At 33.8% G+C, this 144,179-nt stretch overlaps 5 protein-coding genes across 7 annotated transcripts; 3 read left to right on the forward strand and 2 right to left on the reverse strand.

Moving 5' to 3' along the window:
- Positions 1 to 11,370: 11,370 nt before the first annotated feature.
- LOC128206060 (uncharacterized) lies at positions 11,371 to 119,995 on the forward strand. Of its 3 annotated transcripts, none has more exons than XR_008256378.1 (7): positions 11,371 to 11,434; positions 11,693 to 11,755; positions 93,707 to 93,781; positions 93,981 to 94,055; positions 95,349 to 95,423; positions 96,472 to 96,546; positions 119,846 to 119,978. XR_008256378.1 is itself a non-coding variant. In XM_052908192.1 (7 exons), the coding sequence occupies exons 1-7, from the start codon at positions 11,499 to 11,501 to the stop codon at positions 119,910 to 119,912; spliced, it is 480 nt and encodes a 159-aa protein (XP_052764152.1). In that variant the 5' UTR covers positions 11,445 to 11,498; the 3' UTR covers positions 119,913 to 119,984. The 3 variants fall into 3 exon arrangements, 2 of the variants coding, with proteins under 2 accessions (XP_052764153.1, XP_052764152.1); XM_052908192.1 differs by lacking the exon at positions 11,371 to 11,434 and adding an exon at positions 11,445 to 11,548 and having other exon boundaries at positions 119,846 to 119,984; XM_052908193.1 differs by lacking the exon at positions 93,981 to 94,055 and having other exon boundaries at positions 11,430 to 11,548; positions 119,846 to 119,995.
- On the reverse strand, positions 64,116 to 68,858 carry LOC128206058 (uncharacterized). Its single transcript, XM_052908190.1, has 3 exons — positions 65,360 to 68,858; positions 65,020 to 65,206; positions 64,116 to 64,888 (listed from the first exon to the last, which is right to left on the reverse strand). Exons 1-3 carry the CDS (start codon positions 68,777 to 68,779, stop codon positions 64,182 to 64,184), a joined length of 4,314 nt encoding a protein of 1,437 aa, XP_052764150.1. The 5' UTR covers positions 68,780 to 68,858; the 3' UTR covers positions 64,116 to 64,181.
- On the reverse strand, positions 73,027 to 74,318 carry LOC128206061 (uncharacterized). The gene is made up of 2 exons (XM_052908194.1): positions 74,040 to 74,318; positions 73,027 to 73,879 (listed from the first exon to the last, which is right to left on the reverse strand). The coding sequence occupies exons 1-2, from the start codon at positions 74,274 to 74,276 to the stop codon at positions 73,784 to 73,786; spliced, it is 333 nt and encodes a 110-aa protein (XP_052764154.1). The 5' UTR covers positions 74,277 to 74,318; the 3' UTR covers positions 73,027 to 73,783.
- LOC128206059 (mucin-22-like) lies at positions 76,373 to 80,975 on the forward strand. The gene is made up of 6 exons (XM_052908191.1): positions 76,373 to 76,696; positions 76,882 to 76,944; positions 77,138 to 77,299; positions 77,581 to 77,688; positions 77,970 to 78,083; positions 78,781 to 80,975. Exons 1-6 carry the CDS (start codon positions 76,381 to 76,383, stop codon positions 79,161 to 79,163), a joined length of 1,146 nt encoding a protein of 381 aa, XP_052764151.1. The 5' UTR covers positions 76,373 to 76,380; the 3' UTR covers positions 79,164 to 80,975.
- Positions 119,996 to 127,879: 7,884 nt separating the features above from the next.
- LOC128204765 (rho-associated protein kinase 1-like) lies at positions 127,880 to 142,524 on the forward strand. The gene is made up of 7 exons (XM_052906171.1): positions 127,880 to 127,983; positions 134,765 to 134,912; positions 135,783 to 135,864; positions 137,025 to 137,081; positions 138,110 to 138,242; positions 139,352 to 139,438; positions 140,383 to 142,524. Exons 1-7 carry the CDS (start codon positions 127,929 to 127,931, stop codon positions 140,505 to 140,507), a joined length of 687 nt encoding a protein of 228 aa, XP_052762131.1. The 5' UTR covers positions 127,880 to 127,928; the 3' UTR covers positions 140,508 to 142,524.
- Positions 142,525 to 144,179: the final 1,655 nt, after the last annotated feature.

Below are 144,179 nucleotides of genomic sequence, written 5' to 3' on the forward strand. Positions count from 1 at the left end.
AAGTTTTGAACATTTAATCCAACATTTAATTGATCGAAAATTCCACGATATATGAGGCAGCAACGGCTAGCCGAAAACGGTTTTAAAGATAACTCTCAATTCCCTAGAAAAAACAATTTGCAGACTCCTACGCTCAACCTTATCGAAAATAAAATGGTGGTAAAAATATTCTTATATCGGAAAAAAATAATTAAGGCTAAAGTTAAACATTCATTTTGTAGGAGAATAAGATGACTAAATGACGTATATCATGTAGAAAAAATACTTTTATAACCTTGGTTCAAAGAAGTACTTTAAACCAGTATTTCTAATTTGAGGAAGCATTGTATTTTTACGTAGCTTTTTCAGATTATCGCCGTATAAATCGGGAGTTACACCATAATCGATCAGAAAGTATCAGAAAGTTTGGTGAAAAATGCTTCAGAAGAGAAAAACAATAAGCAACAGCCGCATGCATAAATAACCAATACCGATATATTGACTATGACTACCACAACAAGGAATGTAATGCTGCGTATTTTTATTTTGATTTATATATGGTTTTATTTTTTATATTATGATACTGTTGATCAGCTTGGAAGTGCCCGTATGCGACTGAATAGTTTTGGGTATTAATAGAAAGGACTGAACTCAGCAAATTAATATTACACTAAACCAAAACTTGACAGCAGAACGCCTACTTACTTTTCAATACGCTGTCAGTCACGGGCAAAAAGTCAAACTAAAAAAACAAAACAAAAGAAAATGTTTGTGAAATGGCCAGGTCATTGACGCATTATGCCTTCAATAAGGGTGTGGTCTCTGTGAAGGTGGTTTTCAGTATTACTGACTTTGTTTTCGTTTCAGCTATAGTACTCTTCTACTTCCAGAATATTTCTAACTCGTTTAAGATGAATAAGCTCATAGACATTTTACTCCAGTAATGTTGAATGATATTTTCACGATAAATGGTGAACATACTTGCTGCTAGTCTAACTTTCAGCCAGAATATTTGAACCGTCTGATTAAACAGTTGTTCTATTATTTCTTTGAGATAAACATTGCCTTTTTCCAATAGGCTATTTTTTATTTCAAAACGTTTCATTGCTATCTTTGTTCAAGAAACCCATGTTTTTTTTTCTTCAGGAAAAAAACATACAAAATATTGATAGACTGACAATGGCTTTTCAGAAAAACATATTTATTATGAAAACTTCTAATTTGTAACCTATCCCACGGCGGTCAAATAATTAATTGTGTTTTTTTCCATTTGGGAGATTGGCTACATATAGATTGTGGAAGAAAAAGAACACAACTTTGAAGACAAGGACTTTCTTTCGCAAACATTTTACATAAACTACAAACAAAAGAGTAAATTTATTAAAAATGAAGAAATGATTAAACGCCATCTGACAATGATTTACATTATTTGACGTCAAAATGTCATCTGACAAAAATCTACATTATTCGACATCAAAACGTCACCTGACAATAATCTACTTTTATCGACGTCAAAACGTCATCTGACAATGATCTACATTATTCGACGACCAAATATCATCTGACAATGATCTACATTATTCGACGTCATCTGACAATGATCTACATTATTCGACGTCCAAAATGTCATGCGACAATGAACTACATTATTCGTCGTCAAAACATCATTTGACAATAATCTACAGACTTAAACGCCAAAATGTCACCAGATAATGAACAACATTATTCGACGTCGAAACGTCATCTGACAATGATCTACATCATTTGACGCCCAAAATGTCATATGACAATGAACTACATTATTCGTCGTCAAAACGTCATCTGACAATGATCTACATCATTTGACACCGAAAATGTCATGTGACAATGAACTACAATTATTCTTCGTCAACACGTCATCTGACAATGATCTACAGAATTAAACGCCAAAATGTCACCTGACAATGATCTACATTATCCGACGCCCAAACGCAATCTGACAAAGATCTTCAATATTCGACGTCAATATGTCATGTGACAATAAATTACATTATTCGACTCCCAAACGCCATCTGACAATGATCTACACTGTTGAAACCTACAGACGATATTAATATCTTCAATATGATGCACAAATATTGTACAAGTTGAACTATTTGTTTGCAAAATGTTGTAAGTATTAATATTATTCTACTTTAAATTATTCTTTTTTGGTAGGGTTGTCCCAAATAGAAATAGACACACCAATCTACAAACTAAACATAGAAAGTTTTCGAAAACTTATATAAACGTAAATTTGTACGTGTGTACTGCGTAATTCAGGCATGTGTACTTTGTACCAGTAGTACGATAGTGCGAGGAAAGTTATTTATTGAATATCAACGACCCTACAAAAACGTTTTAGAAGAGATTGTTTCAAGGAATTGTAAACTCAACTGCACTTTTTTGGTTCATGTAGCTACATATACAAGAACAAATACAAGTCGACCCTTTTTATCTGTTCATTTTTAGAAGACAACTGAAGATAAAGGCTTAATATTGTAAAACACAGCCTTTTAAAGGGACTCACTCACCACTGTTAAATGTCGAAACTTCTTTATTGCTTTTACGAACAAACACCAAACAGCAACTGGAAGACGTTTGTAATTCAAATGATTACATAATTCAGTTTTAAAAAGGGTAACGTACGCTTTTCGGTCAATTAAAACTTCTTTTTCTGCATCTTTAAATAATTATTTACCACAGACAACGTTAATTAACGTGTGATGATGTGTAACAAGAAGTGTGTTTCCATTTAGCAAAATCATTTGTTTTGATGTATAAAAGACAATTAAGTGAACGAGTCCATTTAAAGCAACAAAAGAGAAGGAATGTAAATACTTAACCCGGTGACTAGGCTGATATTGTATTACCAAAAGCATTGTGCATTTTATCATACACAATCTTATGTCTTCTTTTGATTCGCGAGGGCTCTATTTCATCTACAGACTAGGTAGCTCGGATAGATTGAGGATATTGAAAGATCTGAACGAGGGTTCTTTTAGTCATCGGACAGGATTGTTATGAAGTAATTGTTCAAACGTATGAGGTAAAATCATATTGATTAGGAACGCGCGATCTTAGTCATTCAGATGTTACCTAACATTTCTAAATGTCTTCGACAATGATTTGTTTCAGCATGCGCGCAACCACATAATGACGTCTCATAGAAATACTCATCTGAAATTGACGGCTGTAAGCGATTTCTTTGGCTGAACATGTTATAATCTAAGAACATTTATATCTGCCGTCTAGCAAATGTTTGCATTTTGAATGATTGCATTTAGGAAAATGTTCATGTCCATAGTACTGCTTTTGTTTGTAAAGGCTAAAGATACGTAGATACTTCAACGTATTAATTGAATAAAGGATAATTAATTGAAGTGACGATAAGAGTATTGAATCAATTAATAATTTAAACTTATTATTTCCGATCCATTATTTGCATGTATATTATTCAATTTTTGATGATAACAATGTTTATACCGTCGCAAACTTTAGTTCATTTGGATGTATTTATTTCACTTCTGTTCCCTTTTTCACATACTCCTTCAAGCATAGATATTTCAGGCAAGTCATTTTTTCATCATCGCCATTGAGTGTTGAGATCAGAAATGTTTTTAAGGCATCGTCTTTTATACATACATTTTTCATATATCAGGTCAAATTGTGACGTTTATGATAAAACATTCTACGTTTATTGCACTTCAGTGAGGTTGATATGGTGATTTATCGACCTTGATGAATCACCATATCGACCGAAACTGTAGTGCAGCAATTGGTTTATTATTAAATTTATTATCAAAGATTATTAACCCAGGGTATTTTTTTTTTTAATTTATCATAGAGTTTAAATTTGCAGTATAAACGTAGAACTTGAACAGATATATCAAAACCAATCTTGCCTGATCAAAACAGTATACAATTATCACAAATGTGCAAATTAGTAAAAAAACTCAACCTTCGACAATTGAACATACAATGTACATGTTACTACGTACAACTATTAGGCAAGCATATTGCTCGCCAGTAGCCATGTTTGTTTACATCGGAAGTTTAGTTTATGGCGTAACAGTTTCGCACCCATGCGATTCGCACGCGAAATGCTTCGCTCAGGTCAATACATGTTTTAGGCTCCGCCTACGAGTCAACACAGCAATTTATCGTCGGTCATGTGACCACGTTTAATCCAATAAATATCGCCAAAGTAATACAATTTAATAATAATTATAAATGTCGTGTTCATTGTATATTAAGCAGAACAAGAAATGCTGTTTGAACATATCGTATTGTTCAAATATCAAGGGTTGTCAGTTGAATAAACCTATGTAACCAGATACCTTTCGAATAAACTTTGTAGATTATATCGTTCAGGTTCTTGAAGTTCTAAAAAGACGGTGTTATGACCTAGTTCGCTGTGAAATCTTTCCGAACAAAAAAACAACAACAAAAAAACGGAGTTGTCAGAGAAGTAATTGCGAGTGTTCTATTTGTTTTAATTTCTAATTTACAGTCTATTTTTTTAATTTCTAATTTACATATTTTTTTGCTATGTTCCCGACCATTTAGTTGATTTCTACGGCAATTAAACTAATCGACCGTTAAAAATCTATCAAAAGCTATTTTAAAGAAAATTGAATGGCATAAATGTATGAAATAAACTAAGTGCGTTATTTTAGGAATTTTAACCGCATTGGAATGTTTGGGTTTTAATACTTATACATAAAAGCTAAAGCTTACGCAAACCATTGCAAACCATAACACCGTTGCAAATGTCGAAACTGTAACGCAGCTATTCCTATAATATACGAGTTCAAACCACGAATTATCAAACACGAAAATCGGAAGCCAAGAGATTGAGATTAAGCTCAAGTTGAAAACGGAAGCACTCCGTTGAAGTTTGCGGCCATATATACCGTTTTTTGACTGAGTTCCCTATTGAAAAGTTTAAAGGCTTGAATTAAAACTATATAGACATTGTTGATAAATTTGCAACTAAACGTAGATAATGTAGACAATTTGTTTTTCTTTTCTAACGGTACGTTATCGTGCAAACAGAGCATTTTCGACGTACATGTAACGGTATATAGACGTCGTGTTAATGTGTGAATTTTCAACGCATGTTAATATATGCAAATCTATTTTGACTGTTAACCAAATTTATCACATTGAATACTATTTTAGACACGTTTTGATAACAATTTGAAGCAAATGTTTGGTGATGTGAACATAAATTGAGTATCAGAGAAAACTGTAACATTTAGAACCACTATATGTAATTGAGCGTTTTCGTATTTACAAGGTATCCAAACGTTGTCTGTACAACTAATAATATTGATTATTTCTTTATTTTATTTGTTACGAATAATGGACGGTTCAATTGATATATTCCAGTCCATTAGGGTTAATGGAATAATGTACCCTACGACATTCAATCATAGAAGATTTTGGTACTTTCTGGCACTAATACAACGGAAATACTTGTATCAATATGTTTGGCATTGCGTTTAAAGATACAAGCAAGGTGTCGTTTAAATTACCAATGATGTTTTTGGTGACACTGTAGACGTCAACTCAATTCAAATTTAATCTTGTGCAGTTAGCGATCTGCTTCTCACAAAGGCGACAAGGGTTCGATTCCCGTCCAGGGCGCATATGAATTTAGCTCGTGGTCACCAAGACAAGAGAATTTTCACCACGTTCTCTGGTTTCATAACAAAACAAGACCACATCCTCGCGCAACACCCTGCAAACGAGAGTGACTTAGCATTAGTTAATGTAACGTTGTTTAAAATCGTTGTTAAAACGATAAAGTATCAACTGAGTCAATTTATATTGCATTGATGCATTAAGATGCTGTCCTTTTTAACGAACATCTGATACATACTTTTATTTACAGCAAACTTCGCGAAACACATCGCCTGGCTATTCGATATATTTTTATGACTACAACAAATAGATTACAGAAAGTAACGTTTGTCAATCATTGTTTTTTTTATAAACACTCAATTTTCTTAAAGCTACTTCTTGACGGACCCTCATGCATGTTAGTCTTCTTGAAAATCACGCCAGTCGGCAATGATCGAAGTATTGAAAAGGTGCAACTATGTTCTGATATTTTTCTATGCACAACGAACGTCCAGAGTGATCGAATACATTTGTTTATGTAACACATAATCATGTTGGTGCTTGAAAATCATTAAAATATGTTAAGACTGGAATTCGGTATTAACATTTGAAAGCATAAAACTTTGTTAGACATACAACGTTGAGGTGAGACTTCACCCTTAATTAAGATAGTTCAAATCAGGAATTAACATTTCAGGTATAACAGAAAATCATTTAAAACTGAAAGTACATTTGAAAAAGTGCTTGAAAAACTGGGTTACTAAGGCATTTTTAATTTCCGGCCAAAAGACTATGTTCATTTTTAATACTGAATATCAATTTGTAAATGTTTTGGAATTCGAGCCCGTTCTGCTATCAAAACAAACATCATCACACACAAAGACGGAACTTTTAAAGTGACATAACGTGCGCAAACATGCTACATATTAAGTACAAAGGAATGTTTTTAATCAACCTTGTATTGGCTAAGCTTAATGTTTCTACTAACTACTATAAAGAAATGCCGCGAGGAACTATATCTAACTTTAACAGTAAGAAGGGGAGATATGACAAAAACATTAGGATCTCTTTCACGCAGTTCACGAAAATGACACAGACTCTCTTTTTTAACCAAAACGTTAGAAGTATCTTGTATTTCATACTCTTAAACAAATTTGCACCAAGTTTTAATTATGTATTTTTCCACTTAAGAATGATAGATAAAAGAAAATACATTATCATTCCCTTGCCCAGATGTCCTTGTAGTAATCACTGGAACCTAAATGGGTATGACAAGTAGCCTGAAATGTTTAAAGGCATCAGGATCAGTGCCAAACAAAAATCTGTCAAAATGTCCTTATTTAGAAATGTTTGGACATTCCTTTTAGTAGGAACTTATCGTGTTAACGAGCGCTCAGGCTCAGACTAGCCCCAATATTTATTGTAAATATGCCACTAATGTGTATTTGAAATAGTAGTGTAGCAAAATGGCAACATATCAAAAACTATGAAAACAGGACAAAACTCTCAGGACATTTCAGTTGTTCCAGCGTCATATACAAGTAGACCATATTCATTACAAAGAGTTAGCACAAACGCTGATTTTCACGAGTAACTTCACAACTTAAATTAAGTTAAATGTTCACCTTTGGTTTTCACAATGTGATTTTTTTATTCTCACATTGAAACAAATATTTTGTCGTTTTTCTTATAAAATCACGAAGACATTTTAAAAACTAAAAAATATCTCAAATTAGAAAAGAATGTGACCTAAAGAGGCAAGCCAAGTGTTTGCTTAATGACGTCAATGATTCCTGTCCAAAACGGTTTGCGTTTACGTTTGATCCTCACAGTGAAACGAGCAGCGAAGCTACACATTGAACTCACTATTTCAAGTAATAGTTATTATTTAATATTTTTCAGGCTCTTGTGTGTGGTCTGTTATACATATGGAATAGATCAGTATCTCCATCGACAATATGGCAAGTGCACCAATAGGTCGAAAAAGAGTAACGGTAAGTAATAACCGGGGTATTTTTTGCACCATTTGTATTTCCCTTTATCTACCTATTTGGAATGTAATATCGCTTTTCTGTATTTATCTTTTATGAGAAATAGTTTCCTTCATTAACATGAACGTGGCGGGTTGGCATGGGAAATCAATGGAGCCTCGTCAGATGTCGCACACACTATTGTTTTCTAGAATCAAATGTTGATTTAACGCTGCATGTTTGATACCAGGGCTCCAAATTACCGGATACAAAGTCAAAACCTGCTCTACCTATGAAGCCTCCATGGATGTCTAAAAAACAAGACGATAAAAAACAAAATCAAGAAGCTTCTTCATCCAAAGGTTCAGATACAGTAAGTAGTATTTCTGACTGAATATCAAATACTCCCCAAAATATACTTATAAACTAACGTCGTTACGAACATATGTAAATTGTTCATCCCGGGCTTTCGTTAATAAACTTTTTTATTATATTAAGAACTTAAAATGCATCATTTTATTTAATTTTATCTAAGGTTGCAGAAAGCCTACAATTTACAGTCAAATGTCTTGAGGAAGCCATGCGTGAACCGATCATGTTTGTGTTAGGATTGCAACAAATGCTATCAACTGGTATGTAGTTTAACTTCATTGCGTGCTTTGATTTGAGTTTCAATTGCCAAAACAAGTGTACCATTCCTTGTTGCGTTATATTATATTGTATGTTATTGTATTGTGTTGAGAAGTTTTGTTTTGTGTTTGATTGATAGGCTGTTGTGAGAAAACAAACGCAGGAATCCGTGGTTGTCGGTTTCGTTGTCTTTATTGTTATATTTCGTTTTTTTTCAATGTAGTCATTTAAGAGCATAACTATTGTGTAGTGTCACAGCAGATATCTATGACTTACAACTTTGCAAGTTAAACTTGTTAACAACGGATTAAATTAAAAACAAACTGTACATGTAAAAGTCAGCGCTAAGTGTTTCTATTTTCTTATTTAAGTTGATACTCAAAAAAGTCTTAAACAGCAGTTAAGTGATGCACTTGCTCAAAACGGTACATTAAAGAAAACTATTGAAGAACATGCAGCAATGCAGGATGCAATGGAAAACCTCCAAAGACAAAATGAAACTTTAACAAGAAGAGTAGGAGAAATTAAGAAACAGATGACTGACTATAAAGGTAAAATATGCGCACTTGAAAGTGAATTAAACGCTACAGGATTTTCTTCCGATGAAAGAATTGCTAAAAACAAATGGAAAGAAGAGTAAAACTAGAAGCAATTAAAACACATGATGGACAGGTGTTGTCAAAAATGACAGCATGTGATGAAGCTTACGCTGGTTCTGAATCTCAAAATAAAAGCAAAGAAATGGAATTGATAAACAAAAGGTTAGATCTATATCCCTTTATGAATGTATTGTGTTATGTTTACCATAAGTATGTTATTGTAGTAAAAATTAACAAACAAACATTACTCAAAATTGTAAAGATACAACAACATTAAATCGGTACCCATGCATTACAAACACATTTAATTTTCGGAAGGGACACAGTTCAATTGAAACACTGCTAAATTGTCAACGACCTCTAGCAAAGGCTTGTGTCGTATTCTATTTTCAAGAAAAAATAAGTACTTAATATTAAATACTGGATGGCAATGTATAAGAGGTAGTGATACTAGTGTGTTGTTGATGCTGCAATGCTTTCAATTGAATTTATTTGTATTTCAGAGAAAGGCTATTAACAAAACTGACGGACAGAATGAGGCAATCAAGGTATTAAGCAGCTTTATTCATATACCAATTATTTCAATATTTAATCTTTTCATGTTCTTTTTTCTTATTCATTTAAACCATAATATATATTATTCGCCTCTTGCACCAATATTTATCGGTTGATAGTATAAGATATATTTCTTAAGACAACGCCTTCGTATAATTCTCGCTAAATGGATTTTCCCTGTAGTCTACATTGCATTATGTAATATAGCTTGGAGTCATATCATTTGCTACTGTTCTGTTCCTAATGTCTTACACTATAAAATCAACTTGTTCACCCTTATATGAGCGATGATGCAAAGTACGTATCGGGTCTTCCGACAAGTTACTTAATAAAAAGATTAGAGTTTACAAAAACAATGAACACATTATAAAATAGTTTTGAGTGTATTTGAACACATTTAGTGTAGTACCATTCTTCACATTTCATATATAAACGACTTAATCAAAAACACTATCACGATAAATAATTCTGATCTACATAATGGTGTTTTGTTAAATTCTCAAATAAGCTAATAACTATTGTAGCCAATTTGGCGTTGTCGTTTTTACAAACTCTAATGGCTCTAATAAAGCCGTTATTTTTTAAAAAGATCATTCTATCTCAATCGGTTAACATTGTTGTTGAAAATGAAGCGCATACATATGGATCGAAACTTTTTTGTTCAGTTTTAATTTGAATTATAATTTGAAAACGAAATATTTTGGTGACGCTTCTACAATAAATGAAACGTTCAAATGGCCAAGTCCAACCATTTCGACTGGCATAATCTGAGCTCTAGAGATTCAAACTCCTTAACAGTGAAATCTATGGGAATCGTTTTAAAGTGCATTGCCTTCTGGTACAAAGTAAAACGCAGAAAAAAACATAACAATACGCCAATATATATTTGCTTAATTGCTTTCTCATTCGCAATATATGTCAATTCATTATGACATCATTCATATATGTTAAGAATATATAAAATAAGTACTAAAAATTTCATTATATAGACTCAAAATCAATTCAATGAGATTATGTATTAGTATCGTCTTTGAAAAAAAATGTTTAAATTTAAACTGAAGAACTTTCTATTTCAGAACTAAGAATTTTACATCATTCTTGTCGATTTCAGTGCATTAACCTTGGACGATGAAGAGAGATCGATGCTGCAGCATGTACAATTTCATTTAGAGGCCGAAATACAGACCTTAATGTAAGTGTTTTTCCTATTAAAACGTATCGAGGGGATTCATTTTATGCAACCACCCCTTAATACTAACAAGCAATTTGTGTTATAACCCTACCATCCAAATTGTAACATTCTGATGTCTGTAGATTATCATATAGGTCCTTTAAAACATACCTCCATCTTTTGCCTAATTTAAAGCCTTAATGATGTGGTTAGAAAATGTTATTTACATATTGTATACAATATATCTGTATACAAAGTATTGTGGTGTATATGTAAAGTATTATGGTCTATTTAATGTAATGACGTGTATATAAATTATTTAGGCTATATAAAGTTGTTTAAGTACTGTTATTTGTATATAAAGTTTTATGGTTTATAAAAGGTAGTCTGGTGAATATAAAATGTATTGCACTGTTTATAATGTATTGGTGTTTTGTCGTGTATATATATAAGTTGTTGTGTATAGATAAAGTATTGTGGTGTATGCCTTTTTGTCTGATTCACCTTCAAACTAGAATACATTTGTATTTCAAATTCCAAAATGACTACATGATGTCAGTACATTTATTAGGCAAACATTTAAAAGAAATGTTGTTCTAATCACCTACACTGGTGTTAAATGATACTACAGTTATATAGAATAGTCAGATGAATGGAATTTCTTCCTTTAATTGTAAATATGTTTATTAAAATGTTGATAATTGGTTACCAAACAATGGGTCTCGTACACGATTGGACCTTAACGTTTATAATCATGGCTATGTTGCATGTACAGTTGAAAGAATAAATATCCTTATCCTAACTTACAGATCTGTAATTAAGGAACGAAAATATTCCCGTTCGACGGCCGAAGAATATGGGAACAGAGAAATAGATTACCTTAAGTATATTTCAATTTTGCAATTACATATATCTTCAAAAGGCTTAATAACGTTTGTGTTTTCTTTCATGTTAGTGTATAGTCGGAGTATTCGTGCATGTTTCGTGAAGTTAAACAAGTAGGTCATGTATTCATTGTTTAAAGGTTCATGAACATTGACTTTTTAACTGATTTAACTACTTAGAAGCCGCTTGTAAAGCATAGTTTGTGCATATTGTTAATATTGTCATTACTATTATGTTATATATTGTTTGTTTATAAGACAGCAAAAGGACGATCAACTAACGGCAGAATCATCCGAACACAAAGAAATTACAAAGTTGGAGTAAGTACGATGACACGATATCTACAATATTTGATTGTTTGTGTTTGTAGTACAGAAACTCTTTGTTTTTTATTAAATTTCATGATGCCAAAATATCATCGGTCTAACATCTTTAAAACTGCACTCTCACAGATTGAACGTTTTGACAACTTTTTTATTTTTTGTCTTGGAACCAGCCATTCTTTGCGAAAATCCATCGAAACCAGTTATATGAGACTGCTGACAAAAACTTAGATCACAGATTTTTATATTTCAGTTCAAAAATTGATGTTTTATGCATTTTTCTTAAACCGTTAGTAACATCTACGATCTGATTTTTTTCAGCAATCTAATATCATTGGTTTGCAGATATTTACGCAAGAATTTGCTCTTTCTAAAACAAAAAATAAAAAAAAGTTGTAAAAATGGAATATCTGTGAGAGTGCAGCTTTAAATGATATGTTACAACCGCGTTTCGGTCGTCTGTCGTTGTTGTTGTTGTTGTTGATGATGTTGTTGTTGATGTTGTTGTTGTTGTCTGTCGTATATCATCGATATCGTAATCTTTCTTTCAAATATATTGTCCGCTTGGCCAAATGGTTCCGGTTTTGTGAGCAACATGTCTAAAGAGCAGACCTATGGTGGACAGTACGAAATTAAAAATCGATTCACTAACGCCTTGAGTCTCAGGTTAAGATTCAAGACTTTAAGCTGTAAATCCTCATTTAATTGTAAAATGCTTTTTAAACAGAAATTATAGCATTTATGACTGCATTTGTTGAAAATAACAAACATATTTTATATATCTTTAAAAAGTATATATAAAAGATACTTCGTGACATTTCAAATTTTGTTCTTCTGAAATCATAATGAATATCGTCCTTCATCCCGGAGCACAAAGATAAGATTGTTGGTATGTAACATTTATCTGGAGGTCCCCTAATTTGGATTATGGTTTATTAAAATATAATGGAGAACATACATACAGAAATGGGTCGAACACTAAGATAAGTTTCGCTTAATTGGTGTATACATCGCATTTCTTGAGAAGTATTCAAATAAACATAACTGTAGTATCGAAACAAAACGACCATCGAAGCTAAATTTACTTGTTACAGAGATGAAATAGAAAATTTAAAACGATCCCGGACAACAGCCGAAGAGTTCGCAGAAAAGAAATCAGAAAAACTCAAGTAAATATATTTGGAGCTGTCAATTATAACATTTAACAGAAAGTTGGTTACATTGTTATGTAATAATATATTATGGCTAATAGACGGAAACTAAAACCGTTAATATAGCATTACATAATAACATGCATGTCAACCAACTGCACAATTAAAGTTTCGACTTGTATAATTTAATCACAAATGCTTTTCAAGGTTTCAGCTGCAAGAACAAAAAACAAACGAAGATTAGTCGAGAATTATGCAAGTGTTGAAATCTTGAAACTGGAGTAAGCATTTTTAATTTTTATGTTTACTTATTTAGTTCAATGTATTGCGATATTTAATTTTGAAATAAATCCCTCGTTTGTATATGAGTCAAACTTTCGCCATACACACCGTAACCTCATCAATGTGCTATTTAAAGCGATATTGAAAGTTAAACTGTATCAAGAATAAACTGACTTGTATTTCCTCAAATACTAGGTCGGTTGGTTAGCATACAAAATTACCTTACATATTTCAAATCTTCATTATAAAAAATAAAGATTATATGGTTTCAGTTTATGATTTTTGGCGTTATATTTAAGTGTTTAAGCTAGTGGTTTTTGGGGTTTTTTTAATTTGTTTTAGCATGCCTGTTAATCCTTTTATTTTTGTAACTGTTTTAATTTCCTTTTGGGCGGTTTGTTAAGATGATATATAAAGTATGAAGTTAAAACATTCATTTTGATCCTATATTAAAATGCATAAAGCCTTCCACAGTGCAACAGTGGGTGGGGAGGGCCAAATATTGAAATGTTTAAAAAGTCCATGTATATTTAGTTTTGAGGAGTGATATTTTTCAGGAGTAAAACATATTTTATCAACATGTTTTGCGGTAGTAGAGAGTTAACCAAATATACGAAAACAAATTATGATCATAAAGTATTTACATTTTCTTTTCGGAAAAGTGTGTTGAGAATATAAATATGTGTTTGTGTAAAAATGCTCTAAACTTCTCAATTTTCAAATAAGAAAAGAAATATTCATATAAATAATGAAAAATAGTGGATCAAATATTTTATATTAAAAATCTGATCAAATCTTTTTTTCTTTTAACTGTCTGAACTTCTAATTACACCTAAACATGTGGCAACTGGTGTATGTATTGAACAACAAAACAAAACAAAACATGAATATTTAAAACGTTTAATGTGTTGGCCCATTAAACGACTTTTGCATTGTGGAAGGCCCCTTACCAGACTGTTAACATGATTTGTTAAAAGGTTGTCTAATTACTTAGTAGAGCAAAGTCAATCAGTTTGATAACACCAACTTCATTCAAAAGCGTCCGTAAGGTTGTAAATCACTAGTCTGTAAATCAAAACAACTGTATGCGTTCATGCCCGAAATTGGTCTTCAGATAGTTTCATGCATTGCGCTTTCTTTTTGTTTGACCCAATGTTTTGTTTATTATTATTATTTTATTATTATTATTATTATTATTATTATTATTATTATTATTATTATTATTATTATAATACTGTACTATATGTCAATGAATAAGTAATTTGATATTTGCTCTGTTATTTGTCTGAGGGCACTTGTATTGGCCAAAGGCCGAGAGCCAATACGACTGTCCCGAGGACAAATAGCAGGGTATTTATCAAATCAATTATTTTTGACAATTTTATAAAATAACTTCATGCACTTAAAGGATTCCGAATTTAAACACTAAATTTATTGAAAAAAATGGTAACCTAGAACAACTCTTAGACACAAACCATATTTAACCATTGTTTATGGTAATGTTAAGTAAAGTAGTCAAAATTTATATCACAATGCATTTTTAAAAGTAAACCAATTTGTTCTTTATTTTGTTCATGTTTCAAAAAATAAATAAAAACAAAATGTCTTTTGTGATTCCTGTGAGCTCTCAATAACTTCCTTTTTTCCTGAAACAATGTTAATATTAGAATTACCCCTAGACACATTGGCACCACTTACCTCTGCAAAAGGATTTGAGTTTTGTTTGGAGATCTTGGATGATATACTTCGGCTTGAATCAAGCATATTACACGTATGGATACTTCATTAATGGAGTTACAGCTGCCAGTTTAGATGTCTGCTCATGTTCAATGAATTGAATCTTGCATCTTGAATGTGGAACAATAGCATTACTTGAAGATGGCCTCATCTGATCATCGCCTTTGCTTGGTTGAAGAAGGGGTTGAATAAGCGTTTATTGTTTGTAGACTTTTCCAACATCCTAGATGGGCAATTTCAGTTGGTGGTCGAACAGCCTGAACAAGAGTGTGGGCAAATGTTTTTTTCTTGTGTAGTGATTAAATTATCGGCCTTCAAGGTTTCCTTTTTCTACCAATTCTTTCATTATTTGTCCAACTAGCTGATGAGAATTCAAAACTCGTGTTTTGGGTGTATTAGTTGGTTGTAGGTAAATTCTGCTATTATCATCAAGCATATCGGCTGGTGTTCGACGTGTATATTCTTTGCAGATGGCTACATGACATAGTTCGGCTCCAGGTGTTTCAAACCGCTTTTCTATTAGAGTTTTGGCATTATCCATTTGTAGTTTTTGTACTTCTTTATGAAGATATTCAACAATTACGTTAATATAGAGCTTTAATTGTTAAGGAAAATGCTTTTTCCATTCATAAGTTTTTTGTTTGTTTTTCTCATTTAGGTAACGATCGATGAAATAATATATGTCTGTAAGACACATTTGATTTGATTTAATAGACACTATGTTTGGAAAAGTCTTGCCGTCTTGTAACTATATGCCTACCCTGTGCTCTAGCCGTCCTGTAACACGACTAGTCTATACACTAGGGATATTCTTAAACGCAGGCTAGGCGTCCGGTTATCGGACGGCTCGACACTTCCATTATTATAAGAGGCAGTACTAGAGCTTTTTTTTAATCACGAGCATTAACTATTCAATGACATCGCTTAATGATTAATTATATCAAATTAAAATGTGTTTCTGCTATATCGTTGAATTATTTAGACATTTTCAAAATATGTTCAAAAAATGAAACACCATCACATATGATAATTGGAAGCAAACAATTAATTAATTAATTGGCTTACCAAGAACAAACTTGACCGAAAAGAGTCCAAACTCAGGAGTTGGGATATATTTCTGCTCACTGATGTGGTTCATCCAATCAAAAAACAGTTTAAAATCACTGTTTTATAATGTGCGTTCTTGTTACCATGTCCTTTAATAAAACTGTCACACTTTTCTTCAGAGACTATCTGAACACTGAGTCACTGCGTGTGGCACAACCACAAATTATCTTTAAGACATGAAAGTAAATCTAATTTTCGGTTTCATTCATATACCCCATAGTTAATAAATCAGTAGCTAGAAGCATTAACATTTCCTCGCCAGACGACATTCTTTCGAATGGATCTGCGGTTACAAACCACTAAATCGTGTTGCTTTTTCTGTAAATGCTCAAACTACGAATAGGTTTCTTGCTAAAGCTGTCGACGAACGTTTACTGACTTTAAAACAAAATGGCTTCCGTCCATTTTTTTGCTACTGAGCTTGTTTCTGTATTTTTTCACATAAGTATTGTGAATCTATATCATTTTTGACCCAGTTTAATTAGCCAATCAAATTCTTTATGATGTGGGCTTTATATGCATAACACCTTTTGGCCCGGTGCCGCTATATGATAAAGGTATTGGCACTGTTATCGAGGAAGCACATGCATTATTGGACATGGCTAATACTGTGTACCAAGGCTAATAATTAATAGATATTTACTGATATTTATTTTTACGATATTAGGGTATACCTATTATATAATTTTTAAAAAAATATCGTTTATCATTACATGAAAAAAGCACAATGAATGTTTGTCGGATGGCGACGTTTGTAGTAATTTTTCCATTTTAAAACGTTTGGCATGTTTTTTTCTTAATTCCAGATAGAAGCTTTTAAAGCGCCAAGTTCAACTCTTCGCCAAGTTCAACTCTTTTTTTAATCATCAGTAAAAACAAACAAACTGGTCATACCTTATAACGCTTTAAGTATCCCTTTATGTACAAATATTCCGCATGAGTGACTGGTCATACCTTATAAGGCTTAAAGTATCCCTTTATGTACACATACTCCGCATGCGTGACTGGTCATACCTTATATGGCTTAAAGTATCCCTTTATGTACACATATTCCGCATGCGTGACTGGTCATACCTTATATGGCTTAAAGTATCCCTTTATGTACACATATTCCGCATGCGTGACTGGTCATACCTTATAAGGCTTAAGGTATCCCTTTATGTACACATATTCCGCATGCGTGACTGGTCATACCTTATAAGGCTTAAAGTATCCCTTTATGTACACATATTCCGCATGCGTTACTGGTCATACCTTATAAGGCTTAAGGTATCCCTTTATGTACACATATTCCGCATGCGTGACTGGTCATACCTTATAAGGCTTAAAGTATCCCTTTATGTACACATATTCCGCATGCGTGAGACCGAGGTGATGCTTTCTCTTTTGTATTTCAATTTTATTTTGTTATGCTACGAAAGCTTGAGTATTATATTTATCGGAAATAACGTTAACAACACAAACTGTACATCCTATTGCAAAATATGTATTGCTACTTTTCCTAAATTTTAGACAAGAGTTGACGGATATGCAACAAAAAAAGGTCACAGAAAATGACAACAGACATAGACATCTGACTACGTAAGAGATTTATCCATTTTAAAAATTTGGCTGTTATTTGTTTGCTTTTTGTTTCATATGATTTATAAAAACTTAATGGAGTTGGTAACCCATTGACAATTAACAAGTTTATTATTTTCTAAAGGGACTCTCTTACACATTTTAGTTTTGAAAAAAACAAAAAAACATGACATGACACTCGGTACCCTATTAATTGAAGTAAGTCAGTTCAAACCTGAACTCAATATATTTCCAATGTAGTTTCAAACGCGATTAATATTAATGGATAATGTTAAGTCATGTTATCAAAAAAATATACTTCCGTCTTATGACGACTTACCATTTAACAAGCCATTTGTTTACATTACACTTTAAGTATAATAACCATATAAGTCATGACAGTTCCTTTACGTGTCATTTAAAAAGTTTTGTAAAGGTAATTGGACGAAGCGTACGTGCATTTATTTCAAAATAGTGTCACTAAAACTTTCTTCTTACACGCTATTGTTAATTCAATTTCTTGTTTTTGAAAACATCCTACCACTGATTCTCTCCCATGCACTTCTAGAACATATTTGATACTTAATTATTTATAGTTTACTGACGGATTGGCTGTACAATACTGTGCCAAGTCCTCAAAGGCGGCTTACAGAGCTGGATTCAAACACTTCAAGGTACGATAAATACAGAAATTGGTTTTAAGTTTTTTTTAATTGAACACCCATGTGATCGTACTTTGCCTAAGTCATAACATATTTTGTCAAATCAAAAATATGCTTGTTTGAAATTAATGATAATAGCATATCGTTCAAATTTTGATTTCTTTTGACAGACATGATGAGCACGAATCACCTCAGTTGCCAAACAATATTGGAACACAGGTATTCAGGCATTATACAGTGTTTTATTTTCGAATTGTTTAACGAAAATAATTGTGGTAAGATCCCTGCAAAAACAATCTTGAGATATCTATATAGGAGTCAAACGGAAACAAAATGGCTAACTTTAAAAATAATGATTTACAGCATTCATATATCAGAGCGAGTTTAGAAACGGCGGGAAGATATCAAATAATTTGGGCGGGATTTTTCAATTATTTTTTGCAAATTTTTTCAAAACAAATTTGCGGGAATTTAAAAAGAAACGTTTATGGCGAAAATATTTTAATGAATTGGCGGTCATTTTGGATAAAGTCTGTTTCTGTTGCGGGATTTTTTTCGGAATGGAGAAGACGGACACAAGAGAGTAACGAGACAGTTATGGGTGGAGTCTAGTTCCCACTAAGCAACGTATTCAGTAAACTATGAACAAAGTATTCAGTTATTATTTTAAACATCTTGTTTAAGTCAGGGACCTTTGATATGTAATCTAAGTTGAAGAACCAAACGTGTACAGAGCTGACTTGCATACACAATCTTGGGCTTGTTCGCGAACATTGAAGGCCAGGTCCTTGGCTCCAGAAGGGGACGGCGTTAGTCAGTGTACAGAATAAAATATGATAACGTTGTGATGAAATGTGTTCAATATTTAAAGAGACGATAACGACGTTTTCAAATTTAAATTTGGCCATGATATTTTACCTAGATATTTTAAGCGTAAAAGTCTAAATTTCAAAATAAAATAATCAAATTATATCATGATAATGCTCACCACGTTCACACTTAAGCCTTAGGACACAAATAGTTGATGTTTCAACTTTTTCGTTTTAACACCAAATGTTAACTGTCTAGTATGACTCTATAAAACGCATCTACTATTAGAAGCAGTAATTCACAACAGCCAACCCGAACAATGGCCTATTGAAGTTTAACTCCTTTCAAGTTTCCTCAATGTTTAGTGTATGTTTATTTTAGACCGGATACGTGGACAATGGCTTATGCAAGTTTCAAAAGTAATCGTCTTTCAAATCTCCATAATGTCTAGTGTATGGCGCCATATTTTCTGACTAACAAAGACGTTGAGGAACTACTTTTAACAATCGATTTTCTTAATTCACCTTTTCAACTTTAATCGATACACCGAACAATGGGTATTGAACGAGCACCTGGGGCCATGTTTACGAACAGTCTCAAGTCCAAGTCTAGGTTCTGACTCAGAAAAGCACATTTATTTAATTGCAAAGAATCATAAATCTAATTTATTCCATACGTTTGACAATGAAACAGGTGATTTATTTAACAATTTCGAATTGATATAATTTTATGCAAATTTCATCATAAAAACTCAACAAGTAAGAAAGTTACAATGTATTAAAGATTTGTGACTTTAGTCTGAACTAAGATTTGCGACTGTTCGTAATCATGGTCCCTGGTCTGTGCGATCATGGATAAATGAAGATGGGTGGCTAACGTCTACTTCATTTTGACACTATTCACGACTACTAAACCCAGCGGAATTAAACAGTGTTACACTCATGTAAAGTATTAAGCCAAGCAGCATCTCTTGAAATTGATTGTGTAAAATTATTAATTTAATGTGATTGGACTTACAGTGCAAGTAAGTAACTTTTTTTGTTTATTTATGTCAAATCACTCATCCGAACAGAAAAGTTTTCTCCTTTGTGTGTGATATAAAGTTGATGAGTTATAAACTGATGTATTTTACTCGTCGTCCGGTGCTCCAGTTAAATTTTAGTAAAGGAAAATAAACATCATTTCTATAAATTTATTTTTAAATGGAGCATTGAAGTATGTAGTTCAAGCAGTATTCACAAAATGAATCATTTCAGAATAAAAATCATTGTCATCTCGTCTCGTACTCCAGCCGCTTCGTCTACAAAACTGTCCACTGATCACTGTTTCGCACTGATAACGGTGTTAAGTAAGTCACGCTATTCCCGTGGTCCAAACAGACACCATTCTCGGGGGTTCCTTCCCGTTTCGTTTTCTCCATGATACCTCTGTTTTGCCATTTCTTGAGCCACGGATGTCACGAGTTCAACAACGGGTTCTTTAGACGTGCCACCAGATTTTCTTTTTCCACGGCGTAATTTATTTTATGATTTCAGCCATCAGACGGATATGATCTGTCTACCGTTCTATGTCAATTATCGTTATTTATGAACCTAGCGTGTGATCGCGATACTTTGTCGTGTTATAAATGTTACGATCTTCCCGTTATAACTATTCTTTGTCTTCGCTGTCGTCGCTGTCGTCGTTTTCTGACTTCAGGATACCTTCAATTAAATCACGATGTTTTTGTATAAACGATTTTATGGCCTGCTCATCTATAATCGTTGTTGGTCGATCGGATTCTTGAATAAAACTAAATAATGACAATTTCTGGTGGGATCCTTACTAAAGTACAGAATTTGATTGAGTTCCTTGACGGATATATTACTATGATGAGGCCTCTCCGTAAAAAGGTCCGTAATCCGCTGAACTTTGCTGGCCGTTAACATGCAAAACAATAATATTGGTAACGGAAGGATTTAAGAAGGCGTCATTCTCCAGGTAGAGAGGATTCCACTCTATAAATTCTACCCTTGGAGGTGTGGTTTTTTGTAAGACATCGTATAATGGCTGCAATATTTTGTAAATCACGAGAAGGAAGCACACCCTTGATTTTAGGATACGCCTGATTGATTCCAACTTGCAGTTGTCTCTAATGCCTGAAGATAATATCCCTTTACGGAAATCCGCGTTCATAAGTTACATATTTTGTGGACTTCATATTTGCATGACGGTTAAATTTTATTTATTACGTGCTTTTAACGGTGTCATCTATTATATATTCCAAACATAGGCCAAGCTTTTCGTTTGGAGAAGGAAAAGGAGGAGAAGGAGAAGGAAGAGGAGGAGAACGATGAGGAGTGAGGAGATGGAGTAAGGAAGAGGAGTAAGGAGGAGTCAGGAGGAGAAGTGGGGGGAGGAGGGTTAAGAAGGAGGAGGAGTGAAGAGGAGTGTGGACGACGAAGAGAGGAGGAATTAGGAGAAAGAGGCATAATTCTAAGAGGAACATAATGTAAAAAAGTATCTGCTAGTAATGTGTTTTGTTTGTATTGTAAGAATAAAATAATGAAAATAGTTATCATGTGTTTGCTTTCTTTTACTCAACATGACAAGGGTACAGTTGATATTTTGATTGAAACCGCTCCAAAAAGTACGTTAGGGAGTAGGCCGGTCCCCTAAACGGAAATAACAATAATGGAAGTTCAACAAGAACAGTTATACATACATCGTGCAATTGTATCGCAACTCCGGTCATCAAGGCGGATCCGGCCGGTATGCTAACACAAACAATGTTAATAGTCTTTTACAAACATGGCGGCTGTATATCGTTATGGTTCGTAGCTCCTCAGTAATACATAACAATCTGTGTGAAATCGAACGACCCTTACACTTTAAACGTGGCTGTTATGGTCGTGACGTTGATACGTTTTAAGTGTACACCACATCCTATTTTCTGTAATAGATGAGCGTATCGCCGCAGACGTTGTTTGGCTTCTTGAACTGACGATACTTTTCTATTGACGATCAATTTTTCGTTGGAAAATAGCAAACAATGTCCAACGATATTCTTCTGTTTCTATTGAGTTCCCGAGAATTGTACAGTCATATCACTACCCCGTTTATGAGTGTGTTATTTTAATTAATGTTACAATCTAAGTCAGAACTAAGTTATCGTATTTTGTTCTGTACATTGACAATCTCCTTTTGGGGTCGAGGACCTGACAATCAATGTTCGCGAACAATCCATAGATCGTGTCGGCAATTTAGCTCTGTATTCGTTTGGGACTATATCATATAATGTCTAGCAAAGGTCCCTGACTTATACAAGATGCTTAAAATAACTTTTTAATACTTGTTCATATTCCACTAAACACGTTGCATAGTTTGAAACACATGTTACTGTTACTGTTTCCGCTGTAACGTCATCATTCGCGCATGCGAAGCTTAAGAGACGTCTTCTCTACTGATGTTTATAGTTTTCATTGGAACCATATATATTCTTAAATCAGCGTAGGAAATACTGTATTCCAGCTTTGATCATTTAGGGCACACTTCTCCTGTGTATATGAGGTAAACGTATTATATAACATGGAACTACATATCACTCATTTGATTCAGCAGTTTTTAGACAAAAGTTCAATGTTTGTTTTGACAAATAATATTGATTTGTTTTAGAATAGTATATGGAGCAATATGCTACTCCAAGCCGACCGAATGCACGCAGCAGCGTTTTACGCACGATTGAGACGAAATAAAGCGTTGATTTTTGGTGAGCCTATTGAACACATAGATAAATACCTTAGAGAATATTTTAAAACGTTTGTGTATCAAATTGTTCATATTGATGAATAACATGCAAAGTTTGTCTGGTAGAATTAACAAAAATAATATATGTTATATGAGCTGATTTCCTTTGACCATCAATCGAAGGAAGAGTTTTGATAAAGTAGTTGACATGTATCTTTAGATTAACAAATTCCTTACCAACATAGAAAGGTTGTTTTCTGGGTAGTAGGCACCCAGCAAACATAACGTTGCGATAAAGCGTTTCCGTTTATATATATATATATATATATATATATATATATATATATATATATATATATATATATATATATATATATATATATAGAGAGAGAGAGAGAGAGAGAGAGAGAGAGAGAGAGATTTAAGAAATGAGTTAATCAGGTATTAATGTGTTTAAGTATTGATATAAATTATGTTGTGGTCAAATAGATAATAGATTCTCACTTGGACATTCATGGTGTCCTGTTCCGAAAGTAAATCTTCTGTATGACAGAGCAAAACATATGAAAAGTTTCCATATCATTTCTCATTTGAGGCACAGACGAAATAAAAGCGACTGATACAGGTTTAGACTTTCCAACTGATAGCGACGGACATCAAACGTTAACGTATATATTGACATCATAAGGCAATAAACAGAACGAGGCATTTGGTTCACCCAAAACCTTAACCGTGGAACACATTCGATAACAGTTTTTGGTTTCATTTACAACCAAGATTCAATGTTTGCATATGCATGTGTTTGTTTTATTCACGATTTCGTTTTTGATTAAGTATGATACTTATAATTTGTTTTTTAGTTTAATACTTTGTACTATTTGTGCCCTCAAGTATAAGCATAATTTGATAAGATTTACCATTAACCTTTTTACTTTATTCGGGATTGTCAAGGTAAGATTGAGGTTTTGCACGTTTTGTTTCTCTCCTTCAGAAATTCAAGTCCTGTATTATAATAAAGATTTGAAATGGAAACAAGTTGTGTTACTCTGGAGATAAATTGCGCTGCCTCATGCTTAACTTTCTCTAGGTCCTCTTCGTCAGCTTGCGTAAAATTGTCCCAAACCAGATCTGAATATTCAAACAGTGGCCGAATAGTTGTTTTAAATAGAACTTTTAGCAATTATCAATCCAGGACGTATTTAAATGGTCACCTGAGGTTAAACCGTTGCTAAGCATTGGTTTTGACGGACTAAATGTGTTCATTCAGATACTGGAGAGTGTGACGCCAAAATGTTTATGATAAGTAATTTCTGCTATTCGAACATTATTTATACAGTTAGGTAGAGTTGCCTGTCGTTTTGTTTTTGAGAGATAAGATTTGATTCGGTTTTTGCTTGGTTGAATGTTTCAAGCAACCTTTTGACCCACAAATGGATATTTTCATGTCACAATTTAGTTTCTGAGCAGCAAATAAGGTGTCATCGACAACGATATACATTGTAGTATCATCTGCAAAAATACGTACGCATTTTTTATTACAAACGATATCATTAATAAAAGCTAGAAAAAGTATGGGTTCAAGAATTGAACCTATGACACTTCGGTAGATATTGAAACTGTATCTGACTAAGTACCAGAAGAGCCAACATTCTGTTTTTTTTTCACTAAGATAATCAGTAAGCCATTATAATGGGGAAACGGAAATACCACGTTCTGGAAGTTAACCTTTGTGCCTTACGCGATCAAAGGCCTTTAGTGCTTACTGTTTTACTCTCATCTAGAGTAAGGCAGAAAGAGTGAAATGGGGTTGGGAAGTTATTATGACGGAAGGAGTTGAACAGAAGTTGTATTTATGCAAATTGCTAGTACCTTACTTAGAAGACTCAACAAGGATATTGGAAGGCAATGACCGACAACTTGGGGATCTGACGTTATAAAAATCGCGCAGACATGAGTCCTTTTCTATTGGTTTGGTATATATCTACAACAAGGAGAGTAATTAAAATTGCCTTGCAGTCCTGGTGCCTTGCCAATCTTTAGAACTGTTATTGAGTCAAGAACATCTTACTGGAAATATCAAAATCCTGCAGGGAAAGAACATCAGAGACAATGGGATGAGGTATGTTAGGTAAAGTGAGAATGATTTCCGATTAGAAAAGTAATTCAGAAGATGTGCCTTGTCAACGTTTATTTGATTTTAGACGGTGTCATAATAACTAAGTCAAGGCGCAAAAAATGAATCAATCTTCCTTGCATTTCGGAAAATAAAGGTGCAGTAAATCGAAACTGATCAATTTTGTGTGGCTTAGGGTATATCATCCGTAATGCACAAGTATGTCAAATACTGCCATTTGAACATTTGAAACAAAATGAAGATTATCGTACTATTTGACAAAAATGTGGTGTAAAGAGCTATACGCATTGTTTGTACATTGTACCTACAAACTTGATGCCGTTTATTTGAGCTCAATAGCTATGAACTGATCAGTTTTACGTCCTGTTTTGAGTAGAAAACCATTTCGAGAGATGAATACAACGTTTCCCTGATAGGGTTCGAACCTACTCTCCGGCACTTTTAACAGTCTACAAGTTTCACCACTTACTAGTTATATTTTCACAGGAGCTAAGCTGATTCTGGCAGGTTGGTTGAAAGTCAAAGAATTCGGCTGGAATAAAATGTTTGTGCTGGCAGATTGGCATCAAGTGAAATTCTACAAAGGCTTGGAGGAGATGGAGAGATCTTAACCGGTGTTTGTGATCGACATAGTGTGAGTAACCTGAGAGACATTTAGTATATTATACAACTGAAGCAATAGTATTGTACTGTAAAAACATGACCTGTATTGCGCACTCTGATGAAGTTTTGAAGTATTACTGACGATTGATAAAATCAGTTTGCACTTCAGTAACAAACGCAATTGTTGAAAAATGTTTTCTTTATATACGAACGCATTGTATGTTTCAAAAACAGTGTTTATATATTTATTTTTTATTTTTCATCAAATCAAACGTTTTCAACATATACCGATTAGATTTGCACAATACGTTTGACATTCATTAGAAGCTAAGATAACAGTATATAAAAAATGTCAGAAAACCTTCCCATTTCTATACTGGATTGCCTAATCGATTGCATTGATAGCTTTTCTGTCCGTACAAAATATGTTACAAACTGCTGCAGTTTTCTTATGGTTAAAACAATCGGGACCATTAAACATAATCGAAGCACTAACAAGGCCATTTACGACGAGCTAATTAGTATTATTGTTTAATAGAATAAAATTACAGTTTATTTTGAAAGTTAAGATTGGAATTTATATGAGCTAAGATTAGAGCAGATAAGAAAATATTAATAAGTCAACATGATATTTACGACAGCACCAGGGCTGAAATATTTCAGTACATAATGTATCGATATTACTGTTTTTGGGAGAGAACAGCTACCTTATCAGTCAAAATCTGCCTGAGGCCTTCCCCAACAGATAAACATTTAACACTGGAACCGATTGGCTTACTTGATTTATTTTGTTCAAATAAAACAACCTTATGATTGCCTGTGCCGTCAAACATGTTTTGATATGTTTCCTTATGCCATAACCTACGGTTGATCATATACAGTTTTTTTGTATTTCAGCTCAATTCAGAAGGCTAGAAATCCCTCAAGGGACGACGATCGGGAACTGATGGCCAGGGATGCGAACTACTGTAGAATATTTGTGGTAAAACGCTTTTAACTTTTACAATGTTAATGTCCACATAATTATTTAGACTTCATTTATCTGATTCTTATTGAAAGTTTTACCTATTTATAACGTGTATATCCTTTGATGATAAGTGCATGGTATGTAGTGCTTTCTGCTCTATATGCTTGATTGGTTACTCCCAATCGTTACAGTCATTTCCATTGCTAGTATAGATAAGGTTTGTTTGTTCAAGCACAATCGGAACACTATATACTTAGAATCTCTTACAATTCACGAACTCATTGAAACCTTTACCTTTATTACTAATTGAATTGATTGTATTGCTTTAAACGACGACTCTAATACAGATTTACCTTAAAATATCTTATTTAAGCCATTTCAAAATGGGAATGCAAGGTTTTTTTCGGATGCCCTTCTTTAAAACGCATAATTCTACAGCAGTGAAATATCTTTCAAAACAGTTTTTGGTTATCGACTTGGTTATGTGAAAAAATCTCGCAATAGCTCCATTATTAATCAACATTTCAAAAGATATATGCCTTATTGGAGCAGAACATCAACTTCAGACAATTAAGAATTAAGAAACTAAATCATAAAGGCTGATAAACCATCTTCAAGTACACTGACAACTCCTCAAAGGAACAATTCAATCATACAAGGACAGCAATTCATCGAAGCTCGCCTAAATTAATTCAAGTTTTAAAGTTTGTTCATATAATCTTTTAATGATTGAATAATTTTGCCAATTAATTGGAAAAAAACAACAAAAAAACATGTCCATATATTGTAGAATAATCTTTGGGCTGTCCTGATCAATTGTTGAACCAAATAATTTTATTTCAAAAACACTTTTAGGCAACCCTCATATATAAAGTATGGTTGGTGCAATAAATGAAGGGTTTGACTCGGACGCTAACGCTCATCTCAGTAAAAAGTGAGGGGAAAACAACTGACAACATATACACATGTTTATACCCAACATATTGAAACCAATTTAATGAAGTCGAAATACGGATAATACTAGTGAACATAGTTACATACACTTAATGTGATTTTAAATGAAATATAATTTCAGTTAGTGTATGACGAAATGGGTGAAAGGGTAAATAGACCGTTCTTAGAAACGGAAAAGGTAAATAATTATCCTTTATGCATGCATAGTTATTGGTAATGAAATTGTCGATATTGCGATTTCTGCCGGACGCACATTAGCAACATTACGTCATGAACAATAATGCCGTTGCGCCTTTTTCCGACTTCGATAATTCTTGAAATGATTTGCTCGTCCAGTCTCTTTAGACGCTTAAGGATAGACACAGGGGAAATCGTGAAAAAAACGTTTTTGCAATATAAATTAAATGCCAAAATTCATTATATCTTCTTACATATAATACCAAACTATTCATCAGAATCTTTATTATTGGATGTCAAATTTGTCATTCTCTATAATATATAGAGTTTGCCTAAATAACCTGAAACAACCTTTCATTGGCCTCTCAATCTTCGAATAGTTGAGGTACAATGACAGCAAACAGAGCTTAATTGGAAGACAACTCCATTATCATTAAGTTTGAAAAATATGTTCATTAAATTTATTTTGGAAAACGTCTGTTTGTCTAAACAAAAATAATAAGATATAATCCTTGTATTAAGCCCCAGCCAGCGCCAGTCAATGGTTCCCTTAACATAAAACATATGGCTCTAAACTCAACTTGTGCGGTTTTTATTGGTTAATATATACTGATAGTGGAACTACCTTTACAGTTTCAAAGTATGTATCCATATGTATACTCAACATTCAAACAACTTTCAGAAAAACTGGGATCTCCACAAATATAAAGGCCACTTGTTTCAAGACGTACAAAATAGATCACCAACAACGTGCACAACGTAAACAATCATTATGGAGCATCAGGCATCCTTCACCAGCAGTAAATTGCATAAGTTAGTATCACCAAAGTTCACTATTATTATCAACATGTAAATAACAATCAAATTCTGGCCATCAACTAGGAGTGGAGGATGAAAGTAGTCTAGTACAATGTTTAGTAGTATGCCACTTATCCTCGAGGTCAGGCTTTTGTGCCACGATCTCTTAACTATTCATAAAAAAATATAAGTTCTGCCATCCATGAATAGTTACACATTAACGTCCATTCCTGCAATAAACGACCTTTCGGTAATTGCAATTATGACCCGATGAACGCAACATCTTTGTATATGCTCGGATCGCGTTTACAAATACATGTACATTGAAAATCGTTTACCTGTTTTAATTGTGTCAGCAGGCCACGAAAATTTTAAATCAACATGTTTATAAGCGTTAATTTATGATTTGTTAAAATATTATTGTCACTAGGGTTTCTATATATGTTCAAAATAAACTATGAAGTTTTTTAGATTTTCCCGCGTTGTTATGACGTCACACGACAAACAGTTTCCGGTTACTGTCGTTCTATTTACGGAATGGGTGAGAAAGAATAACTTAAGCTGTGTGAAGTTAGCTAAACATACGACATTGGACATTGGACATTCAAAATCGAATGTTGTGCTGGCACGACATTGGACATTGGACATTCAAAAGTGAAAGTCGTGTTAGCACGACATTGGACATTGGACATTCAAAATCGAATGTTGTGCTGGCACGACATTGGACATTCAAAAGTGAAAGTCGTGCTAGCACGATATTGGACATTGGACATTCAAAATCGAATGTTGTGCTGGCACGACATTGGACATTGGACATTCAAAAGTGAAAGTCGTGCTAGCACGACATTGGACATTGGACATTCAAAATCGAATGTTGTGCTGGCACGACATTGGACATAGGACATTCAAAAGTGAAAGTCGTGCTAGCACGACATTGGACATTGGACATTCAAAATCGAATGTTGTGCTGGCACGACATTGGACATTGGACATTCAAAAGTGAAAGTCGTGCTAGCACGACATTGGACATTCAAAATCGAATGCTGTGCTGGCACGACATTGGACATTGGACATTCAAAAGTGAAAGTCGTGCTAGCACGACATTGGACATTGGACATTCAAAATCGAATGTTGTGCTTGCACGACATTGGACATTGGACATTCAAAAGTGAAAGTCGTGCTAGCACGACATTGGACATTGGACATTCAAAATCGAATGTTGTGCTGGCACGACATTGGACATTGGACATTCAAAAGTGAAAGTCGTGCTAGCACGACATTGGACATTGGACATTCAAAATCGAATGTTGTGCTGGCACGACATTGGACATTGGACATTCAAAAGTGAAAGTCGTGCTAGCACGACATTGGACATTCAAAATCGAATGTTGTGCTGGCACGACATTGGACATTGGACATTCAAAAGTGAAAGTCGTTCTAGCACGACATTGGACATTGGACATTCAAAATCGAATGTTGTGCTGACACGACATTGGACATTGGACATTCAAAAACGATTGTCGTGCCGGCACGACATTGGACATTGGACATTCATAACCGAATGTTGTTCTGGCACGACTTGGACATTGGACATTCAAAAGTGAAAGTCGTGCTAGCACGACATTGGACATTGGACATTCAAAATCGAATGTTGTGCTGGCACGACATTGGACATAGGACATTCAAAAGTGAAAGTCGTGCTAGCACGACATTGGACATTGGACATTCAAAATCGAATGTTGTGCTGGCACGACATTGGACATTGGACATTCAAAAGTGAAAGTCGTGCTAGCACGACATTGGACATTCAAAATCGAATGCTGTGCTGGCACGACATTGGACATTGGACATTCAAAAGTGAAAGTCGTGCTAGCACGACATTGGACATTGGACATTCAAAATCGAATGTTGTGCTTGCACGACATTGGACATTGGACATTCAAAAGTGAAAGTCGTGCTAGCACGACATTGGACATTGGACATTTAAAATCGAATGTTGTGCTGGCACGACATTGGACATTGGACATTCAAAAGTGAAAGTCGTGCTAGCACGACATTGGACATTGGACATTCAAAATCGAATGTTGTGCTGGCACGACATTGGACATTGGACATTCAAAAGTGAAAGTCGTGCTAGCACGACATTGGACATTCAAAATCGAATGTTGTGTTGGCACGACATTGGACATTGGACATTCAAAAGTGAAAGTCGTTCTAGCACGACATTGGACATTGGACATTCAAAATCGAATGTTGTGCTGACACGACATTGGACATTGGACATTCAAAAACGATTGTCGTGCCGGCACGACATTGGACATTGGACATTCATAACCGAATGTTGTTCTGGCACGACTTGGACATTGGACATTCAAAAGTGAAAGTCGTGCTAGCACGACATTGGACATTGGACATTCAAAATCGAATGTTGTGCTGGCACGACATTGGACATTGGACATTCAAAAGTGAAAGTCGTGCTAGCACGACATTGGACATTGGACATTCAAAATCGAATGTTGTGCTGGCACGACATTGGACATTGGACATTCAAAAGTGAAAGTCGTGCTAGCACGACATTGGACATTGGACATTCAAAATCGAATGTTGTGCTGGCACGACATTCGACATTGGACATTCAAAAGTGAAAGTCGTGCTAGCACGACATTGGACATTCTATTTTCTATTTAACAAAGAAACTTGTATTTGAAAGTCCGCAACATTGTTATTGAGAGTTGTATTAAAACAATCCTTTCGATTGATATACATACATATTCCCATGTAAATGCAGACACATTCATTAATGTAATATAATTATTCTAAAGCTATGTAGATAAACACATACTGAAGTGCACATTTGTTGGGTTTATATAATTATTTGCGCTTTGTATCCTTTCAACCCTTTCAACCATTGTCAGTTCTGCCCAAGATGCCATTTCCAATGGCTCTGGTGTCACATTTTACATGTGTAAATTGTGTATTCTGTAAAACCTATAAGAACTTATGTCGTATGTGATGAAGACGTCATTTTGAATTCTTTAATGTCGATGCGATTGATTATAAAACGCTTTGTGTAATTCTGTCGACTTATAAATATCAAAAAGGTTTATCGAACACAATTATTTCATATAAACTTTACCAAATGAAGACGACGTAGCATGTTCGACTAACTGAGTCGATACAAAAACAAGTCGACAGGCAGGAATAGGTTACTTTATCGACTCATTGACAATATTTTTTGTGTTTACGTAAAACCAGATAAAAAAGATGTACGGACGATTACATTTATACTTTAGGAATCATCAATGCATGTCTATATTTTCCATATGTCATTATATACTGTGGATATAATTATCTTCACTCCCTTTATAAATGGTACTAGATGTGTAGCAGTGGTGTGTAAACAATTAAGCTTATTAAAAATATGCCATTTTGAAAGCATTATCACTGTTTGTCTACATATAATCCACGACCATTCATAAGTATATTCATTTGAATCTTTCTCTGCATATGTGACATCATATATATCTGAATCATGCTTAAGTTTCAAATATTGCGATGGAATCGTCATGACAATGCTCTCTTGGTGTTAATAAATTTTATAATGGTTCATTGCTTTGTGATTTCTGACCCTTTTCAAATAATTTCAAGACAATATCTCAAACAAACAAAAATTCCGAATATTGCATGCCATCAAAAGCAATTTAAAGTCGGTAAAAAAACAACAACATTCATTCATAAAACATGTCATACATTGATTTGAATGTGCTAACTGCTAGCACGACTTTCACTTTTGAATGTCCAATTACCAATGTCGTGCTGGCACAACATTCGATTTTGAATGTCCAATGTCCAATGTCGTGCTGGCACAACATTCGAGTTTGAATGTCCAATGTCCAATGTCGTGCCGGCACGACAATCGTTTTTGAATGTCCAATGTCCAATGTCGTGCTAGCACTACTTTCACTTTTGAATGTCCAATGTCCAATGTCGTGCCGGCACGACAATCGTTTTTGAATGTCCAATGTCCAATGTCGTGCTAGCACGACTTTCACTTTTGAATGTCCAATGTCCAATGTCGTGCCGGCACGACAATCGTTTTTAATGTACAATGTCCAATGTCGTGCCAGCACAACATTCGCTTTTGAATGTCCAATGTCCAATGTCGTGCTAGAAAGACTTTCACTTTTGAATGTCCAATGTCGTGCCAGCACAACATTCGATTTTGAATGTCCAATGTCGTGCTAGCACGACTTTCACTTTTGAATGTCCAATGTCCAATGTCGTGCCAGCACAACATTCGATTTTGAATGTCCAATGTCCAATGTCGTGCTAGCACGACTTTCACTTTTGAATGTGCAATGTCCAATGTCGTGCCAGCTCAACATCTGATTTTGAATGTCCAATGTCCAATGTCGTGCTAGCACGACTTTCACTTTTGAATGTCCAATGTCCAATGTCGTGCCAGCACAACATTCGATTTTGAATGTCCAATGTCCAATGTCGTGCTAGCACGACTTTCACTTTTGAATGTCCAATGTCCAATGTCGTGCCAGCACAACATTCACTTTTGAATGTCCAATGTCTAATGTCGTGCCAGCACAACATTCGATTTTGACTGTCCAATTTCCAATGTCGTGCTAGCACAACATTCGGTTATGAATGTCCAATGTCCAATGTCGTGCTAGCACAACATTCGATTTTAAATGTCCAATGTCCAATGTCGTGCTAGCACGACTTTCACTTTTGAATGTCCAATGTCCAATGTCGTGCCAGCACAACATCGATTTTGAATGTCCAATGTCCAATGTCGTGCTAGCACGACTTTCACTTTTGAATGTCCAATGTCGTGCCAGCACAACATTCGATTTTGAATGTCCAATGTCCAATGTCGTGCTAGCACGACTTTCACTTTTGAATGTCCAATGTCGTGCCAGCACAACATTCGATTTTGAATGTCCAATGTCCAATGTCGTGCTAGCACGACTTTCACTTTTGAATGTCCAATGTCCAATGTCGTGCCAGCACAACATTCGATTTTGAATGTGCAATGTCCAATGTCGTGCCAGCACAACATTCGATTTTGAATGTCCAATGTCCAATGTCGTGCTAGCACGACTTTCACTTTTGAATGTGCAATGTCCAATGTCGTGCCAGCACAACATTCGATTTTGAATGTCCAATGTCCAAGGTCGTATGTTTAGCTAACTTCACACAGCTAATAACTTAAGGGTTTTCTTTCACGAAATTAGGTTTTAAACAGTTCTCGAAATAAACATTGAGCTATTGGTGTAAATATAAGTTTATATTGCGTGATTGATGTTATTAATTGGGATATGACTCCACCAAATTTAACCAGCCGGATGTCGTTATACCCCGGTAATGACATAATAAAGCATTTCATTCCTTAAGTCAACGCGTTTGTAGCGAACGTCTGCTATTTGGCTTTTAACTTGCAGTGTATTCACTGTATTGCAACAGGGATACAACACAAATCTGTTTTCTTACGTGTTTTAAACGCTCGCCCTACTGAACGCATTATTTCTTTTCAAAAAATCTACGCGAGATACATGTTCAATATGGCACTAAAACCAAATAATCTAGAACTACATTTTTGCTCGTTTCTTCACATATTTTTTAATTCAAAATATTTTTTATATGACAGTGGATGATTGTTTGCTGAATATAATGCCTTGACATAACATTTGAGAAATTTAATTCAAATATTCAAATTGATTCAAATTCCAAATTTAGTTGTAATTTAATGTCAACCAATTGTATGTGGTAAAACCTCTAACCCTATTGGAATGATAACAATATACTATACCTTTCATTTATTGTGCAATAAATTATTCTGCATTATATTTTTTTTATGTTTCAAATTATGTATATATCTTATATTGTGTGTACTATTTTTCAGGATGTAACACCAAAGTACATACGTATCACTATGATGAGGACGACGGTAGCGTTAAGCCATGTCGTATGATTCCTATTGGCACACCAGGTACACAGATTGGTGTATTTCTATTGTGTTTTTTTTAAGATTTGCATTGACAAGAAAAAAACAATTTATTTCTCCGCAATATTAATGTTCACTTACTGGAATGTAATGCGCAGATGTTATGCTATTGTGAACGTCAGACATCTACTGCCAAGTCTCATTGAAGCTATTTCTACTTCTCTACTTTCAGAAAGACAAAAGTGTAAATATAAATTGTCACAAGCAATAGTGGCGTTATGCCAAAAACATTTTTTAGGTTTTAAAATTAACTTGGTGTATGTATAGACTTATGACGACAACCCATACAATTGTATGTAATCCTATGATTCTGGCTTAATCACTTATCATGCCCCTGTTGGCACCTACTAGATAAGTTGTTTTTTATGATATATTTAGGCTTATTAAGCTTGGCTATACCCTTTTTACGAACAAATAATTACATGAAACACACAATGCATCAACTCCAATACATTTAAACATGCACTCTTACTCCCAGATAAGATTTACCACAATTAATAATATTGTTTTAATATTCCAAAAAGGATAAATAAATGTTTGTCGAAAACAATGGTTCTTATGTAGGATACCTAGTTTAATTTGAAAGAAATGAGCGGTATTTCTACCTTAAGAGACGATAGTAGATCACAGTAAATATTTAAGCATTCACCAATCATTTAATATGTTTGCGCTTTCTGCTATTAAATACACGGTCACAATCTTGTTATCAGTAATTAATATTTTCCATAAATGCATTATTTAGTAAGTCGTTATCAGTTAAAATTGATGTTTGTTATACATTTGTATGCATTAATTTTGAATAAGAGTGTCGTCACTTTAATCATTACAACCCGATTACAATCAGATTTACTTGTTTGGTTCGCGTTTTGTTGACGATGAATTGGAATGTTGAAACCTTCTTCTGTTTAGTATCGCTACTAGGTGCAGCTAAACATGGTGATGGACTAAACCTGACGACACTTCGACTAAATGCGGATACTATTGAAATGAAATCCACATGGATAAGCTACATCAACAATAGTGTGCAGCACCGCTCAGAAATAAAATCTTAACATGATATTGAGCATTCTGGACGAGATACTTTGGAAGCACGATACACTTGATATTTTAGATAAAAGATTCTGATTAATGCAAACGTGATTGACAATTAAGGTTCTAATTACTATTCGGTCCATCAACTATCCTTGTGTACTGGTATGTGCTTGCTATGTTTGAGTGCATGATTGACCCGTACGAAACTCCTCTCGTACAAATGGCATACTTTCTCCTGGTGAGCGTTCATGAACGTTATTGGTCCATTAATTTGAATAGTAAATTGGAAGCCACAAGGACAAGCGCAGAAGCCAAAACTAATATAAAGCCATTAAATGGGAACAAGGGTAAAGCTCAATACATTCTCAACGAGCGACACAGCTTATAAACAACACAGACAGACCTCATATTGATCAGCATATTTGTTTTAATACACATACTTTTTTATGCATCCGTGGTTATCGGGTTTGGTAATGGTACAAATTACCTTTGTGTACATATTCTGGCACATGTCCTGACATGCATTAATGTTAATCTGAAGTTGTTCTATGATCGGAAAATCTACACCTGATGCTTGCGAGTTGAAACCAGGTCCGACGGATCCCTATTCTTTTATTGTTCTTTTGTTATTCATAACGCTAGCTTAGCCTGTATTCGGTTAACGAAGTTTCCAAGCCATGCTTGCAATTATTTTACAAAGTATTGTTAACGAGTGTTAGTTGAAGACGATATATTAATATGATTATTTTTTCTTGAATGTCTCACCGGTAGTAATGAGTGTGATTTATATCGTTTGTTTGTTGCATTGCGGCCATATTGTAAACAGGTTATGTTACATAGCTTAATGTGTACAATTCTTTAAATACAGTAAGTATTATGATAAAAAATATTATTAAGTATTTAGTATTAACAAGTATTGTTATAATTAAATTGTAATTATAAATATTATTGTTTTAGTAAAACAAATACGAACATAAGGCATTAATGTTCCAAATCTCTAATGATACACGTTTAACTACAATAGGGCTCCATGATACAGTTCAGTTAATACACGTTCACACTAACACCTAGGAATTTTCGGAAATATGTAAGTAAGCATTGGTCGTCGTGCACATGCGGTATGTTAAAGATATCTCTCTGTCTAAAAAGGTACAGCTTTTGCTATAATGACAAATGTACGGACACATATTTTGCCTATACAAATGAATGTTCAGGAATGCTTGTCAGCATTGGTAGTTGTGTACCTGCAATTCGTTTGCTATTGCAACCTTTTAATGGTTAACATGGTCTGCAAATATTGTATTTTATGCACCTACACTCTTGAAACCTCAGAGATGTATGTGTTTCATAACGCAACTGCTCATGCTGTTATTTCCAAAACACGACATTAATTAATTTATGGGCCCGGTCGGCTTCTAGGGACACTCATCACGTCTTAGATAGCTCTACTTTACAAATGAATTCAAGAGTCACATAATCCGTCTTATGATGTAAATATATTGACTACCTGTGTGTTGTTTTTGCAAGCATTTCGATACTTAAACAGTAGACAATGTACACGTGGATACGCTTTTTACTGTAGACGTTTGTATTTGAATGACTGTAACTATTAAGCAAATTTATTTATACAATAATATACATTCTAAAGTTTACGTTCATAAAGATTTAACAATTCTAATGTTGTAGTTATACGATTAAAAATGTAAATATGATTTCAACCTTTTATTAAGGCGATGACAATGACAATTTTCAAAATTTTAACTTTTAATCAGGCGCAAGTGCCCGCCTTGAACACTCCCATAATACAGTTGGAGCTACATGCGACATAATATTTTACCGGCTTTGTTACTTATATAGTGACCATGACTATTTTGAAATATGGTGAATTGAGAAACGTATCGCGGATTTACAGCTGCCCATGGCTACCATTATTTCTACCAAGATGCATTATATAAGTTACAATACTTAAATAATAAAATTACATTCGAGGCAACATTGTTTAAGTACTCATGGACATTTCTCTCAAATTAAAAAAACAACAACAAATCAATCGAAGTTGCTCAAACGTCCATGCTAACCCAACATTCAGTATTCTGAATGCAGATGCATTATGTTTTCGAACCTACATGTGACAAAGTACTTTTTTGACTTTAAAGATTAGCTAATATATGTCGCTTTTATTAATAGTAATGTTTTCTTTATTTTTTCCCAGTTTTAGATGCTCATAGTTTCAAACAATAACTGCACCGTATCTTTGAAACATTTTGCATTAGGTGCTCTGAATTGTATTCCTTTGTCTGCAGATAGAGTTTGGATCTCTTATTATTGAAATATTTGTGTACTGACACAGTTGAATGATTATCAACAGGGGGCATTTTAGAGCACTTTTTAATCAAATTTCTATCTAACAAACCTTGTACGGATTCTCGTATATATTATAGAACTTTCTATAGATAGCAAAACCCAGTTCCATTTCGGTACACCAGGCCAAATAATTTGTACAATTTATAATTGGTTTAATTGGATTTAAATTCCAAAACCATCCTTTTCATCTTTTAATTCTCTTCGTGTACAGAACACGACTTCTTTTGTACCAGGTACAAATAGACACTTCGTTTCAACAGACCAACAACAAAAAAAAAGCGTTTTAAATCCCGATTCACCAGACCATATAAACAACGAAACAAAAATTCACGTTCTCTATTTCCCATCAAAGCTACATATAGATTACACACCACCATTGTCTTTGCTGCTATAATTCACTGTGAAATAATCATTTTTCGACACAAGGTTGCAGATTTTTAAGGCTTTAGTATAACAAGTCATAAAAATCAAAACATCCATTACGTCTTTTTTTATATTATTCGTGTACAAGACTTCAGTTGTACCAGGTTTAAATTCCGATACACCAAACGAAAAAAATCACAGCCACATTTTAGGGCTTCAAAAGTGAAGTAATATTATATTATTAAAGTTAAGCTTTATATTACCTTTTAAGAAAAAAAAAGACGGAGGGTTTAGTTATTCCTAAGAAAAAATGACCACACCTAAAAAATTGACTCTTAAAAATTGACAGTTCTTCCAAAATGACCTTCCAACTTTAATCTTCGATCTTCTTTAAAGCTTCGATCTTTACTCTAAACGATAGATGAAACAAAAGTAGATCGTATTTTTTTAAAATTACAGGATTAATGACATTTTTAATTAACAGTGTATTGGGCATATCGAAACATATCGATCACTCATAAAAAAATCACTTCGGAAATACATATGACGAAACGGTGACGTCATATATAAGTGCTTTAAATGGGAAGCAACCCATACACTGAGGTACCGTATCATCGGTTCAAAATTATCTTTCTTGTATTTTCCCTCTCAGTACTGCATACTCTTCTATATTACAATTAACACACCGGTACATCAGACTCAGTAAAAGCAAATTCATTTACATTCCGGTCCGCTTGACTGAATTTTACATAGAATTACAGAAATAAATATTGCAAAATAGTGATTCATTCAAGTTCACAAAGGATATTTGTTACTTAAAAAGGGGAATCAGCCAAATCACAGTATTACACCATATTCTCTTAGTTACCTTCCTTATAATTTTCAATCGTCAACATGCTCTCAAGTAATGTAATTTCACCTTAAAGTACAAAAAAGTGTACGTTTTATCAGATGCCAAATTATATTTGATAAAGAAAAATGTTTTATACATAGTTACTTATTTATATCATATTTAGATTAGTAAGTTCGTTTCATTCTTAGAAAAAACTTTCCTAAATTATTGAAAAGAAAAAGAAATCCTGTCGAACCAGTAAGATGAAATTTACAAATGGGTCTAAAATAATAACAATTATAAATGGAAAGCCAGCATTTTGCAATGAACGTCCTTTTTCATTGTGCGTGTACGGTCCCTACTGTTTCTTAAACATATTCCTAATTGTATAAACCTCACCAATTAACGCGCATTATTGCCAATAACCGACATCATATAGATCACTATACCAGTGCTCTTCGCTAAATTTCTAGGAGTAACAGTAGGAAGAGAATTCAAAAGTTATAAAATTGACATGTTTAAATGGCTGAGGCTACATACAGGAATACTGATGGAACAATCATTACTGTTCATTGGTTCATAACCGTTTTATTCTAGAATTGAATATGTGCCAATACTGTCTTTTCCTCAATAATGATAAGCCAAGCCTGATTGAGACTCAAAAAATGCCATATGGTTTTTCCGGCATTCTTCTATGAAAATACTCCAACTGGAAAGACGAGACAAATGAACTCGCTGAAAGCTCCCGATTGCTGAATTCAAGGTCATTAATTGCCACAAAATCAAGTGACATTTTCACATGAATAAGTAAATCTATCGAATAATTATTAATTTCACAAGTGCTGAACTGAATAATTGACAATTTTGAATACGATGGTTATTTTATCCCGTTAAGCGTCGAATGAAAAATTCAATACAAATAATCCACGATGAAACCTTATTTACGCACGAATAACCAAACCAGTTATAATCCGATACCGCATATATAATTCATGTAGATTTGTTCCAGAAGATAACCTCATATGGGTAAACCTAAGATCCTGATGAAGAAGCGCACACTTGGATATGAATTTTACTAGATTTCCATCGGATCGGACGTTTCAATTCGCATCGGAAACACATGCGATATAAAAAAAAAATTCTGCGATTGGTTTCAATCTATATATGCTATAGTGTTATGTTACTTCCTAAATATGTCTTACTATTTTAAGTTAAAGATGCTAATTGATATTTAACAGTTAACAATGCATTCTGGTAGTGTAATTGTTAGTCAAAATTTGAAACGGCTGATGAAAAAGTTGCATTTTTATTTTTCTGAGTTTTAAATTCAAAACGTCACGGCACAGAATGAAAGCTTCGAATTGTGTTACTAACCCCACATTCTGGTAACGCTAGTCACAACCACATTATCCTTATGGTCACACTATGACGTTTTTGAGAAACCTATGTCCAGCGTATGAACAATTAGGTCAAGAAAAATGTTAACACGTAGGCTTTCGTACCAAAAAAGCGACAATTCTACAGCATGATAAATTTGGCGTATTCATTACGTATTGAACGTTTACATATTGTACGTCTTACCTATTAGTAACCTACCACTTACTTATATATCACTAATGACAGTGTATCATGCGTTTTCCAGCGTATCACCAGCGTTCTCGGCGTATACTCACCGTATGAGTTATGCATGAGATATCTATGTACAGCACGTTCGGCGTGTTGCTGACAATCATGTGAAGTTCAGAATACGGCGCCGTGTTTATTAGGTTATGCTATCGTCAGATGTCTGCATACGTCTAGTGTGTGTCTACAGTATGCCTGACAAATGAAAAGGACGACGAAATATGCCGAAACACGTTTCGCATGCACAAGCGTGCTTTTAACATATACAACTTACACCAAATCTACCCCTAACGTATGTCAACGTACACCAAAGTGTTGATGAAAATTTATCAAAGTCACCATATGTTATTGCTATAGGTTTGACTGCATCATAGCCAGAAAGTGAGAGTAAACAACACTTTTCTTGTTAATATTTAAAAAGTTATCAAGCTTATACTAACTGCTCTGCTGTAATGTCAGAGTGTTATATTTAGTCAATGTGAAAATAACAGCGGTCCGTAAAATGAGCACTAATTTAGAAGATTCATTAGAGCTTCACCATAACTTTCTCTGAGCTTTTTAATGAAATAGCTGTCAAAGGAACTTGACAAAATTATACCTTCGAATGAGCCCAATCGGATTGATAGCTCTTTTATTCTTTGCATATTTTGAGAGATGATAACAACAATTTTCATCATGCTGTTAGAGTTTCAATACTAAAATGAAAAATACAGGGATAAGCTGATAAGTCAAACTGACAGACCACACACGCATCAAAACAGCATGATCAATAAATGATGGAACGATCATTTTACACGCATGCTTGCAAGATAAGGGCCCAAAGCTAGAACTGAAACACTGTATACATATTGAATTCATTGAAGGAGACAGTGTATCTCACAACCCATGAGAACGCTGTTGACCGAGGCTTCACAAGTGAGGGTTATGGCCACACTACCTTGGTTAGGCCCCCAGTAGACTCGAGTTCCAGTGAACCCTTTTTCCTCTGACCGTTCCAAGGCGATAATTCCCTCATTTAACGAAATAGCAATTTTGCTAAGGGTATGGTTAGTTTGTGGTGTTTGTATTTATGACTGTTGTGTAAGTTTGATTTTGGTATATGTTTTTGTGTATTTGAAATTCATACTCTTGTGTATATAGTTCATTGTCAATTGGGCCCTTGTCTTGTGCCCTTAAACAATAATTATTTTTAAAATTTCGACATCTGGGAATGTCCCTGTTTTTCTTATTAAATTCAGCAATTAGTATTTATGCATTAAGCTTAGAAGTGATGAGATGCACATTCCCTTCTGAGATTGCTAGTTATACTGGTGTGATATCGTGTTTACGACCGTTTAGTGTTTTCGACAGTAGCGGGAAATACACTAATAAATGAAGTATCTTGTGAGATTTGAGCCGAGATGTTGAGCCCGGTATAATGATGACCTAGTTACAGTAAAACAATGGACATTAGAATTGTATAGAGTCTCTTTTTAACATGTCATTTCTCACATAAACAATACAGGGTTTCACGAAGATATTTCAAATAATGTACGTTGGTTTTGCGTTCTGTTGTTCTTCAAAAGACAAATCCCTAATTAGTATGTAGAAATGCACCAAAAACTTCCAGAAACCACAGTTGTATACCGGGGTGCGTAGTATATTCCGTAAAGACTTCATAAAGACCTTACCTTTACTAAATGTAAATGCATGTAGATATAGTTAAAATAGTATCTAATACAAACTTTCATGCGCAATGAATATTCTTACTCACTCAATACGTGAGTAAACTAATTATTCACTAATCTCAAAATACAACAACACAAACAGTTTAGGAATTGGCAATGTATTTGGTGAACATTTATACAGGAAAAGAAGTATTCGGATGCTGGAAGATCGGTCATAGCGTCTTAGCACATCTGGATCGTAACCTTGGTCAATCGTGGCCACGTCGCCTTTAGAGTCAGCAACAACGGAATCTTGGAAAACATCATGAAGCAACTGGAACGAAACTAAATATGGTGAATCTCAAATCATAAACGTAACAAATAAGTTACTAACTTATGTAAGACACTCACAGTGGAACTCTGTAAATGAAATAAATATACATATTAATAGAACACATGATACAACAAATTCAACCTGAAAATAGGGATGGGATGGACGGGAAATATGGTCAAATTTGTATCTTTACTTTCAGACATCGTAAAATACCTTCTAATGTCACTAAATGCATAACCTCGAGTGACGAAAACAGAAGAGTTTTCCCCATATAACCTACAAAAACACGAGGAAATCATGTTACTAGTGTCCCGCCAAACTAATCCACTTGAATATTTAAGTACCACGGGTACTTGAACCAATCTCCGAAATCAATAATGTATATATTTTTCAAAACGTGAATAATTGTATTTCTAAAATCTAATTGATGTGTCATTTTTGTAGGGAATTCGAAAAATGTCGAAAGAGAATCTAAATATCTTATCAATGTCGATATGTAATAAAATACTCAGCATATTACTGAAATTGAAGCATTTCAGTTTAATTAAGATTATTATGAGGGGTATCTGTATCTACCATGCGACCGTTGAAAACATGTGATGCAATACACAGGAAGTTAATCTACAATGTGTACAGGTAAGGATATGTAGTATTATAGTCGAGTATATTTACAGTAATATCATTTATATCCAGATAAACATCATAGAACACAATTATAATATTCTAGCTAAACTGTGTTTATAAAGCGCCTGCGCGATACGGACTTACGTGTATTCAGGAAAGCCCGTACTTTCAATGATGGCAGGTGACTACAAATATTTTGTACGAAAGGTCCTTTCGTCCCAAAAATACGATGCTCACACAATTCATACATTATGGAAGCTCAGTACATATTTTATGAATGCACCCGTAATATATGAATCCCTTTCATGCTTTTTGATGAAATGTGGAGTTTTATCAGTGAAATAACAACAGTAAAAATATTCATTTGATTTTTTCACTGCAAACGTAGGAGACTTAAACTTAAAGAACTACTTATCAAATCAATTGTAGTTTCTTCTAGTTGATCAAAACTAAACACGTCCCCTTTAAATCAGAAAATGTTGCCATTTTTTCAATTTTAAAAAGGTTTAAATAAATATATGTTTGGACATAAACATGGTACCGTTTATGAGAACATGGTAATTCGATTTTTTAAACGGTTTTCTTGAATTTTGAAGCTGAATGTTCGAACATTTTATAATACAAAACAAATTACAGACGAAAACAACTGCTCGAACAGTCATAAAATTCGATGTTAATTCAACGTTCAAATATTTTTTGAGCAGTTTGTCGTTGTTATACGTTATACGAACTTCCCGGAAAATTGACACAACAATAAACAGATTAACTGATGATTGTTGTACCCCACCCACTCCTCAACAGATGTCAACAAGCAAGCGTGGCCTTCATTCTTTACCTGGAACACGACCTGCTTTCATGCGAATCAGACTGGTCTCTGACAGTGAGGAGTGGCTGAATATCCATTTATCATGAAACAAACTCGAAAACTAAGAAACAAGTTCATATCCAATGAGTATCCGCAATTGTTTTGCTAACACTTCGAACTTCTAATTCAATTAATGGCGGCGTAGTAATTTGGTCATGTATTCATACCCTGTTTAATTTAAAATTTAAATTTGCGTAAAGGGCGTCCCTTGTGTAGCAGTGTTTGTGATCATAGAAATAACTTTATTTTCTATGACTCTCGTGAAAACAAAAAAAGATCTTACACTGAAATAAAAAAATCCTCTATTTACCAGTCAAATAATTATGGATGCAACCATAATATACGTGTAGGGCAGCTAAAAGGACAACTAAATTATTCCCTAATTCTATAGACAAGTAACCAATTTGCAGGAGAAATAACACTAATTTCTAGATCTTATCGACCCCCGATACCATATATGGGGAGAATGCTCCACTTGTGCACTAAACAACAAACATAAACAACGTTTAGAAAAAGTAACGTTTCTCCTAAGAAAATAACGTTTAACATATTCACTGTGTATTCAGTAAAAAGACAATAGCTGGTGTATGAGACAAACAATGCGGTGAAAATGTAAACAATAAAAAGTAGATCAAGTAGATCTAGCACGTTTAGCCTGTTTTTGACATAACAAACAATTCAGCTTTAAAATATATAAATATGGAATGTAGCCAATGGTCGAAGATGGTATAACCATTATTTGATTCATGGACATGTGATAATTACAATAAATAAGGCAAGTTACAGTAAATAGGCACTTTCGAATTGGTAAAATTTTCCCTGTTCCGATAGTTATTTAAAAAAGTGTCAGCGCATAAAAGTTCAAAAGGTACGCTCAGTAACCTATCAAAATGACCATGACATTCAGGCATAGACAGAGCTGTTAAATGCCAGTATTCCGTACATTGTGAAAACGTTACATATGGCTAAATGTTTACTCTATACCTTTTGAAAGTATCTCAAAATAAATTCAAAGTATTTCTGTTTTAAACACATTGCTAGTTGATATCGATAGACAATTCATATAATAGAAATTATCTTAAATTATGTTTTATGACAGATTTATCTATAAACGGGTTTAAACTCACAACGAGGCGATCTGTACATGTATATTGTACACTCTTTATGTCTAAAGCACATCGGATATAAACAATTTATTCTGTAAGTCATTTTGAATCGGAATTGTGTTGTATTAAACACCGCCAGCTCGTTAAGTTTATCTGACAATGATCTTCAATATTGGACGCACGTATGACAATGATTTACTGTATTGAAAGCCCAAACGATTCATTTACAGACGATAGCATATATTATCAAAATACTGGGCAAGTAGATTACAAGTTTGAAAACCGTCTATGTCAATAAATGTATTAAACATTAATATATCAATGTGTACAAGTATTTGTTTTGTATGTAAGGCTGTCCAAATATTGACACTTAAAACATCATACTTCAAACTGAACTGAGAGAGATTGCTAAGTCCGATAGCACGAAGTAATGATTTATGATATACATTAGGAATATTTTAAAGATTGAAATTTTGTAAAGTAGTTTTTACCTCAACTGCAACTTACCTGTACGTGTAGCTATTCGAACAAAAACACGAACAATTTGTACTTCGTAGCCTCTCTATTCATTTTATCTGTTCATTTTATAAAACTGAAGCGTTACATACTCAGCCTATTGTAAGTCAAAGTCCCTTTTAAAGGGACTCACCATCAAAATTTTCTAAACCTCTCTTTAATTACTTTAACGAAAAATAACCAAACAGTAACTGGTTGTCAGAGCGGAAGTTTGTATTTCAAGACATAAGATAGTTCAAAAGCGTTAAAAGCGTTATAAGGCCTAATATTATTCAATTTTCAATAGTTAAACTAAAGCTTTTTGGTCAAACATTACTTTTTCTTGTCAATTGTTAAGAAAATATTTACAACAGAGCCCAGATTTAAACGATTATGCTATGATGATTTATAAGTGTACCAAGCATTGCGTTTATTACAGTATAACACAATTATTTGTTTTTATGTCTGATACAATAAAACGTAAACGATGACTGATGATTCACCCGATGACTGAGCTGATATCATATTACCAAAATCAAAAGTTACGTGCATTGAATCGAACAAAATAGATTATGTCTTCCTTTGATTTCGCAAGAGCACCTCCTGTGCACTTAAGGCGTTGATAGATTAAGGACATTTTAAAAAACATGCGTGAGGGTCATTCTAGCTACAAAAGAGGATTACAGTGTGGTAATAATTCAAACATAGTTTCAATTATAATGATGAAGAACATTTTACCTTATACGGTCAAAAAGGCTGGTAATATCAACTGGGAACGTAAGTCACTTGTACCTGCCAAAACGCGGTCTAGGAAAACGTCAACAAACCAGGAATTTTTCATTTTAAGACTACATCCCCCCCACCAAAAAAAAAGCTTCAGCGCAAAGAAAAACTATATTCATTGTATGCACGTCAATAGTTCAATCTGAAAGTAACTTCTCGTATGAGCCTGAAAATGGAATAAGTATATTTTATTTCTAGATAGGGATGTTTGCGGACGAAATTATATTTCTTTAGTTAAAGTCATCTTAAACGATATTTGTATGTATTTGAGGCGGCACGATCCCAGAATGGTACGATTGCTTAAAATGATTCAACGCCGACGGAGGGTTTCCGGCGGGCAAACAATATATATTTGTTTTGTTTTTCAGATTGAGACATGCGGAGGAAAAGATCGAATTTAGACCTACATAGACCAAAACGTAATAAAACTGAACAAACGTATTAAAGAACCGAAATAGAAAACAATAAAAACACTTCATCTTCTTATATTTCTTGGAGGTACTTCTTGAATGTTGATTTTCAATGCATGATTTGTCGATACTTATCAAAGAATAAAACTCTTAACCGACTAACAAAAACTCACATTATAAATTATTGCTTCCTTGAAATTCTTCATGTACAGTATTTGAATTGTATTGGCCATAAATAAAAAGGTACCTAAACACTGTAATGAATGGTAGAAAAGTGGCGATTTGGCTACAGAGCTACTTGATAATCTAAGAAGTATTTCTGATTTATTGTTCGTATTTTATTTATCTAGTTTCCTACGATAAAAAAACCTTGACATACCGTCGCAAACATTTATTCAGTTTGATGCATTGTTTTTTCACTGTTTTTCTTTTCGTTGTTTTCTCATATTCCATACTCAATCAAACAGCGAACACAATTAACAAGTCGTTGTTGGGTGGTGCTTGGATTTTTTTTGTAGATTTTAAGAACAGAAAAAATGTATTGAGACTTAAACAACATTGTACCAGGTTGTTTTGTTAGCGAACTCGATTCTAACAAAGCTCAACCGGGTTTGATTCCCGTCCTGAGCGCGTGTGGATTTCATTAGTGGTCACCAAGACCGACAAGTGGGTTTACATCGGGTTTCCGGTTTCCCGATAAATAATGGTTAAAGTTACTCAATTTATATGGCATTGATGCTACAAAATGCTGGCCAATAGATACTCCGTGCTCCGTTGCGCCTTTTCGCAATAGTTGATTGCTTCCTTTGAACGCCATCAACTTCATTTTGGTTACATTTTAAATGGCCCTTGTACATGTTATTACCTTTATCGATTTCACGTCAATTGACAATGATTGAGAATATTGGAAATATAAAACCATAATTAAAATGTCATCCACCCACTTAGAATCTCTAGAGATTGATATATGTGTAGATGTTATAACTTAAACATTTTTCAGCTTTCAAATCATGCAAAATAATGTATCTGTGTGGAAAGTGATATTAATATTCGGATGAAAAATGCGATAGATAAACAGCGTTGATGTGAGGATATATCTTTTATCAAGGTAATACAAATCAACAATAAACATTTCAGTTGTAATGTATTATCATTTCGTTTCAAACGGTGCATGCATTAATTTGGTACCAAGACATTTTAAGTTTCCGGCAAAATAATTCATTTTTAATTGAATTGTAATTTGATATTGTTTTAAAATTTTAACCGTTTCATCTATTGAAACCGAGTATCAGCTTGCACAGGGCTGGGATACAATTGCAACGACGTCATTTCTGAAATGACGTTACGTACGCAATCAATTTTGTGCGAATTGTACTACTGAAACACAAATATTTTTTTTCAGAATCAGCCATCAAACCATATTTTTTTGTTTTTTTTAAAGAGCTTTAGGGAAGCTTGACTTGGCTTGATACTCCTCAAAATACAAAACGGATAAAAACGTCTTCATTTATGCTTAGTCACTTAAAGTTTTGGGGATAAAACGAGCCGTAATATAGCCGTGTATAGTGATACCTGTTATTTGTAAATAGATACGCTAGAATTATAAATTTTGTTTTAAGACTATTTCTTCAGATACCATTATTATAAATAACCTATGCAATGATATGTTGGCAGTCTTGCTAATCGTATTGATTGGGCTAATGATGTTAACATTTTGTTAGATATAAATGGTTTCTCTTATGTGTAGATGAATCCAAACTCTGTTTATTTGAAAACTTTCCAAATTGCGAGTGCTCGATATATTTAAAACTTTAAGCAGTCATGGTTTGAACACGTTAACAAAGATAAAACCTTATGTACGTAAAACTACCCTGCAAAACAGTTGAAAATTGAATCCAAGTAGATGTTTTACCAATTAATAAAAGATGGCATTGTCTGTGCTTAAATTGTCGTTTCAATAATTACATATTAAAACATGCAGATGGCCTTAACAGAATAAATAGAGCTGATCGTCATTGTACTTGGTGTATCTCATACGGTATAGAAGATGAATACCACTTTGTCATAATATGCCCTGTTTATAACAATATCAGAAAGGACCATTTTATATTAGAAACTCAAGTGTATTGGACTAATGAAATCTCAAAACATCGTCATAACAAAATTTTAAGTGGATTTATAAACCAAGCATTTCGTCTAAGAAATTCTATGATAAGTGATATGATTTAGACCATGAAGTAATATATAATGTTATTTCAGTAATGTACCATTTACATTTCGATATTTATTGTATTTTTAAAGCATCTTTCTTCTCTGTAATGTTCTTTGGGTCTATATTGTTTTCCTTGTAGTATGTCATGTATCATTTTGACCATAGTAATCATTTTTTGATGCATATCATTTTATGTCACGAAATTAGTTTACCACAATAAACATCTGTTTGTTTATCTTAAATAGCATTGCAGGTTAAACTTTAATTGCAGTTTGGTAACAAATACTCCTAACTCCAAATTGAGGAAGGTCAAGTATTTAATGAATGACAAAATGGCTTTCTTGGCTTTTATTTTTCTATTCATCATACAAACATCAACGAACAATTCAAGAAAATAAACTTATGATATTGACCATATGTTTTATAAATTTTATTTTCCAAAACAAAATATCTTTTGAAAAACTCAATGTTCTTTTCTATTTTTATTCCACTGAAAGACAGGATATATTGTTATCGAAAGGTCATGCCGTCCGTCTGTTTATCCCCAGTTAACAGTTGCCGATGAATAACTCAGACTTAGTATGCAGGCTGGTCATGACAAGCAGATGAACCCTTTTTATTTTTTAGGTCTGTGGATGAAAGGTTATGGTCGTGTTCTGAAAATATGTTTTCTTGTCAATAACTAAAGAACGCTGTGACACATGGACCTCAAACTTGGTAGGCTGGTTGGTCATGGCCTGCAGATGAACCCTAGTTATTTCTTAACTGCATTTGTATCTGATTCAGTTACATATGTCTCGTATATATAGTTTATACTGTAGATCAAGTTCCCTTTGTTGAATTCAGACTTTGATTTATCAATGCGACTGTGTCACACCCTTCAATTAATACCTTGTTCAATAAATAACGTTCTTAGCATTCCTTATTTTCTGCTTACGCACGGAAAGTTTAATATCAGGCACATTAATATGCTGAGAGCACATGTATGCATTCGGAACATTGCACCGTTTATAAAAAACAAAAAAAAAACATATTTAAATAGCACTGAAATTATACGTTCGTTATACTCAGTATCGTTCGGTGTATTTTTTAAAGAATGATGGGATATCTCGCTGCAATCTGTTGATTCTGTAGATGCGTTTCTATATCACGTATGCGTCTAGTTTGTTAATAAAGTCGTACACAACATCACTTAAATAAATCGCTCTTTTTCTGACATCGATGTTTGTAACATACGCGTGCTCAATGTTATTCTTTAATTTAATTTACTAATTGTGCTCCATTTTCACCCCAAGCCGATGCCCGAGTGCAAGTTGAAAATAAAATAATTTTGGAATAGCGATAATTTCGGATAAACGGTGTTCGGAATAGCGGTGTTTAACTGTATGTGCATTTTCTTATTGATTCGAGAAATATAGATTTCTTATTTTGAAGTGAAAATATCAAATTGATTGTTTTACTGTTATAACTTGACTGGTAAAACTCCATATTTCATCGAACATAATGAAAAAAAACGACAATAATTCGGTTATAGTTCATGTACGATAGGTATTAATAATTTCCTACTTAACTCCTATTTGCTGACCCTTTCGAGGCGGTGACCATATTACTTATTAATTATGATATATATAAATGCTTGTATTGTCTGTCTGCACATAATTCTCGTTATGTGTCTCTCGTTCGCCGTCTGTTAGATGTTCGCTCTATGACTTTAACAGAACCTTTGATAATTTGTGTCGCTCCCTTGACAACAAAATCAATATTTTTTAAGGTCTTACAACATTCGTTTCAAATACGTGTTAATATGTATACACGAAGTGTAATTGATACATATATTCTATATTATGTTCGATACAGTGGAATGCCAATTCCATTTCATCAAGTGAGCACCGATAGTAGGTTTTGTCAGGAAGGGGGCAGCCATTAGTAAAATATCGATTGTCAGTTTTCAATAGATTTAGTAAAATAAACAGTTGCTCGCCAACACTAGCAAATGTTGTGCTCATTAAACACATATATTCAAGAAAAGTTAAAATAAATGATTAATACCGACTTTTGCACCCAATTCGTATGTGTGTACATTTGATCAGCAATTAATTTGATTATTTCAGTAATTCAAGAGTGCATACATGCATATTATATTATGTGTTGACTGCTGCAATTACACGCTTGATCATATTAATATATGACCTTATTTCATGGACACTTTACACTTGTTTGGTTAATTTCAATCTTACTTTATAATTGTCAAAATTTAAGTTATAAAACAGTTACTTTTTATGAATATTATTAAACACAGCCTTAATGTCAAATATTTGTCGTGGTTATAAGACAAACAGTTGATGATAAATGTTTCCGTCATACTACCGCCATATTGTTTACATTAGAATCAGTGATTTACTTTAAATTTTCAGTGCAATTTACTTTCAATTTATTATAAAAATGTCAATAAACAAGTCAAGGAAATGAGCCTATTATATAAACCATGATTTATTGTGATCTCATTTTCAGAAACAGAAGAAATTAAAACGTTACATTGTTTTACAAATATAGTAATGCCCCCGAAGGGCATACATCTGTAAACGGCTTGGGCTCATGGTCATGGTCTATCAACTAGGTCGTGGTGACCTTGAGCTAAATATCAGATTCCAATCGATAACTGAAGAAGCTTGGACCCAGGGACCTGAAACTTGGTATGCACCTTGGCCATGACCAGTGTATACATTCTTTGATTTTGATGTCAGTGAAAATTCGTTTCCGATCAATGACAACTTAACGCTTGGGCCCAGATACCTCATTATAGTATGCAAGATTATTCGCCATGACCAGCAGGCTATTCATAAAGATTTTGAGGTTAAAGTGTCAAATGTCAAGGTCGTGGTGAAAGAAATCAACGAATCCGATCAATAATTGAAAAACGTTGGAGCACATGAATCTTAATCTTGGTAGGCATGTTGGTCAAGAACAGCACGTAGCTTCAATTCATTTTTAGAAAGGTTAAATGTAACTGTCAATAATTCCTAAACATTTTGGACTAAGAGCCTCATACCTTATTGGTAGGCAGTTTGAATTATATTGGTCATGGATATAAGGATTTCAATAATGTTAAAATGATAAATAATACAATGAAAATTACCGGGACTAGCCAAAATTCATAAATAGACCCTGTTTAGAGGCAGACGGCAAGGGCCCAAACGACAATGAACTAGATACACAGACGTATTAATACCATATGCACATGCTCAAGCAATTCAAATACGTTATTCACGTAAAATTTTAAAGTACAGTAATTTTGTTACTTCATTCTTTTTACCAACTTGTATCCTTCTTCATTGAACTGGATATTCATTTTGGTTCAGCATTGCACGCATCGCAAATATTTCTTTTTTTCATCACATGATCGTTTATTTGACTATACATGTGCGCATAGCTAGGGTAGATCAAACCTAGGAACAGTTTTATAAGAATCTGTGCTTTTTCAACAACATTTTATTGGATGTAAACTTCAGGTAAATACGCAGGGCTACATGCAACTCATATACACACTGTACTTTTACGGAATGATGCACCATATAATATAGTTGTTTGCGAGGCGCAATTGAAATGAATGTCGATACGCATTATTAGTTATATGAAGCGAGATAATTCAGGAATTATCGTGCAACTTGCACAAGTTATTGTCGCCCTTTGATATTGACGATTATGTACATGAATAAAGCAATCGATGTAAAGTCCTAAGTTGAGGAAGACCAGAAATAGCGTTTGCTGATTTGAACGTGTTAAAGAAGCTTTTCTTAACCTTTTCGGTGAAATAAAACAATTTCTATCACGTGTCTGAAATAAAGAAATATTCACAATTTTAATGTTTGCTGATGGTTTATCAATCATATAAGTATTGGTTACATTTTAGAAAAAAGAAATTTGCTTTGATATTCGATCAAATAAAATGATTGATGAGTCCATGAAACTAATTCGTGTCTGTCAGATAATTGAGAAGGAATTTGAATACCACAACCGGTGACTTGACTGATATTACATTGCCAAAATAAGTGTAATCATTTAATCGAACTTACTTTGATTTTGTGGAAAATCCCTTGTTTTTATCAAATGCAAGGAATAATCAGTTCGGCCCTGATTTTGGATATATAAAAACCTGCACGAGGGTCGTTCAAGCTATAAATTATGATTAAAGTAAATTAAATAGTTCAAACATGGTGGATAAATCTTAACGATTAAGAATATTTCAACTCATACGTTTAGAAAGTCGTAGATTATAATCTGTTTCAGCAACCGATTAACCGAATTATGATGTCATGTTGTAAAAGTACAACATTTGCCGTTAAAGGGTGGTACCGAATGAAACAAATTTGTTGGGAGGAAATGTAGGTTACAATCTAAGAACATTAATTCCTGCCACCATACAAATGGTAGCATTTAAAAATAATGCTTGAATATTTTCCTGTCCATTCTACGTTTTTTTTATGCTCCCCTTAAGTAGGAGCTTATAGTCGCCGCTTTTTCCGTCCTTCCGTCTCTCAAACTATTGTAAGGAGAATATCTTCAAAACTACTGATGGGATCGAACACAAACTTGATATTCTGATATATGGCTATGAGATGAAGTGCAGTACACAAAAAACATAATCATGACATGCACATTGGTGCTTGTCAAGGCCATACCCTCCAAACTACTGATTGGATTGTATTAAAACTTGTAAAAATAAATAGATGACAATAAGAGAAATTGCATGCGTATTTATTAAAATATATCCTCTTTAGCGTTTTTTTTTCATCATGAGTGCTTGTCCGGGCCATTACTGCAAGTGCAGTACATAAGAACCATAATCATATCATGCATATTTATTAAGTTATCTTTCCTAAACCATCATTTTGAAATTTCAAGCTTGCACCCCATTATCTGGAAAACAACGTCAAAACCAATGATTGGATTGAAATAAACCGTCCTACATAGAAGTGCAGTGCATAAAAACCATTATCCTACAATGCATATTCATTAATTAATCTTCCCTTTCATGATATGTGCTTGTACGGATAAAGTCTGGGAAAGTACTTAAAATATTGAAATGAAACTTAAAATATTGATAAATGCATATAAAAGAAAGACAGTGCACACCTTACACAATCCTGCCCTGCATTTAATTTAGTTATTTTAGTTATCACCCCTTAAAAAGAGAAGAGTACTAATGTCAGGGCTATATCTAAATACTAAATGGATTGAAATGACACTTGAAATGTAGATAAATAGCAATAAGAAGAAATGCATTACCAAAGAACCATAATCATGCCTTTCATTTTTTTAGTAAACGCCCCTGAGACTGCCTTTATCTGATTGTTGTTGTAAATCGGAGTAAATCCGGGCCATATCTTGGATATTTGTAAATTACAATTGTTGCTTTGATTTCAAGTCTTGAATTTGACTTTAAAATGTATTTCTCAAACCTACCGATAACTTTTCATGTCATGATTTCTTCCAACTTGTGAATTAAATTGCTACAACCATTTTTACTTTTTACTAACAAATTGTCTTACTATTTTTGCCTTTTCATAGAAAATGGGCTTATGGTAAGCATCCATCGCTTCCAGCATTATTCTTGTGTTTGTACAGGCCATTTAGGTACCTGAAATAATGTGAACTAATTTATAATTTAATCATTATTTCATTTTATGTTATTTTCTACTATGAAACAACTATATATACCGTCTCTATTTTTTATTCAGTTGGATATATTCGTAATACTTTTTTCAGTTTTTGTCAAATATTCAATTTTCCTTCAAAAAGCAAGTAAAATGGGTTTTTTGAGTGTTAATTGGTAATTTATTGCCGTTTTTAAAACCAGACAATAAATTATATTAGGACTTGCACAACGTAATACAGTGTAATTCTGTTAGCTGACTAGCTTCTGACACTTTGAGCCTTGGTTCGATTCCCATTCCTAGGCGCTAGCGAATTTGAATGGTGGTCTTCGGGCTTGTACAGTGGGGTTTCATCAGGGTTTTCCGGTTAACCAAATAGCAAATGTTGCTACTTGTTTTTCTAAACCTTCGCGCGACAACATGAAGTCTTTTTCCACTAGTAAATATAACATTCTCATAAATTGATGTAAAGTAAATATAGATTAAACTAGCTCAAATTGTTGCGTAATACTTCTGTTCACTTAAACTTTTGTTATCACGCTTTAAGTTAACTACCAACGACTGTTCCAATGTTCTTTCTTAATTTTACAACGTTCTTTCAAGGTATAATTATATAGATCTAAATACAGCACAACATTCAAGCTCATCCCAAAGCATAACTCCAGACCATAAAGGACCCCAGGCCTCTCTCCTTGCCCTCTCTGGTTTCACATTGAACATGATCCAACTTGAATACTATGAATATGACAGCTTAACAACCCAAAGCATACACGTATTAGTAATTAACATGACAATTTATGGATAACAGTGCATTTGTACCAAGTCGGCTGTCAACCATTTCCGCATTCATTGACAATCAAATATGCCCTACAATAATTACTAAACTAAGACAAATATCCATCTAATTAAAAGCTAATTATATCATAAAATAACGTGAATAATATTATTATGTTGCAAAATATGGCAAATACTGCATTGATGCTACATTATGCTGCTCTTTTGCGACCCTCTCAATAATATTTATTACATACAATTTGTTAAAGTAAATATTGATAAATATAGTTTTAAAACATTAGCCGTCCGTTCCGCAGTTGAGAATTTTGCTACTTTTATATGACCCTCGTACATGTTATCGTTTATCTTCACCGATATTTTGAGTATCACGTCATTCGACAATGATCTAGAGTATTGGAAAAATAAACTATGATTTAAACTTTGGAATCCCAAAACGAACCTCTATAAATAGTGGTTACATTTGTTCATGTTATAACATAAAACATTTTAGAGCTTGAAATTCATTGAAAAGAATAATATTAAAAGAATAAGTATGCTTAGATATACAGCGTTGGTGTGAGGATTCATCCTTTGTTGAAGTATTTAAAATCAGGAATACACATTTCAAGTGAAGAAATAGTACAAAATAATCATGAATTATTTATCTATTAACTGTAGTACGAGTTTTATTTACTTCTCTGAAACAAAATAAAACGCGTAAAAAGTTTCAGAAGCATTGTTTGTAATCTGTCGTTTTCTGCCGGTCTTGGGACGTTTGACTGACATTTTATATTTCCGTTTTCGGCTATTTAAAGAATTGTTTTGATTGTCAGTAACTTTACAGGGATACATTGACGTCTCTTGCATCGGTGGGTATAACTTTTATGAACTATTATGTAGTTTTTCTGCATTTATTTTTGCAAAAACTAAAACACGGGAAAGAAACATGCTGATTTACATGAACCAATCGAAAGAGAACTCCATTGCATCATCAATTTTTTTGAAAATGCATTCATTTCTCTACACAGTGATACCATCCATTTGATTCAGTAATCTATCGCATTTTATTAACACATCGTTTCTGAGAGTGGTCAAAACAAGAACAATTTGATGACTCATAATGCATGACACCTTAAAAGCCGAGAGTATCCGAATTTAACCAGGAAGTAATTTTTTGCTTGCTTAAAATGCAAACCTTTGTAAATAGTAAATTATTATGAGTAAACATTGGGGTAGGTTTATGCATATCATTGTTTTATTAAATTTAGATTGCTATTTATAAGGGGTTACCAATTGTTTTGCATGAACTTTGGTCAAATGTTTTATAATTTAGATAAATCAGTCAATTGCAATTGTTTTTGTTTTTTTGGATATTGTGATCGATTTTAAAGAAATCAACAGACCGGTTCTTTAGCTATCTGGTCACTTTCAGTTTTAAAAGTTCCTGCACAAATTTCAAGGACTAATAGCTGATTATCAATCAGTTTTTAATAAAAGGCATGTCATGATGAATAGTGCACATATCTTATTACAATTTTAGTAAAAAAACAGGTGACTGCGCATATATTTTTATGCTCAAGTTAAGTCAAGACAAGTAAATTTTATTTACAGAGTATGATTGTGTAACTTAAGCTCTCAAGAGCTTTTAGCACCAACTTATACATGTTAAGCAATTGTTCATAATACATAGTTATAATATTAGCGCATAGTTATATTCTAAGCACATTATATATATATATACTATATAACTATACACATTAATCATTAATATGAAGAGAAATATATTTGAAAAGCAATAGTGAAGCGCATTAGGGTGTAAATTGGTGATAAATTGCTTTAACACTTGTTGAAATTGGCGTATATCATAATTGTTGTCGTCCGTGATTAGAGAATGGAGGAATGGTATAGAGGTTGTGAAGACTGATTTTGATGACGCAAAGCATCGAATACGTGATTGAGGGGTGCGTGTGATAAGCACTAACAATCTCGGCTATGCGGATTGAGGAGTGCATAACGTTGAATATCTTTCAACAACTTCATCTATATTGTATGTTTGCTTTCATATCATGCATCATTCACAGCTTACTACTTGCAATAAATATTGACTTAAAAATAATCTGACAATTTGTTAGTGCATATCACTAATAGTTTGCAGAATTTAAATACAATCGTTTCAACGGCCTCTTACGTATCAATATGATACACATATTAGACGCATTATCAATTAAAACCACACCTTTTGCTCATAACAAACATCAACAGTTCTAACACATAAGTCATTTCAAGTATGTAAGTAATTTCAAACGATACAATACACTAACACACATTTTTTCCATTAAAACCACACTTCTTGCATATAACAAACGTCAACAGTTCTAACACATACATGTTAAGTATTCAAAATAGTTCAATTGACATTAAGCTCATCTCGCAATCACCCCTTCAATCCTTTGCGCCATCAAAATTAATATCGACACCCCTATACGAAATTAAGTGTCCTCGAGATTCCAGGAAACCGTTAGTGTCAAACGCGCTTACGTTAATAGTGCCAGGAAAAAAAAAACGTCTAGCCCATTGTTCTTGAAGTGGTCAGATGTGTTACATGGCATAACTGAGTACTCATTCGAGTACTCTTTTGGAAAACAACAAACAGCAACAACAACAAAAAAAACATGGATTAACTGATGTTGACACTAAGGTATTTGAAGAAAACATATACTAGTCTGGTCATTTAGACCATCATCTACGCAGCTATGCTGCAAAATATGATGCTTCCAAACAGTTGTCCGATAGAGTATATATTTTTTTAATCTTTTGTTAGCAACGTATGAAGACCTACTTGGTCTGACTGTTAAATTAGTTTAGAAAAAGAAACTGTACTGTCGCTCTGACCTCCTAAAGCAAATAGTGGAGAAGACTGTCATCACAACATGTTCGTCAAACGTGGACTGAATTTGAATCTTTAATTATTGAATTAAAATGTATTATGATCTGAATATGTAACAATTATCACTGACAGTAGAATTTTAAGTACGCTTAAAATATATCTCGTTTTATATCGGATCCAAAGACCGACGCATCTGTTATTTTAGGATGACCAATGGCCGATATATAATTAATACCTCATGATTTTAAGCTTTGTTTGTGTATATTTTTAATTGATTCTCTTTTGAACACTTGACACATTAATAACATAAAGATGTACTCAGTTCATCAATACAGAAGGGCAGATTTAAAACAAAATGAAAATAATATACCGCGAGTAATCAATAGAGTAGTATAAAACGTAGCCTCTACTGCTTAAGAAACGCACGACGTTTGCAAAATTGTTTCCTCATTCAATTTGGAGTAAAACAAAAAAAGTTTAGTTTAAAGATAACGTAATTAAATATACTAACAAAACGAGTGTGTTCTCTCATTCTTGAGCCTTTACGATTATCTTAAGTCATAACAGCAAGCATACCAAATAGTGGGGAAGAAGTAATTAAAAGCAAGTAGTATGTTTCAATTTTGTAGTGTTTTATGTTCATCTGGGATCATAAGGCTTCGGGAAAATGGATAAATAACCGTGAATAGGACGTAATTATTGACAATATCAGTGTTTAGATTTCATGAAAGTCCAAGAGATGATGCGGAATGCGAAATCAGGTTACATTTGGATTGTTTCCATTAATGCTCACTTTAATTAACAGGTTTATATTTCTGTCATATCTTATTAACCATATGTACATACTCATATGCATCAACTTTAGCTCGCCCCACCAGGTCCAACACTGTGCAAATCCCCCTATTCAAATTCCTAAATACTGAAAAATCCAGTTGGTGGCTAGTATCTATAGAAATTGACAATGGAATTCTCCAATAGAGCATTTACTCCAATTCGAGGAGAGTTTTCACAAATTAAAATCAAAATTTGTGATAGCTTATTAAATATTTCAGGATAAAATAAAGTTATGATCCATTATACCCAATTTTGTTTACATGAAAAAGTCCCCAATTAGAGTCTGCACATCTCCAATAAAATTCAATGTTTTGCAAATGGAAGAAACTTAATTTTGAATTTAAATGTTAATACTTCTTCGCCATTATTTAACTATTCTATTAAAAGCAATTGACTATAAACCATGCAAACTTACCTTGTGCGCCTTTGGTGAAATCAGTAGTAGAAAACTAGGTGGAGCAATCTTAGTAAAACTAAGATTTAGCTCCTTTTGCTGGGGAGCAATCTTAGTTTTTTGTTATCGTATATGGTCTATGGGAAATAACTCGTACAATGGAGTACATAGGTGTATACAAGAGTGATGTACCTGTGAACTATGGGTTTTCGGTTTAGTGTGTCATATGAAGATGGGGGAGGGGCGTACTTTTGTCGAGAGCCGTTACGGGTGATATGATATGATTTAGTCATTGTTTTTTTATAAATGAAACGGTTGTTTATGTTTTGGCTTCATTGATGCCGAGTTTGATCTACCATTAGTTACTAATACTGTTAAGCATTGGTTATATGATGGATACTGATGAAAAAAATAATATTTTAGAAAAATTTTACTTTGATGAAAAAAACCCAGCTGCTTATGCTGGTCCACAGAAATTGTTTCGTGTGATTGCCAAAAAATACCCTGGAGAATTTACATTATCTTACATTAAACAGTGGTTAGGTAGCCAGGATGCCTACTCACTTCAGAAACCTAGAAGACACAAATTTAAGACAGCCAATGTGAGGGTGACTAGCATCGGTGAACAGCTGGATGTAGATCTTTTGTCAATGGCTAACCTAGCAGATGAGAATGACGGCGTTCGATTTTTGCTTTGCGCGATCGATATATTATCCAGAAAACTGTGGGTTCTACCCTTAAAAACCAAAACGGCAAAAGAAGTGTTAGGCGCGATGAAAGACATTATGGATAACATAGCACCAATCAAAATACAAAAAGTGAGAGCTGACAAAGGGAGTGAATTTGCCAACCGATGGTTTAAAAAGTACATGAAAGACATCAATGTGTACTTTTTTACCACCAATAACCCACCCAAAAGTAATTTTGTGGAACGAGTTCAACGGACGTTGAAAGAGAAATTATACAGGATGATGAGACATAAAAGAACCTACCGATACATTTATGATTTGCAAAATGTCGTGGCTAGCTACAACGCAACGCCACATAGAGGTCTTAAGGGGTTAGCTCCTAACGAAGTGAACAAAGACAACGAAGCGGATGTTTGGGCTCGTATGTACTTGAAGAAATCTCCGAAGCGACAGCCGACTAAGCCCATGATTTTATTTAGAAAAGGCGATTTAGTGAGAATAAGTTTTACCAAAAAGCCCTTTCAACGTGCCTACCAAGAGCAATTTACCACCGAAGTGTTTAAAGTCGCTGTTCAACTTTTAAAACAAGGCATACCTATGTACAAGCTGCAAGATCTTAAAGGTGACGCTATTGAAGGATTGTTTTATACCTCAGAACTGCAAAAAGTAAACAAAGATGAAAACAGTTTGTGGTTTATTGAGCGAACTTTGAAGAAAAGAAAAAGAAACAACAAACTGCAGTATTTTGTGGAGTGGCAAGGTTTTCCTAAAACATTTAACAGTTGGGTGAATGCTGATGATATCAAAGACATATCTGCAACTGTTACTTAATCACCATGGAACGATTTGTGTACATTAAAAGCGATGAAAGTAAAGCTTACTTTTCGGATAATGAAGTGTATCGATTTAAAGTGCATTTGAATTTGCCATTGAGCTTGAATGGTAACTGGAAAGTCGCGCTTACTGAGTTTTATGCTTCTGAAAATTCAAAATTGAAATCGGCTGATGACGCTTTGTACATTTACACAGATTTATGTAAAGAAAGCATCGTGCATGGATCAGAACAACCGTTGTTACGACGGCTTAAGAAAAATAATAAACGAAGTTGGGATTACATTTTGGATACACCCTATTATGTGCCAGTGAAAAAGACCGAAGCCAGAGAATTTCTCATTTATATAAAATCAGACGGTGACACTTTAGCGACAGAGTTGAATGAACCTGTGCACCTAACTCTTCATTTGAAGCAATATCCTTTTTTGTGAAAAGAGAGCCAAAATGACATTATACGTTCCCAATCCTCAGAAGTGGGTGGATTTCTTTGATCGTGTTAGTAGCGATAAAACGTCTCTAAATCAATATGGAGGTGGACGACGTTTATCAGTGATACCAGTTGACTACTCAAAAGCGATCGACGATAAGACCTATCCTATAAAAGCGGTCTTACCGGCAGAACAAACGACAGCTCAAGCCAAGTCTGAGCTTGAAAGACAGGATATAAATCCGGCTAGTGTCGTAGATATGCTTCAGTCATCTTCCAGCAGTCAACGTCGAGGGACCAAGCGTAAGAGAAGCTCGTCAAGAGGTCATTCATCAGCAAAGCGACGGCGTTTGACTGGTAAAGTAAAGAACGCCAAAAAGAAGAAAAGCTCTAAAAGGAGGAAATTACCAGAGAAAAGACAGAAGGACATATTTGAAATAAAATAATAAAAAATGTCTGTGTTTAATGAAAATAAATTTAAAGAAGGACTCGTGTCCGAATTGGCTTTATTTGATCTTCCGAGCACACAAACGAGTGTAACTAACATTTATGATGAGGAAATCCGGCCTATATCACAGACCTCCAGCGATGGTCCTTTTGAGTTCAGAATTAGCGGTCAGAACTCCATGGACTATTTGGATTTGAAAAATTCAAGGATATTTGTGAAGGTAAAAGTTACAAAGGCGGATGGAAGTGCCATTGGAGAGAAGGCGGACAATAAGGTCGCTCCTACCAATATGTTTCTTCAGGCGTTGTTTTCTACCGTGGAAGTCACGCTTCAAAACAAGGCCACCATTACGTGTAACTACAACCCATACAGAGCCTACATACCAACTATACTGAAGTATGGGCGGGATGCTGCTGATAGCCAGCTTACCACACAGTGCTTTATCATGGACGATGCAGACTCTCCCGGTAATTTTGTTTATATCATGATGCCTTAACAAATAAATACTACGTTGCTGTTATTTGTTTTGTTTTAAAATTATATCCTTTTCGATATCTCGCATTATGTTATCTTTTTTCGTTTTGCAGGAGTTGTCGATCCTAATGGTACTAACAACGGACTTTTTCAGAGGAACAAATTAATAGCGGGGTCCGCGTCGTTAGATATGCAAGGCTGTATATTCCACGATCTGTTCGATATGAGTAGATTTCTATTGAACGAGGTTGACCTGAAAATCAAGCTTTATAGGAGTCCGATAGAGTTTTGTCTGTGTGCGGCAGATGCGGTACCCTATCAGTTGGTCATTGAAGACATTTACATTCTCGCAAGAAAGATCCGGGTGAATCCCGCTGTCATTTTTGGTCATTCCAAGATACTAGAGAAGCAAAATGCTCTTTACCCCTACAATAAGGTGGAGGTGAAATCAGTCAGTATTGCAGCAGGTTCCACCACGTACAGTTGGGATAATATGTACCAAGGCAGACGTCCCAACAAGTTAATCGTGGGGTTCGTGAAAAGTAAGGCAGTGAGCGGGAATATTGGTACTAACCCGTTTAATTTTGAGAACTGCTCCATTCAGCAAATCACTGTGTATTGTGACGGTCTTCCCGTCGGATCTAACCCGCTTAAGCTGGACTTTAGTGCTTCTGGCACCTCCACCATACGTGCCTACACCAACTTGCTTTTATCTAGCGGGAAGTGGAGGCAAGATGAAGGCAACCAGTTAGATAGATCTCACTTTATAGGTGGTTCTACGTTGTTCGTGTTTGAACTAGAGCCTGATTTCTCCCATCACGGAGAGTATTTGTCACTAATGAAATCTGGGAATGTACGACTAGACGTCGTCTTTAAGAATCCGTTATCAGAGCCTATGAGCTGCATCGTGTACAGCGAGGGTCCTGGCTATTTCGAAGTAAACAAGGAGCGAGATATAATTTTGTCGTAATGGAGACATCTCAACTAACATGTATGATCGATTGTGATCCCGTGTTAACAAAACGAGTGATTGGCGTTTTTCCTGCCGATAGACTACCAGTGAGTTTACCAAAGACCAGTTTTGGGTTCATTGCCAACACGGACATTCATAACAAACATGGTCAACACTGGTGCGGATTTTTTGGTGATGGTCTCGGAAATGTGGATTTTTTGGACACCTATGGCAGAGTACCAAGTCAAAATAGCTTATATTTTCAGCAATGGTTATGCATCAACGCTAATCACCTACAGATTAATCGTTTTCAATTACAGAGTGATCATTCCAGTGTGTGCGGACTATATTGTGTTTTGTTTTTGCGATATAGACTTCTGGGATACACTTATCAAGACTTTTTAAACATGTTTGATGTTTCTACTGTAGATTGTAATGATGATTTTGTTGCTAAAACCATATCCAATGCCTATCCATTATGTCTTGTAAATGCATTAAATAATCAAAATCAAACATGTGCTTCTAGATTGTATTGTTTGTAAATGAAACCTCTGACATTTGTATATTGTACTCATTAAATTGATAAATAAAAAAAAGACATGTCTTGTGTTTTTAATGACATAAACAATATTTTATTTTTTTTACAATATACAATAAAATAACGGCATACATTTTTTGAATTAATATACATCCACTTTTTTGCAAGGAGTGATTTTAAAGCCGTCTAGGTGGAAAGATTGTTCAATGTCATGCGCAGAATGCATTACAAATTCGTTGGCTGGTACGATAGAAAATGGCAGTTCATCCTGACATTGATTGACATCTTTGCTAGTGTTTTTTGCAGTGATTTTGTAATGTCCATACGCGTAGCTGTTGACACTGTCAGTAAGATAACGCTTGTCATCAAATGCCGAAAGCGCTCGTTTTTGAATGGTTTCCCCATAAAGTTCATGCTGATGACTTCTTAGGGCAGTCATAGATGAGATCATGCTGGTTTCATTAAACAATGTGTTTTTATAATGCTCGTGTTTTAACTCCTTTTTGACTGACACTTTAGCCACGCCCTTGGCTCGTTTTTCTTCTTTGCCGTTACACAGAAAACTGTACATTTTTGATCGTAGTCCTACAAATTCTGAAATAGGTTGTCCGTTTGTTTCGTCTTTCATTTTTCCCAACACCTTTTTGTTGCTATTGCTCCAAAGAAAATGATCTCTGGGATAATCCGATGTGTCAAAATGACACATTGAAGATTTCATATCCCTGTAGATGTCGTCAGTTTGGGAGAGCCAGAAAATTGAATCGGTGTCTGTCATTAGCATTTTAGCCGTAGGATACTTTTGCTTGATATAATTGTACCAAAAGTCGTACATGAGACATTTGCTCAAATCTGAAAAACACAAAAGAAAAGGATGAGACCATATTAACATATAATAATAATAAATTACCTTCTTATCATCCTTTGTATATTCAGGTCTTATTTCAAAAAACAACATATAAGACAGAAGGTAACGTGCGTACCTAGAATGCTCATCCCACAGTAAATCGGCTTCACTAAATTGACCGTTGACTTGTACAGCTCCACTGCCACAAGGTCCTCGTTCAAGATGGTTGTGTCCTTATATGTGGGTTTTGCTGTCACCTTGTCCAATCGCTTTTTCGTGTGAATGATCTCGATTGCTTTGTAGCGTCTAACGTTTTCCATAGTCTAACAGAAAAAGTTACTAATTTTAAAGACAAGGTAATACTATAGAATAAATTAACCTATTTAGAATAAAACATTTTAGTAACTACTAAATTCATCATGCAACTATTAAACTGTTTATGAAATATTTTGAGAAAAAATATGAATACAACCCACCTTTCCAAACACGGAGATGTTCATTAATTTGTAGAAGTTCTTTTGGAAGGTAGACGTAGCCTTTTGTCGCATGGCTGTGTTATGATCAATGTACTTCTTCATCCACGTCTCTTGTTTAAACTTGAGTATTTTATAAATACCTTTCAGTTTCATGCCTAAACTCAGATACAACTGCAAATTTCTATAGTGAAGGATATAATGGTTTTTGTTTTGCAATGTGGTCAATAATTTGTCCACTTTTCCTCTATTGGGCAACGGATCCTCTTCCGTTAATCCATGTAATGTTTTAAGAAGACCTCGAGCATATGGAGACAGTTCTTCATTGGAAATCGTTCGCCTCTCAGGCGCTAGAGGAAAACAGTTGTGTATGTCATGTAAGTTTTTAGGATACTCTAACGACACCTCTAATATATAACCCGTGTCTCCAGCCTCGGGAATGGTCATGATGTCGAATGATCCCATATCACTTTCTGACATGAACTCAAACTGCCCTACCGGAAGGGGTTGATTCATTGCCCAACCATAAAGGTTATTTGCATCCAGATATTGTAAATAGGTCGTAGGCAGTGAAGTGTCATAATCTTGTAAGTAGGGATTGTTCGCTTTTGCATGACGATGAGATATTTGAGATATGCCTCCACGAATGCCCGCTTCTATCATCAGCACTTGGTCTATGTCTGTTAGCAACTCTAGTTGGACTTCACTCATTTTTAGACACGCGGACCAAGAGAGACCGGGAGATGTATAGAAATGACACGGATCAAGTTCATACTGCTTTAAACACAATGTTCTGAATGACTCAAAGACCTCACACAATAAAACACAGTCCATTCTTAAATACAGTTCCTGATATTCCCGTAATGATGTCATGTTGAACCTTTCAAACACGGTCTTTGCGTGCTGATAATCCTCTTCAGATATATGTTCTTTTTTTATCGTAGAATAAAACTCTTCTTTAGCAGGCAATTTTACCTCATCGAATTTACTCATACAGTCCATGTATTCGTAAGGATAGACACCTTTTCGAAGCAGGAGTTGAGCTTCTGATTCGTCTTTCGTTTCTGAGAGCAAATGAGGAAACGCCTCCAAACCATCTTGAGCTAAATTGTCTACCAGTGTTTCCAATGATGTTGGTAAAAATTGGAAACTGTCTATGAAGCGCAAATGTGAAAGAGAAAAACTGACATATTTCTCTGTAGTCTGCGCTATACAGCTTAGTTTATACGACTTAAATTTACCAATATTTTGACATATAATATGGGCATCAAAATTTTTCAAGTTGTGAAACATCACAGGAATAAACTTAACTTGACGACAGTTCAGGTTACATGGATCGTTGCATGCTGGTCCTATAAGTTCTGAGGTCAAATGGTTATGATGCAAAACTATTCGATTGTACACCCTGTCGTAAAAGGTAAATGCTTTTTTGCAAATGCAGCAATAGTTAGCCTTGCTAATGATGTCTTCACGTTCTTTTTCGCTGATATCCATTGGCTTTATGTGTGATAGTATTTCCCGTATTTGTTTTTCTTCTTTTAGAAGACATTCAATCATTTTTGACCCCGCGTCTTCCCCTGTATACACCACAGTCGGTTTGGTATAACGATTATCTTCGCATACGACCTTATAGCCAAAACTACACACTTCTAATTTTGTGTTCTGTGTAGTGGAAGAATGTTTCGGATTTGACGCGCAGGTGGGTAGTTTTTTATTGACAGTTTCAAAATCGGCGTATACAATAAACGGAGCTTTAAGTGTTTTTTCATAATCCTTGAATTTTAAAATATCATTGTCTCCTGGAGTTGGAAGATTCACCCTTTGTGCTCCGTTTCGTGCACATAGCTTTTGATGTTCTTTAAGGGAAGTTTCTTTTAGAAATCCATGCAAACAGTATGGACAGAAATGCCTTCGTATGTGACTGTTTTTTGTACGAGACAAAAACTTATTCAAGTCCGTTATTAAATAGTAATGGGAAATGTCTCCCTTTGTTAACCACAGTAAATTGACATGATGTGGACGTCTAGTGTGTTCAGTGATTCGTAATGGCACGATGGTTTCCTTTTCATAAGTAAATACGTTGATAGAGATATTTTCGTTTCTTCGTTCCACTTTTCTTATGTCCGCTAACTTGACTGGATAGTTGATTCCAAGCATGTCAATCTCTTGTTTGTAAGGAAGATAGTGCTCTACCTGTTCCGGTTGAATGGTAACATGATGCATGGAAGCCAACAGACAATACAGAAAACATTTGTCATCATCGTTTTCAATATTCAACAGACTTCTACTGTATGCCAGGGACTTTGGTAGTGGAAGATAACTGGAACCGCTTACGGGTTTATACCCCACTGTATGGATTTCAAGCTTCAACACCTTTTTGACGTACCATCCAGAACCTCTACGTATAAACTCTTCCAAACTTGCGAACATTTTCTGTATAGCCTCATTTAAATCATGTTCATTCCAATCATCTACCGACAAAGTAATGTAGGTATTGCTACGAAAGTATGGTTGCGCTGAAGTGACCTCACCCTCCTCTATGCGTTCCATTTCCACTTGTACACACAAACTCCATTTTATACCTCTCAGTTGACGAGCGCGTGAATGCAAAAAAGATCTCACTTGATCTCTTCTATTACCAAAGAATGTCAAAAGATCATACCTTTCGTTTCCAATGGGATGTATTAATCTATTGATCACTCTATTACCCAACGCCGACTCGTCCACTTGATTATTAACTGGTTCATCCTCATCGCTCGATTCGTTGTTGTCAAGATCTGGAGGATCATCATTTTGCTGGCTCTGGTTAAGATCGTTTGTGGAATCAAGCATATCCGTATACCCATTAACCAAACTAGACCCGACTGTATCAGGAGCAAATGCAGTTCTATTATTCACGATCGAATGGTGAGGTATTTCATTAACATCTACTGAACGATGTTTTGATGCTCTTCGACCTCCTCGTTGCTCTTGTAAAGGATGGTTTTTAATCACATGTTGAAATAATTGCTCATAATTTAGGAACTGGCTATTACAATGCCTACATGAAAATTCAGCTTGAACGTGTTTCCTACCAATATTTTTATGAACACGAGTCATATGTCTCTTTAGATTAAAAGGTTTTTTAAACTTTTTACCGCATATATGACAGTCCAAATGTGTTACTTTAGGTTTCTTGTCTTTTTCTTTTCCATGCACTTTTTTACAATGTTTATACAAATTTTGTAACTGTTTGTACTCAGCATGGCACAATTTACACTTTTGTTTGATTAAGTGACTTTGCATATGTTGTTTCAAATATTTCATGTTTTCAAACTGTTTTCCGCATATTTTACATGTCGGTAGAGTTTTTTTCAGTTTCTTTCCTAGTTGATCCTGATGATGTGAATTATCATCGTCACTAGTTTCTTTTTTATTATCCATTCTCTTGTTGACAAACTAAAACTGCAATTCCTGTCAATATAAAGAAAAATATGATTCCAACTAGCCATCGAAATACTGTTCACCAGCTTCATTTATGTAAGACTGACTAAATAAAATCAATGTCTTCATATTTTGTTCATAAATATTTTAACAACCTCCCATTTATGAAATATTTTGATATCAAATTTACATATTTTAAATTAACACACCGTGGGAAAATTTAGTAACGCCTTAATTTATGTGTTTTTTGTGAACCATTAAGTTACATTCTTTTCACAAGTATTCATCATTCTTGAATTTTAAATTAGTTTTATGCTAAATTCTTTTTTAATGACAACGTTTTACATTTCTAATTTCCATTTCAATGCAGTTACATTACATGAATATATTAGTGTCTATGATAATGATTTTTTATGGATATTTAATGTTTTTGCCTACAAAAGCCGAGAATATGGTTTTTATTTTCAACATTCATTTGCATTTAAATTATTTTTTATAATGTTTTTTTAATGTCATTTTTTTTAAAAATATTTTATCTGGGTATTTTATCTCGATAAATAAAACACAACGCCTGTTACCTTATTATACCAAGTAATTTATCCATTTGGCGCTTTTTTTCTTGTTACCGCCAGTTTGTTTGACGTCTTTTTTCTTGTTACCGCCAGTTTGTGACACCTTCTTTCGCTTAACCGACTTTTGGGGTTTAATTCTTTCAGTTTTAGAATGCGAAGTAACCAGTTGTGTTCGAAAGGGCATTTTTGACAATGGCTTGTCCACAAACAATCTTGGTTTTTCGTCTTTATCTAGTTGATTAACCGCAGCAGACACGTTACTGTTTGACACTTTGGCATTATTTTCAACCGCCGATGATGGGTTTTCTCTTGAAATTGTTTTAGTATCATCCGTTTCCAACCTATTATCGGGTAAGCTTTCACCCGTGACTTGTCCACCAGATTGTTCAAGAAGCGGCTTAGAACTTTTATCCACCATATTTAACAATTGTTCGTATTTACCTTTAGGTACGAGCACCAATGCGCGAGCCATATTGATCACAGTTCCTTTTTAATAACGCGAATAAAAGGTAGAATGTAGTCGTGATACTTTAATAGCAGTTCTTTTCTCTTTTTTAAGGAAAATCCTTTGCTAATAAACTGACGAATTACAAATTTTCGTTTGCTTAATCTCCGTTTCTCGATGTCTCCCAATGAGCTGTAACCGCGCATAATGTTGTATACAATTTGCACAATAGCCCTTAGCTGTGACGATTGTATGCTATTTAGTAAAACTTTTTTTTGTTTGTTGGATGAATGCAAAAGCAACAATAAATAGTATTTTTCCCTTTTCACTAATGAAACCATGCTGATTATTTTTCGGGTTGAAAGACTGTCATTAACTGACCAGGTAAAACGTTTGTTCTTAGTTTATATTCAGAATTTGAGTGAGGTGACAAATCAATCAGCAGGTATCCGTACTTTTCCGCGATCGCTTTTCTGTAACCATCCATAAAATATTTTACATTGCCCGGAAAGATCTGTCTACCTAGCGTCTGTATTTGCAATTCATCTCGACTATTTTTAAATAAAAAGAAATAATGCGTATTTAAACTGATGGTACGAAACTCTCGTCCGGGGCAAAATGCATTTTGACATATCAGAAAGCAAAAGAATTTAAAGTGGTGGGCGTATTTACAGTATATGTCAACCACCGTTTCTGATTTGGCACTTTGTGTCATCATATCGTCAAGGATCAGGATTTTTTCCCCCGGTTCATTCATATGCCAAGTTTCGAGTTCCGCTTTCGTAGGTAGACCCTCAAAAAATGTTATGCGCGGAATGGCCGTTTTCATTTCAGCGAATAGAGGCTGATCTACTCCATAACAATAGTAAATGGCTTTGATGGGCTTAGTAAATGCCCCATCCGCGTGCTTTAAAAGTTGGAAGACGAAAGTACTCTTCCCCACATTGCTGGGACCTACAATTATAAATGACAATGGTGTCAATGTGGTTTTTTGATTTTTTTTTTTTTTGTTATTAAATTGTCTTTAACGTTAAACGAATATTATTATTCCGTTTTAAAATATTCGTTTGTTTTCACTTCGTAATATAAGTATTCTAATATATATATAAATCATGAAAAAAAAACAACAATCTAACCTATAACTTGCGCCGTGGAGTCCGTTTCTAATTTAACCACGCTTTCCATATCCGTCACAAAGAATGACATGACGCATGTTTGACACCTTATATTTATACTTTGTGTTTACTAGATAAGACCTCTTCATAAAGAACACACTATTTCATTTTAGCATTTTATTGATTATATACCAACACCAAAATATTTTGAAAGTGATTACACATGTAATAAAACATGAAACAATGTGATTATTAGGATTATAAACGTATGTTAACAAAATATGTCATTAAAATAAAATAGAAAAAATAATGATAAAACGAATCAATGCGAACTGAACCTGTTTTCTAGGTATAACAACCCAATAGTCATTTTTATAATTTTTGTTTTCCATCGTATGGTTTTACGACAGTCTTCAGAATATAGTTTCTCTTTAAAATGCTCAGTTTGCTCCGGAGACGTCGCAAGGGCAAAAGACACCTTTTCCCAACTCCATAAAATGCTGGCTTCATCTACTACGTGAAGAACGTCTTCCAAATACAGTTCTAGTTGTCGTTTGTCACTCAAGGTTAAGCAAGTATGGTCTTTTTGAGATAAACAACTATGTTGACAACCAAAACAGTTTTGTTTAAACACAGAGTACATTTTTGTACCAATTTCTTTGGCGTAGAAATAGTCAAAATAAGACTGTAGTAATAACAGTTCACTCATTTTTAGTGTTTTAATTCTCTAAATTCGTAAAAGAAAATGCATTGCATCCACACACACTATCAAAACTGGATTTCTTCACTCCTACGCCAGTCAGTTTCATATAGAAACATCCACTAAAATGTTTTTCGTGTTCCACTGCCGGTAAATCGTCAGCTTCCCATTCACTGATTCTAACGCCGCAAACAAAACATTCCACCATATCCGAATTCCCTGTGTAAAAGAACCCCGCCCTTGCTAATTCATATTTATCCTGTTTCATTTGTGTAGGCCATGTTTCAAATGTGATTAAACGACTCAGGTACTTTGTATAATGGTTGTATTTCACTTTACATCCGAAAAAATAAGTTTCACTTTCATTCATCTTTGACGTTTTAAATCACTACGTTTACCACTGTTGGTAGTCTGTGTAAGTAGCAGGATTACACTGGTGACATTGATAGTATGACATTTGGTTGCAGTGAGGATTTACGCACTTCGCAACGCCACTGACCACTTTGATGGGAAGTCCGTTGTCCTCATTTACAACCACAAATGGTAATTGTTCCACGGTTGAATTAATACCATCGTCCTGATCAAGCAAAGTGTCATCAAAATTCCAATACTCATCAATGCCGGGAAGGCCTAACACATTTTGTGGCAGTTCTTCAATCTCAGTTAGTTGTAATTCATTATGTTCTATTTCAGCAGTATTTTCAACGTTTGTTGACTGGTTGGATCCTAAATTGTCCTGTCCCGAATTACATTTTTCCATAGACTTGCCTTGTATGATATAATGTTCATGCTCCGATGTTTTCTCGAGTGTTTTGTGTTTCAGATTAGCGCTAGATTGCGAGGAACTTTTGGCGCGCTTTCTCGATGATGAAGGTTTCTTTTGCGAAACATCCTTTTCAAAATGTTTTTTGGTAAAATGCGATCTGCTTTTGATATGACGAGAAACGTAAAATTCCGTCATCCACACCTTGCAAGGAGCGCAGTAGATAGTCTTTAAATTATCCTTGATCACTTTCATTGTGCTCATCCTCAATCGTTTTCCTCTCAAAAAATGAAAAATGCTTTTGAGGTCGTAACTACGTGATGAAAGTAAAGCTCCTCCTCTCAACTTATTTTAGATTCTCATTGGTTGAATGCCTCCCGTCATCCACATTTAGTGTTAAAGAACCTCATAACATAGCAAGGAATCGTGTACATTAGTTCTACAACTCGCGCATATCCTAATCGCAGTGACTTTATTAGATAAACGTTGTTCTACTAAATAGGTCCTTTGTCTTTTCATACATGACAAGCAAAATCGTATGTTATCTTCTACGTAAAAGGACATTATTGCTCATGTAATAAAACATCAGTTTTTTCCCATACTTCTAGATTATGGCAGGTTAAACATTTTTGAAACCAAGCGACATCTTTAAACTCTTTGGATAGTATTTTATGACCGCGTTTTACTCGAAAAAAACATACATTACAAATATACACACCAGTCTGACATTCTTTACACTTTAACATAAGATGTCCTTTAATAATAATAAAACAATGAAACCCAACTGTACAAAACATTTAGGATGTGCTATCACATTCACTTGCAACAGGTTCAGTTAGCATACACTCATTCAATACATATTCATGAACACAAAATCCTTCGCTCGCAGCGAGTTTACAAATAGTCTTAACAATAGCAGCACAGTCTTCTCTGGCTTTAGATGAATACAACAAAATACCACTACTAAAATTAGGAAACAAAATTGTATCAAAATATATAAAGTTTTCTTCCAAATATCGCCGTAACCGTTCAAAACACATGTTATTTGAAGTTATTAAAATTCTTGACGGACAGTCTCCAGTGTCAAAAACATCACACATGTTTTTTATTGCTATAAAATTTAATCACATATAGGAGCGTTAACTATTTCCCTAAAAAGGGTAAATCCATGTTGTCTATTTCTAATAGGTAAATACATAACGACGTCGAGAAGTCCTTGATCATGAATTATATCCACACAAGTAAAAAGAGCGATAAAGTATTTTCGACATTGAAAACAACGACAAAGTTTTATAGCTTGTCTAGCAGGAGAAATATACCCAGATTGTCTCAAGACGGTTATCCTTCCGCTGCTGCATATGCCACACCTATCCATTGTTTATAAGAACATCGTGTTTAAAACATTCATCTTAATACGGGTTAATGCGCTTTCCACTCGTCGTAGCACATACTTTGCTTTTTCCGCCACCTGCAGAAATTCCACTGCCTACAACGTTAGCAGTCTCCTAAAATAAATATAAATATACACTTAGTCTAGAGGTTTTTTTTTTGTTTTTTGTTTTTTTTTAAAATCATTTTAGAATGCTTATTAAGTTACATAAATCACATAATATTACATACTTTATTGCGTTGTATTATAGTAATTTTTTAAAATGCAAAACATACCACATGCTGTTCAATTGCTCCAACTTCCTGACACATCAACTTCTCTTCCAAGGTGTTGATAGCATCCCTTAAGGCGATGGCTTCCTTCCACTTTAACCACAGGAATTTGGATTTTTCCTTCACCAGCTTCCCGTCTTCAAAAACGTTGTCATTGATGTATACATTCATATATTGCCCATTTTTCTTTGCAGAAACGCACTTATTAAAGCCGAAATTTATCCTCAGTGGTGTGTTCATTGCCTTTTTTTAAAGGTGTTCGAAAGTTTTTATTAAAAAGAAAAAACGAAACTATTTCACGAAAAAGTATATCACCTTTGAGTGGATATGTGTGGATAAGAGTAATCTACTCCACTTATATATACCTCCGTTGTCAACTACTCATATCAGTAGGCGTGTTAAAGCTTTCAAATGATTAAGGACACCTGCTGTCATAGGAAAATGTAAATTTTTAAGTTATGAAGTGATAACATCTAAGTTATTTACATTTTAATAGAAATAGTTAGCCTCTATAATCTATCAAAACACCTGACCTCATTCAAATGAAGTGACAACATCTAAGTTATGGAAATGAAATGGTTAACTCTAATATTAATTAAAGTAATAATACCCGATACCATTAAGAAATTTATAGGTAAGTTATTCAACGTATTGTTATTTTAATGAAATAGTGATCGTCTGTATGGCTGTTAAAACACATCACACTATTCAAATGGTAATCATAGATGCTATCATCTATCCCATATCATTAAAAATGTCATTATTTTTTTTATCTATTACTTTATTTTGATTTTCTTCTCAACCTAGTTAATGACGATAAGTGTTATCAGATCTCAAACAGTTACCGAAGCATTAAACCATTTAAATGTAATAACTCTTCCTGACGTCTTTAGAAGCGAGAGCGATAAGGTCTAACATACATTTTTTAATGGGAGTAGATGGTGCCAATAAGTCTACACAAACACCTGATTCCCATTAAAATTACCATTACTATATAATTGGAAAACACCTGCTATTATTAAAAAATGTAAATTAAAACATTATCCAGCGATAAGGTATAACTTACATTTTTAATGTAAGTAAATGGCGTCAATAAGTCTACACAAACACCTGATTCTCATAAAAATACCGTTTCCATGTCATAAGAAAACACCCAGCTATTATTTTTTTAAACATGTTAATTTTAACATTATTCAACGATAAGTATCATCTTCAATATAATGTTTAACAAATAAATGTAAATGAGAGTAGTTTCTGTCAATAAGTAAAGTACTATAAAAAGCACCATACACGTATACTTAAAGTTTTGAAAATAGTTTGAGAGCTTATACTAAAATATATTTGAGAGGTTCTACTTCATATTTAATACATTTTTTGTTTTTGTTTGTATTTTCCATATCAACAATTATGTTTCAAGAACTTTGGATGGAAGAATGTGGAATATGCTATGAAGAAGCTGAAATTTATTTTAAAAATACTTGTCAATGCACCGGTCTAGTTTGCAAAAAATGCTTTAAAAGGTTGACTAGTTGTCCTTTTTGCCGTCACGTGTTTAACTGGGATCTACCAGCCTATGCTCCATTACCAACGGTTATCCCTTCTTCAATGCAAAGATACGGACAGACTTCGCCGATATTCAATTTGTTTCTGGAACCTAATGCGTCAGGTGGAGCAGCTCTCCCACTTCCCGCTGGATACTTCCCATCCACTAACTTGGACCATAGACATAGCCAAAGGGCGCGAAGGAACTGGAATTATTGGTTCCATTTTTTGGATGGGTTAAACATTATGAGACCGCATGTTACCCAACTGTTTAATCACGATCATATTCACATCCTCCTTCGCACGGGACGTTTCGACGATATAAGCCAAGCTGGAATATGCCATGACAGACGTAGGGCTTATCAGTTTGTAACACGGCAGCTACAAATATTTGTTAATTCTCTATCATAACAAACAATGACACGTAACTACCTTACTGTATGTATTTAATCTATGTATGAACCTGTGTTTTTAATGCGCTAAATTATTATTACGCATTTATTTATTTATGTAAAATTTTTAATAATTAATTATGTTCACTAATGTTATTATATTTCTTTGTGTGTTATACATGCTTATTAAAATATACATATAGTCGGTTAATAGCTATTCATAGCTAATGTTTCCTCGTTGTGCTGTATCGACTAAAAATAAAATTTGATTTGATTTGATTTGATTTGTATACACCTCCTATACATATGTGGTATTCTGAATGTACACAGTCTACAAGAAACTGTTGTGTGCTCCTCCCCGTTTTAATATTAACCGATTTGACTCAAAGAGAAGTTCAAGGTCAAAGAAAATGGCGTGGCTTTTACCCACCTCTTTATGTATCTGCATTGTCATCATCAATGCTCAACTTACTGCTTTTTCTGGAGATGAATTATGTGATGATTCCGATATCTGTACTTTAGTGTATAGGGGTCCGGGAGTTTATACTCCCACAATGTACCACGATAGATACATAATTAGTGAACAGTTTGCAGAGACAGCTTCATTCAACTTTTGTAACAATAAATCGAACTCAACGGAAATTGAATTACAAGATTGGATCATAAATTGTAGTCACATTATTTGCGGCTGTGTGAAAGTTGTCGGCAGTGAAAAAACATGCTGCAGTAAGTAATGTTTTTGATTGTTTTTTTTTTTTGTTGTTGTTGTTGTTTTTGTGTGTTGTATAACAAATCTTCAGTGAAAAACCATCATTCATAGCAGCATTAACACACCATAAAAAATGTTACAGTATATTTTAAAAAGTTAATTAACCATTTCCATAGTATTGAATTGATTTTATATTTCATAGGTACTGATACAAAGTTGACCACAGTCACTGCTGACACCGCAAAACCTACAAAAACTTCACACGGTAACTGATATTATGTTTTATTTCTTTTATTAAATATCGATTTTGTCATGTTGTAAAACTTTCAAATGAGGTTATAAGATAAACTTAGTAAATACATGAGACCCTCAATGGTAACCGTAAACCATCATTGTATGTCTCAAATCATGTTGAATAACGGAATTATATAGTATTAAAATGATTTTATATCTCTTAGGTACTGGTACAAAGTCTACCGCTGTAGGTATTGGTACAAAGTCTACCGCTGTAGGTACTGGTACAAAGTCTACCGCTGTAGGTACTGGTACAAAGTCTACCGCTGTAGGTACTGGTACAAAGTCTACCACCGTCACTGCTGGCACTACACAAACTACACACGGTAATTGATATTATGTTTTATTTCTTTTATTAAATATAACAAAATAGTTAACACATCTTATGTTGTTATTTCTTTTATTAGATATAACAAATATATTCTATTTACAAATATCAAATATAAATCTCCATTTTTGTCATGTTGTAAAACTTTCAAATGAGGTTATAAGATAAACTTAGTGAATACATGAGACCCTCAACGGTAACCGTAAACCATCATTGTATGTCTCAAATCATGTTGAATAATGAAATTATATAGTATTGAAATGATTTTATATCTCTTAGGTACTGGTACAAAGTCTACCGCTGTAGGTACTGGTACAAATTCTACCGCTGTAGGTACTGGTACAAAGTCTACCACCGTCACTGCTGGCACTACACAAACTACACACGGTAATTGATATTATGTTTTATTTCTTTTATTAAATATAACAAAATAGTTAACACATCTTATGTTGTTATTTCTTTTATTAGATATAACAAATATATTCTATTTACAAATATCAAATATAAATCTCCATTTTTGTCATGTTGTAAAACTTTCAAATGAGGTTATAAGATAAACTTAGTGAATACATGAGACCCTCAACGGTAACCGTAAACCATCATTGTATGTCTCAAATCATGTTGAATAATGAAATTATATAGTATTGAAATGATTTTATATCTCTTAGGTACTGGTACAAAGTCTACCGCTGTAGGTACTGGTACAAATTCTACCACCGTCACTGCTGGCACTACACAAACTACACATGACAAGACCTTCAATGAAGTGTTATTGAATGCCAGTAAGTATTTCATGTTTTTAAAATTTATAGTAATAACTTCTTGTATCTTATTTTTTTTTTATATGTTCTAGAGTCCAAGACTTGTTATATTCATTTATAATTTGATTGTTTCCCATTATTTTCAATATTCTTTGCTTTATAAATTATATCTATTTCCTCTAATGTACAATATGATTTCTACTTTCAGCAAAATCTAAACAGGCTAAAAACATTTCAACAACCATTGCACACACTGACATGTATTCGCATAATCCGTCTCATTCTTTCACAATGTCTCCAATCAACACAAACAACCCATTTCCTCATTATATAATACTATATATAAGTAGTGTTGTTCTTTTCATTATAATAATAGCTCTGAGTAAGTGGATCAAACATAGCTTTTCAAACATTAATGTAAAGCTGAAATTTTTCAAGTATAAGATTAACCTTCCACCAATATTTAGACAAACTGACACTGTAATAAACGATAATGATTATTTACAAGCTTTAAATCAAACTGATCAAATTGAACTCAGAACCTGGCTTTCAACAAATAATATTTATGAAGATATGGATAGCTCTGAAGATAATATTGAATTTACACAGTTCTAAATATAATGTTGAATTTTCACAATTGTAACTTTCAGTCTATTTTCTTCAAAATGTATTAATACAGAACAATATTTTTAATGCATACAATTACTATTGTTTTCAGTCATCGGTACAGGAGTCACAGCTGGTACCAGTGTATTCTTGATGGTGTTAATATTAATACTGTTTAGACGGAAAATTAAAAAAATAAAATTTGGTAACGCCTCGTTCCTACTAAATAGTACGGTTTCAACAAGAACAGAAAATGACATTGAAAATGTGTCAGTTATAGAGGATGTAGCTGTTGTAACAATTGATCAGGAAAGAAACGTAGTTGCAGCTGTTGCGACAGTTGAAAATGTGACAGTTGATGAGGATGTAGCTGTTGTGTCAATTAATGAGGAAGGAAACGTAGTTGCAGCGGTTGCATCTGATGAAGTTACTGCCGTTGTTGAAACTGAAACAAAACCAATAAGTCAAAGAACAAGATCAAAAAAACAAAAATGAGTTAATACCATATATCATTTGAAATCATTCATCATCATTCAATTAACATATCAATAGTAACTAGATTTAATAATTGCTGGATCCTGATTCATCTAGGTGTTGTGTTTATCAGTTGTACTTTATCTACCAATATCTATAAAATGTTTGTGTACCAATATCTATAAAAATATTTGATATATTATGTATTGGATGAACAGGATCACAAAACGAAATAATAAATAGAATAGCAGACTGATAAAGCTGATATTTAATCTAAATGTCTAACAACATATCTGATATTAAATCTACATCATTTGATTTCAAATCAGTTTATCAATGGTAATATTTAATATTATTGTCTGTGTCTTGGTACTTATAGAACTGGTGTTGTGTTTATCAGTGAAATTCTACTGTGTATTACAATATCATATCATTTCATGATTATTTTTTTTAAAACGTTAATTATGAAAATGTAGCAAAATTACCTTATTTTTTAGTTCTGGGATGTTCTTTTTTTTTTTTTATGCTGCTTACTAACTGTAAAATAATTCAATACTGTAAAACATTGATACAATTTATTAATGTGTGGGCATGCATGTTGTAAAATTATATACTATATCACATAAAATAACATTTTTTAAAATCATTACAGACTAATACATGTAGAATAACTTTGCTATGTAAAAATATAGAAAATGGTGGTTTTGTATTATTGTACATGCTATAATTAAATGTCATCAATTCTTCTAGTAACATTATGGCCTATATTTTATAACACAATAGGGTTGTTACATTCCAATAAATAATCTTTTAAACACATTCCAAAAGTGAACTTGTGAAAACACTTACTGCTGTTCCATTTTGTTAGGTTCAACCCTCACAGTTTGGTTGTCTATTTGCTCCACGATGATGTATGGTTCGGACACCTACAAAATACATATTATTTTTAACCTGTTTTATTACTTGTGTTGTGTCTACTTTTAATGTTGTTTTTAATATGTTGTAAGCTCCCCACTTTGTTGTGTATATCCCAAATGTATATATATAAAAAATAAAAAAAATGTAAAGCTTCATTGTACACCTAATATTTTTTTTATGATAATCACTTAAAATGGGAAGCATTTAGGTTAAGCACAAAACTGGTTGTATTATTTTGTTCCTATTGTTAGTTGTTGTTTTTTTTTTTCATTAGTGTTATTTCTGTTGTTATACATATGCATAGTTACAGTGTTAGTTCCAACTTGCTCTTGATTTAATCTTGTATTCATGTATGATCCATTTAATTTTTTTTTTTTTTAACTGAAAACTAATTTTGAACTTCTATTTTCAATATAACATGTTGTTACATACCGGATAGACATTTCGGGTTTTGTTCTTCTGGATACTGCAATAAAATCACATTTCATGTATTTTATACTTGTGGATGTAAAAATAATTATCATAGGTATTTTTACTTTGATAACCTTATTTTATACGGTTTAGTATCTATTCTGTTTTTAATATAATCTCATATACTACTTCATATATTTTGTATGTCGTATATATTCTACCTCATATATCCCATCATATATCTTTTGCATGTCAACATTTTACCTCATAACATTGTCATGTTCATTTTACATCCTTTACCGATGTAAATATTTTTTCATTAATTCTAAAATCAATCACATCCATTTTTGTCAATTTTCTATCAATAACAGTATTATTCGGTATAAAAGGGTATTTTTTAAAACAAAAGTTTATTGTCACGTTAATGTTTGTTAACTGTTTTTAAGTTTCATTTAAGTTGTTGTATTTAAAAAGATGTTATATTTTCTAAAGGTATCATCCTTAATAAAAATATTTAAAAAACCCACCTCTCCTTTTCCCTTTCAGTTTCCATATATTGTTGAATCCCCAATAATTGAGATCTCACGGTTTCTAACTGAAAAAACAACAGCAATAAACATTAAGAATCTGGTTGTGGTTTGCAAAACAATTTCCTACTTGTAAATTTAAATTGATCAATGTGTGTATTTTAATGCATTATGACTTAATTCTGTCTTGGCATAACAAATTGGGTTTTCAAATGTTACACATGAAGTAAAATAAAAATAACTTTAAATTGTTCAATAATTCAGTAAAGCAGATTATAATCACACAGTCGGTTCAATAACAGCAAAATCAACTTACTTGTTCAATTATTGTTCCTTGCTGTTGTAAAACAGCATTTTGTTCTTTTAAAGAACCAATCTCTCTTTCTAAGGCAGCATTCTAAAAAAGTTACAATAAAAAGCTTACAACTTAAAGAGGCAAACCACCAAATACCAAATCGGGTAAAAAAAAAAAAAGATAAACATACCAAAATTCCCACAAATTTAATATCATCATATTAGGTATACTAAAACTAGCTTAGTAAGTAATTGTCTTTCCTAAAAAAAAATAATGTAAAGGATATTTTAATTCTAATATAATAAATAAGTTGACAAATCGTAAAAAACAACAACAAAAAACACACCTTGTGGCAAAGCAGGCTGTTTTCCACCTGGCACTTTAAAAGCTGTGTTAACACGATGGAAAAATGTTGGTTAGCCATCCTCACTTAACAAAGGTTAAATGTACACTGATGAAAATATATAGGTTAAAAATCATAAATGTGAGACATCCAGTAACCGTAACACAATTTTATTTTTCAATTAAAAAAAGGGTTATCATAGTGACTTTTCAAAAATGATGGTATGTTAAAATGTAATACTTTCATATCTAACGAAGATGTTTAATTCTCATGGTAATGTAATGTTTAAATTATACCATATAATGTTTAATTTATACAATTTTATTTAATGATATAATAACGCTTTTCATAAACAGTAATATAATTTACATATATTTCTGATTTGAAACTCAGATTAGTAATGATACATGACCCACAATTATTATGAATGTCAGTATCGCTATTTCATAAATTATTTTTATAATACAAGTCATTTCCAAAAACGTGTGAAATATCAGATAATATTTAAATTATTTTAATAGTAGGTCGAATATACTTTTATAAGTATGTCATGTCTAACACGCACTTGTATAACCAAAACAAGTTTAGTTTGAGCTGTTTTTATTAAGTAAATACAAACCTTTTAAAACATATGTAAGCACATATACAAAACACAATAATGCACACATATTAATAGGTATAACTAAGCATTTCATTAAAAACAAAATTAAAAAAACTAAAAGCTTATATAATGTTTCTCTTCTTATGAGTAAGTAAAGTGAAAATAATGCTCTAAAAACAAGACACATGTACTGGTATGTAAAAGTTATTTCCCATACACCAAATATTGTGTTTATACTGACACCGCGTAGTACTGACGATAGATCAAACTCGGCATCAATGAAGCCAAAACATAAACAACCGTTTCATTTATAAAAAAACAATGACTAAATCATATCATATCACCCGTAACGGCTCTCGACAAAAGTACGCCCCTCCCCCATCTTCATATGACACACTAAACCGAAAACCCATAGTTCACAGGTACATCACTCTTGTATACACCTATGTACTCCATTGTACGAGTTATTTCCCATAGACCATATACGATAACAAAAAACTAAGATTGCTCCCCAGCAAAAGGAGCTAAATCTTAGTTTTACTAAGATTGCTCCACCTAGTTTTCTACTACTGAAATCTTTGTAATGCACCTTGACTTTCTAGGGTTCATGACCTATATTGTTTAATCCCTTTCTCGTGCGTGACCCTTTGAAAAATGATGTACAAAAATGATTGACTTCTGATCGGATAGGACTGTTTATGGACGACCAATCCTTCTTAAAGCTGTTGGTAGTGCTCTAGTGGTAAATATGTCCGCCTCTAACATAATTATTTGTGGGTTCGATCCCTACCTTTGTGAGAGTGGGCTAGTAATATAGGTGTCCGCCCTTTATCCAAAATGTTCTAAGGATCAATACCCACAATAATGAGAATGGTTTAGTGGCATAACTGTCCGCCTTTTGTACAAGAGGCTGGGGGTTAGATAGTACGCGTTTCAAGTCCGAGCCTATAAATAACCACCCAGCTAATTTCCTTTATACGTAGTTATGAATACTTAAAGTGACTTACTCAAAAATTAGATATCCCGGTAATGCATATGAAAACACTTAATTTATCATTTTTCACTCTATGATATTGAAATTGCAGAAAAAATACAGTTATAGTGTAAAAAAAGAGTTTTTGTTTTAATGGGGTTCGAACCCACGCCGTGACTTTACGTCAAGAAAAACAGAAACAGAACAGCCGCCTGCTCCACATGGCCACCGGGACGTTAACAAAAGTGGTGGATATGTTGACCTTTTAAGGACACATTGATAATTTCACGTGATAATTTCAATCAATCAATTACGCAACACCACAGCCGTAATTAATTTTCAATTGCGTTATAAACGCTAATGAAAATTGTGGTCTTCAAAGACGATATTTGAGCAAATATCAACATTGCTGAAGGGTTCCAGCTTTTGATATTTTTGTTTTAAGAATCCTTATGATTCTCCACTCTTATATTCGCAATTGAAAAAGGTGTATTTTACAAACCATGAGCGATTCATATTAAGGAAGTTATCTTCAACAAGTTATAAGTGCAATTTGTGAACGGAAATTATTGTGACAAAAAGCATTAGCTGTTATTTTATTACGCTGAAAGTGGCACTCGTATTTAAAATCAATACAGTTACATGCATAACAAACTTAATTTTGAGTGATAAACCTTTAACTATTTACGAATAATACATTCATGAAAAACAAAATTACTGATGACAAGGTTGTTACACTAATTGCGTTAGTTGAAATAATTCATTTTAATCTTAAAAATCAACAAATGTAATGGAACAGTCAAAGATTATAATCTCTGTCGCTTTGTCAAAATGAATTCTTTATGAATTTCGCGTATGATTTATCAGATTTTGTTTAAAATTGACACAATAGTTTGAATAAATCAGCCCAATGAAATCACCTTGATTTACATATCTAAAGATAGGTTCGGTGAAAAAGTAAAATGTTCGATGTTAAAAAGATGTCGGGGTCAATAGTCAACGTTATAATGTGGTCATTATAAATTTCAATATAAAACCGGCTTCCTTCTAAATCTCCGATTTTAGATCAACCCCACAAAGGGCAACTAGGATTTTATTGTCATCTTCCGTTATACCTAGGACTTTTGAGCTTTTGCGCTAGAACAACAACGTATGTTTTGAACATTTAATCCAATATTCAATGAATTGAAAATTCCACGATATATGAGGCAGCAACGGCTAGCCGAAAACGGTTTTAAAGATAACTCTCAATTCCCTAGAAAAAAAACAATTTGCAGACTCCTACGCTCAACCTTATCGAAAATAAAATGGTGGTAATAAAATTCTTATATCGGAAAAAAATAATTAAGGCTAAAGTTGAACATTCATTTTGTAGGAGAATAAGATGACTAAATGACGTGTATCATGAAGAAAAATACTTTTATAACCTTCGTTCAAAGAAGTAATTTAAACCAGTATTTCTAATTTGAGGAAGCATTGTATTTTTACGTAGCTTTTTCAGATTATCGCCGTAGAATTCGGGAGTTACACCATAAACGATCAGAAAGTATCTGAAAGTTTTGTGAAAAATGCTTCAGAAGAGAAAAACAATAAGCAACAGTCGCATGCATAAAGAACTAATACCGATATATTGACTATGACTACCACCACAACTTTGTAAGGATTATAATGCTGCATTATTTTATTTTGATTTATATATGGTTTTAATTTTAATATTATGATACTATTGATCAGCTTGGAAGTGCCCGTATGCGACTGAATAGTTTTGGGTATTAATAGAAAGGACTCAGCAAATTAATATTACACTAAACAAAAACTTGACAGCAGAACGCCTACTTACTTTTCAATACGCTGTCAGGCACGGGCAAAAAGTCAAAGTAAAAAACCCAAAAGAAAATGTTTTTAAAATGGCAAGGTCATTGACGCATTATGCCTTCAATAAGGGTGTGGTCTCTGTGAAGGTGGTTTTCAGTATTACTGACTTTGTTTTCGTTTCAGCTATAGTACTCTTCTACTTCCAGAATATTTCTAACTCGTTTAAGATGAATAAGCTCATAGACATTTTACTCCAGTAAAGTTGAATGATATTCTCACGATAAATGGTGAAGATACTTGCTGCTAGTCTAACTTTCAGTCAGAATATTTGAACCGTCTGATTGAACAGTTGTACTATCATTTCTTTGAGATAAACATTGCCTTTTTCCAATAGGCTATTTTTTTATTTCAAAACGTCTCATTGCTATCTTTGTTCAAGAAACCCATGTTGTTTTTTTTCTTCAGAAAAAAAAACATACAAAATATTGATAGACTGACAATGACTTTTCAGAAAAACATATTTATAATGAAAACTTCGAATTTGTAACCTATCCCACGGCGGTCAAATAATTAATTGTGTTTTTCCATTTGGGAGATTGGCTACATATAGATTGTGGAAGAAAAAGAACACAACTTTGAAGATAAGGACTTTCTTTCTAAAACATTTTACATAAACTACAAACAAAATAGTAAATTGATTAAAAATGAAGAAACGATTAAAGGCCATCTGACAATGATTTACATTATTTGACGTCAAAATGTCATCTGACAAAAATCTACATTATTTGACGACCAAATATCATCTGACAATGGTCTACATTATTCGACGTCAAAACGTCATCTGACAATAATCTATATTATTCGACGTCCAAAATGTCATGTGACAATGATCTACATTATGAGACGTCAAAACGTCATCTGACAATGATCTACTTTTTTCGACGTCAAAACTTAATCTGACAATGATCTACATTATTCGACGACCAAATATCATCTGACAATGATCTACATTATTCGACGTCAACTGACAATGATTTACATTATTCGACGCCCAAAATGTCATGTGACAATAAACTACATTTTTCGTCGTCAAAACATCATCTGACAAAGATCTTCATCATTTGACGCCCAAAATGTCATGTGACAATCATCTACATTATCCGACGTCGAAACGTCATCTGACAATGCCCTATATTATGAGACGTCATAGCGTCATCTGACAATGATCTTAAGAATTAAACGCCGTCAAAACTTCATTTAACAATGATCTACAGAATTAAACGCCAAAATGTCACCAGACAATGATCTACATTATTCGACGTCGAAACGTCATCTGACAATGGTCTATATTATTTGACGCCTAAAATGTCACGTGACAATAAACTACATTATTCGTCGTCAAAACGTCATCTGACAATGATCTACATCATTTGACGCCCAAAATGTCATGTGACAATGATCTACATTATCTGACGTCGAAACGTAAGCTGACAATGCCCTATATTATGAGACGTCATAGCGTCATCTGACAATGATCTTAAGAATTAAACGCCGTCAAAACTTCATTTAACAATGATCTACAGAATTAAACGCCAAAATGTCACCAGACAATGATCTACATTATTCGACGTCGAAACGTCATCTGACAATGGTCTATATTATTTGACGCCTAAAATGTCACGTGACAATAAACTACATTATTCGTCGTCAAAACGTCATCTGACAATGATCTACATCATTTGACGCCCAAAATGTCATGTGACAATGATCTACATTATCTGACGTCGAAACGTAAGCTGACAATGCTCTATATTATGAGACGTCATAGCGTCATCTGGCAATGATCTTAAGAATTAAACGCCGTCAAAACTTCATTTAACAATGATCTACAGAATTAAACGCCAAAATGTCACCAGACAATGATCTACATTATTCGACGTCGAAACGTCATCTGACAATGGTCTATATTATTTGACGCCTAAAATGTCACGTGACAATAAACTACATTATTCGTCGTCAAAACGTCATCTGACAATGATCTACATCATTTGACGCCCAAAATGTCATGTGACAATGATCTACATTATCTGACGTCGAAACGTCAGCTGACAATGCTCTATATTATGAGACGTCATAGCGTCATCTGACAATGATCTCAAGATTTAAACGCCAAAATGTCACCTGACAATGATCTACATGTAGTGTGGGTGTGCCAAGACAAAACCACTCAACTTCGGAGTTCGAATTTTTTTTTTATTTATACGTAGTCGAACGAAACCTAAAACATATAATAAAACATATAAAAGTATATGCTAACATAATCATATTATTAATAACACAAAATACAAAGACAATGGACAGTGATCGGTAAATATATCAAGGGAGACTTCGCGGTTAAATACATAAAACATTCTAAGAACTATGAGCAATAAACTTACCAGGCACGTCTAAATAATAATTAAATATGAATGAATATTTGAGCTCAAAGATAAGAGCGAATATTAAATAAGTAAGAATATAGTAACAACTGTTACAATTGAAATCTTGACTTGCATCGATGATGATTCAGAACGGAATGATTTATGTGTATATATAAATAGGGGCGTGTGCAATGAAGCGGGAAAAAGGGGAAAAGGCATTATGAACCAATCAATAACTCTATAAATTTAGACAAACTCGCATAACCAGTATTCACGCTCTGACGCACTCGGACATAGACGGACATTGACGGACATAGACGGACAGTAACGCACAGAGGACAATAACCACGTAGCCCAACACTAAACACGAAGATACACAAACAATACAAACCAATATACGATATAGAACCATACCAAACACACAAACTGATAAAATACTGAAATATGCACCTTGCTACATACATTATCCGACGCCCAAACGCAATCTGACAAAGATCTTCATTATTCGACGTTAATATGTCATCTGACAATGAACTACATAATTCGACGCCCAAACGCCATCTGACAATGATCTACACTGTTGAAACCTACAGACTATATTAATATCTTCAATATGATGCACAAATATTGTACAAGTTGAACTATTTGTTTGCAAAATGTTGTAAGTATTTATATTATTCTATTTTAAATTATTCTTTTTTGTAGGGTTGTCCCAAATAGAAATATCTTACACACCAATCTACAAACTAAACATAATAGAAAGTTTTCGAAAACTTATATAAACGTAAATTTGTACCTGTGTACTGTGTAATTCAGGCATGTGTACTTTGTACCAGTAGTACGAAAGTGCGAGGAAAGTTATTTATTTAATATCAACGACTCTACAAAACGTTTTTGAAGAGATTTTTTCAAGGAATTGTAAACTCAACTGCACTTTTTTTGGTTCATGTAGCTACATATACAAGAACAAATACAAGTCGACCCTTTTTATCTGTTCATCTTTAGAAGACAACTGAAGATAAAAGCTTAATATTGTAAAACACAGCCTTTTAAAGGGACTCACTCACCACTGTAAAATGTCGAAACTTCTTAATTGCTTTTACGAACAAACACCAAATAGCAACTTGAAGAAGTTTGTAATTCAAATGATAACATAATTCAATTTTCAAAAGCAATGGTGATTCATCATTTGTTTATGTAACACATAATCATGTTGGTGCTTGAAAATCATTAAAATATGTTATGACTGGAATTTGGTAATAACATTTGAAAGCATAAAACTGTGTTAGATATATAGCGTTGAGGTGAGACTTCATCCTTAATTAAGATAGTTCAAATCAGGAATTAACATTTCAAGTATAACAGAAAATCATTTAAAACTGAAAGTACATTTGAAAAAGTGCTTGAAAAACTGGGTTTATAAGGCATTTTTAATTTCCCGCCAAAAGACTATGTTCATTTTTTTAATACTGAATATCAATTTGTAAATGTTTTGGAATTCGAGCCCGTTCTGCTATCCAAACAAACATCAGCACACACAAAGACTGAACTTTTAAAGTAACATAACGTGCGCAAACATGCGGGTTTTGCTACATATTAAGTCCAAAGGAATGTTTTTAATCAACCTTTTATTGGCTAAGCTTAATGTTTCTACTAACTACTATAAAGAAGTGCCGCGAGGAATTATATCTAACTTTAACAGTAAGAAGGGGAGATATGACAAAAGCATTAGGATCTCCTTAAAGCATGATTATCTTCCTTTTTTAATAAAACGCTTGAGTTTCACGCAGTTCACGAAAATGACACAGACTCTCTTTTTTAATCATAACGTTAGAAGTATCTTGTATTTCATTCTCTTAAACAAATTTGCACCAAGTTTTAATTATGTATTTTTCCACTTAAGCATGATAGATAAAAGAAAATACATAATCATTCCCTTGCCCAAATGTCCTTGTAATAATCACTGGAACCTAAATTGGTATGCCAAGTAGCCTGAAATGTTTGAAGGCACCAGGATCAGTGCCAAACAAACAACAGTCAAAATGACCTTATTTAGAAATGTTTGGACATTCCTTTTAGTAGGGACTTCTTGTGTTAACGAGCGCTCAGGCTCAGACTAGCCCCAAGATTTATCTAAAAAAATGCCACTAATGTGTATTTGAAATAGTAGTGTAGAGAAATGGCAACATATCAAAAACTATGAAAACAGGACAAAACTCTCAGGACATTTCAGTTGTTCCAGCGTCATATACAAGTAGACCATATTCATTACAATGAGTTAGCACTAACGCTGATTTTCACGAGTAACTTTACAACTTAAATTAAGTTAAATGTTCACCTTTTGTTTTCACAATGTGATTTTTTTATTTTCACATTGAAACAAATATTTTGTCGTTTTTCTTATAAAATCACAAAGACATTTTAAAAGCTTAACTTATCTCAAATTAGAAAAGAATGTGACCTAAAGAGGCAAGCCAAGTGTTTGCTTAATGACGTCAATGATTCCTGTCCAAAACGGTTTGCGTTTACGTTTGATCCTCACAGTGAAACGAGCAGCGAAGCTACACATTGAACTCACTATTTCAAGAAATAGTTATTATTTAATATTCTTCAGGCTCTTGTGTGTGGTCTGTCATACATATGGAATAGATCAGTATCTCCATCGACAATATGGCAAGTGCACCAATAGGTCGAAAAAGAGCAACGGTAAGTAATAACCGGGGTATTTTTTGCACCATTTGTATTTCCCTTTATCTACCTATTTGGAATGTAATATCGGTTTTCTGTATTTATCTTTTATGAGAAATAAAGAGTTTCCTTCATTAGCATGAACGTGGCGGGTTGGCATGGGAAATCAATGGAGCCTCGTCAGATGTCGTACACATTATTGTTTTCTAGAATCAAATGTTGATTTAACGCTGCATGTTTGATACCAGGGCTCCAAATTACCGGATACAAAGTCAAAACCTGCTCTACCTATGAAGCCTCCATGGATGTCTAAACAACAAGACGATAAAAAACAAAATCAAGAACCTTCTTCATCCAAAGGTTCAGATACAGTAAGTAGTATTTCTGACTGAATATCAAATACTCCCTAAAATATACTTATAAACTAACGTCGTTACGAACATATGTAAATTGTTCATCCCGGGCTTTCGTTAATAAACGTTTTTATTAGATTAAGAACTTAAAATGCATCATTTTATTTATTTTTATCTAAGGTTGCAGAAAGCCTAAATTTTACAGTCAAATGCCTTAAGGAAGCCATGCGTGAACCGAGCATGTTTGTGTTAGGATTGCAACAAATGCTATCAACTGGTATGTAGTTTAACTTCATTGCGTGCTTTGATTTGAGTTTCAATTGCCAAAACAAGTGTACCATTCCTTGTTGCGTTATATTATATTGTATGTTATTGTATTGTGTTGAGATGTTTTGTTTTGTGTTTGATTGATAGGCTGTTGTGAGAAAACAAACGCAGGAATCCGTGGTTGTCGGTTTCGTTGTCTTTATTGTTATATTTCGTTGTTTTTTTAAATATAGTCATTTAAGAGCATAACTGTTGTGTCGTATCAAAGCAGATATCTATGTTTTACAACTTTGCTAGTTAAACTTGGTAACAACGGATTAAATTAAAAAAAAACTGTACATGTAAAAGTCAGCGCTAAGTGTTTCTATTTTCTTATTTAAGTTGATACTCAAAAAAGTCTTAAACAGCAGTTAAGTGATGCACTTGCTCAAAACGGTACATTAAAGAAAACTATTGAAGAACATGCAGCAATGCAGGATGCAATGGAAAACCTCCAAAGACAAAATGAAACTTTAACAAGAAGAGTAGGAGAAATTAAGAAACAGATGACTGACTATAAAGGTAAAATATGCGCACTTGAAAAAGAATTAAACGGTTTAGGATTTTCTTCCGATGAAAGTATTGCTAAAAAACAAATGGAAATAGCACTGCAAAGAAGAGCAAATAAAACACATGATGGACAGGTGTTGTCAAAAATAGGGGAAATGACAGCATGTGATGAAGCGTACGCTGGTTCTGAATCTCAAAATAAAAGCAAAGAAATGGAATTGCTAAACAAAAGGTTAGATCTATATCCCTTTATGGATATATTGCGTTATGTTTACCATAAGTATTTTATTGTAGTAAAATTTAACAAAAACATTACTCAAAATTGTAAAGATATAACAACATTAAATCGTTACCCATGCATTTCAAACACATTTAATTTTCGGAAGGGACACAGTTCAATTGAAACACTGCTAAATTGTCAACAGCCTCTAGCAAAGGCTTGTGTCGTATTCTATTTTCAAGAAAAAATAAGTACTTAATATTAAATACTGGATGGCAATGTATAAGAGGTAGTGATACTAGTGTGTTGTTGATGCTGCAATGCTTTCAATTGAATGAATTGGTATTTCAGAGAAAAGCTATTAACAAAACTGACGGACAGAATGAGGCAATCAAGGTATTAAGCAGCTTTATTCATATACCAATAATTTCAATATTTAATATTTTCATGTTCTTTTTTCTTATTCATTTAAACCATAATATATATTATTCGCCTCTTGCACCAATATTTATCGGTCGATAGTATAAGATATATTTCTTAAGACAACGCCTTCGTATAATTCTCGCTAAATGGATTTTCCCTGTAGTCTACATTGCATTATGTATTATAGCTTGGAGTCATATCATTTGCTACTGTTCTGTTCCTAATGTCTTACACTATAAAATCAACTTGTTCACCCTTATATGAGCGATGACGCAAAGTACGTATCGGGTCTTCCGACAAGTAACTTAATAAAAAGATTTTTACAAAAACAATGAACACATTATAAAATAGTTTTGAGTATATTTGAACACATTTAGTGTAGTACCGTTCTAAATCGGTTAACATTGTTGTTGAAAATGAAGCGCATACATATGGATCGAAACGTTTTTGTTCAGTTTAAATTTGAATTATAATTTTAAATATTATGGTGATGCTACTACAATAAATGAAACGTTCAAATGGCCTAGTCCAACCATTTCGACTCACATAATCTGAGCTCTAGAGATTCAAACTCCTTAACAGTGAAGTCTATGGAACTCGTTTCAAAGTACATTGCCTTCTAGTACAAAGTAAAACTCAGAAAAAAACATAACAATACGTATTATTTAAGCATTAGATGAGCAAACAATATAACATATAGCTTAATATATGATAGCCCCGGCAAGTAACACTATAAAATAAACTGAACTTAATTGCTTTCTCATTCGCAATATATGTCAATTCATTATGACATCATTTATATATGTTAAGAATATATAAAATAAGTACTAACAATTTCATTGTATAGACTTGTGTATTAGTATCGTTTTTAAAAAAATAAATTTGTTTAAATTTAAACTAAAGAACTTTCTATTTCAGAACTAAGAAGTTTACATCATTCTTGTCGATTTCAGTGCATTAACGTTGGACGATGAAGAGAGATCGATGCTGCAGCATGTACAATTTCATTTAGAGGCCGAAATACAGACCTTAAAGTAAGTGTTTTCCTATTAAAACGTATCGAGGGGATTCATTTTATGCAACCACCCCTTAATACTAACAAGCAATTTATGTTATAACCCTACCAGCCAAAATTTAACATTCTAATGTCTGTAGATTATCATATAGGTCCTTTAAAACATGTCTCCATCTTTTGTCTAATTTAAAACCATAATGATGTGGTTGGATAATGTTATTTACATATTGTATACAAAGTATCTGTAAACAAAGTATTGTGGTGTATATGTAAAGTATTATGGTCTATTTAATGTAATGACGTGTATATAAATTATTTAGGCTATATAAAGTAGTTTAAGTACTGTTATTTGTATATAAAGTTTTATGGTTCATAAAAGGTAGTCTAGTGAATATAAAATGTATTGCACTGTATATAATATATTGGTGTTGTGTCGTGTATATATAAGTTGTTGTGGTGTATGCCTTTTTGTCTGATTCACCTTCAAACTAGAATACATTTGTATTTCAAATTCCAAAATGACTATCGATTGATGAACGCAATTGCCGAAAGGCAGTTCATTTAAGGAATGGAAGTCGAGGTGTAAATATGAAAATATAATGGAGAACACACATACAGAAATGGGTCGAACACTAAGATAGGTTTCGCCCAAATGTGTATACATCGCATTTCTTGAGAACTGTTCAAATAAACATAACTGTAGTATCGAAAAACACGACCATCGAAGCTAAATTTACTTGTTACAGAGATGAAATAGAAGATTTAAAACGATCCCGGACAACAGCCGAAGAGTTCGCAGAAAAGAAATTAGACAAACTAAAGTAAATATATTTGGAGCTGTCAATTATAACATTTAACAGAAAGTTGGTTACATTGTTATGTAATAATATATTATGGCTAATAGACGACTCATAGACGGACCTGAAACCGTTAATATAGCATTACATAGTAACATGCATGTCAACCAACTGCACAATTAAAGTTTCGACTTGTATAATTTAATCACAAATGTTTTTCAAGGTTTCAGCTGCAAGAACAAAAAAACAAACGAAGATTAGTCGAGAATTATGCAAGTGTTGAAATCTTGAAACTGGAGTAAGCGTTTTTAATTTTTATGTTTTCTTATTTAGTTCAATGTATTGCGATATTTAATTTTGAAATAAATCCCTCGTTTGTATATGAGTCAAACTTTCACCATACACACCGTAACCTCATCGATGTGCTATTTAAAGCGATATTGAAAGTTAAACTGTATCAAGAATAAACTGACTTGTATTTCCTCAAATACTTGGTCGGTTGGTTAGCATATAAAATTACCATACATATTTCAAATCTTCATTATAAATAATAAAGATTATATGGTTTCAGTTTATGATTTTTGGCGTTATGTTTAAGTGTTTAAGCTAGTGTTTTTTGTGTGTTTTTTTGCTTTAGCATGCCTATTAATCCTTTTATTTTTGTAACTGTTTTAATTTCCTTTTGGGCGGTTTGTTAAGATGATATATAAAGTATGAAGTTAAAACGTTCATTTTGATCCTATATTAAAATGCGTAAAGCCTTCCACAGTGCAACAGTGGGTGGGGAGGGCCAAATATTGAAATGTTTAAAAAGTCCATGTATATTTAGTTTTGAGGAGTGATCTTTTTCAGGAGTAAAACATATTTTATCAACATGTTTTGCGGTAGTAGTGAGTTAACCAAATATACGAAAACAAATTATGATCATAAAGTATTTACATTTTCTTTTCGGAAAAGTGTGTTGAGAATATAAATATGTGTTTGTGTAAAAATGCTCTAAACTTCTCAATTTTCAAATAAGAAAAGAAATATTCATATAAATAATGAAAAAAGTGGATCAAATATTTTATATTAAAAATCTGATCAAATCTTTTTTCTTTTAACTGTCTGAACTTCTAATTACACCTAAACATGTGGCAACTGGTGTATGTATTGAACAACAAAACAAAACATGAATATTTAAAACGTTTAATGTGTTGGCCCTTCAAACGACTTTTGCATTGTGAAAGGCCCCTTACCAGACTGTTAACATGATTTGTTAAAAGGTTGTCTAATTACTTAGTAGAGCAAAGTCAATCAGTTTGATAACACCAACTTCATTCAAAAGCGTCCGTAAGGTTGTAAATCACTAGTCTGTAAATCAAAACAACTGTATGCGTTCATGCCCGAAATTGGTCTTCAGATAGTTTCATGCATTGCGCTTTCTTTTTGTTTGACCCAATGATTTGTTTATTATTATTATTTTATTATTATTATTATTATTATTATTATTATTATTATTATTATTATTATTATTATTATTATTATTATTATTATTATGTAACCCTCACACATGCATTAGTGTTTTACTAAGTATATTTTGTCCTTTCAGAGAGTCCATAGAGGAAAGGACTAGATCTCTTAAACTAGTGGAGACGTTTGCAGAGACAGAAATATCTACATTAGAGTACGCATTCGTGTTGAACGTTTAAAATGCAAACCTTTGGCAAACGTTTATGTTCTTTATCTGACTTAGTTGAGGTTTAGAACCATAATCTTTATATATATATAAATAAACTACAAACCAAATGAAAAAAACACAATATATCGCAATGTTATTAGTATTCATTTCATGCAAAACTGCCTACTTATTTGAGAGGAACCAGTACACTACAGAGTTTTTTTCTTGAAAGTTTCTTATTCCAACGCGACTGTCTTTTTGTCAATATTGAAAGACATTATCATCCTTAATGAAAAATGCATTATTTAAGTTTTAACTTATTCATTTTACAACGAGTTTCTAACAAGTTATATCAACATCATGTTATTTCTTACGTTTGCAATGTGTAACGCGAAAATGTGATCTTGTGTTGTGTGGTAACCGGAGTACCTGGAGGAAACCCACATGACCTACATGGTTGGGGAAAACCAAACTATGCCCTGACCGGGAATTGAAACCGGGTCGCCTAGGTGAGAAGCGATTGCGCTAATCACTACGCCAACCAGACAACCAACTATTTGGAAAGATTCAATAGGATAAATGACTAATATAAATATAATATCCATTCTTCCGATACACGGGTAATAGCTAACATTTTTGAATAGCATTACTTAACTTGGTCATAATGTAAACGGGTTATCACATATTTCACAGAAGCCAGAAATGTACTAGGTAAAGTTATTAAATTGTAAAACACGAACACAGTCCTTTCTGTTCTATATAAATGAATATTTCTAGTCCAATGTTTACCAAATTTTGTCACGATGAGTAAGCGTAATTTTAGACGTGTTTACTAACCTTATATCATGTGACTTCTTTTCATTTCACTAGTTTGCGGCAAAGTTGTTCAATCTTGAGAAATACTTTTGAATTTAATTGGTAATTACACCATGGAAAATGCACGCATGTTTGATGATTCGTTCGGCTCGCTTTGATTGATTTTATACTTGGGAAGTGCATCTTAATTAATCGTTTTAAAGGAAAGTCACGATTTACTGATTCTATTTACTTTCAGGACAAAGATAGAGAGGAAGAAAAACACACTTAAACTGGTTCAAAGATTTTCCGACGCCAAGATAACAAGACTTGAGTACATAGTGTTTTTCTGTATCTGAAGCCTTTGTCTAAAATAACCGAAAGTTGTTTAAACAGCATCCGGATTAAGTTTGCAAATCCGGAATTTTTGCAAACTTATTTTTTTTATTTTTCACCCAATGTTTTTTATTTTTGTATTTTTAAAATGTGTTAGGTAATACTAATAAGAGATATTTTTTGTTTCCTGAAATTTAATTTAGAAATATGTTTTTTTGGCATTTAAAGTCAACTTTTCCAATGGGAGTCCCATTGGAAAATGGCCTTCCCATTGGAAAAATGGTTTTTCCAATTGGAAAATCAGCCCAACATTTTTTGTTGGAAAATTCTCCCACATTTTCAAAAAAGGAATTAGTGATTAATAACAATCATTATCATTAATGGTTATAATGTTATCTAGAAAAAGTGCGTTTATAGTACTTTTTATTATTTTTTGTAAAAAAAATCCCGTCGACCATTTTTTCCAATTGGATGTTTCCCACAATTCAATATGGGAAAAGTCAGGAAATTGGAAAACTCCAATTGGAATATTGTCCCATTGGAATCTTCCAATTGGTAACATTGGCAATGGGCTTAATCCAATTGGAGGTTCTGGCAATAAATTTTAATGGGAAAATATTTCAACTTTCCTAAATCTCTTAAAAGAACACCTATTTATTTATTTAGGAATAAGTTATTTGAAGTTTTGTTTTATTGTTTACCTGTGTCCTGACATTGTATCCATCCAATTCCAAGCTAATACTTCTGTGCTGATATCTTAGCGATAAGATTTAAGCATCTTTTAATGAATTTGAATGCAATAAATCATATCAAAAATTACCTGAAGTATTCTTACTCAACCAGTGACACAAATTCCATTTTTTAAATATCTTTACACTAGTTTCATCTCCTCAGACGCCATTTTTAATCGATTAAGTTGTGGTTACAAACGACTAAGAACTTTTTCATTTTTTCAAAGCTATACTCACTTTTACGCTTGAAAATGTTATTTCGGTTGTCAGTACCTTTACATAGAAAATGTACCATTTTCTTGATTTTTAATGAAGATGTAATTAATTGATGGAAATCCATATGAAATGTTTTACCTAAGATAATAGTTTATTTCATACACACTGTTCTGCAGGGGAGCAGGACCTTTCAACCCCAAGAGGCTTTTTAACCCTTCTAAAAAAGAACACTTTTCAGTTTTCAACCCTTAGACTTTTAAACCCCTATTTCAAAGATTTTTCAACCCCTACCTGTTTGGACTTTTTAACTCCTATATCAAAGACTTTTCAACCCCTAGTTGAATTATTTTAATAACCATATTAAAGACTTTTTAACTCCTAAATCAAAGACTTTCCAACCCCTATTATTTGGTTTTGAGCTGGTCCAAGCTAAACACCATTAAAAATGCTGCAAGGCATTTTAGAATGTTAACATGCATCATGTGCCAATGCCTTCCTCAAACAGTAATACTAGTATATGTTTTAGAAAAAAATATCGAACTGTACAAACATGTAAGGCTGGTGAATTTTGCATTACAAAATAAACGCTATTGGTAATTAATGCCATGTTGTCACTTTACTACATACCCGGTAGTAGTATATAAGCCAGTCATCCTACAAGATAGCAGTGAAGCAAAAATACACATATGATGATTACTTGTAAATCATCTTGTATATGTGGAAAAAATGAACTTGTTATCTAGCTGATTGTAAAAACACTTTGTCATTCTTAAAGGGACTCGTACCTCATTGGCACCAAATAATCATTTTCCAGGTAATGTGTCTGAAATAATTAGTTAACTCTTTGATACTGAAATTGCAGAACAAAATACAATGAAAGTATGAAAATAAAGTCTTGTTTTAATCAGGGGTGAACCTACGCTTTTTACGTCATGGACAAATAAATAGCATAACCACTCAGCAAAAGGGACTCATACATAATTTATGGATATTTTGATCATGCATACCTTGGAAGCAACACCTTTTATTTCGTATTTAAAACAAATTTGCGAAAGAACCACATTTTACAAACTACGAGCTATAACTTATACAATAAACTCATACCTGGTTGAGCATTTTTGATGTAGAAATGAGGCACCCAAAATGCCAACAAGTACATATATGCATGCATAAATATTGAAGCAACGGTTAACATCGTCGCTTAAGTATATCCCTTACGCATCAAAATTAATTTTGCAATTGCACTAGTGGCCAGAAGGGGGGGGGGGTGACCCCCCCCCCCAACCACAACGTACCGATGTCGTCCAAGTTAACTTTTCGTTTCGAGGCAGGGGATACAGGGTAATCCAGAAGAACTGGAAAAAAGGTTGTGAAATTGCGTAAATTTGTTTATTTTTTGTTTAGTGACACTGTTATTCAAAATCAATACATACACATATATAACAAACATCAATTGTGACTGATAAACCTTTAACTACATACTAAATAATGCATTTATTGAAAATATTTATTACTGATAACAAGATTGTAACCGTGTTCTTAATAGCAAAAAATATTAAATGATTGGTAAATGCTAAAAGATTTATTGTGGTCTACTATAGTCTCATAAGGTAGAAATACCGTGTGTAATGCTCATTTCTTTCAAATTTAACTCGATATCCTTCATAAGAACCATTGTTTTCGACATTTATTCATTCTTTTAGGAATATTGAAACAACATTATTAATTGTGGTACACCTTATCTGGCAGTACTTAAGAGTGCATCTTTGACTTTATTACTCGAGTGAATGCACCTTCAAACCGGTTTAACACCAACATGTCACAGTAATCAATACCATCTGGGTTAAGATGTCGGGAATGTGTTAGACGAATGATTTTGTTTTATGGAGCTTTGAAGAGCGATGAATGGCACTAAAGTGGTGCCAAATGGATATCTCAAACACCCTTTGGTAAGTCATTTATTTTTTCCATTTAATTTTTTGTCTTGATTTTTGAATATATAAACAGTCAATAAGTAGGACATCTCGTAAAGAACGTTCACTTGAAACAGACCTCTTCTTATCCACACTTCGACAGGGAGTGGGGCTACTCTGCCTAAATAGCCGTCAACGAGTATTTTAAGAAATATCAAAATAATAAAAAATGGTGTCCCAGTGGTTGCACCAGTCAATTGTAACCATGCCCCCCCCCCCATAGTCCACCTAAATGACCGTCAATGGGTCTTTTGACGATTTTAAGACTATGGCAGTTACAGGGATACACATGAACCCCCCCCCCCCCCCGCCCCCCAGTCTAAAATTATAGACGTGTAATACATTCTTCCAATCCTTACTGGTTGACGGTACATTTCCTAACAGGGCACAAATCCTGAACACCGGCTAAAACACGCGTTTGTTTACCGTGATCGATTATTCGATGATCTAGATCAATACAGAGGCTTGCCTTGGTCACACTTGCGAAGTTTCATCTTGTTTTGTTAAGCATTTTTCTAAAAAATGCCATTTATTTAATATAGCATACTTTTTAATTATAATTGTATGACCATGTATTTTCGCTTTTCAAGTGTTCGGTATTTGTGCTCTCCATAGCGTATTTTGAAGGGTGATTTACTATCCATGAAATTGAACGATTTTCGACATAATATTGACGAGATCGTGAATCTGTACTTTGACAGCTGTTTTCACCTTAACCAAAGATGTTTCATACGAAAGTTTTACTTACTACAACATAAACTCTCCAAGATAATTGTAAAAAACATCAGAAAGTGTTCGGATTTGTGACCTTAGCCAGTAACGTCTAAACGGGTTTGTGCAAAAACCGGGGGTGTTTTGAAAAATATTGCAATTGTATTAAGTGAAGTATTTTATGGTTTAAATTGATCATAAAGGTTTATATTCATACTTTACCATGTAAGTGAAAAGTTATTTTGCATTAAAACACATTATTTATCTTTCCAATAAAACAAAAGTTGACTGACACAGACAACAATTATGCCAAGCGGAACAACTCGACCCAATCGTAATAACTCGGCCACCACTGACAAGCTTCTAGATAGACCTCGTAAATACAATCGTAACAACTCAGCCATGGCCGAAATGTTCCAATTGTTTAAAAATTGTGCCCTGAAGCCTTGCAGGTGCCCTTCATGTATATATCGCTATGTTTTGACAGCAAGAAATGAAAAATAAACGTCAAACTCATAATTATTTATAGGATATGACATTTTTATGTATGGAACTGATATAAAATTACATAATCTGGTAATATTTCTTGTTTTATGATATTTTTGAGATGTTAAATGCTTTAACCCAGAATCCCGATCGGAATAACTACCCACTTTTGATACTAAACAATTTGTATGTGAAGGATTTGCCATATCAAAAAAGATACAAAAATCCGTAAACGTACAATTCTTTGGTCTACTAAGATTTAGCTTGTGAATGTCATTTTACAGCGAAATCAACAAGTTAAAAAAATACTCATGACCTGTTCCTTATCAATATGAAATATCTTTAAACTTTTAGGAACATTATGCAAAAAAAACAACAGTATGTTTTACCTTCGGTATAAGAAAATAACTATTTTCTAATAAAACTACTGTTGAAAAATGTAAGCTAATGAAATGGAAAATAAAAAGATGCTACCAAACATGCCATATTTTCTTGAGACCATTCAGGGGGATTAATGTTCAAAAGTCTGAAAATTCAGGGGGATTTTGGTAGTATTCAGGGGGTTTTTTTAGCAGGTCTAATTCGACAAAATTTCAAAGTATTTTAAGACGCAAGTACAAAAAAACAAATTGCCATAATTTTGAAAGACTCCCGAGGGGATTATGTCCAGAATTTAAGGGGATTTGGGTCACATACCAGAGAATTTTCATCATCGCCATGTAGCATTACGGGCATGACACACGTGCCAATTTACCTTGTCTACCCCTTTTTCCAGCACTTCATCTATATTTTAATGAGACACAGCCATATTGCATAATAAAAGCACTCACTTGCAAAATAGAATACTTCACAGAAAAATATGTTTCAGAGACAATTTAATGGGCTTACCTTCCTCTAAAATTGGATACAAAATCTGCTCATTATGATCATAAATGATGACTTTCAGACTAATAGAGAGACTGGAATGATTTATCAATATTTTTCATTTCAATTCCCAAATAGTCAGATTTGTTTGCTTCTGATAAAAAGCAAATGCATAATTTATTGTTTAAGTTCATAAACATATCATCTTTTGGCATTCATCAAAAAATAAAAAAAAACATCACCACCATAATATTAAAATAAATAAAAGTCATTTCATCCGAATTGTCTACTTTCAGTTTCTCTTCTGGAAGTTCTGTTATTTTCCGATATTTGAGATGAAGGTCATGTCATGTATGTAAACATATTAGTGGGTCATAACAAAGAACAGCATTGTCTATTAGTTATTTTAATCCTTTTCTTTACCAAATAATGTACTGTCACCTTTAAATCATAAATCATTTTGATGACAATGACACATGTTTAAACACTTTAATTTGTTACATCCTCTCTGATTGGATAAAACCTATAGTTTTAACCAATGAAAATCGCCCTTTTATCTGACCAGTCTAATTGACATTTCTTATGCAAATTCTGACAGTTTCAATCAAAACAATGCATGAAATGTGCCCTGCTGACTTATTAAGTGTCACCCAATTGGTGTTGTTAAAACACACCATCAGTTGATAATCCAATTAAGACAAGAAGGGCATTATAACTGCAAACAGGCATATATAATTAAACCCTGTGATAATTTTGCGTAATTTTAAACACACTTTTTTTAATTCCGGGGGATTTTCATCCCCCTCTGGGAGACCACTGCTCACATGAACCCACAAAAGATGTGTAGGTATGTGCTTAACAATAAAGGATAAAACATTAAAATGAAGCATTTCAAGTGGAGGTTTTCATTAGGGTAGTGCTACCTTAAACACACACTTTACAATTATTTTTTTCTCTTTTTTAATCTATTTTCTTTAACCAATGCACTATACAAACAGTAGGGTCAGTCCCAGTATACAGGACAATTATTCCCACCTAGTAATCTTTTTTAATGGAAAAAAAATGTGAAAAATCAATTAATTGTAAACTATGTGGTACTTCAGTTAGTTAGTTTCAACGCTTTGTACACATTGATACCAAATTCCTGTCAGTTTTCGACAATTTTCTCTTCTTTCGCTATGTCATCATACGGTGTATAGCCCCTGAATAAAGTTTCACTCTGTTTCATTGAGTATATTTCTTAAAAATCCTTTCTTTGTTCTAATCTGCTAAAAGGTCAAAAAGGTCATAGTAATGTGAGCATCTTTGAGGCCTCTCAGTTATTATAACCAATGCACCAGTCAATTGTAACGGTTACTAACCACATCCCCCCCCCGGTCCGGGGGTATACTGGGAATAGTCGGGAAATGGGCCGTGTTTTTACTTTCTATGTGTCCACGCAAGGCCGGGTGACCGCAGTGGTTTTGTCTTTGAGCCAAATTTAGCCGAGATTGGGCCTTATATAGAGTCTCTGGTGTGCAGGGGCATTTGGCCGGGGTTTTACTGTACAGTTCGTTCCCGCAGGGGAGGGGATTAGACCCAGGGTTGGCTGGACCGAAAGTCAAAGTCCCCGCTATTCCCTGGACCTGGGGGCGCCAGGGTTACAACTGACTGGTGCACAACATATAAGATATTTATAAAATAAATAAAAGTACAGTTAATCAATATATTTTAATTTTAATGTGGTAAATTAACAAAGAATTAGATAGATGCTTTATGCAAAATCTCACAAAGATGTAAAAAAATACTAAAGAGTTCAGGTTTGCTAGTTTGTAAAAATATTTCATGGAATCATGGTAAATTGTTATATTATATGTCCAATGACAGCCCATATATTTTTTAACTACTTGAACCTTTCTTGTTATAATTCTTCTTATTTTTTTTTTAGTTGATGTGTGATGCTGATAATACAGAGACAGCTAGAGTGACAGAGTTTGATGAATAAACTTAAATTAAAAAACAGTGAGTACAATAATCTATTTTAACATGTCTTGTGTGTAAAGTGTGATTCCGAAGCAGTAAATATATATATATATGTATCTTTAAGTTTTGAATCACAAATTTAGATCAAAGATCTATTATCACACAAAACTTAAAGGATATATATGAAAAGTCATGTGAATTGTGCAAGTCATATAATATAAAATTTATATTGATCAAGTCAAGCCATGCCATGTAAAAAAAACTGACATCATATCAAAGATTGTATGAATCATTCTCAGAGCTATTGAAAATATTTAATTGGTTGTAAGCGGACCATGCACGGTAATTTTGAGTAACCCCACCAGCCAATACAATATGGCTAAAAAGGCTTTGATAATATTTTTTATCTAATGTTTATCTTTCCTAAAATATTTATATTTATAAATCTATTTACCAGTATAAATCTGTATTTATTTATTTATTAATGCATTTATTTGCTCACTAATATATACAATACACTTATCGTTGTATATTGTCTAGCTAATACATGTATACAAATATGCATAATATGCATAATTATGGGGGGGGGGGGGGGTCATAATTACCTATGGTGTACTGTCTTGTTCTTACGAAGATATGATTTTGACTATAATCCTTACTGAAAAGGCAGTGCAGACTGGCCTGTTTAAATAATTAATTAAATCTTAACGGGTTTAAATGTATTTTATTTTATTTTTAAAGATATTTTAGAGTTTAAAAGGAAGAGAGTCTGTTTTAAAGACTAAATAATTATATAGTCAGGATAAAAAATAATTATTTTTCAAAATCAAGTTCAAATAATTTTCCATATATATATGCAAGAAATCAATGTGGGATTTTCATTAAGTTTTGGTTAAACCATCTTTGTAACAAATTACAGTTACTTCCAAATTACATCTTATTCTACATAATACAAACTGGAGGACAGTTCTTTTTATTTGGTAATGTTAAGAGACTTGAAGACAAAAAAAAATGTTTAAATTCAGAAAACCTTACACAAAGTAGAAACCTTCTATTAATGTCATTATCTTGAAAAAATGAACATGCCTTTTAGCAATTGTATCAATCTGTGAAAATCTACATTTTGCCTTCGACATGTTATACAATTTAAGGATATTTACATGGAAATTAAGTTCAATTCTAAATTGACAGTCATGTATTTCTTCCAAAATTTTCATAGTATAAGGAACATGATTTTTTTATGAATTTAAGTGCATAACTGCAGATAATGATCATTATCTTAAATCAATTACAAGCCAATTCATAGTCATGCATATAGCCGCCTTTTCAAAATATGATAGTGATTGTCTCAAATGACCAGTCTTTCTCTGTGGGGGGTCAGGGGGCTGTCAGTCATAAGGAAACCTTTAAAAGGCATATTCATTCAGCCAATCAGATGTCAGGTTCAGTGAAAGGGGCGATGCCAGGTCAAGTAAAAGGGGTGGAGCTAAAATAAATACTGACATTCAATGAAGATAGATCCCCCTTTGGCCTCACAAATATGTTTCAGTCACACTAGGGGGTGTGACAGGGTCAAGCCATAATGGAGCCATAGGCAAGCAGACTTTTATTAACCCAACAACAACAACAGGTGTAATTCTTACCAACTGAGGAAAAAACTTTAGACGTTTTATTATTGCTCATTTTTTTATACAAATTAAATATCTAACAATGACAAATATAAAATATGATAATTCAAGCATAATATTGACACCAAACATGACAGTCATCTTGCAAATGGTCTTGAATAAAATTCCTACACTTTTTATAATGATAATACATGGGACCAATATCAAAACCATTATCCTGTTAAATAGGACAATGGATTTGATATTGGTAATTCGCAGACAATACAATGTAATTAAGTAAAAAAAATACACAGTATGCACATCTGGCTTCAAACAAAAATTGTTGCTTAGGCCAAAAAAAAGTATTCATAGTTTCCATTTAAATATCAAAAAAGGTAGGCATACGGTAACTGTTGTTTTTTTTAGGACCATGTTTCTTTGGCAAACTGACCTATATCAGGGAATTATTAAGGTCTTTACTAAAAAAGCACATATTGATCAAAACACCAAAAACAAAAAAGGATCAGAAGGATAAAAATAGGGTCAGTTGGGCGGAAACAAAGATTTTTGAATCCTTATTTTGTCAATGATGTCATGTCAGTGATCAAAATGATAACACAATTTAAGCCCTGCATTCTGGAATGTGGGGCTAAATTCTTGATTGTGTTATAGTAGGGCCAAAAATAAAATGATTTGGTTAGGGTTACATCCTTTTTAAAAACAGAAAGAGTAAAAAGTATAAAGGATTACATTTTTAAAATACATAATATATATGGGTTTTCACTTTAAAATACATGCATTGTTACAGTCTTGTTTTCAGTAAGTAACTTTTCCTTAAATGCATTCTTTGGAAAGTAATTTAAGGTTTATTATTCAAAATATATGTTAGTCAACTTGTGTATGTATTGATTTCCAACTTTTTATGCCCCCTTTTGAAAAAAGTGGGGTATATTGTTTTGCACATGTCGGTCGGTCGGTCGGTCTGTCTGTCTGTCGGTCGGTCGGAATACCAAATGGTTTCCGATCAATAACTTGAGAACGCTTTGACCGAGGGACCTCATACTTGGTATGTGTATTGGTCATCACCAGCAGATGAACCCTATTGATTTTGAGGTCAGTGGGTCAAAGGTCAAGGTCAGTGTGACCTTTACATGAAAAACGGTTTCCGATCAATAACTTGAGAACGCTTTGACCGAGGGACCTCATACTTGGTATGTGTATTGGTCATCACCAGCAGATGAACCCTATTGATTTTGAGGTCAGTGGGTCAAAGGTCAAGGTCAGTGTGACCTTTACATGAAAAACGGTTTCCGATCAATAACTTGAGAACGCTTTGACCCAGGAACCTCATACTTGGTAGGTGTATTGGTCATGACCAGCAGATGAACCCTATTGATTTTGAGGTCAGTGGGTCAAAGGTCAAGGTCAGTGTGACCTTAACATGAAAAACGGTTTCCGATCAATAACTTGAGAACGCTTTGACCCAGGGACCTCATACTAGGTAGGCTTATTGGTCATGACCAGCAGATGAACCCTATTGATTTTGAGGTCAGTGGGTCAAAGGTCAAGGTCAGTGTGACTGTAAGCTGAAAAAAGGTTTTCTGATTGTCCATATTTTATTTAAGTGTCCAAATCCTACTAACAATTTGGCTCCCAAGGGGGCATAAATGTTTCACTAACATCTCTTGTTTATTTTTTGTTTAAACTTTATGTATTAGAATTTCTTTGCGTAAATACCTGCTTATGTGATAAAAGACTGCTGACTAAAGATTAGATTTCAGATTTTGATATTTCCATTCCAAATTTAATGTTTTACAGCTTAAACTGCTACTAACAGTTTAAGAAAAATGCATAAAACATCAATTATGGATGGAAATATGAAAAGCTGCAATCTGATATTTTGTCAGCAGTCTTTTATCGCTGGTTTGCAGATATTTACGCAAAAATTCGCTTGTTCGAAGACAATTTTTTTAAAAAAAGTTGTCAAAACGTTCAATCTGTGAGGTTGCAGCTTTAATATAAGACTAACGTAAATAATAAAAACACATGAGGCCCCTTTAATATTAACATGTCAATATCAAAAAGAAGATGAAAACTGAAAACTATGAGAAAGTGTTTTTATAATTAAAAATGGTAAACGGACATTTGCCCCCCCGGACATTTGCCCCCCCGGATGTTTGCCCCCCTTTTGGACCATGGCGGACATTTGCCCCCCCCGCCGTTTTCGAGGGGGCGGACATTTGCCCCCCCTCAATGTTCGAGGGGGCGGACATTTGCCCCCCCTCCGGTTATATAAGTAATATTCTAGACAAACCTATACCAAAATTGCTTATTAACCAACATAACTCCAATTTGTGTATTTTGCATGTCTTCAATCAAATAAAAGCCACGACATAAGAGAAGGGAGACTACTCGATAATGCGATAACTTTAATAATCTTACAAACTATCAACACCAAACATGTGTTTGTATTAAAGTGCGATCCAACACTACAATTAAAGCAATCCCGATCGCGCTAATTACCTATGTGTGCATGATATCAAAGAAGTGTTAATTAATGAGAAACAATTAAAGCAATCTCGATCGCGCTATTTACCTCTGTTTGCATGATATCAAAGAAGAGTTAATTAATGAGAAACAATTAAAGCAATCTCGATCGCGCTATTTACCTCTGTTTGCATGATATCAAAGAAGAGTTAATTAATGAGAAACAATTAAAGCAATCTCGATCGCGCTATTTACCTCTGTTTGCATGATATCAAAGAAGAGATAATTAACGAGAAAAATGTGTGACCTGAACGGTGTAATCTGTATTTATATGTAATTAGTGACAAACATACAAACTGGTGTAAATCGGTTGGCAGTTTGCACGTAAATTGAACAAATAGTTAAAGAAAAAAATGTTCATTTTTTTTATAAATTAATATATTTTTAATGTCTTGGTATAAACTTATAAAACCGGGGGGGGGCAAATGTCCGCCCCCTTGAAAACGGCGGGGGGGGCAAATGTCCGCCCCCTCGAAAACGGCGGGGGGGCAAATGTCCGCGATGGTCCAAAAGGGGGGCAAACATCCGGGGGGGCAAACATCCGGGGGGGGGGCAAATGTCCTAGTTTCTTAAAAATAAATTGCTTAAAGCAAATATCTTAAATTAATAATTGTCATGCAAAGCAGCCTGTAATGAATATGAATATTAGATTTTGGCCTTGAACACCTTTTTAAGAAGAGTGTTTTGAAGTAAGGATTATCATAATGCTGAACTTAATATTGTACTGTAGCTTTGTAGCAAATCCTTATGATTAAAGTCACTGTGTCTTCCTTATACTGTGATAAAGATCTCCATAGTAACATTTCTAAACCTAATAAATTAAGTGAAAAAGGGTGTTTATTGGGGGTAATAAAACACATCTTGATAATGGCCAATTAGTTATAATCTTTCAAGTGTTGGTAGGATGGGAGGGGGGTCTTAACTTTTTGAACTGCCAATATTTTCCTGGTTATTTTGTCCACCATGTCAAAATGATCTGGGTTGTTTTGTCAACCCTGTCTAAATGGGTTGGACGTGTTTTGTCCCCTTAGTCAAAAATGACATGGGATGTTTTGTCCTACATTTTTATAAAGGAGTTCAGAATAAATAACACATTAGTTTTCGTGCTTATGTAAAATAAATGCAAATGACTTTCATTATAAGTTTAAAAAATACCACTAACGCTGCATTCTCACAGATTTACCATTTTTACAACTTTTTTATTTTTGTCTTGGAAAGAGCAAATTTTTGCGTAAATATCTGCAACCCATTGATGTAAGATTGTTGATAAAAAAACAGATCTTAGATTTTCATATTTTCGAAAATGTTTTAGAGCTTAAAACCTTACTAACGGTTTAAGAAAAATGCATAAAACATCAATTTATGAACTTAAATATAAAAATCCGCGATCTAATTTTTTGTCAGCAGTCTTATTAACTGGTTTCCATGGATTGTAGCAAAAATTGGCTTGTTCCAAGACAAAAATTAAAAAGTTGTCGAAATGTTTAATCTGTGATAGTGCAGCTTTAATTATGGTAGCTTTTCAGTCATTTGCCTATATATGTCTATTTGATTCAGTAAATACTTCATAATATTAAAGCTAGGCTTATTAGGATATGCTTATTTTTTATTGGGTTCTATTTTAAGCACATAACAGCTTCATTACAAGAATATATTAATTATTATTAAAGCTGCATGCACTCTCACAAATTTACCGTTTTTACAACTTTTTTTTTTTTTTTGTCTTGGAAAGAGCAAATTTTTGGGTTTAATAGTATCTGCAAACCAATGATAAAAGACTGCTGACATAGATCATATCGCAGATTTGCATATTTTCGTTTGAAAGCCAATGTTTTGTGGGTTTAACCATTACTAACAGTTAAAGAAAAATGCATGATCTTAATTTTTTGTCAGCAGTTTTATATCACTGGTTTTCATGGATTCTTGAAAAAAAAAATACTTCCTCTGTTGGCCAATTGAGAACAAAATCAAGAGGTTTTGGGTTTTGCTGTTTATACGTTCTGGAATTTTTCAAAAGCATTTATTTATAGGACTTATGAATTTTATGTACAGCATTCTGTATATTGTCAAGTGTCCTTTTTTTAAATTATATACAACATGTATAAATTTAATGTTTCAGTATATAACCACCATCTCTCTCAGAGGTCATCTTTCTCATTATTGTGGGGAAACCTCAAAGGGCATCAGGAAAACCTTCATCAACCTCTTTGTGCCCAGTGGCTTGTGCAACAGTGTTTCAGAAGTATAAATACCTTTTTAATTTGTGTATATCAATTGTATAATGACTTGTTTTTATATATTAAATATATATATATGATTTATTATATATATATATATATATATAGATGGTTAATCTTATGACTTCCTGATAATATTTAAGTTGTGAAATATTAAATAATCTAATCATAAAAAATGCTTGGAAATGACAATAAAAAAAAGATATTTGTCGAATAGGAAGTTTCACCTGTCCTGTTTATATTACAAATCATTTTAAATCAGACAGAACATTCAATATACTTGTTGTATCTCACTGTTTATTTGTCTTCACATTTTGTATTGTCACATCAAGCCTGTTTGAACATCCTAGAGAAGATAAGTGTATAGAAGCGGATATGATATAATAAATATGCATATAAATGTGCTTGGGATTATTTTCAGATTATCATTAAAATGGGGATAATGGATGACTGGCCACACATATGGGGCTATGGACAAGCTTCAGAGCAGGCTGCCAGGTGGTGGTGTTAGTGGTTTATACTCCGGGTCCCGGCGTGAGCACATTGAAGGGTCCCAGAGTGACAGTTCAACCACCGCACACCTATCCTGGGCAGAACCAGTACTATGTGCCTTCACCTCTGCAAGGAACTGACAGCTTCTGTACATGCCAGGTGCAGTGGTACAGTGCGAATGGTCGTAGAAAGGATTTCATAACCAATCACAACAGAGGTGACCTGGTCCGCCCGGGAATCGAACCTGGGTTGTCCAATTCAGAGTCCAACGCTCTACCGATTGAGCTGACCGGGCGGTTATATTAGCTACATTAGATGACAAGCCATCTATGCTGGACATTCTTCACAATAAAATGTGATGTCACAGGAGCTGTCTATCTCAACAGCTCACACTGTCCGTATTTGACTAAAGGAATGAATGAAGTCACTGCAGAAGTTAGATTGAGGAATGTCCATGTCACTACCCATCATTTGGAAGGAGTTGGATAAAAAAAGTGTGGCCTATGTATTGAAACAGGTCTGATTTCCAGTTACGGACAGTCTTGATTTGTCTGATTACATTTTTGACCAACATGATGGTCTAAAAGAACACTTACTGGTAACTGGTAAAATCATGGCCCAGTTGTTCCAAGAGGCAGGCGAGTGGGAAGTTACTAGACTCCATTTCTTTATGGGTTGATCTGAGGTTCCAGTTCAGTTAAAGTACTGATAGAACACCAAGTGTTTGCCATAATACAGCAACATTTGATTTGTAACTATGTATTTGTTTGAATTGTTGAAACAGTACTGTTTACTAAATAATGTGTATGTATATGAAGAATAATATTATAAATAATTTGTAAGAACCTTTTGATATTAAGTAAAATGTCGATAAGTCTAAATATGTATCTGCGAATCATTTTTGTATATCTGTAAAGATTACATTGCCTATATTCCTCAATTTATATTTTTCTTTTAGCCAGTCAATAACTTTTCTTAAGTTCTATCTTCAAAATTGTCGGGACAGGGATTATAGCCCTTAATTAACCCAAATATGTAACATTCAATGCAAAATTTCTAATTGGCTGCATTTAGGCAGTTCAGATGCAGGAATAAACATCACTTGGGTCCTTAATAATAGCTTTCCATCTGACATTGAAGATCCAATAAAAGGAATTTGTCATGTGACTGTTTATTAACTCTCAATTTATTGAAAGTGAAATTACTTACATGATTTGTAAGAGCTAAATTATAATGATATCAAATGATTGTTAAAATTAAATAAAATAGATGATTACATACATGAACTATTTTTATTTCTTGTTTGTCAATATGAAGAGTAATGCAATGGCTTTTGAATTTCATAAAAAAGGATGGAAAAATGTATGTTTATTGTTTAAGCAATTAATTAAGTAATAAAAGTTTGTTTTCTTTTCTTTTTTTCAAATTGGGCTATCTTATAATACAGATCGTCATTTGTTTAATTTTGGTACAAATGAAGTATATAAGGTATGTCTAATGTTACAAATAGCAAAAATTCAAATGCAAATCATGGTGACTTGACTAAATGTGAATGCTAATTGAATCAAAATAGTTAATAAATAATAATGTTCATTTGAAACAATTGAGAGTATAAGTTTGGTTTGTGTATGCCATATATTCCCGGGGGGGGGGGGGGAATGAAAAAATGAAAAGTATATTACTATGCGCAGTGCTATAATAATTAATAAGTAAATGCCTGTCACATAGTGACAAGGTGAGCTTTTGTGATCACAATTTGTCCGGCGTCCGTCTGTCGTCCGTCCGTAAACTTTTACTTTAAACGACATCTCCTCATAAACCGCTTAGCCAATTTCTTTAAACTTTACAGGAATGTTCCTTGGGTGGTCCCCTTTGAAAATTGTTCAAAAAATTGAATTCCATGCAGAACTCTGGTTGCCATGGCAACGGAAAGGAAAAACTTTAAAAATCTTATTTTTCAAAACCACAAGCCCTAGAGCCTTAATATTTGGTATATAGTATCATCTAGTGGTCCTCTACCAAAATTGTTAAAACTATCCCCCTGGGGTCAAAAATGGCCCTGCCCCGGGGTTCACTTGTTTTACATAGACTTATATAGGGAAAACTTTAAAAATCTTCTTCTCAAAAACCACAAGGCCTAGAACCTTGAAAATTGGTATGTGTCATCATGTAGTGGTCTTCTACAAAATTTGTTCAAATTATTCTCCTGGGGTCAAAAATGGCCCCGCCCCAGGGGTCACTAGTTTCATTACATAGTGTTATATAGTAAATCTTTAAAAATCTTCTCCGAAACTGTAAGGCCCAGGGCTTAGATATTTGGTATACAGCATCATCTAGTGGACCTCTACCAGATTTGTTCAAATTATTGCCACAGGGTCAAAATTGACCCCGCCTAGGGGGTCCTTGTTTTTACGTAGTGTTATATAGTAAATCTTTAAAAATATTCTTCTCCAGAACCGTAAGGCCAGGAGATTAGATATTTGGTATACAACATCATCTTGTGGACCTCTATCAAAGTTGTTCAAATTATTGCCACAGGGTCAAAATTGGCCCCGCCCTGAAAGTTATTTGTTTTTATATAGTCTTATATATTAAAACTTTAAAAATCCTCTTCTCCAAAATATAAGACCTAGAGCTTTCATATTTGGTATATAGTGTTACCTAGTGGACCTACACCAAAGTTATTCAAATTATTGTCCCGGGGTCAAATTGGCCTTGCTCAGGGGTCATTTGTTTTTACATTGTCTTGTCACTGAACATCTTTTCCTCTGAAAGTAAAGGTCAGAATGACTCCATACTTGATATGTAGCATCCTTACATGGTCCTTTCTCAACTTTGTTCAAATGGTTTTGTTTGGCCCCTTTTAGGGGTCACCAGAGCAAAAAATAGAAAAACCTTTAAACAACTTGATCTTATTAAGTGCTTGATGGATCTTCAAGTCTGAAGCATCCTAGCATGGGCCTCTGTCAGGTCTTTTCAAATAATTTTGTTTGGCCCCTTTTAAGGGCCACCAGAGCTAAAATTAGTAAAAAAACTTAATATTTTCTTCGCATGAACCCCTTGATAGATCTTCAGCAAATTTGGTTTGAAGTGTCCTTGCATGGACCTCTCTTAAATTTGTTCACATAATTTTGTTTGGCCCGGTTGCCATGGCAACCTAAAGGAAAATGTTAACAATTGGTTATAATCATCTTCTTCTCCTAAACCGCTTTGACAATTTTGATGAAACTTCATAGGAATGATCCTTGGTTGGTGCTTTTTCAAAATTGTTCAAAGAAATTAATTCCATTTAGAACTTTGGTTGACATGGCAACCTAAAGGAAAAGTGTCAACAATTGGTTACAATCATTTTCTCCTAAACCGCTTGGACAATTTTGATGAAACTTCATAGGAATGATCCTTGGTTGGTGCTTTTTCAAAATTGTTAAAAAAATTAATTCCTTGCAGAACTCTGGTTGCCATGGCAACCTGAAGGAAATTATAGGCTGTCGTGTCCGCGCTGTGACTTTCTCTTATATGGACAGATTTTAAAATGAAAATGCCATATGTTTTCAACATACCAAGACAATGTGTCGTGTGCAAGACCCATGTCCCTACCTCTAAGGTGAAAGATACACTAAGTGTTTATTCACAATGGAATGCTGAATATGAGGACATAAAGAGTGCTGGCTGTCATTTGGTATGATTGTTGTTTTTTTGCTCAGAGGCAATTTAATATAACTTGCAATATGTATTTGACACATAAAGGCAAGATAAACTTTTTATACGCCCGAAGGGTCATATTATGTTATGGCCTCCATCGTCTGTCCGTCTGTCTGTCCGTCTGTCCGTCCGTTAGCAATTCCGTGTCCGGGCCATAACTTGGTAACTAATAAAGCGATTTTCAAATAACTTTATACAAATCATCACTACATTAAAAGGATGTGTCGCGCGCAATTTCCAGGTCCATACCTTAAAGACTAGAATCACCATTGGGGTGCGTTAGCAATTCCGTGTCCGGGCCACAACTTTGTCACTAATAAAGTCATTTTCAAATAACTTTATACAAAGCATCATTACATTAAAAGGATGTGTCGCGCGCAATTTCCAGGTCCATACCTCAAAGACAAGAATCACCATGGGGGGGGGGGCGTTACAACTTTGTCACTAATAAAGTCATTTTCAAATAACTTTATACAAAGCATCATTACATTAAAAGGATGTGTCGCGCGCAATTTTCAGGTCCATACCTCAAAGACTAGAATCACCATGGGGGGCATTAGCAATTCTGTTTCCGGGCCATAACTTGGTAACTAATAAAGCGATTTTCAAATAACTTTATACAAATCATCACTACATTAAAAGGATGTGTCGCGCGCAATTTCCAGGTCCATACCTCAAAGACTAGAATCACCATGGGGGTGCGTTAGCAAATCGGTGTCCGGCCACAACTTGGTCACTAATAAAGTCATTTTCAAATAACTTTATACAAAGCATCATTACATTAAAAGGATGTGTCGCGCGCAATTTCCAGGTCCATACCTCAAAGACTAGAATCACCATGGGGGGGGGCGTTAGCAATTCTGTGTCTGGGCCACATCTTTGTTACTAATAAAGTGATTTTCAAATAACTTTATACAAATCATCACTACATTAAAAGGATGTGTCACATGCAATTTCCAGGTCCATACCTCAAAGTCTAGAATCACCATGGGGGGGACGTTAGCAATTCCATGTCCAGGCCATAGCTCAAAGACTAGAATCACCAATGGGGGGGCGTTAGCAATTCTGTGTCCTGGCCACATCTTTGTTACTCGTCTGTTAGCAATTCCGTGTCCAAAAGGATGTGTCACGCGCAATTTCCAGGTCCATACCTCAAAGACTAGAATCACCATGGGGGGGCGTTAGCAATTCTGTTTCCGGGCCACATCTTTGTTACTCGTCCGTTAGCAATTCGGTGTCCGGGCCATAACTTGGTAACTAATAAAGCGATTTTCAAATAGCTTTATACAAATCATCACTACATTAAAAGGATGTGTCGCGCGCAATTTCCAGGTCCATACCTCAAAGACTAGAATCACCATGGGGGGGGGCTATAGCAATTCTGTGTCTGGGACACATCTTTGTTACTAATAAAGTGATTTTCAAATAATTTTATACAAATCATCACTACATTAAAAGGATGTCACATGCAATTTCCAGGTCCATACCTCAAAGTCTAGAATCACCATGGGAGGATGTTAGCAATTCCATGTCCAGGCCATAACTCAAAGACTAGAATCACCAATGGGTTCCTTAGCAATTCTGTGTCCTGGCCACATCTTTGTTACTCGTCTGTTAGCAATTCCGTGTCCAAAAGGATGTGTCACGCGCAATTTCCAGGTCCATACCTCAAAGACTAGAATCACCATGGGGGGCGTTAGCAATTCTGTTTCCGGGCCACATCTTTGTTACTCGTCCGTTAGCAATTCCGTGTCCGGGCCATAACTTGGTAACTAATAAAGCGATTTTCAAATAGCTTTATACAAATCATCACTACATTAAAAGGATGTGTCGCGCGCAATTTCCAGGTCCATACCTCAAAGACTAGAATCACCATGGGGGGAGGGCGTTAGCAATGCTGTGTCTGGGCCACATCTTTTTTACTAATAAAGTGATTTTCAAATAACTTTATACAAATCATCACTACATTAAAAGGATGTGTCACATGCAATTTCCAGGTCCATACCTCAAAGTCTAGAATCACCATGGGGGGGACGTTAGCAATTCCATGTCCAGGCCATAACTCAAAGACTAGAATCACCAATGGGGGGGCGTTAGCAATTCTGTGTCCTGGCCACATCTTTGTTACTCGTCTGTTAGCAATTCCGTGTCCAAAAGGATGTGTCACGCGCAATTTCCAGGTCCATACCTCAAAGACTAGAATCACCATGGGGGGGCGTTAGCAATTCTGTTTCCGGGCCACATCTTTGTTACTCGTCCGTTAGCAATTCCGTGTCCGGGCCATAACTTGGTAACTAATAAAGCGATTTTCAAATAGCTTTATACAAATCATCACTACATTAAAAGGATGTGTCGCGCGCAATTTCCAGGTCCATACCTCAAAGACTAGAATCACCATGGGGGGGCGTTAGCAATGCTGTGTCTGGGCCACATCTTTGTTACTAATAAAGTGATTTTCAAATAACTTTATACAAATCATCACTACATTAAAAGGATGTCAAATGCAATTTCCAGGTCCATACCTCAAAGTCTAGAATCACCATGGGGGGGACGTTAGCAATTCCATGTCCAGGCCATAACTCAAAGACTAGAATCACCATGGGGGGGGGGGGGGGCTTTAGCAATTCTGTGTCCGGGCCTTATCTTTGAAACTCATCCGTTAGCAATTCCGTGTCCGGGCCATAACTTGGTAACTAATAAAGCGATTTTCAAATAACTTTATACAAATCATCACTACATTAAAAGGATGTGTTGCGCGCAATTTCCAGGTCCATACCTCAAAGACTAAAATCACCATGGGGGGCATTAGCAATTCTGTGTCCGGGCCACATCTTTGTTACTCGTCCGTTAGCAATTCCGTGTCCGGGCCATAACTTGGTAACTAATAAAGCGATTTTCAAATAACTTTATACAAATCATCACTACATTAAAAGGACCTCAAGCCGAATCTTCTTCGGGCGTATAATGCTCCGTTTCGCGGTGCTCTTGTTATGTACTTGTTCATAGATCAATGTCACAGTGGGGGGCATTTGTCACATACTTTGACAGCTCTTGTTCAATATTCTTTGAGAAATTAGCTATATTAATAACAAAGGTTAAACTCTTTTACTCAGGTGAGCGATTTAGGGCCATCATGGCCCTCTTGTTTTATGTATTATTTATTTATCATATGCATTGACAATTGATTATTATTTCATAATATATTATTTATTCTTTTATTGTATGTATTCTAGATCATTAAATAAATATAAGTAAATATGCATTCAAATTTCTGTATTTAGTCTTAAATAATAAATGTTGATATTGTTAAGACCAAAATCCGCTGGACTTTAGACCAATATTCCCTGGAATTCAGACTAAAATCCACTGCAAAGCCTCTCAAAAGTATGGCATGCATGTATTTGTGTCTGTCTTTTACCTTAAAGGTTGTACCCACCAGGAATACTTTTTGTATCCTCTCAAAATTCAGACTAGGAAACTGACTTGAGGTTGAATATATAAGATTATATTTTTCATCATCTTCAGACAAATAGAAAATAGCTATCAGCTAAAATCTTATTCAACAATAAATGTTTGAGAATGCTAAATATTAGCAGTACACAGGGTATAAATCTTGTGAAACACATAGCAATAACGTGCTAAATAATGCACGTGAATCTAGGTAACTTGTAGTAGTAGAAGTCAAGTATCATCTTGGTTTATTACAGCAGAAGCAGTGATTACGAACTTCGTAATCACAGCCCCAGAAACAGAAGCGTTTTTATTAAATCTCCCAGCTTGCGGAAACATGGCACATCGCATGTGCGGGTCCAGGAATTGATGTTAGAGGGGTAGTAACTTAGGGGCGCAACTTTTGACATGTGCTCCTCCCTCAGAACCGAAAGTATATGGCATAAACTGTTTTACGGGAATTTGGGGTTACTCCCTCATGTATGTAGTCGGAAATGGTGCATTATGAGCTTATTTTATTACCTTTGTTTTTCCGATATTGATGAAAACAGTAAACTTCGATTATTTAAGAGGTGGCGCACGCCGGGCGCTTAAACCGCTAGCGCTTCGACCAAATTCCTTGAGCTACACAGTCGGTCCAAGGCCAATTCCCCGCTATTTTTTCGCGAACACAAAACCACCGACTGTCCCCCCGGACCTGGGGTGGGGGGATGCTTACCATTGACTGGTGCATTACTTTAGCGACAGCGATAGGTTTTCATATTACTTTTTCCCTGTTTGAATGTAATATCTTAATTGTCTGTTAATATGTTCACTGATAAAACTTTTGCGGCCTGGCACATTGCATCTCATTAGTCATGGCAGTATTCTTCAAGTTCGGGCTTCTTTTTTTCAAAATTCAAAATGTTTATTTTCTAAACCATTCATTGATTTATCAACACCATATTCACACATTCTCATTTACAAGAGGTTTGATAGTGATAAATCAAATGTGTAACGCATGGCACCATCACTCTGGTGAACGAGAATAATTTCATATAGCACAATGTACATGAAATAATGACAGTATGGCGAGTCATTCCTTCACTATTTTTACCCATAAATACCATAAATTAAGCCTTTTCATACAATAGATCTCCATCACCTCTCCGACTCCTTTATAATTTGTGTAAATATATGAACATAATCATGTGGTCTTTAACAAAGATAGAAGTGTAAAAAAGTTTATATCTTCGACTTCAAAGAACTTCATTAATGCTAATTCTTGACCAAATTTTAGTTGCCTTTAACCTTGAAAATAATCGGTTAAATGGCAAGATGTTTGTAATCAAGCTTAACGACAGCGTTTTTGTGACATTGATGAAAGATGGATTTTTTTTTGTTTGTCTTTTTTTTCAATCGGATAGAAAATTGTACTAGTATCTGATACAGGGTTAATGAAGCAATACGATGGTTAGACGTCATGCTAACCATTGTATAGTATAACAGCGATGAGGAATATGGATAAGTCGACAGTTGACAGGTAAGGACATTGTAAGAAGTGTCATTTTGCTAATTTTTGCTTTAAATATGGCAATATTTTTCTTTATTCCCATTTCCTACATGTTCCCATTACAAAATCTTACCTGTCCTTCCAATTGGAAATTTCCCATTTTAAAACTGAACTTTATTCTCCAATTGGAAATTTCCCATTAACCAAATATTCCAATTGGAATTTTCCAATGTTCATACTTACCCACTTTGAATGTGGGAATCCTCCAATTGGAAAGATTCACTCATGGGAAGGATTCGCAAACAAATGCCTTAAATGAATCTATCGGTTCTTCATTTTTAATGAATATATTATTTTTCATGTAGTGAGTGTAAAATATTCTTAATTAAACAGTCAATTTCAATTTTAAAAATTATGTTCCAAATTCTCCCACAATTTTAATAGAGCCAGTTTTCCAATTGGAAAAGTTTGAAAAAGCCATTTTCCAATGGGAAGGCCATTTTCCAATGGGACTCCCATTGGAAAAGTTGACTTTAAATGCCAAAAAAACATATTTCTAAATTAAATTTCTGGAAACAAAAAATATCTCTTATTAGTATTACCTAACACATTTTAAAAATACAAAAATAAAAAACATTGGGTGAAAAATAAAAAAAATAAGTTTGCAAAAATTCCGGATTTGCAAACTTAATCCGGATGCTGTTTTTATTGGAAGTAATAAGAAGTAAAAACGGATCATTTTCATTTCGATATTAATTCTGATATTTCTGATTATTAAAAATAAAACATCAAAGGATTCGATGAAAACGTGTTGTTATAAATTGCAGGGACGAAGTGAATGAGTTTTTACATTTTAAAGACGTATTGCAAGCAGAAGCTGCATCTTTGAGGTAAATATATACATTTATTATATAACTAAGTTATACGTCCAATCGTAGTCGCTCTTTTGAACCATGTGACCGTACAATATATTTCCGTATTGGGACGCACGTGCGTACAAAAATCCCATATTTTTTCCGTATTGTAGAAAAAAGTTAAATAATGATAATAATAATAATAATAATAATATAATTATAATAATTATTATTATTCTATTATTATTATTATTATTATTATTATTATTATTATTATTATTATTATTAACAATTATCTGTACAATACAGAATATATTTGGGATACTATTTATAGGTACACAGCTTGGAAAGCCTTATTGGACTCGCCTCTTTCCAAGCTGTGTACTCGTTCAAATATATATCCGTAGTGTACAGAACAATGTTAAATAACCTATAAATATATCTCACTGTTATGTAGAAGCAATACTCTACTATATGGCAATGAATAAGTAATTTGATATTGGCTCTCTCATTTGTCTGAGGGCACTTGTATTGGCCAAAGGCCGAGAGCCAATACGACTGTCCCGAGGACAAATAGCAAGGTATTTATCAAATCAATTATTTTTGACAATTTTATAAAATAACTTCATGCACTTAAAGGATTCCGAATTAAAACACTAAATTTATTGAAAAAAATGGTAACAAAGAACAACTCTTAGACACAAACCATATTTAACCATTGTTTATGGTAATGTTAAGTAAAGTAATCAAAATTTGTATCACAGTGCATTTTCAAAATAAACCAATGCTTGTTTTTACTTTGTTAATGTTTCAAAAAATAAATACAAACATAATGTCTTTTGTGATTCTTGTGAGCTCTCAATAACTTACTTTTTCCCTGAAACAATGTTAATATTAAAATTACCCCCAGACACATTGGCACCACCTACCACTGCAAAAGGATTTAAGTTTTGTTTCGAGATCTTGGATGATATACTTCGGCTTGAATCAAGAATATTACACGTATGGATACTTCATTAATGGAGTTACAGCTGCCAGTATAGATGTCTACTCATGCTCAATGAATTGAATCTTGCTTCTTGAATGTGGAACAATAGCATTACTTGAAGATGGCCTCATCAGATCATCGCCTTTGCTTGGTTGAAGAAGGGGTTGAATAAGCGTTTATTGTTTGTAGGCTTTTCCAACATCCTAGATGGGCAAGTTCAGTTGGTGATCGAACAGCCTGAACAAGAGTGTGGGCAAATGTTGTTTTTTCTTGTGTCGTGATTAAATTATCGGCCTTCAGGGTTTCCATTTTCTACCAAATGTTTCATTATTTTTCCAAGTTTATCTTTTTCCAACTAGCTGATGAGCATTTAAAACTCTTGGTTTGGGTGTATAAGTTGGTTGTAGGTAAAATCTGCTATTATCATCAAGCATATCGGCTGGTCTTCGACGTGTATATTCTTTGTAGATGGCTACATGACATAGTTTGGCTCCAGGTGTTACAAACCGCTTTTCTATTAGAGTTTCGGCATTATCCATTTGTAGTTTTTGTACTTCTCTCTGAAGATATTCAACAATTACGTTCATATAGAGCTTTAATTGTTTAGGAAAATGCTTTTTCCATTCATAAGTTTTTTGTTTGTTGTTTGTTTTTCGCCTTTAGGTAACGATCGATGAAATATTGTATGTCTGTTAGGACACATTTGATTTGATTTATTAGACATTATGTTAGGAAATGTCTTGCCATCTTGTAACTATATGCCTACCCTGTGTTCTAGCCGTCCTGTAACACGACTAGCCTATACACTAGGGATATTCTTAAACGCAGGCTAGGCGTCCGGTTATCGGACGGCTCGACACTTCCATTATTTTAAGAGGCAGTACTAGAGCTTTTTTTAATCACGAGCATTAACTATGCAATGACATCGCTAAATGATTAACTATCACATTAAAATGTGTTTCTGCTATATCGTTTAATTTTCAAAATACATTCAAAAAAATAATCACCATCACATATGATAATTGGAAGCAAACAATTAATTAATTAATTGGCTTACCAAGAACAAACTTGACCGAAAAGAATCCAAACTCAGGGGGTCGTCTATATTCCTGGTCACTGATGTGGTTCATCCAAACAAAAAACAGTTTTAAATCACTGTTTTATAATGTGCGTTCTTGTTACCATTTCCTTTAATAAAACTGTCCCACTTTTCTTCAGAGACTATCTGAGCACTGAGTAACTGCGTGTGGCACAACCACAGATTATCTTTAAGACATGAAAGTAAATCTAATTTTCTGTTTCATTTATATACCCCATGATTTTTACCCCATCGTTTATCGTTACATGAATAAAAAGCACAATCTATGTTTGTCGGATGGCGACGTTTGTAGAATTTTTTCCATTTTTAAAACGTTTGGCATGCTTTTTCTTAATTTCAGATAGAAGCTTTTAAAGCGCCAAGTTCAACTCTTTTTTAAATCATCAGTAAAAACAAACAAACTGGCCATACCTCATAAGGCTTTAAGTATCCCTTTATGTACACATATTCCGCATGCGTGAGACCGAGGTGATGCTTTTTCTTTTGTATTTTAATTTTATTTTGTTATGTTATGAAAGCTTGAGTATTATATTTATCGGAAATAACGTTAACAACACAAACTGTACATCCTATACAAAATATTTATTGCTACTTTTCCTAAATTTTAGACAAGAGTTGACGGATATGCAACAAAAAAAGGTCACAGGAAATGACCACAGACATAGACATCTGACTACGTAAGAGATTTATCCATTTTAAAAATTTGGCTGTTATTTGTTTGCTTTTTGTTTCATATGATTTATAAAAACTTAATGGAGTTGGTAACCCATTGGCAATTAACAAGTTAATTATTTTCTAAAGGGACTCTCTTACACATTTTAGTTTTGAAAAAAACAACAAACATGACATGACACTCGGTACCCTATTAATTGAAGTAAGTCAGTTCACACCTGAACTCAATATATTTCCAATGTAGTTTCTAACGCAATTTATATTAATGGATAATGTTGAGTCATGTTTTCAAAAAAAAAATACTTCCATCTTATGACGACTTACCATTTAACAAGCCATTTGTTTACATTACACTTTAAGTATAACCATATAAGTCATGACAGTTTCTTTACGTGTCATTTAAAAGGTTTTGTAAAGGTAAGTGGACGAAGCGTAAATGCATTTATTTCAAAATAGTGTCATTCAAAACATTTTTCTTACACGCTAATGTTCATTCAATTTCTTGTTTTTGAAAAATATCCTACCACTGATTCTCTCCCATGCACTTCTTGAACATATTTGATACTTAATCATTTATAGTTTTCCGACGGATTGGTTGTACAATACTGTGCCAAGTCCTCAAAGGCGGCTTACAGAGCTGGAGTCAAACACTTCAAGGTACGATAAATACAGAAATTGGTTTTAAGTTTTTTTTAATTGAACACCCATGTGATCGTACTTTGCCTAAGTCATAACATATTTTGTGAAATCAAAAATATGCTTGTTTGAAATTAATGATAATAGCATATCGTTCAAATTTTGATTATTTTGACAGACATGATGAGCACGAATCACCTCAGTTGCCAAACAATATTGGAACACAGGTATTCAGGCATTATACAGTGTTTTATTTTCGAATTGTTTAACGAAAATAATTGTGGTAAGATCCCTGCAAAAGCAATCTTGAGATATCTATATAGGAGTCAAACGGAAACTAAATGGCTAACTTTAAAAATAATGATTTACAGCATTCATATATCAGAGCGAGTTTAGAAACGGCGGGAAGATATCAAATAATTTGGGCGGGATTTTTCAATTATTTTTTGCAAATTTTTTCAAAACAAATTTGCGGGAATTTAAAAACAAACGTTTATGGCGAAAATATTTGAATGAATTGGCGGTCATTTTGGATAAAGTCTGTTTCTGTGGCGGGATTTTTTTCGGAATGGAGAAGACGGACACAAGAGAGTAACGAGACATTTATGGGTGGAGTCTAGTTCCCACTAAGCAACGTATTCAGTAAACTATGAACAAAGTATAAAGTTATTATTTTAAACATCTTGTTTAAGTCAGGGACCTTTGATATGTAATCTAAGTTGAAGAACCAAACGTGTACAGAGCTGACTTGCATACACAATCTTGGGCTTGTTCGCGAACATTGAAGGCCAGGTCCTTGGCTCCAGAAGGGGACGGCGTTAGTCAATGTACAGAATAAAATATGATAACGTTGTGATGAAATGTGTTCAATATTTAAAGAGACGATAACGACGTTTTCAAATTTAAATTTGGCCATGATATTTTACCTAGATAATTTAAGCGTAAAAGTCTAAATTTCAAAATTAAATAATCAAATTATAACATGATAATGCTTACCACGTTTACACTTAAGCCTTAAGATACAAATAGTTGATGTTTCAACTTTTTCGTTTTAACACCAAATGTTAACTGTCTAGTATGACTCTATAAAACGCATCTACTATTAGAAGCAGTAATTCACAACAGCCAACCCGAACAATGGCCTATTGAAGTTTAACTCCTTTCAAGTTTCCTCAATGTCTAGTGTATGTTTATTTTAGACCGGATACGTGGACAATGGCTTATGCAAGTTTCAAAAGTAATCGTCTTTCAAGTCTCCACAATGTCTAGTGTATGGCGCCAGATTTTCTGACTAACAAAGACGTGGAGGAACTACTTTTAATAATAGATTTTATTAATTCACCTTTTCAACTTTAATCGATACACCGAACAATGGGTATTGAACGAGCACCTGGGGCCATGTTTACGAACAGTCTCAAGTCCAAGTCTAGGTTCTGACTCAGAAAAGCACATTTATTTAATTGCAAAGAATCATAAATCTAATTTATTCCATACGTTTGACAATGAAACAGGTGATTTATTTAACAATTTCGAATTGATATAATTTTATGCAAATTTCATCATAAAAACTCAACAAGTAAGAAAGTTACAATGTATTAAAGATTTGTAGTTTTGTAACTTTAGTCTGAGCTAAGATTTGCGACTGTTCGTAATCATGGTCCCTGGTCTGTGCGATCATGGATAAATGAAGATGGGTGGCTAACGTCTACTTCATTTTGACACTATTCACGACTACTAAACCCAGCGGAATTAAACAGTGTTACACTCATGTAAAGTATTAAGCCAAGCAGCATCTCTTGAAATTGATTGTGTAAAATTATTAATTTAATGTGATTGGACTTACAGTGCAAGTAAGTAACTTTTTTTGTTTATTTATGTCAAATCACTCATCCGAACAGAAAAGTTTTCTCCTTTGTGTGTGATATAAAGTTGATGAGTTATAAACTGATGTATTTTACTCGTCGTCCGGTGCTCCAGTTACATTTTAGTAAAGGAAAATAAACATAATTTCTATAAATTTATTTTTAAATGGAGCATTGAAGTATGTAGTTCAAGCAGTATTCACAAAATGAATCATTTCAGAATAAAAACCATTGTCATCTCGTCTCGTACTCCAGCCGCTTCGTCTACAAAACTGTCCACTGATCACTGTTTCGCACTGATAACGGTGTTAAGTAAGTCACGCTATTCCCGTGGTCCAAACAGACACCATTCTCGGGGTTCCTTCCCGTTTCGTTTTCTCCATGATACCTCTGTTTTTGCCATTTCTTGAGCCACGGATGTCACGAGTTCAACAACGGGTTCTTTAGACGTGCCACCAGATTTTCTTTTTCCACGGCGTAATTTATTTTATGATTTCAGCCATCAGACGGATATGATCTGTCTACCGTTCTATGTCAATTATCGTTAGTTATGAACCTAGCGTGTGATCGCGATACTTTGTCGTGTTATAAATGTTACGATCTTCCCGTTATAACTATTCTTTGTCTTCGCTGTCGTCGCTGTCGTCGTTTTCTGACTTCAGGAATTCAATTAAATCACGATGTTTTTGTATAAACGATTTTATGGCCTGCTCATCTATAATCGTTGTTGGTCGATCGGATTCTTGAATAAAACTAAATAATGACAATTACTGGTGGGATCTTTACTAAAGTACAGGATTTGATTGAGTTCCTTGACGGATATATTACTATGATGAGGCCTCTCCGTAAAAAGGTCCGTAATCCGCTGAACTTTGCTGGCCGTTAACATGCAAAACAATAATCGTGGTAACGGAAGGATTTAAGAAGGCGTCATCCTCCAAGTAGAGATGATTCCCCTGTATAAATTCTACCCTTGGAGGCGTGGTTCTTTGTAAGATATCGTATAATGGCTGCAATCTTTTGTAAATCATGGGAAGGAAGCACACCCTGGATTTTAGGATACGCCTGATTGATTCCATCTTGCAGTTGTCTCTAATGCCTGAAGATAATATCCCTCTACGGAAATCCGCGTTCATAAGTTACATATTTGGTGGACTTCATATTTGCGTGACGGTTACATTTTATTTCTTACGTGCTTTCAACGGTGTCATCTATTATATACTCCAAACACAGGCCAAGCATTTCGTTTGGAGAAGGAAAAGGAGGAGAAGGAGAAGGAAGAGGAGGAGAACGATGAGGAGTGAAGAGGTGGAGTAAGGAAGAGGAGTAAGGAGGAGTCAGGAGGAGGAGTTAGGGGAGGAGGGTTATGAAGGGGAGTGTGGACGACGAAGAGAGGAGGAATGAGGAGAAAGAGGCATAATTCTAGGAGGAACATAATGTAAAAAGTATCTGCTAGTAATGTGTTTTGTTTGTATTGTAAGAATAAAATTATGAAAATAGTATTCATGTGTTTGCTTTGTTTTACTCAACATGACAAGGGTACAGTTGATATTTTGATTGACACCGCTCGCAAAAGTACGTTAGGGAGTAGGGCGGTCCCCTAAACGGAAATTACAATAATGGAAAATCAACAAGAACAGTTATACATACATCGTGTAATTGTATTGCAACTCCGGTCATCAAGGCGGATCCGGTATGAAAACACAAACAATGTTAATAGTCTTTTACAGACATGGCGGCTGTAAAACGTTATGGTTCGTAGTTCCTCAGTAATACCTAACAATCTGTCTGAATTCTCACGATCCTTACACTTTAAACGTTGCGGTTATGGTCGTGACGTTGATACGGTTTAAGTGTACACCACATCTTATTTTCTGTAATAGACTAGAGTATCGCCGCAGACGTTGTTTTGCTTCTTGAACTGACGATACTTTTCCATTGACGATCAATTTTCCGTTGAAAAATAACATACATGTTCACCGATATTTTTCTGTTTCTATTGACTTCCCAAGAATTGTACAGGCTTGTAAACCATATCAGTACTTCGTTTATGAGTGTGTTATTTAAATAATGTTACAAGGTAAGTCAGAACTAAGTTATCATATGTACATTGACAATCTCCTTTTGGGGTTGAGGACCTGACAATCAATGTTCGCGAACAATCCATAGATCGTGTCGGCAATTTAGCTCTGTATTCGTTTGGGACTATATAATATATGTCTAACAAAGGTCCCTGACTAATACAAAATGCTTAAAAATAACTTTTTAATACGTGTTCATATTCCACTAAACACGTTGCTAAGTTTGAAACCTGACACGTCTCATTACTGTCATAATACTGTCTGACGAACGTGTTCTTTATTTCGGAAATTCCCGCCACAGAAACAGACGCCATCTAAAATGACCGTCAATACACTATAATATTCATGCCATAAACGTTTAAAAACATTCCGCCATTTTTTTTTGAAAATTGTCCCCAAAAACATAATTAGAAATTTTCCCATTTTCATCGTTCGCGCATGCGGAGCTTAAGAGATGTCTTTACTACTTATGTTTATAGTTTACTTTGGAATCTTTTATGTTCTTAAATCAGCGTAGTAAATACTGTATTCCAGCTTTCATTATTAAGGGCTCTATTTCTCCTGAGTTTATGACTTAAACGTATTATATAACATGGAACTACATATTACAAATTTGATTCAGCAGTTTTTGGACATACGTTCAATGCTTGATTTGACAAATAATATTAATTTGTTTTAGAACATTGTTTGGAACAATACGCTGCTCCAAGCCGACCGAATGCACGCAGCAGCGTTTTACGCACGATTGAGACGAAATAAAGCGTTGATTTTTGGTAAGCGTATTGAACACATAGATAAATACCTAGAATATTTTAAAACGTATGTGTATCAAATGGTTCAAGTTAAACAATAACATGCAACGCTATTCTGGTAGAATTAACAAAAATAATAGATGCTGTATGAGCCCATTTCCTTTGACCATCAATCGAAGGAAGAGTTTTGATAAGGTAGTTGACATGTATCTCTAGATTAACAAATCGCTTGCCAAAATATAAACTTAAGGTTGTTTTTTGGGTCGTAGGCACCCAGCAAACATAACGTTGCGATAAAGCGTTTCCGTTTATATATAGAGAGAGAGAGATTTAAGAAATGAGTTTATCAGGTATTAATGTGTTTAAGTCTTGATATTTTTTATGTTGTGGTCAAATAGATAATTAAGATGTTTTCCAAGTACTTACACATTCGAATGTTTTGTAATCAAATGCCATATGTATAATCGTTATATTTACTAAAAAAATGATACAATGACTTCCTAAGGTATGATATTGCTGGAAAAGTTAACTTTTGAATAATGACGAAATGTTTTCAAAACCTTTTCACATGGACATTCATGGTGTCCTGCTACGAAAGTAAATCTTATGTATTACAAAGAAACACATATGAAAAAAATGTTTTCACACAGCAAAAACAAACATGTTTCCATTCGAGGCACAGAGGAAATTAAAGCGAATGATATATGTTAAGCCTTTCCAACTGATAGCGACGGACATATAACGTTAACGTATCTTTTGACATCATAAGGCAATAAACAGAACGAGGCATGTGGTTCACCCAAAACCTTAACCTTGAAACACATTCGATAACAGTTTTTGATTAAATTTATTTAGAACCAATATTCTATGTTTGCATATACATGTGTTTGTTTTTAGTCACGATTTCGTTTTTGATTAAATATGTATATATAATTGTTTTATTAGTTTTATACTATTTGTTTTATTCTTAAGTGCCCTCAAGTTTATGCATAATTTGATAAAATTATTCGGGATTGTTAAGATAAGAGTGAGCCTGTGCACGCAAACTGGTTTAAACCTCCCTTAAATTTACATTTTACTGACAGTTCCAAGGCGGTATCTAACAATACTTGATTAACACGCCTAGTTCTATATTGTATATATGTAGTTTGTTTTTTGTGGAGTTTAGTGTTGTTGTTCCATGTTTCTGGTTTGTTATTGTTTGGTTTGGTGTTTCATGTTATTGGCGTTGACCTTGTGCCATTAAACGGGGTTTATGTTTAAACTATCGACTACTGGTCTCATTTCTGTAGATTTGATATAAATTATGACTGTGTCAACAATTTGGTAATCATTTTTTATCTATTAAACATAAACTAAATGGCATGTTCTATAATTTCTTTATTACTTGTACACATGTTTTACAGTATTTTTCACTTTCCTAGTCTGTAAGCAAAGACATAGATTACTTCCGATTTTATACCATGGTATTATAAAACAGGAGTTATGATACCATGTATATACATGAAGATAATGCTTCATTTTTTACTTTGTTGATTTACTTCCACAAACCGACTTGTTCACTCACGTGTTAATTTTAAATTAATTGTTGCCCCATTTTCATTTTTAGTCTCAATATTTTGCTACAGCTCATTAGAAATTGTACATGCAGATCTGTTTCGACTGGTTTAAAGTTTGGTTTAAACAATACTTATTTCAAAAGAAATATTTTAAGGGTACACAAAGTTAAAGCATAATAAAAAAAATGCACAGAACAAAATAATTTTGACAGAATTGAGGAAGCTTGTTAGCTAAAGATAATGCCTCGCTTCTGTCACTCTTTCTTTGTAATGAACAAACCGCAAAATGAAAAGGGAAAACGCAACTTTCCCTTTTCAGCATGGTAACATTTTTATTCAACAGAAACCCTTTGTAATGTCCTCAAAGCATTTCTGTAGGATTAGAAATATCTTTGGGAATATTACCAAACACTTCATAGTATAGTATTGAAGAGTTATAGTGTGGTTTTCAACATTTCTGGTAATATTCCCAAAAGTATCCATAGTATGCCAAGTTTTTATGGGAATATTACCAATTTGATCTTGAAAATTTGGTAACATTACCAAAACATTTTGAAAATATTTCCAAACACTTTGTAGTATAGTATTGAAAGTTGTGGTGGGAGTTTCAACATTTGTGGGAACATTCCCAAAATAATCGATACTATGCCGAGAGATTTTCTAAAATATTCTTCAACTATGAAAAGTCACGAAAATTTGGTAATATTCCCAAAAAAATGTTGAACATTTTCTGCTAGGATTCTGAATATAATGTCCAGGTTTTCTGGGAATATTACCAATTTGATCTTGAAAATTTGGTAACATTACCAAAACATTTTGAAAATATTTCCAAACACTTTGTAGAATAGTATTGAAAGTTGTGATGGGGGGTTTAACATTTGTGGGAACATTCCCAAAATAATCGATACTATGCCGAGAGATTTTCTAAAATATTCTTCAACTATGAAAAGTCACAAATATTTGGTAATATTCCCAAAAAATGATGAACATTTTCTGCTAGGATTCTGAATTTAATGTCCAGGTTTTCTGGGAATATTACCAATTTGATCTTGAAAATTTGGTAACATTACCAAAACATTTTGAAAATAATTCCAAACACTTTGTAGTTTAGTATTGAAAGTTGTGGTGGGGGTTTCAGCATTTGTGGGAACATTCCCAAAATAATCGGTACTATGCCGAGAGATTTTCTAAAATATTCTTCAACTATGAAAAGTAACAAATATTTGGTAATATTCCCCCAAAAAATGATAAATATTTTCTGCTAGGATTCTGAATTTAATGTCCAGGTTTTCTGGGAATATTACCAATTTGATCTTGAAAATTTGGTAACATTACCAAAACATTTTGAAAATATTTCCAAACACTTCGTAGTATAGTATTGAAAGTTGTGGTAGGGGTTTCAACATTTGTGGGAACATTCCCAAAATAATCCATACTATGCCGAGAGATTTTCTAAAATATTTTCAGCTATGAAAAGTCACAAATATTTGGTAATATTCCCCAAAAAAGTGATGAACATTTTCTGCTAGGATTCTGAATATAATGTCCAGGTTTTCTGGGAACATTACCAATTTGATCTTGAAAATTTGGTATCATTACCAAAACATTTTGAAAATATTTCCAAACACTTTGTAATATAGTATCGAAGAGTTATGGTGTGGTTTTCAACATTTCTGGTAATATTCCCAAAAGTATCCATAGTATGTTGAGAGGTTTTCTAAAATTAATAAAAACTAGGGGTTGTCACAAATATTTGGTAATTTTTCTGAATTATGAACATTTTCGGCTAACATTTTAAAATTCGTCTTGGAAATAATGTCCAGGTTTTCTGGGAATATTACCAAAGTTAATCTTGAAATTTCTGGTAACATTACCAAAACCTTTCGGGAATATTACCAAACATTTCAAAGTATAGTATTTAAAGTTATAGTGGGGGTTTTAACATTTTTGGGAACATTCCCAAAACTATCGATATTATGCCGAGAAATTTTCAAAAGTATTCTTCAACTATGAAAAGTCACAAATATTTGGTAATATTCCCAAAATAAATGATGAACATCTTCTGCTAGGATTCTGAATAAAATGTCCAGGTTTTCTGGGAATATTACCAATTTGATCGTGATATTTGGTAACATTACCAAAATTATTTGAGAATATTACCAGATGAACTGAAACAAACCAATTCAACAAAAAGCCTTTGAAAACTCCACAAATAGTTTATGTAGGACCAAACAGTTCATAGTATAGTATTGAAAACTGGGGCTTTTCAACATTTTTGAGAACATTCCCAAAATAATCCATATTATGCCGAGAGATTTTCCATATCATTCTTAAACTAGAATTGTCACAAATATTTGGTAATATTCCCAAAATGAATTACGAACATTTTCCGTTATCGTTCTCAAATTCATCCTGAATACAATTATATTATCTTGAAATATTTGGAAACATTACCAAAACTTTTTTGGGCATATCAAAAGATGAATTGAAATAAAATAATCCAAAAGAAAAAGCTCCACGTGGGCTGCTGTAGGACATGAAACATTCTGGAAATATTACCAAAATCTTCATTGCATAGTATTAAAATTAACAGCAGGTTTTTCAGCATGTTTGTAATATTCCCAGAATAATCTCAAGTATGACTAAAATTGTTCTAAACATTTCTAAAACATGCAATATTCGCAAATGTTTGGTAATATTTCCAATAAAAATATAAACATTTTATAACAAGAGATGTGTGTGTAAATGATAACAAGATTATCATTTATTTATCATTTATTATCAGATTATATGTAAACAAGATTTATGGTGTAAATGTCGTAAATATTTGAAGATTTATGTTATCGTTATAATTTGATGAATTAGGTGAAATATGAATGATAAAAATATTGTAAAATTTGTAGGTGGTAAAATATGTTCGGAGTATGAAGGTAGCTAAAGAGGGAGAAACGTAAAGAGCATGAATAGAGGGGGAGAGGGGCATGGATATGTCATGTAAATTGTATAGTCAAGGTTGTTCTCATATATCGTATTGAGATCAAAAGCGTTTAGTTAAGCAAATAAAGTGCTGAACGTGATTGGTTATCGTTGAATTGGTCAGGTCCGTGCCGTTTTTGGTTTCAATCCATATTACTTGAAAGTGGCATAGGCCTACAAGCCGACAAGTGGTCGAATAGGTGATGCTTTAGTGCATGAAATAGGGGACAGGTGAAGAAGAAATGATGGGTGCCCTTAATATCTTCACATTGTAAATTTGGGCTATTCATAATGTTTTCTTAGAACAAATGTATCCGAAGCCGTGACCGGGTAATACTAAATGTACGTTCACGCTAAAAGCATAAATGAGGAACTGATGTTTTATTCTTGAAAAGGTTAGACTTGTCAAAGAGGGCAGGGATGGAGAGGAACAATCTGTTTCCGGACGTCCATTCTATGAGGATACTTAAGTTGGAAGACATGAATTCGAAAACAATTGGGTTTCAAAACAAATATTACGAAGGTTAACAGACTTCCAAAAATTGTACGAGGTTGTATCACCAACTCAGGACAAAATGAGTGAAATCAGATAGGTTGGCGTAAGAATATGAAACATCTTGTAAATAAAATGAGTTTGTTTCCTCCTACTCTCCTTCAGAGATTCAAATCCGGTTTCACTTTAAAGATTTGAAATGGAAACAAGTTGTGTTACTCTGGAGATGATTTGCGCTGCCTCATGCTAAACTTTCTCTAGGTCCTTTTCGTCAGCTTGCTTAAAATTGTCTCAAACCAGATCTCAATATTCCAACAATGGCCGAATAGTTGTTTTAAATAAATTTTTAGCAATTATCAATCGAGGATGTATTAAATGGTCACATGAGGTAAAAACGTTCCTAAGCCTTGGTTTTGACAGACTAAATATGTTCATGCAGTTATTGGAGAGTGTGACGCCCAAATGTTTATGAGTAGTTATATCTGCTATCAGCTATTTGAACATTATCCATACAGTGAGGTGGATTTGCCTGTCGTTTCGTTTTTGAGAGATGTGAATTGATTCGGTTTTTGCTGTGTTGAATGTTTCAAGCCACCTTTTGGCCCACAAATGGATGTTTTTCATGTCACAATTTAGTTTCTGAGCAGCAAATAAGGGATCATCGACAACGATATACATGGTAGAATCATCTGCAAAAATACGTAAGTATTTGTTTTACAAACGATATTATTAATAAAAGCTAGAAAAAATAAGGGCCCAAGAATTGAACCTATGGCACTTCGGTAGATATTGAAACTGTATCTGACTTATTACCAGACTAGACAACACTCTGTTTTCTTTCACTACGATATCAGTAAGCCATAATAATGGGGAACCAGAAATACCACTTTCTCGTCGTTTGAAAAGTTAACATTAGTGCCATACGCGATCAAAGGCCTTTGCTGCTTACTGCTTTACTCTCATCTAGAGTAAGACAGAAAGAGTGAGATGGGGTTAGGAAGTCGTTATGATGGAAGGAGTTGAACAGAAGTTGTATTTATGCAAACTGATTGCTAGTACCTTACTTGCAAAACTCAACAGGGATATTGGTCGGCAATGACCGATATCTTGGGGATCTGACATTTTAAAAATCGCGCAGACATGAGTCCTTTTCTACTGGTTCGGTATATATCTAGAACAAGGAGAGTAATTAAAATTGCCTCGAAAGAGCTTGGAATTTTCGATTGCTTTCTCCCTTAGAACATAACTGTTGAGATAGTTCGGTCCTGGTGCTTTGCCAGTCTTTAGAACTTTATTGAGTCAAGAACATCTTGACTGGAAATATTAAAATCCTGCAGGGATAGAACATCAGAGACAATGGGATGAGGTATGTTAGGTAAAGTGAGAATGATTTCTGATTAAATAATTCAGAAGATGTGCCTTGTCAACGTTGGAATTTTATATGGTGTCACCATAACTAGGTCAGGGTGCAAAAACTAAATCAAGTCTTTCTTGCATTTCGGAAAATTAAGGTGCAGTATATCGAAACTGATCAATTTTATGTGGGTTAGGGTATATCATCCGTATTACACAAGTATGTTAAATACTGTAATTTTAAAATTTGAAACAAAAGGCAGATTATCGTACTATTTGACAAAAATGTGGTGTAAAGAGCTATACGCATTGTTTGTACATTGTACCTACAAACTTGATGCCGTTTATTTGAGCTCAATAGCTATGAACTGATCAGTTTTACGTCTACAAGTTTCACAACTTACTAGTTTCATTTTCACAGGAGCTAAGCTGATTATGGCAGGTTGGTTGAATGTTGAAGAATTCGGCTGGAATAAACTGTTTGTGCTGGCAGATTTGCATCAAGTGAATTTCTACAAAGGCTTGGGGGAGATGGAGAGATCTTCACCGGTGTTTTTGATCGACCTTGTGTGAGTAACCTGAGGGACATTTAGTATATAATGCAACTGAAGCAATAGTATTGTACTGTAAAAAAAAGGGAAATTTAATGCGCACTCTGATGAAGTTTTGGAGTTTTACCGTCGATTGATAAAAACAGTTCGCACTTCAGCAACAAACACAATTGTTGAAACATGTTTTCTTTATATACGAACGCATTGTTATTTTCAAAAACAGTGCATACATATTTTCATTTTTTATCAAATGTTTGAAACATATAGCGATTAGATATGCACAATAATTTTGAAATTCATCAGAAGCTAAGATAACAGCATATAAACAATAACATGCATGTCAGAAAACCTTTCCATGTCTATACTGGATTGCCTAATCGATTGCATTGATATCTTTTCTGTCCGAACAAAATATGTAACAAACTGTTTCAGATTTCATATGGTGAAAACAATCGGGACCAGTAAAATTAATCGAAGCACTAACGAGGCCATTTACGACGAGCCAATTAGTATTATTGTTTCATAGACAAAATAGCAGTTTATTTTGAAATTTAAGATTTGAATTCATATGAGCTAAGATAAGAGCAGATAAGAAAATATTAATAAGTCAACAAGATACTTACAGACAGCATCAGGGCTGAAATTTTTCAGTACACAATGTATCGATAGGACTGTTTTTTTTGGGAGAGAACAGCTGCCTTATCAGTCAAAATCTGCCCGAAGCCTACCCCAACAGATACACATATTATACTAGAACCGATTGGCTTACATGATTTCTATTGTTAAAATAAAAACAACCTTCTGATTGCCTTTGCCGTCAAACATGTTTTAATATGTTTCCAGATGCCATAACCTACGGTTGATCATATACAGTGTTGTGTATTTCAGCTCTATTCAGAAGGCTAGAATTTCCTCAAAGGACGACGATCGGGAACTGATGGCCGAGGATGTGAACAGTAGAACATTTGTGGTAAAACGCTTTTAACTTGTACAATGTTAATGTCCACGTAATTATTAAGACTTCATGTATCTGATTTTTATTGGAAAGTTTTACCTATTTATAACGTGTTTATTCTTTGATGATAAGTGCATGGTTTGTAGTGCTTTCTGCTCTATATGCTAGATGTGTTCACTCCCAATCATTACAGTCATTTCCATTGCAAGTATAAATAAGGTTTGTTTGTTCAAGCACACTCGGAACACTATATACTTAGAATTTCTTACAATTCACGAACTCATTGAAACCTTTACCTTTATTACTAATTGAATTGATTGTCTTGCTTTAATCCAGACTCTAATTCAGACTTACCTCAAATATTTCTTTTTAAGCCATTTCAAAATGGGTATGCAAGTATTTTGTAGATGCCCTTATTCAAAACGCATAATTCTACAGCAGTGAACTATCTTTCAAAACAGTTTTGAGTCATCACCTTGATTATGTGTAGACTGCCTCACAATAGCTCCAACATTTATCAATATTTCAAAAAATATAAGCCTTACTGGAGCAAAACTTTAGACAATTAAGAATTAAGTACACTGCAAACTCCTCAAAGGAACGATACAATCATACAAAGACAGCAATTCATCGCAGCTCGCCTGAAGTAATTCAAGGTTTAAAGTGCGTTCATATAGTCTTATAATAATTGAATAATTTTGCAAATGAATTGGTAAAAAATCAAATAGTTAAACACATATCCATATATTGTAGAATAAACTTTGGGCTGTCCTGACCAAATGTTGAAACAAATGACTTCAGTTTCAAAAACTTTTAGGCAACCCTCATATATGAAGTATGGTTGGTGCATTAAATGAAGGGTTTTATTCGGACGCTAACGCTCATCTCAGTAAAAAGTGAGGGGAAAACAACTGAAAACATATTCAATTTTCAAAACATTAATATGTTAACATTAAAATGATTTTGTTATAGAGAGAATCACTTTTTTTCATTTGCATGTACATACACCTTGTATAACATATGATTGTCCACTTGCAATGCTGGAATTGTTCGCATTCAATGTAAGCTTACTAACAGGTTTATACCCAATATATAGAAACCAAATTAGAGAAGTCGAAATACGGATAAAACTAGTTAACATAGTGACTGTGATTTTAAATAAAATATAATTTCAGTTACTGTATGACGAAATAGGTGAAAGGGTATATGGACCGTTTTCGGAAACGGAAAAGGTAAATAATTATCCTTTATGCATGCATAGTTATAGGTAATGAAATTGTCGATATTGCGATTTCTGCCGGACGCACATTAGCAACATTACGTCATGAACAATAATGCCGTTGCGCCTTTTTCCGCCTTCGATTATTCTTGAAATGATTTGCTCGTCCAGTCTCTGTAGACGCTTAAGGATATACAGAGGAAAAATCGTGACAAAAAAAAACGTTTTTTGTAATATTAAAACATCAATTGAAAACAAAACTAATTTTAAAAAGGACTTTGACATGGAAGCTCTTTGACACTATTTTTCCAAACCGTATATCGCTATTCTTGTCAACTCAATTATTTACATTGGAAACAAGAAGCTAACCTGGCCTTAATAGTAAATAATGACCTTCCTCCAGAGTGTATATTTTATTATCTGTGATACAGTTATAGAGATCATAATATGTACATCTGTTTTATGAAAAAGATATTTATTTCACGAAATGATAAAACCGTTAATAGCGGTATACTCACACGTTTGTGATTTTGTACATTTTGATTTATTTCATTTTACATATAATGTGTATTGGTGCAATATCAATTAAATACCAAAATTCATTATATCTTCTTACATATGATACCAAACTTTTCATCAGAATCTTTTTTATTGAATGTCAAAATTTGTCATTCTCTATACTATATAGAGTTTGCCTAAATTACCTGAAAAACCTTTCATTGGCATCTCAATCTTCGAATAGTTGAGGTACAATGACGGCAAACAGAGCTTAATTGGAAGACAACTCCATTATCATTACGTTTGAAAAAGATGTTCATTAGATTTATATTGGAAAACGTCTGTTTGTCTAAACCAAAAATTAAACAGATATAATGCTTGTATTAAGCCCCAGCCAGCGCCAGTCAATGGTTAACATAAAACGTATGGCTCTAAACTCAACTTGTGCGGCTTTTATTGGTTAATATATACTGATCGTGGAACTACCTTTACAGTTTTAAAGCATGTATCCATATGTATACTCAAAATTCAAACAACTTTCAGAAAAACTGGGATCTCCACGAATATAAAGGCCACTTGTTTCAAGACGTGCAAAATAGATCACCAACAACGTGTGACGCGTGTAAACAATCATTATGGAGCATCAGGCAACCTCCACCAGCAGTTAATTGCACAAGTTAGTATCACCGAAGTGTCTAGTATAATGTTTAGTAGTATGCCACTTATCCTCGAGGTCAGGTTTTTGTGCCACGATCTCTTAACTATTCATAAAAATATCAGTTCTCCCATCCATGAATAGTTACACATAAACGTCCATTCCTGCAATAAACGACCTTTCGGTAATTGCAATTATGAACGCAACATCTTCGTATATGCTCGGATCGCGTATACATAAACATGTACATTGAAAATCGTTTACCTGTTTTATTGTGTCAGCAGACCACGATCATTGTCACTAGGGTTTCCATTTATGTTCAAAATAAACTATGATGTTTTTTAGATTTTCCCGCGTTGTTATGACGTCACACGACAAACATTTTCCGGTTACTGTCGTTCTATTTACGGAATGGGTGATAAAGAATAACTTAAGGGATTTCTTTCACGAAATTAAGATTTAAACAGATCTCGAAATAAACATTTAGCAATTGGTGTAAATATAAGTAATGAATTGCGTGATTGATGTTATTAATGGGGATATGATTCCACCAGCTTTAACCAGCCCAGATGTCTTTATACCCCGTTAATGACATAATTAAGCAATTCATTCCTTAAGTCAACGCGTTTGTAGCGAACTTCTGCTATTTGGCTTTTAACTTGCTGTGTATTCACTGTGTTGCAACAGGGGTACAACACAAATCCGTTTTCTTACGTGTTTTAAACGCTCGCCCTACAAAACGCATTATAGTTTTCTTTTCAAAAATCTACGCGAGATATATGTTCAAAACGGCACTTAAACCAAATAATCTAAAACTACATTTTTGCTCGTTTCTTCACATATTTTTTAATTCAAAATATTTTTTATATGACAGTGGATGATTGTTTGCTGAATACAATGCATTGACATAACATTTGAGAAATTTAATTCAAATATTGAAATTGATTCAAATTCCAAATGTAGTTGTAATTTAATGTCTACCAATTGTATGTGGTGAAAACCTCTAACCCTATTGGAATGATAACAATATACAATTAGTTTCATTTATTGTTCAATAAATTCTTCTGCATTATAGTTTTCTTATGTTTCAAATTTTGTATATATCTTATATTGTGTGTTATATTTTTCAGGATGTAACACCCAAGTACATACGTATCACTATGATGAGGACGACGGTAGCGTTAACCCATGTCCTAGGATTCCTATTGGCACACCAGGTACACAGATTGGTGTATTTCTATTGTTGTTTTTTTAGATTTGCATTGACAGGAAAAAAACAACAATTTATTTCTCCGCAATATTAATGTTCGCTTACTGGAATGTAATGCGCAGATGTTATGCTATTGCGAACGTCAGACATCTACTGCCAAGTCTCATTGAAGCTATTTCTACTTCTCTACTTTCAGAAAGACAAAAGTGTAAATATAAATTGTCATAAGCAATAGTGGCGTCATGCCAAAAAAAGATATTTAGGTTTTGAAATTAACTTGGTGTATGTATAGACTTATGACGACAACCCATACAATTGTATGTAATCCTATGATTCTGGCTTAATCACTTATCATGACTTTGTTGGCACCTACTAGATAAGTTGTTTTTATGATATATTTAGGCTTATTAAGCTTGGTTATACCCTTTTTACGAACAAATAATTACATGAAACACACAATGCATCCACTCCAATACATTTAAACATGCACTCTTACTCACAGATAAGATTTACCACAATTAATTATATTGTTTTAATATTCCAAAAAGGGTAAATAAATGTTTTTCGAAAACAATGGTTCTTATGTAGGATACCTAGTTTAATTTGAAAGACATGAGCGGTATTTCTACCTTAAGAGACGATAGTGGATCACAGTAAATATTTAAGCATTCACCAATCATTTAATATGTTTGCACTTTCTGCTATTAAATACACGGTCACAATCTTGTTATCAGTAATTAATATTTTCCATAAATGCATTATTTAGTAAGTCGTTATCAGTTAAAATTGATGTTTGTTATACATGTGTATGCATTAATTTTGAATAAGAGTGTCGTCACTTTAATAATTACAACCCGATTACAATCAGATTTACTTGTTTGGTTCGCGTTTTGTTGACTATGAATTGGAATGTTGAAACCTTATTCTGTTTAGTATCGCTACTAATTGCAGCTAAACATGGTGATGGACTAAACCTGAGGACACTTCGACTAAAGGCGGATACTATTGAAATGAAATCCACATGGATAAGCTACATCAACAATAGTGTGCAGCACCGCTCAGAAATAAAATCTTAACATGATATTGAGCGTTCTGGACGAGATACTTTGGAAGCACGATACACTTGACATTGTAGATAAAAGATTCTGATTAATGCAAAAGTGATTGACAAATAAGATTCTAATTACTATTCGGTCCATCAACTATCCTTGTGTACTGGTATGTGGTTGCTATGTTTGAGTGCATGATTGACCCGTACGAAACTCCTCTCTTACAAATGGCATACTTTCTCCTGGTGAGCTTTCATGAACGTTATTGGTCCATTAATTTGAATAGTAAATTGGAAGCCACAAGGACAAGCGCAGACGCCAAAACTAATATAAAGCCATTAAATGGGAACAAGGGTAAAGCTCAATACATACTCAACGAGCGACACAGCTTGTAAACAACACAGGAAGACCTCACATTGATCAGCATATTTGTTTTAATACATATACTTTTTTATGCATCCGTGGTTATCGGGTTTGGTAATGGTACATATTAGCTTTGTGTACATATTCTGGCACTTGTCCTTACATGCATTAATGTTAATCTGAAGTTGTTCTATGATCGGAAAATCTACACCTGATGCTTGCGAGTTGAAACCAGGTCCGACAGATCCCTATTCTTTTATTGTTCTTTTGTTATTCATAACGCTAGCTTAGCCTGTATTCGGTTAACGAAGTTTCCAAGCCATGCTTGCAATTATTTTACAAAGTATTGTTAACGAGCGTTAGTTGAAGACGATATATTAATATGATGATGTTTTCTTGAATGTCTCACCGGTAGTAATGAGTGTGTATTTTGTGTTTTATATCGTTTGTTTGTTGCATTGCGGCCATATTGTAACATAGCTTAATGTGTACAATTCTTTAAATACAGTAAGTATTATGATAAAAATATTATTAAGTATTACGTATTAACAAGTATTGTTATAATTAAATTGTAATTATAAATATTATTGTTTTAGTAAAACAAATCGAACATAAGGCATTAATGTTCCAAATCTCTAATGATACACGTTTAACTACGATAGGGCTCCATGATACAGTTCAGTTAATACACGTTCACACTAACACCTATGAATTTTCGGAAATATGTAAGTAAGCATTGGTCGTCGTGCACATGTGGAATGTTAAAAATATCTCTCTGTCTAAAAAGGTACAACTTTTGCTATAGTCACAAATGCACGGACAAATATTTTGTCTATACAAATGAATCTTCATGAAGGCTTCTCAGCATTTGTAGTTGTGTACCTGCAATTATTTTGCTATTGCTGGTTAACATGGTCTGCAAATATTGAATTGTATGGACCTACACTCTTAAAACCTCAGAGAAATATATGTTTCATAACGCAACTGCTCATGCTGTTATTTCCAAAACATGACATTAATTAATTTATGGGCCCGGTCGGCTTCTAGGGATACTCATCACTTCTTAGATAGCCCTAATTTACAAATGAAGTCAAAAGCCACATAATCCGTATTCTGACGTAATTATATTTGAATACCTTTGTGTAGTTTTTGCAAGCATTTCGATACCTAAACAGTAGACAATGTACACGTTGTTATGCTTTTACTGCATACGTTTGTTTTTGAATAACTGTAACTATTAAGCAAATTTATTTATACAATAATATACATTCTAAAGTTTACGTATATAAAGATTTAACAATTTTAATGTTGTAGTTGTACGATTAAAAGTGTAAATATGATTTCAATCTTTTATTTAGTCGATGACAATGACAATTTTCAAACTTTTAACTTTTAATCACGCCCAAGTGCACGCCTTGAAAACTCCCATAATACAGTTGGAGCTACATGCGACACAATATTTTACCGGCCTTTGTTACTTATACAGTGACCATGACTATTTTGAAATATGGTGAATTGATAAACGTATCGCGGATTTACAACTGCCCATGGCTACCATTATTTCTACCAAGATGCATTATATAAGGTACAATACTTAAATAATAAAATAACATTCGAGGCTACATTGTTTAAGTACTCATGGACATTTCTCACAAATTAAAAAAAAAAAAAAACAAATAAATCGAAGGTGCTCAAACATCCATGCTAACCCAACATTCAGTATAATTAATTCTGAATGCAGATGCATTATGTTTTCGAACCTACATGTGACAAAGTACTTTTTTGACTTTAAAGATTAGCTAATATATGTCGCTTTTATTAATAGTAATGTTTTTTTCCCAGTTTTAGATGCTCATAGTTTCAAACAATAACTGCACCGTATCTTTGAAACATTTTGCATTTGGTGCTCTGAATTGTATTCCTTTGTCTGCAGATAGAGTTTATATCTCTTATTATAGAATTATTTGTGTACACAGTTGAATTATTAACAACATGGCGCATTTCAGAGCACTTTTCAAACAAACTTCTTTCTAACAACGGATTCTGGCAATGCTGATTTATTATTTTTATGGAATGATTGAGTTGGATTTGAGTATAATTTCAATTTGAATACAAATTTGCTTCTACTTATGTTTTATTCCAAAACCTTATCTTTTAGCATTCTTCTAACAATTATGTTTTCTGATCTTCTTCATATTCAAGATAGTTATGTGTAAACCTGTCATAGTCAAAATCGTACTCATCTCTCATGAACTCGCTGGTACTTCAACCAGATTATATCTCTCCAAAATTATTTTCCTCTCTGCGGTTTTGGCAAAATTCGGGCAATTCCGTCGCATTTGCTGAATTCTCCACATCCAAAGCATGGACCGAAGGCGGCTGCCCCGAAAACCTCCCCCGGAGCGTATCCCGTCTGGATGTAGCAGTTTGGGCCACAACTGGTGAAACGATGGCCGAGGTGATGACACTCATACCCATAAAAGCAGAACACACAGTAGTGCTAGCAGGAACCTGCACTCGTGATATTGGCAGCTTCCGTTTGAGCGCCCTGTTCACCGCCTTGAATATTTTGCTCTCGTCATCGAAATCATTTGCACCTGGATTCAATGTATACTGTCGAACGGTCTCCCATCCGTCGGAAAAAGAGTCCGCAATTCTTATGCGCTTGTTTGTTTTCTGTAAAAGTTCGCCAATGTTTCCACACAATTAGCTGAAATTGGCCAATTTTCCGTGCTGCACTGACCAGTTTAACTTTTATTTTATTTCTTGTGCAACTTTGAGCTTTTTTACTTCACACGCTACACTGTCATTCACTCCTTTAACCTCCTCTCTTTACGATAAGACATCCAAGCGTTGCTGTTTAATTTCATTAAATAAATCTTTCAAAGCCAACTGTTCCTCAACCTCGTGGTCAGGAGAATTACATACCACGTTTACGCTTCAGTTAGCAATAAATTTTAAACGAAATAAACACATCGGTCCCCAGACGCTGAATACCTTTCCAATCTTAATCTGCACGAATCACTCGTGTATATAACGCCCTATAGCGGCTATCACATTATTATTAAGGGAAAATCTTTCGCATCTTTTAATTTCCCAATTGTTCACATATAAAGATGTCCTCGATATTTTCCACTATTTGGAAGCATTTATGTTCGATCGTGAAGCAAAACCAACCTGGCCAACGGAAACATCTTTTCAGTGTTTCCGGATCTAGACAATAAGCACTTGTGTATAACTACTTAACATATGACAAAATGATACACTTCAATAATGGTAACAACAGCAGGAAATTATTTAAGGAATGAATTGCGGGGTTGATGTCATTATCGGGGT

Source organism: Mya arenaria, chromosome 10 (assembly GCF_026914265.1).
Source record: "Mya arenaria isolate MELC-2E11 chromosome 10, ASM2691426v1".
In the NCBI taxonomy this organism is placed as follows: Eukaryota; Metazoa; Mollusca; class Bivalvia; order Myida; family Myidae; genus Mya; species Mya arenaria.

Bases quoted from the DNA above. Each gene is read 5' to 3' on its own strand.
- LOC128204765 (XM_052906171.1), top strand. From the start codon at position 127,929: ATGCACGCAGCAGCGTTTTACGCACGATTGAGACGAAATAAAGCGTTG. The intron at 127,984-134,764 runs GTAAGCGTATTG...TCATTTTCACAG, and splicing joins AAATAAAGCGTTGATTTTTG to GAGCTAAGCTGATTATGGCA. The intron at 138,243-139,351 runs GTTAGTATCACC...TATATTTTTCAG, and splicing joins ACCAGCAGTTAATTGCACAA to GATGTAACACCCAAGTACAT.
- LOC128206059 (XM_052908191.1), top strand. From the start codon at position 76,381: ATGGCGTGGCTTTTACCCACCTCTTTATGTATCTGCATTGTCATCATC. The intron at 76,697-76,881 runs GTAAGTAATGTT...TATATTTCATAG, and splicing joins CAGTGAAAAAACATGCTGCA to GTACTGATACAAAGTTGACC. The intron at 76,945-77,137 runs GTAACTGATATT...TATATCTCTTAG, and splicing joins ACCTACAAAAACTTCACACG to GTACTGGTACAAAGTCTACC.
- LOC128206058 (XM_052908190.1), bottom strand. From the start codon at position 68,779: ATGGATAATAAAAAAGAAACTAGTGACGATGATAATTCACATCATCAG. The intron at 65,207-65,359 runs GTGGGTTGTATT...TTTTTCTGTTAG, and splicing joins ACATCTCCGTGTTTGGAAAG to ACTATGGAAAACGTTAGACG. The intron at 64,889-65,019 runs GTACGCACGTTA...TGTGTTTTTCAG, and splicing joins CTGTGGGATGAGCATTCTAG to ATTTGAGCAAATGTCTCATG.
- LOC128206061 (XM_052908194.1), bottom strand. From the start codon at position 74,276: ATGAACACACCACTGAGGATAAATTTCGGCTTTAATAAGTGCGTTTCT. The intron at 73,880-74,039 runs GTATGTTTTGCA...TATTTATTTTAG, and splicing joins GAGCAATTGAACAGCATGTG to GAGACTGCTAACGTTGTAGG.
- LOC128206060 (XM_052908192.1), top strand. From the start codon at position 11,499: ATGTTAGTGTATAGTCGGAGTATTCGTGCATGTTTCGTGAAGTTAAAC. The intron at 11,756-93,706 runs GTAAGTACGATG...TACTTGTTACAG, and splicing joins AAAGAAATTACAAAGTTGGA to AGATGAAATAGAAGATTTAA. The intron at 93,782-93,980 runs GTAAATATATTT...ATGTTTTTCAAG, and splicing joins AAGAAATTAGACAAACTAAA to GTTTCAGCTGCAAGAACAAA.